Below are 115,711 nucleotides of genomic sequence, written 5' to 3'. Positions count from 1 at the left end.
GATATCATGGTGTTTCAATAATGGAATCTACGCTATTGCCTCGTGCTGCCTCTGACTACTATAGAAATATCAGACTGTAGATGATTGAGGTTTGACGGTTTGATGCATCAGCATGTAATATAACCATGATCACCATAACTGGCAACAGACAAGGATCACAATCGATTTTCGTTGTCATATTCCTTGATTTACTGCTGTGAATTTGGCAAGAAATATTGTGCAACCCCTGAATCCTACCGCTTTGGTTAATTCAAGTCTGTATTTGGTTCATTGGAAAAGAAGGGGGGGTCGGTAAGCCTAATGGTCAAAGCGTTCGCTCGTCACGCCAAAGACCCGGGTTCGATTCCCGACATGGGTACAATGTGTGAAGCCCATTTCTGGTGTCCCCCGCCATGATATTGCTGGAATATTGCTAAAAGCAGCGTAAAACCATACTCACTCACTCACTCATTGGAAAAGAAGCGTTTCTATAGTCATTTTACCATTGGACATATTTACTAGTCACTTATACAAAGTTCTGCACTTGGAAGAGAAACCAGTTTTCAAAAACTGTCAAAGATAGACTTCACAGGTTTTGCTATAATGTTAAGTCTGCATTCATCTACCAAGAAAAGAATAGCTTAATAAGGGGTCATCCATTTGATGTCCTGAGAGGGGACTGGGTTTTTGGGGGAAAGAAATATTCCTGGAAAAGAATAATTTTGCCTTAGGTTTTTCCACACATAAGAAATTGTAGGCTGGACATTCCTCAAAGAAAAATGTGAGAAAAAAGTGAACTTGTGTCTTGAAGCAGTAACAGAATTCTGTCTCTTACAAAAAAAAACAGCCTGCTTTTGATCAAAACTTATTACATACAAATCATCATGCTATTGTGAAATGAAGACTTGACATTTTTTTAATTCTTGTCATTGCATAGTAAGTTTAATTTCAGTGATTGTATGCATTGGCTATGTGTATAACTGGAGTCAGAGTGCTCATACAGAAGAATCTTGCGGAATATTTTCTAATGTGCACAGGCCAAATTTTTACATGCAGCCAAAATTTATTCTTTTGCAAATTTTGGACGTTTGTATATTTCCAGCATGTGTAAATATTCGACATATACTGTGACGCCCCAGTGCTTGAGTTCAACATACAATAATAATATGCCAAATATATTGGATCACTGTTAGAGGCTGATTGTATATAGTTTCCCCATCCTGTTGCCAACATGTACATTGAAATCTATGCTACAGACATGGGTATTGTCTTTCCTGCCTGTATTTAGCTAATGGATTTGTATGGAAACATTTGGCATAGTTTTATCTGAATTTATGAAAGCAATAATATTGCTGAAATAGTTGGAATTTTTTTTGTTTTTAGCCCTCATTTGAGAGGGTTTGTCAAATCCAATAATGAATGTACACTGTAAAGTAACTTGGCATATTGGCAATTATTGCCTTGTATTTGTTTAAATATCTTGAAGACCGAACTGTAACCAATGCAAATATTTTTGTTGGGTTTCACTTAAATAATTCAAAATGTAACTATTTGCTGTCACTACATTTCCTATTGAAATGTAATGATGACAAGTATGATACAGAAGCAGTTCAGATGATTGATTTAATTATTTAAAAAACATAAAGGATTATTTGTTTGAAACTTGACAAAAAACGACTGATCAGCTTCTAGTTTTCTTTATGTTTATGATTTTCAGTAAACATGAAAACGTTGTGCAATGCCACAGCACTAAGTCTAAGCTATTACTTGTATAATACTTTTGCTGTATAAACTTTATATATACTTGACACTAAATAGCTGTAATTGTTAAAAATGTGACTTTCTGTGTGTGATATGTTTACATATTTAACCTGTACAATATTTACACAGACTATTTTGATATGACCAATGACTAGTCATGATGTTGTGTATTGTTGCGCGTGTTATTGTCAGTGCTGTTGAGATGAGAGTGTTTTGTGATGTTCATTGTGTTACAATGAATTGTTGCCTCCTGTTTCAGCATATAACAAGGCATTAAGACAGGTAATCAAAATATATAAAGCACTGAATTCACCATCTTCCCGAGGCAAGGGAGTTAACCGGCTATTAAAGTTCAGATTCTGCCCCATTCATCACCACTTACCCCTTTCTGTAACCTGCAAGACGACTTGTCCACCTATTGATGAATGTTATGTGCGAAAATACAACAAACCAATCAAAATAAGCTTTTGACTTCAAGTTCTTCGGTTAAAGAATCCCTCAGGAATAAATTTTTTTTATTTTGCGTATGTCTTGCATCTAAAACTGTACCCAAGATACAGTTAAATTACATGAAATGTATATAATGGAAGGGGAAATATACGTGACTCATTACGCAATGAGTTGACAAGTCTTTTAGCTATGCCCGTTTGCGCTTAGACGGAACCCGGTCTCTAAAATGGCCACAAGAGGCATGAGCTATTCGGCTTGTCCCTAAATAACACGAGTTGGTCACGAATGTTCCCTCCCTTGCCGAACAAGGCTTGATCATAGTGCCACCAGTGACTATTTATGAGTTATGTCCCTTCTATGTCCCTCATTTGACCAATCAGATTCCATGTCTCATATCACTTGCAGTTGCAAGTGGTGGCACCCAGTCAAGTCGATCGGATCGATAATCAAGACCTTTTTTGTCTTACCTCGCGAAGTACATCAAATTACTTGATTAAAACATGAACAGATTTGGAAAACATCTGTCAACGCCCAGTTGGCGGTACACATGCTTTGCAAATGCTGCAGTAGACCGAAATCTGCACGTTGAAATCCATGTTGTTTATGAACCGGATGTCAAGTTTGTTACACAATTTGGATTGGACTATGACTCATTGGTCCAGCCAAAATGTAACTCCAGAATTGCAGCCTAATTCGGCAAGGATGGAAACTGGACTTTTATAGTCAGTTAATGACCTTGCCTCAGGAAGATGTGAATTCACTTTCACTATGATCACCTTAGCATAGACCTTCCATTCCACATCAGTAATATCCCGGTTGTATTGGTATAAGTGTATAGGTTTGTATTCTCTCTTTCATCCCTATTACATGTATTAAGCAAATACATAATTAATTTGTTGTGGTATGCATTACTTCAGAATGGAGACAAGGAAACTTGATCAAAAGCAGTGGAATTCAAGTTCCATAGTTAATGGAAACAATCACGTGTTTACAAATAATTCTTGACTTTTCCATTTTGTGATTTTGTATCTTCCATCATGGCTGTGGTTGCCTTGACAACATGAAACAACAAATGCCATTTTCCACACAACTCTTCCATAATCAGCTTAATTGTCTGTTTTTTCATGTATCATATGTTGACCTCATTAAATGAAACAGTTACTCATAGTCATATACTTTAGCATTAGAAATTCTTAGACTTACTCTTAGTTTGAAAAGACTTGTACTGGTAGTTATCCATTCACATAATGGTCTTAAATCCATATCTGACCCTGCCCAGGACCATTCCTTAACTCCACAACAACTTTCTTAACAGTCTGCTGAAGTTCGACTTCAACAAATTGTCAGATAATGTAAGGGAATCTACATTGTTGGAATGTAGAGACACTCATCATCCTATCATAATACTATTTCAGTGGTTAAATTGTCATACCTGTCCAAGTTGTGGGTTACCATGGAGTCTCAGCTTACAGAGAGAAGACGTATTCCTATCATCATCATACCCCACAGGGATCCATTAAACAACATCAATGATGGATTTATAGGAAAAATACTGTTGGGCAAGAGTGTCACTGGAGGGATTTTGTTATTGATGCATTTGTCCTATTACACATAGTGATGTTACATAGATGAGTGCCATGCATCTCTTTGTACTGTACTGTACTGTACTGTACTGTACTGTAAAGCAATACCGAATACTACCGTTCATTTTGGGTTGATACGCTAGCGTTTCCCAATAACTGGGCAGTATCTATTCCCTCGGACAAAGCAGACAGGAGGTTGTGACATTTGCTTCCTTGAATTTAATTTTTAAAACTAGTCCCACTCACATAACCGTTTGCTGTGAATGGTATGATGGTATCTTTTCTTAATTCTAGTTGTTTCCCTTTCTGTGAAAGCATGAACAAACATGTTTATAAAAGTGAAACTAAAAATGCAATTTTATGTATGTGTGGCATAGGTTTAACTCAGGTCAAGATGACAAGAATCTGCATCAGGTTTAAGAAAAAATGATGATCATATTTACCTCAAATGTACCTTTCTTTATACATTTATGTTAAAATGCAAGATTTATTGAAGGCTTTCCTGTTTCAATGATAACTTCCTTCATTTTTCTTCCATCTTCCCAAGGCAAGGGAGTCAGCTGACTGTAATAGTCCATTTTCCACCCTTGACGAAATAGGCTGCAATTTTGTGGTTCGACCGTAGCACAACCAGTGGCGATTACAGGTTTTGACCCTTCTATGTCCCTCCTATAAACCAATCAGATTCCACCTCTCATATCACTTGCACTTGATGCAAACAAAATGGCTGCACCCAGTCAAGACAATTTGATTGATAATCAAGATTTTTTTGTCTTACCTCTGGAAGTACATTAAAATACTTGAGCACCTTGATTAAAAACATCTAAAGATTTGGAAAACTCCTGTCAACGCCCATTTGAGGTATATATGCTCTGCAACTCATGCAATTGACGCAGCAGTCGCCATGTTATTTATGAACCGAATGTTGATTTCGTTCCGCAATTTGGATTGGACTGTGTATAGACGTGTTAGTCCAGCCATAATATAACTCCGTTATTCCAGCCTTGTTCGGCAAGGGTGGAAACTGGACTTTTACAGTCAGTTAACTCCCTTGCCTCAGGAAGATGTTTTTCTGTAGTAACTGAATTCTAGATTATCATCTCTATAGTTATCTGTACTTCCCTTACTTGATATGTGTGAAATATGTTGACATGCCCACCGAGGGTTGTGAGACTGTCATAGTGTCTGGTCAGTGTATGTATTATAGAGACTTCTAAGAGATGAATATCCCACTGATACTCATTGGACTGATTCGAAAGGAGACAAAATCAAACAGGAACTCTTCTTCAGCTCAGCTTCATCACTTCTCCTCTCATCGGTCTTGTTTCAGCAGCTTCCCTCAGAAACTAGTTTGTCATCATCATCACACGTGTCATGAGACGAGGCTATGCATTGAAATTTAATTTATTTGGCACAACGAAGGTTTGACCGTACTGTTTGTGCTTGTGAAGAACAGACAAATTGATACATTGTTTGAACTACACTGTCTGTTATCAGCTCGTAGGATGATATAAATGTGTGTCCAGTTTAGATTAATACTCCACTCCAAATGAATGGCAGAGCTTTTCTTCACCTTACTTTCCTAATATAATTCAGTTATCCATATATATGATGCAATCTGTTTTGAATTTTGGGAGTTACTATTGTTGATATATCAACCACTTCTGTAAATAGAATATATCCCATTTTATTTGTTGTTAATACTGATCATTCTGTCAATAAAACTTTCTTAAGCTTTTTAACAGAAAGCATACCACTTGGTAAGATCGTAAGATTTCTATTGGTTTTAAAGCTTAATGTAATATATTTTGTAAGAGAACAATTTTGGTTAAGTAATGAAACAACTGGTCTGTTTTGTGAGAAGGGGACAAGAGTTTTATCTATTTTAGTCAGTGAAAGCTAGATGTGTTGTGTCAAATGTGCTATGATGTTTTGGGGAAGGTTGTGCAGCTCTGATTTATAACAATGGAGTAACCCCATGGTAAAAGTGTTCACATGTCAAATAGTGGACTGCATTTGCCGACTTTTAACCCATTGTCAGTGCACTCTGCTGTGATATTGCAGAATGCTGCTACAATCTGACCTATCTTAAAGGCAGCCATGGAGCAATGCCAAAAGGCTAGAAGACCTAAAGTAACATGTGACCTAATATATTAGAATTGAATTCCCTATTTGCACATAACACCCGTTGCTGATTGTTTGTGAACATCTTGCCAAAGAATTTAGAAACCCTATGACCCCGTTTTAGGATTAATCAGATTTTGATATGAGTGGTCAGTGGCTATGTTTCACACATTCACTGACAGCATTGATAGAATAGTACCTCACACAGAGTGACTTATTTGTGTGTGCTAGTCGAACAAAAAGTTGTTACTGTTTTGTTGGCCCTGATGTTTTAGATATTTAGGCAAGATGCTGATCTTTAACATTTTATGAGTGTTGAAGTGATCATTCTGTTTTTGTCTGTATAAGCTTAAATAGACTTTAGATTATTTGTATATACTACCAAGCCCTTAATGATATTATGCAATTAGGGCAGGGCTGCGCACTGTTAAACAGTACACTGTATTTGCATGTTACAGCAATTAATACACACCATGAACAAAATATTTTGCGTCATTGTGATGTTGCAATGGACTACGCAAAAGGAAAAATAAATTACATATTTTGAATGTGATTTTTCTGTTCTATTTTGATGAGGTAGAAGTGATATTGGGGCTTGACATTGTTTTATATTACAAATCTAATGAATATTTGTTACTTGTTGTTGATGTGTGTTAGTGTGTACATGTTTCTTTGAGAAATAACCTTATTCGTGATCTCGTGGATAGAGTGTCTTCCCGGAAAGTGGAATGTGTGTGGTCGGTCCTCTTGCGACGTCATATCAAAAGACGTTAAAAGATGGTAGTCGTTACCATGACTGAGACTCTTAATGGATAAGCTTAGCATCTGTGTTAATGGGATAAAACAAGGACTGGTCGACTTGGGGGTGAGGATAATGTGTCTTGAGCGGGTACCCGTCATGTTAAACTACGGCTTGGCATCTCAGTGAGCTAACACCTCCAGCCAGGGTTAGTCAAGGCTAGTAGTAGCCACACATGCATGTATGTTGCTATATAAATGAAACAATCTGACTTGAATGTGATGACATTGGTGTATTTTTAAGAAATTGGAATTGGTCCCAAGCAACCGATGCTGGCCATAAGGGGCAACTTAATGGACCTGGTGATCAGGCTCGTGTCATCGTGCCCTGATAGCATGGATTGTTACTTAAAATATCAATCACTCATTTATTTACAGGCTGACACCATATATCTGGAGTATACAGCGTTATTCCACAAACAAACACAAATTTAAGGAAGGTGTGGCCTTGTGTAACCGATTACGACATTATCTGGCGACAAAATGTGAAAAGGTTATCAAATCATGATTTGGAAGGTTAGTGTTAAGCCAGAGGTTGGATTGTGTTGAAGTGAAATTTTATTTGCAGACTGAGTTGGGTTAAACGCCATTTTGAACACGCATAGGTATTGTTAGCCAAGTGTGTTTCCGTATCATTAATATATATTCCGAATTCAAAGTTATTTTTTCCTAATATGTTCTATTTACAATACAGAGATACAGCTATCATGTAATGCCATTCTTAACCAAATTTACATATTTATCGGATCATGGCACCAAGTTTATGGGATTGGTTTATCGCATTGATAATATAAGCCTTTATATGATTAATTCAGTTATTAAACGGCTTGGAGCCTGGTGAGTGGGAAGCCCAAAGTGGAGAGTGGCTTAGGAAATCCTGGCATGACAAAGGGATGCAACTACGAGTAGCGGATTGCGTCGCCATAGATAGCTCAGCCACGCGAGCACAGTACCAGAACGATGCACTGGGGGACATGCACCCACGGGTTGTTGACTCTAATTACACATGCCAGTGTATACTACTCAAAGTTTTCTGAGGATCAAGATTTGATTATATTTTAAAAAATCATCCAACAAATAAAAATTGAAATATCAATGACTGGGTAACCCTGATATGATCTCAGTTTCATGATGAATGGACAGAGGCATGCAGTCATAGGCACGATGTGCACGAGGAACTTGAAAACCTGTGTTGGATGTATCCTGACAAAATCGTTTCAAATCATTATCGGAGAGCACAACATCATTTGCTGCTGAGGATTGCAACAACTGAATGCACGTATGCACTCTCGGTGTCAAAGACGACAGTAGACGACTGAAGAATTAGGCAGATGGAAGTTGCAAACGTCTTTGGAGCATGGAACAAATACCAGACGTTTGGAACAGCTACCCAGCGACATGCAGGTGGTAGACAGCGTTCCACGACACAAGACAGGTTTCTCATCATTGCATCATTGCATCCCTTCGTGACTGCAGCCACACTCAGAAATTACCTGCGGAACGCCAATGCCGTAGTCGTCTCCGTGAGGCTGGTCTCCGGTCACGGAAGGCGTGCATTCGCATCCCACTGACACAGGAAGGCTCTGGTGGATCGAGATAAAGTCTAGAATCGTCGTGTCCGATTGTGGCGCAGACAAGGGTTCAAATTAGCCGATTATGACCGAAGAGGAGGGGGCTCAATCATGATCTGGGATGGGATCAGTAGAGCTGGAAGAACCGATCTCCGTGTCCTACAGCGGGGCAGGATGACAGGACCTGGTGTGCACTGCAGGGATGGCATTCTGGATGTGTACGTGAGACCGGATGCTGGTGCAATCGGACCGGACTTCATCTTCATGGGCGATAACGCACGACCTCATCCTACCAGGGTCGGTGATACCTTCTGGATAATCTTCCCCTTGCAACCACCCAGACACGTATTCTGAGCACGGTGTTAGGGTGTGCTCGCATCACGTGGATGCATACGCGATACTGAGAGTTGGGTTTGTTTTCCTGATTTTTTTACGTTTAAGATTTGGTCAGACACTCTCATCTTGACGGATGATCTGACTCATTATTGGTCACATGTCGTTTGTTGGCATTCATGACCATGAGTTTTTGTTCATTAAACATGTCTTCTTGCAATATTGTCTTGGGCTATTCAACAGCTGCAACATGCTTGTCGTAAAAGGCGACCAACGGGATCGGGTGGTCAGGCTCGCTGACTTGGTTGATGCATGTCATCGATCCCAATTGCTTGGATCGATGCTCATGATATTAATCACTGGATTGTCTGGTCAAGACTGGATTATTTACAGACCGCCGTCATACAGCTGGAATACTGCTGAGTGCGGCGTTAAACAACAAACCAACCAACCAAACCAACCAAACCAACCAACAGCTGCACACAATGTTTTTACTGTTTTATGGGCGATCCTCAGCAGAGTAGTATAAGAGCTCAGAATAAAATGGGTAACAGGATGAACATGCAAAATTTTACTACTGGCAGCCAAACTGTACATTCCTTACAGCTTTGCTTCATCATTTATCTGTGGCCATATATTGCTGGTAATGAAGGCAGCACTGAGGCTTGCATCCCTATTGCATGTCTGAATACAGCCATGTGAGTGTTTGTTTGAGTTTAGGTTTAAAGTGATGCGGAAGTGTTTGTTTGCTTGTCGTTTAACGCCGCACAGCAATATTACAGTTGTGTGACGGCGGTCTGTAAATAATCGAATCTGGACCAGACAGTCCAGTGATCGACGTCTTGAGCATCTATCTACGCAACTGGGATACAATGACACATCAACCAAGTCAGCGAGCCTGACCCATCTCGTTGGTCGCCTCTTACGACAAGCATGGGTCGCTGAAGACCTATTCTAACCTGGATCTTGATGTGGAATTGACGCAGGTCTTATCAGTGTACGAGTTCACAGAGTGACATTGTAAGGGTCGACGATTACAATCACCTTACAATATTGTGTCTTTAGCGTCATCCGCCCGTCTGTTAGCAAACGTGTCAGACACTCTTCGTCTAGTAATCTACTAAACAAACCAGTGCACATGGCACATTGCTGTTTTACCTCATTATCGTTAGTTTACGATAGGATTAATCAAATGATCCGTTATAACGAAATGTCATGACTAGTGTAATTGCAGTAAATAACGCACTATTCATAATGGTGTTTATTGGCAACACGTTAGCTTCAAAAGCATAGCAAACATTAACGTGTGCCTTCGATGAATAAATTGTTTACTTCAATGCAACGACATGGTCGATCGTGAGGTGAGGTGAGGTGAGGTGAGGTGAGGTGAAATTGGTTTAACGTTGCGTCCAAGATTATTGCACTTATATAGCGAGTGCATGTACGTGTGTGTGTTTCTGTGGCTGCTTGTACTAGTCCGGACTGATGCCGATTTATAGTGCTAGCTCACAGAGATACCATGCCGCAGTTTAACGAATACCCCACTCAGACACAGTTTACTGACTCCGAGCCGACCAGTCCTTGTTTTAGCCCCTTAATGCCGAGCGCCAGACAGGGTAACAACAAGTACCCTCTTTTAACGTCTTTTGGTATGACGCGACCGGGGATCGAAGCCCGGACCTTCCGCTCTCCGGGCGGACGCCCTACCACTAGACCACGGAGGCGGCTTGGTCGACCGTGAATATGAAACGTACACAAACCAGCGTGCGATGCTCCGTCAACCAAACATTTAATATCTGTATAACTACAACACATTTCATGGCTGATATGTTGCCTCTTAATATATCTTCCAAACACTTTATGTCCGTCAACATAATCAAGTGGTTTAACACATGGCTTCTTTTCCTTTTCGCGTTTTTTTTAAATCTATAAACAATTATGAATTATGGAAATCGCACAGGTAAAACCAAACTCCCGTGGGTGGTATGACCAAAACTGATGTCCTCTTTTATTTGTGGCGTTGTGTTGAAATAAATTGCAAAGTCTTCGAGCAAAGGGGTTTTGCAGATAATAGCGACTAATAGCTAAACGCATAAATTATCAGTTAGTGAGTGAGTGGGTCGCTTTTAACAGTATTACAGTTATATCACGACGTGTCAGCTTAATGTGGGAGGAAAGCCCGAAGTGATGCAGGTCTCAGACATTTACCACTTCGGTGAAACTCACGAGCACGGGTATGGTGCTGACAAATCTAGAAACATGATCGGGGCGAACAGGGATTCGAGCCCACAATCATAGGTTTCTGGCGTGCCCAAGGGACGCAACACTGCACAGCGAATCGCGGCGCCTTAGACGACTGGGTCTCTCTCATATAAGTATTAACCAACACTATTAACAAGCAGTGAACAGGAAAGGTACTACAAAGCGATCGGAGCGCAACGACAGTCGTAAGTCTATGCTAAAGTTTGAGAGTTACGATAACCTTAGTGCTACGATAGCTTTATTTTTTTCTCCACGCATCAAGCACACGCCTTGATACGACTGAAATACTTTTCAAAGCGGCGTTATACGACACTCATTTACTTACTTGTAGCGCCATTCGAGTATTGTATGAAGATGTCATACACAGATATACAAAAAAATGTGCAGAATGAGAACATGTAATATATGTATGGATGGTAAAATTGTCTTTCTGACGGCATATAAGGTTGGGTATCTAATAATTCCATTAATATTATTAAATATGGCTCCTTAGTATACTCAACAACAAAAGTTCCTGTGACACCAATATTTTAGTGTATTTTTCAAACAAGTAAAGTTTAATTTTCAATATTGTAGTACATGTATGGAATCAAGTCACAGAAACGCAACTGCTACAGAAAAGCATGCATTCCATGCAAAAGTTGACTTTTATGCAAGCCCCATGCATTTCACTACCCAAGAATAGGTATAAAAGCCTGTCCGAAAATGAGCGTCTACGAGCCATTGGTATGCTTGAAGCAGGATCGAGTCAACGTGATGTTGCAAGACAATTTAACGTCCACAGAAACACCATTTGGTGTTTATGGCAACGTTGGCAACAGACGAATGCAGTCAGAAATCATCCTCGGAGTGGCAGGCCACGCGTAACCAATAATCGACAAGACAACTTGATTCGAACAACACACCTACGAAATCGATTCCAGCCAGCCACAGTGACTGCAAGAAGCATCTCTGGCCTTCGACGAATATCTTCACAAACCGTACGTCGTCGCCTCAGATGTGCAGGGATTGTCGCCAGAAGACCCGCCAGACGTCCCATTTTGACAGGAAACCACCGTCAAGCACGTCTACAGTGGCGCAGACAGCGTCTACGCTGGACGGCCATGCAGTGGGGACAAGTTCTATTCACTGATGAGTCTCGTTTTCACCTCAGCCACAGCGATGGACGGATTCGAGTGTACCGACGTCGAGGTGAACGTTACGTCAAACATTGTGTCATGGAAGAAGATCGGTTCGGGGGCGGCAGCGTTATGGTATGGGGTGGGATTACAGCAAGACAGAGGACCCGTTTGATAGTGGTAGAGGGAAATCTCAAAGGACAGCGCTACCGCGACGAGATCAACATGACAATACCATGCCTCATATTGCTCGATTTGTTCAGGATTCTCTTCAATAAAACAACGTGAATGTCATCCCCTGGCCGGCTCGCTCCCCTGATCTCTCACCAATCGAGCACATGTGGGATGAGATGGATCGGCGCCTTCGAAGTCAACCACATGTTACACAGCCACTCCAGGAACTTCGAAACATGCTCCAGCAGATATGGACAGATATCCCTTAGGACTTTGTGCGACGCCTGGTCCATTCCATGAGACGAAGATGTGTTGCTTGCATCGCAACCAGAGGTGGACACACACGCTATTGATTTGTAAATTGACATTTTGTCATGTTCGTGTTTTTAATGAAATCACGCATTTTCTGAAGTCAGTATGGCAAATTAAACCATTAGAACACTTACAGGAGTCTTTTATCTGTTGCAGACCGAAATTGTTTCAGATTTGGTAAAAAAACATAACTTTGCATTAAATCTTATTCAATGTCACAGGAACTTTTGTTGTTAAGTATATATCAGAAGTAAATGGTCTTCTCAAAGCCGAAAGCTTCACTGCCTCAGACAATACTTCACATTTTCTTGCAGCTTAGCTGTCGGGCAAAAGAAAGTATACACTTAAAAATTGGACTTTATCCACAATTACAAACGTTACCAAAAGATTACTAGGCTGAAAACAGTCACCGGAACACTGCAAACCTAAGGTCCAAAACATTTACATGGGTCTTTTTGAAGATGCTAAGATTAAGGATGAGGATAAGTTTTATTCCACACTGAAAGGCCACAGGTCCATAGTACGAATCTATTTTCTGGAATAGTTGCAAATATGATTAACAGTTCATATTGTAATTAGCATAGCATGATAAATGAAGATTGATAGGGTTTTATAAAAGCCGCAGTATCAGTTGTTGACATGAGCGATGTACATATTTGTTCAGTGGGATGTACTTAAAACGTCAGTTCTTATATATACTTCATCATTCAGACATCTAACAGAAAACAAAACTCATCTTCAATCACATTTAAATCACATTGCTCACAAGTTCTCAATTCTCTAGCTATGTTTCTAAATCGGCCAAATTATACAGGAAACAGTCTATCGATATATGACTCCGATCAACATTTGCAGGAGTGTATGGTCATTAATTATCATTAATACCGTCTGTGTGCAGCGTTATTACATTTCATACGTTTGATATCCCATGGCTATGTCAGCTATTTCATGCCCGTGGTTATTAATATACTCATTTCAAATGTCAATTGTAATTGTCATTATGTTCATGTTAGTTTGCTATTAGTGTAATCAGTCGCCTGCCAGTTCGAAAAACATTTTGTGTGATTAAGATGTGCTTCAGTTTAGAACGATGGAAGAAATAATACTGAAAGGGCAGTCATAATGTCAGACATATTCCACTGAAAGTATAGGTATTCCAGTCTTGTAATATGTCTGTATAAATATGCTAGGGGGGAGCATAAGTGAGTGAGTTGGGTTTAACGCCACTTTTCACAGTATTCTAGTTATATCACGGCGTGTGAGCTTGATGTGGGAGGAAAGCCCCAAATGATGCAGGTCTCAGACGTTTACCAATTGGTGAAACCCCCAAGCACAGGTATGGTGCTGACAAAGCTTAAAACATAATCGGGGCGAACCGGGATTTGAACCCACGATCACAGGTTTCGGTGTGCCCAAGGGACGCAACTCTGCTCAGCGAATTGCGACGCCTCAAACGACTGGGACACCCGTTCCCCCAAGAGCATATGTAAACAAAGGCAATATGTACATGGGTAACGATCGATAGGTAACGAGACTATGGATAATGATCGGGGAAAATATTAGATTCAAAGCGACACCATAGTCCACTTGACCACCTGGGTCCGGCAGCAGAGGGGATGAACTCTGACATATAATTATGATTAAGATGATGTGGTATCTTCATATTCTCACTAATTCCCAACTAAACCACAGTTTTAATCGAACATTCGTTATATTTCAGTGATGATTAATGCTTTTATATTCATTTCGGGGTCGTATACCCCGCAGTCGGCAATAGGCCGTCTTGTCTCGGCCAGGAATACTTGTGGGTGACGGCACTGTTATTGTCCCACCCAGTCGGGACACGAGGACACAGAAGCAGCCAAGGCACCGATACTGGGTATAACACCATCGCGATCCAGAGGAAATAAAAACTCCATTGTAAAACATGTACTGCAGAACCTGTCTAAACCGGACTTGGTGGGACCAGAATTTTATTCCGGTTTATACAATGTAAGTCCGGTATCCGGAGTGAAGGAAGTCTGGATTGGACAGACTTTACTTGATGATAAACGAACATAGTAATTTCGGAACTATTATGGTCCATTATTTGATCCGTATTAGTCAGATATTAAAACGTAAACGTCAGAGAACAATCAGTCTCGACCCTCTCTCGAAACAGGCTCCATTTGGGGCAAAAGGTAAAATAGCGGTGAAAATTATATGAATGGATCACCGAAAATCAGGGATGACACCAAGTTTTTGCGAAAAGGGTATGCAAATATGCCCCCACCAGTTGCACCCGCCACTCACAAAATTTCCATACACAGGTTAGTGCTTGAATGTTGCCAGCAATACTCCTGCCACATCCCGTGAAGATCCGGGGTAGAATAGGTCATGCTTGCCGCAAAAGGCGACTATGTATTGGAGAAAACAGGCTTCGCCCCCTTGGTTTTTCCCTCTGCATGCTCTGTCTGCCAAAACCAAGGGAAAGTGTTTTTCCATACTTATAAACCGTCTTAATTGATTAAATGTTATAACGAGCATCTATAAATGAGGCGCTTCATTATAGCGCTTCCTTGAAGACGTGATATCATAACTTGCATGTGAAATTCGCTGACTTGCCAGGCGTTCAAGAGCACTTTGATGCGTTAACAACAAAACAAAACTAAAATACTTTTTTTTTAAATGTTAAGTGAAATCTTCGGTTTCTAAATGTTTGTGTTGCAATATTCCACTTCTTTTAAACTTTCAAAACGACAATTCGCAAATTTTGAAGGTGTTTTTTGCTTTACAAGATTTTCGACTTTAACCAATCCAACTGTTACATAGGTAGTTGTGACGTAACGGCTAGCAGTTACTGCACGTGCAAACTGTGCAGCTTTGATAAGCACTTGTTTAAAAGCACGTGTTTTGAAACCCCGCTGTCCTTTCACCAGAGACTCTGAAGTGATGTCGCTTTTAAATGTCCACGCGGAACTGTACACATGACATTCAATTTTAATTGAAATAAAATTTTGAATTGCTACTTTTTCATTTTTTCAGTTACTTGGTTAAACCTGGGATTTGAGGTTTTACATTCAAAGTAAAACCTCCCGAACGAAAATAAAACCTCATAAAAGATTTTACTTTGAAAGTAAAACCGCGTTGTCGTAAGAGGCGAATTAACGGGGTCGGGTGGTCAGACTCGCTGACTCGGTTGATGCATGTCATCGTATCCCAACTGCGTAGATCGATGCTAATGATGTCAATCACTGAACTGACTGGTCCAGACTCTATTATCTAAAGACCGCCGTCATTGCTCCTTGCGGCGTTAAACAACAAACACACAAACAAATAACGAAATCCCATGTCACTTCACCTCACCCGGCATTCAATCAAACCCGAAAAGGGGCGTTCCCTGGGCTGCATACATTGACATGCGTCTCTCCCGAACTGGGTACTCCCACACTCACGTATGAAAAATAGCCACCCACCCCTCACAGGTCGTTTACCGACACGCCGACCCAAACTCTCGTCCTGTCCCACAGTTCAGTCATACGACACAGACGACACAAGCGACACAACAATAGTCCTTTGTACCACAAAATCGAACAATCAGCGGCGAGGACTCGGTGTACACCCTTGTACACCCGTGTTACAGAGCGAACTAGAGTTACCCGACGTAATGCGTGTACACGTCTCATGAAGCCTGGCTGTACGCAGCTGATGAAGATGGCGTGGCTGTTCAGGTATATTGGGTATGTATGTTGTTTGTTGTTTAGTCGTGCTGTATGACTAGCTTGTAACTGGCTGCAACGTGGAACGCATTTACCACTAACGTCTAACAGTTGGGTTCATGCTCACAGTACAGGATATATACATCGATATAGCACGAGTTAAATGGCTGTATCGTCGACTAGATTGCTCGTTGTGCCGTGGTGTCATTCGGTGTTAAGTGAAGGGTTGCGAACTGGTTGTCTTAGTGCTTTCTCAGCGTGGTGGGGTATTGACGTTCCGGCTGTACATATTCCAGAATGTCGATACTTCATGGCGTGGCGACTGGGAGTTGGTTATACACCTGGCGAAACGTGTGAAGTACTTAATGATCCTAGGTATTTCCAGGACTGTTTGACTAGATCGGAGACATAGAACTCAATATGTATCACTGAATCATGTCGTAATTACGAGACGTGTTTAGTACATGTACTTATCGCAGTGAAACCTCGTTAAACCGGACGCTACCCTTCCCACTGCATCGCCCGGATTAACCTATTACGGAATATGGAACGGAGAATAATGTCACTGTGTATACATGTAGGCCTTCGCAACACTAATCTTCGGGAGATTGGGTTTCCGGACGAACGGGGTACGGATCACCCGGATTATCCAGAATATTATGTCTCTATACTATGATTAACATTTATCATAATAGAATTGAGATATATTAAACTGGATAATCGAGGATTGTTGATATTTTTTTATTAGTAGAATGGACATAAAAGACACTGCATAATCGAAGGTTAGATACTTATTATAATGTCCAATAGAATGGAGATATAATACATTGGGATATGGAGGGTTGGGTAAGTATGTATCACAGTGGAACGGAGAAATATTCCACTGGTCACTCCAGGGTTGATAATTACTTGTATAATGGAAGATGGGTATGGGCTGAAGTGGTTTTACTGTAGGAGATATATTTCTATATTCACCACACATGTCGGATGATACGATCGGACTTTTGGTAAAGCAAACTTGTGATTGGGTAGTTTTTTTCCCTTATGACGCCAGACGCTCACAAAAGACCATGCAACCAGTTTGTGCTCGGTCTTACTGGTCGTCGTGACTAAAGCGCAACTATTCGAAAACCACATACGGCTGATTGTATCGCTATGTAAAGCGACGATCGGGTGGACTCCAGGCAGGCCGATCAAAGCGGCGTTAAGCCGCTGTCATTTCCTCACTGACGGGAGATTTATCCTAGACCCAGACTCAAACGACTATTGATAACTATCGCACACAGCACACACAGCTGACATCCCTTTAAGGCTGACTGGTTATGCATGTCACAGTCAACACGCTACACTATTATGTCGCCACGGGAAAAAAACATAGCGATGAATAGCTTATGTATAAAGTTCCTTTCCTTTCAGACCGTACTTTTCATAGACACAACATTAAGTTATCGTGTTACAATTCTACAGAACCTAAAGATGTATAAATTAAATTGTTATCTGGAGCGCATCAAATGTATTGCTTCTATCATAAGAAACATGTTTTTAGACGGCAATTATTCAAATGATAATTGCACTGTTTATTGTTCTAAATCATTTTATAACAATTACAGTAAAGTACGGTTATAACGAACTCAAAGGGACTACTAATTTTAGTTCGTTTTAACCGTAGTTCGTCATAAGCATATATACAGCATAACTACAGCAAATAGTCGGGACCAAAAAGTAGTTCGTTATATCCGTCAGTTCGTTATGAATAAGTAGTGTCTCGTAAGCCAAGATATGGCTGGATGTTTACCATCTTTTATTGTGCTATGAAATGTTTCAGCTTTGTGTTTACCTTTAGACACTTTAATACACTATATCTGTCTGTCTATAAACTTCACAGCGTTGACTCACTATTGAACTAATACTTCAAGTACAAGTATTACTCGACAAATATTATTCACATTGATGTGATAAGGTGCAGTGTTTTGTTCGTTTTGTTTGTTTGTTGTTTAACGCTGCACTCAACAATATTCCAGCTATAAAACGGCGGTCTGTAAATAATCGAAACTGGACCAGGCTGTATTTGCATGTATTAGAATTGGTCTTCAGTGACCACTGCTTGTCGTAAGAGGCGACTAACGGGATCCACATAAACGCGACATATACTTTTGTATTAACAATTTAACAAATGAATGAACAAGAGGCAGGGATTTTCAATAAAAATGAAGCGGTGGGGTAGCCCAGTGACTAAACCGTTCGCTCGTCACGGCGGAGATCCGGGTTCGATTCCCCCTTAGGGATAATGAGAAGCCCATTCGGGGTTGGGGGGGGGGGGGGGATGAGTAAATGCTTGATGACGCCACAATGCGTGACCGCTCCTGTCTGCCAGATAACAGAAAGATGCGAGTTGTGACGAATGCACCATTGCGAAGTGCAAAGTTGCGTCCTTTAAGCTAGTTTCCTGTAGGATATGCATCTAAATGCCAGAGTCGTGACGTTGGTGCGTTTCCACTGTGTCCTGTGTCCAGTTTCTTTAAACCTTTTTCTAACAGTATCTTGGTCGCTGTGATATGACAGAAGTACTGTTAACATGACGTTAGACTTGACTGACATGAGAAATGATGGTTGTTTGTTTGAGATGACCCCCGTGCAGTATCGACACCCTCTGTCGGACTGACGCGAACCTACGACGCCTTGGTTACCACGGGATGTAACCAGGGGAGATCGGGGTGGAAATCGATTCTGGGAATCTCAAGTCTTATACATTATTTGTCAGCGAATATTAATGTGCGTGTGTTGACAAGTTGGCCCATTGATGCCTGAATCATTGATGTAGTTCCGCATGCAGGGTAACTGAGGGCATTTTCAACTGTCTCCGTGAGCTGTGGAATCACGAATATACAAGAATGGGTAATGCATGGACTTTAAACTGGTAAGATAGGATATACGGAAATGTGGGTAGGGTGTGTCCACATTGTACCCAAATCACGAATAGACAAAGAATAATTATGTCAATATTATGTCTTACTATATACATGCCGTGACGTTAAAAGTCCTTAATATCTCTAATAATAGGCCATTTATATTGCTCATATTTCCACACCACTCAGGAGCATGCTGAAAGCGCTATTATTACCCCGGTCACTGGACCAGTGTGCACTCAAGAATCATTCTCAGCTCCCTGGGGAGTATACAACCAAAGCTGCCTGTTAGGCGCTAGAAGGTTAACAACCTTCTCATCCTACCATGTACCCATTCACTGCTGGGTGAAAAGAGGCACATTTCGAACAAAGTCACTTGTTCCGGGAGACGCCACATATGTGCTTCAATGTGGTGCAGGACCGAAGCTCTAGAAGCTCTCAGGAGCCAAACGGACACCCATCCAAGACTTAACTTCACCTAATTTGTGACCTGTGCACAGTACCACAAGGTCATGACTTAGTATCTTTCCTGGGTATAGGATCACGGAATCAACAGATTAGAATGATTCTTCTGACTTCAACTATGTTATGGTTGATACACAATTTCTGTATAACGTTGCCTAATTACCTATAGTTGCGTCAGCTTTACTTGTTTAAACGCCGAAGACCCGGGTTCGAATCCCGACATGGGTACAATGTGTGAAGCCCATTTCTGGTGTCCCCCGCCTTGATATTGCTTGGATATTGCTGAAAGCGGAGTAAAACCATACTCACTCACTCACTCACTTGTTTAAAATGCACGTTCCGCACGTTAATTCCTGGCTCTGGGAATCAACAGTAGAGTGACGTCATTATAATGAGGCGATTAATTAAACCCGGTAATGGTTTAAACGAGGGAATGACCACGGTTTAAATCATAACCGGGTTTAATTAATCGCCTTGTTGATGATTCTCGTGGGCTCGCTGGACAACGCGGGCGTCTTGTGTCGTGATAAGGTAACTAGATATTACACAATAGATCACAATGGACTGTGACCATGTACAAAACAATAGCAGGTACAAAGATCATTCGTGAGTATGCATGTGACGATGGACTTATCAAACCTCCATTCAATCTGCCCCAGGAAAACGCTGTTTGACTTTCACACGTGTCAGTAACATTCCACACTATGCCCGTGTGTGTGTTTGTCTCAAGGGGCATTTGCGCGATGTGTATGTTTGTCTGAAGGATTAACGAGGGTTGACCCTTGCTTAAAATCAACCGTTCAAGAGGTTCGGTTCCCCTTGCAAAGTCGCCCATCGTCCTCGCCAATCCACAGCATGGGTCGTTACAGGGCCCTGGAAGTAAGGCAATGGTAGGTACTCTGTCGATATATCCATTGTTTATGATGATGATGATGATGATGATGATGATGATGATGATGATGATGATGATGGTGGTGATGGTGGTGGTGGTCGTGGTGGTGGTCGTGGTGGTGGTCGTGGTGGTGGTGTTGGTGGTGGTGGTGGTGGTGGTGGTCGTGGTGGTGGTGGTGGTGGTGGTGGTGGTTGTTATTATTATTATAATTATTATTATGGGTGAACAGGGGACTATGTTCGGCGGCTTGAGAGTTTGCACCAATATTTGTCTACCCTTAAAAAAAAATCAAATTAAGTCGCTGGTTAATGGACCGTGACATGCATTGGCTATAAAACAGGACAGAGCTATGGGTTTTGTTTGTTTAACGCCACCATCAGCAATATTCCAGCTGTATATATATGACGGCGGTCTGTAAATAATGGAGTCTGGACCAGCCAGTCCAGTCACTGACATCATAAGCATCGATCCACACAATTGGGATCGATGACATGCATCAACCAAGTCAGCGAGCCTGACCACCCGATCCCGTCAGTCGCCTCTTACGACAAGCATAGTCACCTTTTACAGCAAGCATGGGTTGCTGAAGACCTATTCTACCCCGGATCTTCGCGGGTCTGGGGTGGAACAGCTAAGGTATTCGGTATTAGATTATATGATTTTCAAATACTTTCTGAGATTTTCATCGGAATATATTAGGACATGTGCTGATCGTTATTCCGAACTACCAAGTGGCGGGCGATGTGATTCAAATAAAATGCGAAGCAGGTATTTTGTTTTTGGCATCCCCAGCTGACGAAAGGATTCGTTTATTGTTTAGACTTTGTAACACGAATCTATTAATATGTTATTTAAGTGGGTATAATTATTTTCGTCTAAAAAGCTAATACTATGTAAACAACGACAACGTTGGATGCTCGAAAGCAACATAACGCGAAGTTAACAGATTACTCTCAACATGAGAATATCCTTGCTAGTACGTAAGAGGCGGAGGTCCGCAATAGACAGTGAGTGTAAGGCCTCTATGCGATAGGTATTTGTCGTGGGTGTGGTTGTGGTTTTATCGTGGCTTTAACGGTGTCCTCAGTGCTGTCTCTTCTCTTGAAGACGACATCGTTGGTTGGTTTGTTGTTTAACGCCGCACTCAGCAATATTCCAGCTATATGACTGTGGTCTGTGAATAATCGAGTCTAGACCAGACAATCCAGTGATTGATATCATGAGCATCGATCCACGCAATTGGGATCGATGACATGTATCAACCAAGTCAGCGAGCCTGACCACCCGATCCTGTTAGTCGCCTTTTACGACAAGCATAGTCGCCTTTTACGGCAAGCATGGGTTGCTGAAGACCTATTCTACCCAGGAATCTTCACGGGTCTGAAGACGACATCAATATTGGCCTGTCTCGTCAATTAATCGTGATCAAGGCTATTAGGTACCCTCTGCGTACCATCATCTCATAAAAGACCCCAGTCAGCCATAATCCTGTTGTTGATACTACTAGCTTCACCTGTTGAGATGTTTACCTTATGGCAACCCTTTTGTCTACAGGCTTCTCCACTCTAGTGTACTACATCTAAATGGTTTAAACATATTTATTTTCAAAAAGTGGGAACATGGATTGGTAAACAGGCGAAGCGCTTATGTTAATACCGCTCCATTACACATAGGACATATTACAATAAATACATCAATGAAGGTTAGATGTAACAAATAAATTGTACATGCCAAGGTAGATGTGTTTATATAATAAATCTTATTTGCAGTTTATATTAAACAATTCATTTAACTGAAAATCTGCCAGTTTTTAATGATGTTTTGAATAAATCTAATATTAGGATTTGCTCTTCCTTACTCAAATACGAATTCCCGCATAGCACTGTTTGTAAAGAATAACCATGTTGGTAAAAAAACCATTTCATTTCGAAGAACATACTGTAAACTACGGTTATAACGAACACGCTTATAACGAACTAACGGATATAACGAACTAAGTTTTTAGTCCCGACTATATGCTGTAGTTATGCTGTATATATGCTTATAACGAATTACGGTTATAACGAACTAAAATAAGTAGTCCCTTTGAGTTCGTTATAACCGTAGTTTACTGTAGTAATTTGTACAAACAAAAAAGAAGTGTAAAGCTGAAAGCATATCTTCGGTATGATATCCACAGGAACAAGTTTTTGTACCGAAGATATATCTACCATACTGATCTGCGTTAACATAGCTGCAGCCAAGCCTGAGGCGACTGTGAATAATTTGACATAATCTGCTTCCATAATTTAAATCCCAGTGTGTACCATTGTCTCCCTTTACGTGAAGCAAATTCCGAAATTGTGTAAACCTAATCTACTCAACTGTATAAACACTGCCCCATACCTGTATGTGTGCTTGTCAACCATATTCTGTACATCACTTGCTCGATAACAGTGTTAGAAACTACATGGAAACGTCGCCCTAATTGTAATAAAGATGTGATTCATCCATATATCTTATATCCCCACCTTCAAGTTATATATGTATGCATTGTCGCTCAGCCCTTGTCATTATATATATATATGTGTGTGTGTGTGTGTGTGTGTGTGTGTGTGTATATATATATATATATATATATATATATATATATATATATATATATATATATATATATATATATATATATATTGAGTTGGGTACGGGCATGTTTACCTAGCAGTTAATGACTGTCATTACAACGCAGAGACCGTGTTTCACACGTTTCAAACTCAAACTCAAACTCATTTATTCTCAGAAAAACCACCCACGGTGGTACATGAGATACAATTATATACAATTTTTATTATGTACACAATGACAGCATTTAACAAGAATAGGATTCGTGGCTACTAATACAATTTACCAATTGTATTGTAAACATTCTTAAGGAATTTAGATAGGCCTTTTAGATCTCTTACACTGTTTGTGGTCATAGTTTTTTTAAATTGGGACATGTTTGGAAACTGAAGATAATGCTTATTTAAGAGTTCATATCGCTGTTGGTGAAAAGCTTCACATCGGAATAAATAGTGAAATTCATCTCCCACAGCGATTGAATCACAGAGTAGACAGTGGCGGTCTTCCCTGGGAATGTTCAACCATCGACCAGTTTCAACGGGTAATCTATGGTTAGAAGTTCTGAATTTTAATATAGGGAGAAATATTGATTTTGAGAGCAATAGATATTTCTCAATTGAAGGTTGATTCTTCAAGTACTGGTAATACGACCCTTTGGAGCTTGATTCGGCAGTGGATTTCCAGTTCTGACGGAATTGAGATATATATATATTTATATATATTCACAGTACATCGTCTAGACCTATTAAACCAGGGCCCACTTGCACAAAGCGATCTTAGCGCTACGATGATCGTAACTTCAATACCTTAACATAGGCTTACAATAGTCGTAGCGCTAAGATCGCTTTGTGCAAGTGGGCCCAGGTCTTTAACTATGAACGTTTTGGAAGCAGACATTTATGTTTTCCGGGTGACGTAAATTAAGTGTGTATGAACTTAGTGGTGTATGTCCGATACAGCGTTATCACCGGGAACACTCGTGAAGATCCGGGTTAGAATAGGGCTTCTGCAACCTGTGCTTGCCGTAATAGGTGACTGTGCTAGTAGTAAGAGGCGACTAATGGGATCGTTTGGTCAGGTCCGCTGACTTGGTTGAAGCATGTCATCGTATCCCCATTGCGTGGGTCCATGCTTATGATGTCAATCACAGAATTATTTACAGACCGCCGTCATATAGCTGGAATATTGCTGAATGCGGCGTTAAACAACAAACAAACAAACAAACAATCACCGGTATATCGGCCTGTGAGTATTCGTTAAACAAACCAGTGGTTCATCCGGCGTCCACCATTTTATTTAAAACTACAAAGTACGAGAATCTGTACTTTATACCAAGAAAGTGTTATCCCAAATGTAACATTTGTTACATTTGACCACTTTCTAAATGGCATTGTGTGTTCAAAGCTTTCGGCCAAGGGAGCCGTGTCAGTTTACACTTGTCAGAGTGGTACACAAAGTACGTGATCTAGACTACCAGTTGTCGGACTTTCATTTTTGTGGAAGCCTCGGTGGTTAGATCGCTGACTTTGCGTGCTGGCAATTAGGTGCCTCACTCTGACGGGACGCAACCCCCAAAAGTCCGAGAATCTGTACTTTACCAAGAAAGTGTTATCCCAAATATAACATTTGAAACTACAAAGGGGTTAGGTAAAAGTCATATCTGACATAGCGACTGGAGTAGAATTAGTAGGGAAATTGGCCCTGTGAAGGTAAAGAAGCTTGTTGGAACTATGTTTTTGTTGTGAGAATTCATTTTAGCTTTAATAGCTATTATTGCATGATATTTTCATTTAAATGCGATCTAAAGCACAGTTGTACTGTGCATGTTAACAGCGTATTATTGCCTGACTATAATTTTGTTTCCATATCTGAGTCACACATTCAACAGAAAAGTATGCGCAATCAAATGCTTCATATATGAATAATTGACAGCTCTTCCTGTTGTGTCATATGAACTGTTCAGGTCATTACTGATCACTGAACGATTAAATGTAGGAATAGGAGCCGCATTGCGTGTGCGTGCGTGCGTGCGTGTGTGTGTGTTTATCATATTAACCTTACTGACATGAATAAACACCTTTGTATTATTGATATTCAGATATACAATCATGTGAATTCATTTAATTTAGTATAACACGCGATCCCATGCCCCCCCCCCCCCCCCCCCCCCACACACACACACACACACTCCAATCGTTGGCCCCATTAATCATCAAACCAGTCGATCCGCCATTGGTCTGCATCTTGGCATCTTCCCTAGGGCAAGGGAGTTAACTGATTCTAAAAGGAAACTAGAATTTTACAGTCTTGCCTCGGGTAGATGGCATCTTGGTTGTAGTTGTTTTGTGTTATCGTTCCAATGATAGTGTACAGGGCGCCTTGTCTCAACCGTGTGTGGATACTATCATGCAAATCGCACATTTAGCCATGTATTTTCCTCATTTTATTCGCCTTTTATGACAAGAATGGGTTCATTGAGGTTTATTCTCTACCTTGGAACACCCACGGGCGATACACATGATGAAAAGTGAATCTGTGTGATTGATCCAATACAGTATATAACCTGACCCATTGATGTCAGTATTCTCTTGCCATGCACGGCTTGTTAGCTCAAAACACGATACTCTGAATGTGCACATGTATTTCCTCAATACTCTTCATGAGAAACTCGATATTGCGCCACTTACTGTTGCAATGTTAATAGAAGGAAATGTTATTATATTTGTAATGTAATTGTGTTCATGATATAATAATGAAAGACAGATTTATGTGGGGTATCCAGATAGTCCATGCTCAACAGCGCTCAGTCATCTGCCCTTTTCAAGATGGTCTTGAGGGTTGACTCCAGCTGAAATAGGGTGTAAGTGTATGTTTGTAAAATAACGTGTAAGTGTATGTTTGTATCATAGGTTGTAGGTGCATGTTTGTATCATAGGGTGTAAATGTATGTTTGTATCATAGGGTGTAAGTGTATGTTTGTATCATAGGGTGTAAATGTATGTTTGTATCATAGGGTGTAAGTGTATGTTTGCATCATAGGGTGTAAGTGTAAGTTTGTATCATAGGGTGTAAGTGTATGTTTGTAAAATAAGGTGTGAGTGTGAGATGGCAAAATAGTGTATAAATGTATTTCTCGTCAACTAATGAATAAAAACGCAGAATATTTTAAACGTGTTATGCTTCGCCTTAGATTACCGGAATCACTGTGCATGTGCTTTGTGAATCATCTGAATTCATTCACTTGGATATTTGTGCTGACTATCACCAGTGGTACAATCTGTAGACATGCGTGTGGACCCTCAATAGATCTACAAAGATCGATAAGAAATCTAAACATTGGGCTGGTTTTCAGGTGTCTTTCAAAGCGTCGATGCGGTCCACTGCCCTCCTTTGAAAATCTACACGGTGCCCGATTCTGAATTCAGTACAAGGGCCTGGGAATACGAGTGGCCCAGTCATCCATGGCGTCACATTTACCTGTGTAGTTTGCGTCCTTAGGCGTGCTAAAAACGTATGATCGCGGGTTCGAATGTTAGTGCATGGGTTTCACAAAAGTGGTAAACGTCTAAGACCTGCATCACGTTAGGTTTTCCTCCCATGCAGTGATCTAACTGAAAATACTGTTCAAAGTAGCGCTGAGCCAAACTCTCTTAAAGCTGCACAACATTATGAGATATCTTGACAGCGCGGATAGTCCCCGTGAAGCGGAAGCGGAAGGTCCGGGGTTCGATCCCCGACCGCGTCATACCAAAAGACGTTAAAAGATGGTACTTGTTGTTACCCTGTCTGGCGCTCGGCATTAGGGGGCTAAAACAAGGACTGGTCGGCTCGGAGTCAGTATACTGTGTCTGAGTGGGGTATTCATGTTAAACTGCGGCATAGTATCTCAGTGAGCTAGCACTATAAATCGGCATCAGTCCGGACTAGTACAAGCAGCCACACAAACACACACACGTACATGCACGTCGCTATATAAGTGCAATAATCTTGGACGCGACGTTAAATCCAATCTCACCTCACCTCACCTCACCTCACCATTTCACCTCACCTTGTAGACGGCAACTAATAACGGAACAGGTGGACACAATGGCTACTATGTGTGTAAAGTTCATGTTCGGTGTGGCCTTGCTAATTTTGTGCCGCATTTTAGCCGTTGAGGCGGTTCAATGTCAAACTCGACATTCTTGACTGGTCCGTTTATGTATATCGGAAGTACAGTACTGCACACATTCTGGTGTTACTTCCTCGCACTGTGATACGTTGACTGCAGTTCATAAATATCCGGAAACAGCTGGTCTACACCAGGACCAGGAAGACGAGTTGGGTGCCCACTATCTCGACACGCTCACACCCCTGCGTTTGTCAGCTGAACGTGATATCTCCCCAAGGACAGGGGTGCGTTCAAAGCGGGCAGGTGTTGTTTACCAAGCACACCCGTAATGTAGCCTGAGACAGTCTGTGCAGCCTCTTGCCCACACCCCAACAGACAACGCCTAGCTCTACTGTCCAGTGTCAGACACTCGGGGAACAGACAACGCCTAGCTCTACTGTCCAGTGTCAGACACTCGGGGAAATGACCCAATGGTAGGTACTGGTTTTGTGAAATTGGAATACAGTATATATTTTTATAAAGAACTGTCTGTGTATAATGGCTCTTACTCACTGAACCGCTGTGGAAATGCGTTATTGCCGCCATTGTAGAATGTATGCGGTGTCATACGTATTACATTACAGTGACTTGAAGGGTGGTGGTGTGTGGGTCGGGAGATTTCTCCCCCAGCTCTGCTTTGGAAGACCTTTTGTCTATGTGTTTATCATTGACCCGGCTTGTGTTGCAGTTTAAAACAGGAAATTGACAAACACGGAAACACTAGTTGTCAAAAACCGGGTGTACAACACACACGCACCAATCACCAGCCGCCCCGACCCCGCCCATTAAACCAATGTGTTCCAATACATGAGGGTACCAACCCGACTCCCCTGAATCCGGAATACAATCACATTTTTCATTTGCCCACCCCTGATACAACTTAACCCAAATCTCAAAAACAAATTTATGTATTTTTAAATGTTGAATGTGCATACCACATACGACTTGTTTATTTATATTCCCCGAATACCGCCTACCAAAAGGGCCTTTTTGAAAACTTCATCGTCCCTTGCGACATGCGAGGCTTCCTACCCCCGTTTGGTAGGAGGTATTCGGGGGTCTATTCCAAGGGTATTCGGTAGGCAGATTCAACTGTTGTGTTTTTAAATGTTTCAGTAAAATAACTTCAAATCTCCCCCGTTTAAGGTGGAGAGGAATAGCCCTCTAGGGTTTTGTCTTTGATCGACATCCTTCTACCTTTCGAGTGTGAATTCTGGCATGTGCTTTTGAGATTTGTGTTAAAGCCCCACCCTGACTATAAATAGCCCGCAAGTGGCGGTGTTTCAGTTTCGAACAATGACTGACAATGTAAACACAACCGAGTGTCGGGAGACGTTTTTTGAAAACCATACGGGAACGAGATCACCATTGACCGTCAAACTTCGTATCAACTTGAATGACAAACCATGGCTACAACAAATGTCAGATCACTTGTATAAGCTCCGCCCACTAGAGTGCGGTAGTTACTACCGCAGATGGGGCTTTAAGTGGTAGACGGGGTTCAGGGGTGTGCAAATCAGACTCCGTGAAAACTAGGTAGTGTTCGGGATTCTGGGGAGGGTGGTTGGCACCCTCACATGCATGTATATGTCAGTGTGACTGAGGGTAAACAGAGCTCTGGGTAGGTTATCTCGCGGAGCAGGTAAGAGCGACCTTGATAAGGGACATTTTTAGTTGGGGTCGGTTAAATGAGAAACATTTCAGCCAACGTCTGATAATGGTCACAGTGGCCTAAGTCATAATCAAATATTACCCGTGAAGAGTCGGGTCCATAATGATCTTGCTTGTCGCAAGAGGCGACTAACGGGATCGGGTGGTCAGGTTCGCTGACTTGCAACTGATTGACGTATGTTATCATTTCCCAGTTTCGGAGATCGAATCTCGTTATGCCAATCACTGGAATGTCTGGTCCTAACTTTTATAACTTTCATAACGCTAGAAAAGTGCTGACTTATTCTAACGACACGTGAAGATTTCGGGGTAGAATAGGTCTTCAGCAACTCATGCTTGCCGTAAAAGACGACTATGCTTGCCGTAAGAGGCGACTAACGGGATCGGGTGGTCAGGCTCGCTGACTTGGTTGATGCATGTCTTCGATCCCAATTGCGTGGATCGATGCTCATGATATTAATCACTGGATTGTCTGGTGCAGACTCGATTATTTACAGACCGCCGTCATAAAGCTGGAATATTGCTGAGTGCGGCGTTAAACAACAAAACAACCAACCAACCATGCAACTCATTCTAACTCGGATCTTCACGGGTCAGATTGAATATTGTTTGGATGAGTTATTATATTCGCCACTACTCGCCTCTTGTCGTAGCCTGCATGATGTCACGAGTTGGCCACGGATACGGTTTTTGTATGGAACAGTATGACGATACACTGTTGTAAAACACATCTGTGACGTCTTTCTATTGTTTAAACGCTCCATTTATTTTTCCGGAATGGATAGTTGTTTATCAATGATACAATATCTCGAAGCAACATATTGTGGCAACATGTGTGTCGTCAGCGGGCTTAGAACCCGCATCGTTTAATTTGAGGACGCCTATTGTCTACCTCAGCTACGGCGAGGCCTAACTGTACGACGTGAAATTAACTATTAATTATTTTGAAATATTTGCATACTCCTTAAACGTTAAACAAATATGTACGTACTTTTGTATTATAGCAGGGTAGCTATAACACTGTTCATATTTATAGCAATTAGGTCAACCTTTGACTAGAAAAATATTCAGGTAAACATATATATCCTTGTTCAGGGCTCTACATTTGCTAAAATCCCCGTCAGCATGTATTTACTACGTTCAAGCGATTGATACAATACTAGTTTAGGACCATACGAAATTATGAAGAGCCGTGTACCATGCATTGTTAATATCAGCTCGCGCCGGAGCTTGGTACTTCGCGCCGGACTTCCCGCTGTTTTGCTATTTCGATTGCGAAAACATAATGTTGACATATACTAGTCAAACTGTAACAAATATGACTTTTTTCGAGTGGAAGTACTACATTTATCAATTGATATATGTATCCATTCTCTGAGAACTAAGGTTTGTTTTAAGGCAATAGCGGTAATCTGATAGCGGTTGCTGAAATAAACGGCGAGTTGGTGTAATCTGCCAAGGACCATGTTATTAATATTCTATAGGTCTTCAAACCAACTCGCAGACAAGGCCGCATTTTGTAATTCAGTACGGATTTGTTGATATGCTATTTCCGATGACATGGTGATATGTGTTTGTGGGTAACATACTGTATATTATGGGAGCCATTGATTAACCCGTGGTTTAAGCAAATCCGTGGTGCGATGAAGGGCCTTATTTCGAGGGACGACGCTAGTTTCGTTTGTAAGTGGCACAGTGATATTTGTTGATGAAATGACTTGTTATTGTCTGAAGTTCAACATAAAATTATAAAAGACAAGATATTTTATCCAGCTGCAATTGTTTTTTAGTAATGTTGTATTAATGGTCCATTGCAATTATCAATGGCCCATATAGTATAACGAATGGCACATAGTTGCAAACATTGTGAAGCCCATTTCTGGTGTCCCCCGCCGTGATATTGCTGGAATATTGCTAAAAGCGGCGTAAAACCAGACTCATTCACTCACTCACTAGTTGCAAATATTGGCCCATCAAATTTGTGAACAAGGGACTATAGACGCATGAAGACAATTTCCTTCCAAATCACTATTCATAAAAATCAAGAAATGTGCTGAGGCCATCGGCCCATTATACATATGGGTTGAAAACATGTCATATTGGGGAGAGAGGGTATACGTTAATTGCAAGAGTTCTACTTGTACTTGGTTTAAAAGAAGACATCACCTCGTAATATTTACTACGAGGTCGGAAAACACAAACTGTTTGACAAATATACCCACCGCCAAAAAAAACGCTAATATCATGAATGTTGATTAATATATGAAGACTTACTAATATTCAAGAGATATTAGATTGGTTCAATACATAATCGAACATACGGATATGTTGTGTCAACCGATGCTCATGAACGCATCACATGTGACGTCATAGATCCATGACTGATTGATACTTTTGTCATTGAATGGTACACATTGGCAACATCTCTTCTTAACGTACACACTTCTCTATATGTTTCTATGGTTCGCGTTTCTTTTGGCGGTGAGTATATATAAATATTGAAAAAGTTATACCTTAAAGGTAGAATTCCGAGCCAACAAATGGTTTATAACCACATGCATATTTACAGTTGCAATAAGGGTTATAAAACCTGTCATGCCCAATGCCATTTGTCACTATAGATCGTATTAAAGTATTTCATCTTAGTTGTATAAAAAACTAAATGACGGAATTGAGCGACGTTTCGTGTAGATTTTTATACGGTTGTCAAGCTGGAGTGACTACGACCAATTAATGAGAGGTTATATACATGATGTGCTGTGATAGGCAGCCTGTTGGAGTGGAAGTGGTGAACCCAGGGTTCATGCACAGTCACAAATCGTTGCAAGAATCTTTCTGAATCAGCCTCAAACAGAGCTAGATTATCACAAAACATGTTGTGCCTGGTGCGTTTCTTTGAGCAGATGTCAGAAACTTTGGCACCCAAAGAGCTGATACGTTCTTCAATTCCCAGTATTTCTGATAATGGAATGTACTCTCTCCTGGGAAGTGCCTACTGAACCAGCTACGATCAGTCGTTCGCCAGTCGGTCGGTCCTCACAATGGCGTGGATTCTCTGGATACATTTAACCACAATTCACAGATAGATATTCTACTGGTGTCGCATGCAGAAATGCATGTAGGTCACATTTGAGTTTGGATCTTGCATCCTTTAGGATGAATGGAAGACGACGTGTAAGGACGGCCTGAGTGTTTCTATGCGACTCCATCACTGGCTTAGTCAGTAGTAGGTAACATTCCAGCAGCACGTTTTGCTTGTTAAGTCTTCCTCCGTATTTCTTCAGCTTGTTTCTCCCTCATCCTAACGAATATGTGAACTTTGTATTTTCAGTAATCGGAGGTTTCTTCGGCGACGCACTGTATTATGGATCCTTTTGGCTCTGACGCTGTTGACACTGATCGCCCTCCACGTCGATGTACCAATCCGGGTGTACAAATCCGGTATTGCGCAGAATCCACCAAGAGTAACACCAGTAACACCGGGATGGGAGAGACTACGCCAGTTTCTGGACAATGTGGATGTTTACAAAATAACGAATGAAGACCCATTGGCGTGGACATTAAGTGTCCTCCCACCTCATCCATCAGGGAAAATGATAAATAATATCAACCCTAATGTACAACCAGTAACAAGGATGGCAACTCGCCAAAATGTGCTGAAATATCCGACCAAACCAAAGTTGGGACGGAAGCGAATCGTGGTGGTAAATAACCCCGGTTGGGACTGGATCAGAATGGGAGACGTGGGATTAACAGACTGTCCCGTTGAATGTACCTTGACGGCCGACACGTCCCAAATTCAAATGGCCGACGCCATCATTTTCTATGCTGTTGGGTATTTCAGGACCATACCCGTGCGAGCTCACGGCCAGGTATGGATTTTCCTCTCTCTGGAGAGTCCATCTTATTCGTTGTCCCAGGCATTCGAGAAACCCGAATGGCATGGTCAGATTAACTGGACCATGACCTACAGATCGGATTCGGACATCTTTTATCCCTATGGCCGTGTCAATAGACGGGGGGATTTTCTTACAACGGACTACACTTCTCTCGCAGAAAAGAAAACCAAGAAGGTTGCATGGGTTGTGAGCCATTGTGAAACCGACAGTAAAAGAGAGGATTATGTGAGACTCCTGAAACAACATATCGGTGTGGATACGTTTGGCATGTGTGGTCTCCCTTGTGGAAATGAAGGCAGTTTTGAGTGTTTACAAATGTTGACTAACGATTATAAGTTTTATTTGTCATTTGAGAACACGCTGTGCTTGGACTATGTGACGGAGAAGCTGTTCCGGAAGATCATGGTGGCAGATGTGGTGCCAGTTGTAAGGGGATTTGTCAATTATACTAAATACATGCCGCCCAAGTCGTTTATAAACGCTGATGATTTCAGCACCGTGGCTGAACTTGGCAAATATCTTAATTACCTCGATAAAAATATGACTGCATATCTGGAATATTTAGAATGGAGAAAATATTATTTTGTTGTGGAGAAACCAAATCCCACTTGTGAAGTTTGCATGAAGCTCCTAGAACCGGAGAAATATAGAAACGTTTATGAAGACGTGTTTTCTTGGTGGACCAAGGGCGTGTGTCATTCTCCCAAGCCGATTGTGTGACGTACAGTTCTTTTGAGTGAATTGCTATTGTTTGACATATACTTGTTACGTCAGCGAAATGAAGTTCAACATTTGTTGGTTGATTTTTTTAAATTATAGGTGATTCATTTTTTAGGCAGTATATACTTGTAAATTGGACTGACTGACCCCCAAATTACAAATGTTATCAAATTGTTACTTGGCTGAAAACAGTTGCCGATACACTGCAAACTTAAGGTTCAAAGCACAACCATGATACTCGCATCAAATACATCACCATCTCTTGTTTGTTTTATTTTTAGCCACCATCAAACATTGATGTTTTATCCATGTTGGCATATACCAATTTTCTATATACCAGAAACCCTCTTACAGTACTGTTAAATGAGAATATCCAGCAACGATATCAACGTGAATAGAATCCAACGGATTAACGAGCTTTCAATTGATATATGAAGATAGGATTATTTACATGGAAAACTTATTCATGACACTTGTAATAAAACATATTTCCATTTTGCCATTTTCTTTTCTGTATTAATCATTGTTATATACATAATATGCTGTGATAAGCAGCAGATTAACATTAATAACATGTAATAGATAACAAGTAGCACACAGATGATTGGATGAAGCCAGAACAGTAAGAATAACAAACAGTACATAGGTAATGAGTGAGTGAGTAAGTTGGGTTTAACGCTGCTTTTAACAGTATTCACGGCGTGTCAGCTTAATGTGGGAGGAAAGCCCGAAGTGATACAGGTCTCAGACGTTTACCACTTCGGTGAAACCCACGAGCACGGATCTGATGCTGACAAACCTAGAAACATAATCGGGGCGAACCGGGATTCGAACCCACAATCATATGTTTCTGGCGAGCCCAAGGAACGCTACGTTGCACAGCGAATCGCGGCGCCATAGACGACTGGGCCACCCGTGCCCCCACACAGGTAATGAAGCCAAATACTAGTATACAGTAAAGATGAAAATCATTTTTAAAAAGTTGAATAAGCTCATTGGTTACTAATTAAAATAGTTGAACAAGCTGATTGAGGACTAAACAAAATCTTGATTAGACAGACGGGATGTAATACCCTTGATATCTGTTCATCCAAGATTTGTGACGTCGGATTTCTAAGGCTTCCGAGAGTTTTCATTTTTGGTTAAGTCCTGATGTATTATTGAGAGAATTTGGACTTTGTAAAACGTCGCTCAATGTAATAAACCAGAAGTTGTTATCCATAAAGTTGTTTGTTTTCTTATTTACTCACCAACTTCTAGAATGCCAATCAAACATTTATATAAAACAAGGGGCGGTCGGGTTGCCTAGTGGTTAAAGCGTTCGCTCGTCACGCCGAAGACCCTGGTTCGATTCCCGACATGGGTACAATGTGTGAAGCCCATTTCTGGTGTCCCCCGCCGTGATATTGCTGGAATATTGCTAAACGCGGCGTAAAACCATACTCACTCACTTATATAAAACACTTCCCTGCACGGGACAGGGTATACAGACTACAACCTCAGGATCCTTTATGCATAACGTTTAAAGACCAGACGTGCGACAAGTTAACGTGTTCACCTTCACTCATTTCGAAATAACGAAATATCCTATTTTATAACTCTGTTCATTTAGGCTCCGGATTCTTATTTATAATAACATTTAGGACTACCGTTTTCAGCAATTTTCGTACAATGTTGATAAGTTTTATTAAAACGGTAAGACTTGCCTCCCTTTGCTACAAAAACAAACCGCCGATGTCACTCAACGATGTGTTGACGAAACAGATGCTTTGGTTTCTATTGCTCTGGCCACACGCATACAATCGATATGAGTCGTGTGTGTACACATCAAGCGTGTGTGGTGGGCCGGGGGTATTTGCTTGAACCCTTCCTATTTACTCTAAAAGCACCACGCTCCGTTCTAGTTTTCTGCTAAGGTTTACATTATTAATACGTTATTGAATAATCAGATTTCACCAAATATGTCATCAATCAAATAATTATGTCATGTTCTAACCTACATTGGATTCAGACGTCATATAGCTGGAATATTGCTGAGTGAGTCGTTAAACAAACACACTATTTACAAAGGATCGTAATAGCATCTTCTCTTTTATTGATATGGTTTTCGACAATAACATCATTATCAGTTTGTTTCTCGACAATGATATACATATAAATTGAAATAATATTGTAATTTTCACAATGAAAATACTTCCCGAATAGAATTGGTCTTACTAACCTATGCTTATTGTAAGGGGCGGCTTTATAGATCTGTTGTCAGGCAAGGGTCATTGGGTTGATTGCGTGTCATCGTATCCCAACGGCTTCAGATTTTGCTCATAATACCAATAACTGGATTGTCTGGTCCAAACTCGATTATTTACAGACCGAGGTCATACGGGGGTTGATTGATAAGAGTCTCACATAGAAGGTATAACATAATTGTAAAATCATTCTTGTGGAGATTCCATGGTGTCACAGAGTTATAGCCACTACAAGGTGTCATAGAGTTATAGCCACTACAAGGTGTCATAGAGTTATAGCCACTACAAGGTGTCATAGAGTTATAGCCACTACAAGGTGTCATAGAGTTATAGCCACTACAAGGTGTCATAGAGTTATAGCCACTACAAGGTGGCACAGAGTTATAGCCACTACAAGGTGCCATAGAGTTATAGCCACTACAAGGTGTCATAGACTTATAGCCACTACAAGGTGTCATAGAGTTATAGCCACTACAAGGTGTCATAGAGTTTTAGCCACTACAAGGTGTCATAGAGTTATAGCCACTACAAGGTGTCATAGACTTATAGCCACTACAAGGTGTCATTTAGTTATAGCCACTACAAGGTGTCATAGAGTTATAGCCACTACAAGGTGGCAAAGAGTTATAGCCACTACAAGGTGCCATAGAGTTATAGCCACTTCAAGGTGTCATAGACTTATAGCCACTACAAGGTGTCATAGAGTTATAGCCACTACAAGGTGTCATAGAGTTTTAGCCACTACAAGGTGTCATAGAGTTATAGCCACTACAAGGTGTCATAGAGTTATAGCCACTACAAGGTGTCATAGAGTTTTAGCCACTACAAGGTGTCATTGAGTTATAGCCACTACAAGGTGGCAAAGAGTTATAGCCACTACAAGGTGCCATAGAGTTATAGCCACTACAAGGTGTCATAGAGTTATAACCACTACAAGGTGTCATAGACTTATAGCCACTACAAGGTGTCACAGAGTTATAGCCACTACAAGGTGCCATAGAGTTATAGCCACTACAAGGTGTCATAGAGTTATAGCCACTACAAGGTGTCATAGACTTATAGCCACTACAAGGTGCCATAGAGTTATAGCCACTACAAGGTGTCATAGAGTTATAGCCACTACAAGGTGTCATAGAGTTATAGCCACTACAAGGTGGCACAGAGTTATAGCCACTACAAGGTGTCATAGAGTTATAGCCACTACAAGGTGTCATAGACTTATAGCCACTACAAGGTGTCATAGAGTTATAGCCACTACAAGGTGTCATAGAGTTTTAGCCACTACAAGGTGTCATAGAGTTATAGCCACTACAAGGTGTCATAGACTTATAGCCACTACAAGGTGTCATTTAGTTATAGCCACTACAAGGTGTCATAGAGTTATAGCCACTACAAGGTGTCATAGACTTATAGCCACTACAAGGTGAGTGGTTGAAAATATAGGAGTTTGAGTTTTGCCTTGCGCCTTGCGGTCACTGAAGCGGAAACAATTGAAATCACTGAACCAGAAACAATAGAAATCCGTGTAGGAGTTCGAGAATCACTGAATCGGTAACAGAAACAATTACTGAATGGCATTCAGTGATGACATGAGATGCACTTCAGGGATAAAATCATTGACACAGTTACAGTACACTTCACCAGTAGTAATAATAGATGACTAGGTCAGTGGAACAGGACACTTGACAGTTCGCTGGGCACAAGGTATTGGTTACTGACTATGATCTTAGGTCATTTTGAGTGCAGTTAAAGTAACTCTACCACACACTGTTTATGACTGAGACATCAAATCAAGCTGGCTTGATAAACCTCACCCTATATTGGTTACTGGCTATGAACTTGGAACAATTTTTTGTGGTGTCTACATAACTCTTTTCACATACTGTTATGACTGGGACACAGAATCCAAATGGGTTGATAAAACTCTCAGTGCTCACTGAAGTCACTAGTTCATACTTGATGAAAAAACCATGAAGGAAGGAAAGGAGATTTTTTTTTCTTTTCTTTTCTGTTTTACTTTTGAAATGAAAAAAATATTTAAAAAACATAATGCTTTATGCATTTTTACACACACACGTTGTAACACACACACACACGTTGTAACACACACACACGTTGTAACACACACACACACACACGTTGTAACACACACACACACACACACACACACACGATATAACACACACAAACACACACACACAAAACAAACACACACACATCCACATTATTACAGAGAAGTAATACAGCTGCCTACCTTGATAGTAGAAGACTGGAACAATGAGTCACACAGAAAACACCACAACGACGGCAGCCTGTCACGTTGCACATTCGTGTGACTAATACATGAATATATATTGGGTGTCTTTACCAAATACGATAGAGCTGTAGGTGTATGTTAACTATCTCAAGTTGAATGATAACAAAATCAAGTTACCCACAATAGGATCAAGACAACTACCCCTGAAGATTCTATCTGGCTGTTCTATCAAATTTGTAAACGGTGATGTCAAAGTCTCTGCTGCAGCGTGAAACTTTTCTTTCCTTCCAAATTGTCACTAGGAATATGTCAACTATCTCTGCAAATCATGTTTCTTTCCACCAAGATTTCAAAGTGATTTCAAAGAACGCCGTACGACTCTTGTTCAAAAGTTGCTTGATCAAACTTAAATCGGTCGCCAGCAAAGCTTTCACAACCGTTTTACGTTAAAAATGCGGAGGACATTTCAAAATTTGTTGCATCAAAGAAAATAATCATGTCAGATCAGTTCCCTTTTTTAACTTGTTGCAAATGTTCCGTTTTTTTCAGGTGAACAATTGACTTGACATTCTATTCTTTACAAACATTTGATTTTTCAACTTTGTACACCACTATCCCACGTGACACACTTTAGTCCTTGATTCAATGGTCTTTTGTTACAAAAATGATGAACACTGATACAGTTACGTACCCATAATCAGAGGTTCAGGTAAATTTTTCAAAATTGAAAGCAAATGCTATCTGAAGATTACTGAGGAAACAATATGTGAAATGCTGGACTTGATAACATTAATGTAAAATTTGGGGATAAGGTATTTTGGCAAGAAGGCGGAATCCCCATGGGCACCAATTGTGTTCACATTCTTGTGGATCTGTTTTTGTATGCATATGAATCGGAATGTCTACACGGATTGGCAAAGTCAAAACATGTTAATTTGGCCAAGAAGTTTAACTTAAGCTTCAGGTACATTGATGATCTGATATCGCTCAATAACCATCCAATAGCCAATTCCCTTCCACTGATTAACCTATCTGAACTAGAAATATAGGAGGCCAGTGTGTCCGCCTCATTTGTTTCAGATTTAGATTTATGAATAACGATTCAGATTCTCCACAAGACTCTATGACAAAGGGATGACTTCAACTTTCCAATAGTCAACTTCCCCTTCAGGTCGAACAATATTCCAGCAGCTCCAGCCTTCGGTGTTTACGTTTTACAACTCTTGAGATACTATCGGGCATGCTCTTCCTACCAAGATGTCAAAGGGCGACTCTTGCTCAGAATTTGTTTGATTAAAGTTACAACATTCAAGTCCCCAGTAAAGCTTTCAAAACGTTTTATGGGAGACATGTGAAGGACATTTCCAAATTCGACGTAAAGTGACAAAAATGATGTCCGATGCAGTTCCCTATTTCGACTTGTACCATGTGTTCTTATGCTTTTTTTTAGATGAACAATTGACTTGCCTTTACATGTGTTTGTGACGGGTGCCACCGTTGGGGCTGGATATGCTCACCTTTCACGAACACCTGGTATCATTACTATTTGATAGTGATTCATAAACACATGTTCATGATATACTGGGGATCCTACAATCGACAGAGATTTCCATTGAATATGGAAAGGGTTTTGTCATTTTTATTTATTGATTGTACATGTGTTTGTGGCTTATGCGACAAGTCAGGCAGGATATGCTCACCTTATCGCGAACATCTGGCATGACGAATATTTATAAGTGATTCATGAACACATGCTCATGGTATAGTCGGAATCGTACAGTCGCTTTTGGCCAAGATTTCTTATAAATATGGTATTGCTTATATTTTTCTTCACTTTTACACCAGCAGCAAAATCCTGGAATCAGACAGCCAAGTTTCTCATACAAACACTCGTATGTCAAAATTACTACAATTCTTATTTTTTTAAATCTCTGAATTACTACATTGCAGAAAATTCAAAACTCAGTAACTCATATTGTCTCCCAAACTCGTCAAACAGGGGCTGTGCCGATTTGATATTGACACTCATTTCTGTATCGTCCAGCAGTACAGAACACTCAACAAATTATTATTTTTATCATTAATTTGATTACTATTGTAAACATTTGGATGTGCATTAATTAGTTTCTAGCTGCTCCAGGGAATTAATGCATGTTAAACACTAAATGTTGAGTAGAGCGTGATATTCACTGGAGCGGCGCTATCGTGTTATTCGGTAAACAAATCCATTGTATGTTTAAATATGTATTAGTCAAACGAACGTGTGCGACACGACAGGCTGGGGTCGCTGTGGACATAAATGTGTGTCTCCGTGTTCCACTCTTCCTGGCTGATTTCTTAGGTATTTGTGGTACACAGTGACTGGTTCTTGATGTGTGAACGATTATTAACATTGTAACAAAATACGCTTTTTGAGATGGAAATAAAATCAACAAAACTATTGCATTCGCCGGCTGTCCACGAGAGATTATCCGCTCTGAGGTCCGCGCGTAGTATATATATATACTTCAGTCAGGATCTTGAGTCTCTACCCCAAGGCTTTGTTAAATCGCTTACGATGGTCTGGCTACGTGTAGATAGGTATACCCTGTCGTCGTGTTCGCGAAGCAATTTTGAATAATTCTTCAGTCCAGCGTAGGTTGTGTTCTTTACTAAAGGTTCTTCTCAAATAACTTACACGTACAATATCACCCACCTTATACTTAAATTTATGGAAAGGCTTCTTGCTTTTTACATGTATCAGCATGGGTCTAACGTACAAGTGCTTCCACACTTTGAGTTCATTTGTCTTGGTCACATCAGCAGGGGCCCAATGTCCGAGGCTTCTATGTTGACTATGATTATAGTTATACACTAAATCTTGTAACACATCAATATATTTTTCAGAGTTGTTGTGTGTCATATATCTAGACATGAGCGTTCTCAACGTCCTAATGACTCTCTCGGCATAATTAGCCTTTATATCTTCGTTTTGAGTCACAATCAGCTTTATGTTTTGATTAGACACATACATTCTAAACTCTCCAGAAAATTCCTTGCCCTTGTCAACTTGAATTTTTATCGGAAAACGACCTTCTTTGAAGATTGTTCTCAACCCCTTGGTGACCGTCATAGTCTTTTTATTCAGTAATGGGACAACCCACAAATACCTAGAGAGGATATCAATAACGATTAGTAAATATCGTATTTCATAATTTTTCTTAGCATAACGACTCACATCTGCCAAGTCAATATCCCACATTTCATCTCGGCTGTTCACCCGAACTCTCAAACGTGGAAACCTATATTTCACCGGCTTATGCAGCGAATAAGCATCTTTGTCATTCAAAAATTGTCTTATTTTCTTGACTTTATACTTGCTGTTTCCCTGTTTCTGCAATGCTTGTTTTAATTTTATTGGACCATAGAATGCACCCGGATTACGAGGGTTAAAATAATAATTTTCTAATGCCTTTTCCGTAGAGGAATGTGCTGTGTCTGTAGCCATGATTCAACTGCGAGAGAGCGATATTCGTCTCCGCATAAATACATGTTAAGATAAACTAACGATATCTAAGAACGATAAGCAATGAGGACAAAACAATCAGAGCGTGATAAACAGCGTATTTTATTCATGTAAACACAACGTATATTATTCATGTAAACACTCGTTCACAGAGAATCAGAAACACATGAATGTTCAACTATAAAACAAAGCATATTTCAACGTATGACATACTCTTATATCGACACCATCCTCATGTAGCGTATCGATGTGATATTTTATTGGTGTCGTTTTCCGCTCCTTAGGACCTTCGGCTTTCGCGTTACCGTTCAAGCAATTTCTGCTATCATTAGATGAAAGTATTTTTATTCGAGTACATATCGCTACAACTGTTATATTCTATAGCATGCAGGTTTTCATTGATGAGTGTAGTAAACTTCGAGTACTTTCTTCTTTTCATCGTCTTTAAGCCCATTGTTGATAGCCCAAATATATAATTTTAAATTGTTCGTGGAGATCATACAGGCAGTGTTCGTTTATTCATTGTCTGTTCATTCATGGATCTGATTTGTGCACGGATGAAAGGTTTCAGACGTAACATCATTTTCCATTCGCCCTGAGTAAGCGTTATACCTTTTATTGTTGGTTTCTCATTCAGAAACTGTCTGACGTCAAGCACGGTGCGATTTTCGCTACGACAAACGACAGCTCGTGTTGAATAGGATAAGACAAACTGAGTGTTCGAGCACTGTGAAGAAGCGTTGATAGACTGTAGACTGAGGGTTGGTTCAATAGGAGGGTCGTCAAAAAATAGTTCACTGTCTATTTGCTGTGAAGTTTTATTTTTCCAATTCGAAATAGTAACCGCATTAACGATGGTCAAAATGGTGATTGCTAACATCAGTAAACCAACCAGAGTTCCGACTACAGCGTCCTCCCTGTGAAAGGGTCTGATACATATGCCTCTTCTGCGTTCGTCAGCGACTTGACGATTAACCTCAGATCTCACCAATAAATCTCGGGCGCAATGTCCATCGGGAGATGACATGTTGTACAATTGTCGTTCAGTTACAAAAAAACAGGATGTAAACGTGAATCTCAACGGGAGGCGGCGAATATTGCTTCCACTCTAAGTCAAGAACCAAACTGGACTGATCGTTCACTTTTAAACATAGTTCATTTCAATGTTCGACAGTCGCTGTACCACTCCAGGTTTGAACAACTTCTTTTTTCTTTTTCTTTTTCATTATTTCAGTGCTTGTACGCTATGAAGAAAAAAATATCGAAAGACCAATACTTTCTGTTTATCATTTGTTTTGTTTTTTCTCATTTTTGTTGGGGTTTTTTTTGTTGTTGTTTTTTGTTTTTTTGTGTGTGTGTTTATTTTTGTTACAATTTTTTTTCCACATCAGTTCATGAAACAAATTGTTTCCATATTCATTTTTTTTTTTTTTTTTTTTTGGTCAATATCAAGTTATTTTGATCAACGTTTTTTTTTTTTTTGTTGTTTTTTTTTTTTTTGTGATGTGAAATCATAAAGGACTTATTATGTTATATTGATTGTGTTGATTTCTGTTGATTTCTGTGTGTATGTGTGTATGTGTGTGTGAAATGGAACAGTATTTTTTTAATTTATATGTGAGAATGTCTTTCAAAATCATGATGTAATCACATTACAATTACAAATGATTTTTTATATCTGTTTCATATTTTTAAAATAAAATAATTCGAATTGAAGGTCATTCGTGTTGTAACTTGTTGGGACGTGGCTCCAACTAAGGGAGATAACTACTCATTCTACAAGTCATTGAGACATACTGACATTCAGGACTTTCTGAAGCTCACCACTTGTAATTATAACAAACACAGAAATGATACAGCACTGTATTATTATTTTTTATTTCAGACTCTAACAAAATGGTTTAACTACACAATGAAGCATTTTTTTTAAAAAAAATTAATTTTTTTTTTTTCTCAGTAATCTTCCAGAGATTTGAGCTTTTTCCCTATGCCAGGAACACCCAACTTGAGTTGACTTCGAACAAACATGTTTTTTTCTGACACTGTTGACTTTCTCTTTTGTCCAAACCCAACTTGAGAAAGAAATGGTTAAGAATCTGGCAATTCACTGAGAATTTTTTTAAATTGCTTATAACCGAGCGGTGCTTTCTCTTTGGCTTTAGGAGACAAAATCATGTAACGAATTAGTTTCAATATATTGGATTTTTGTACTGTTTCTCCATCTTCGCTCGTCAACTCAAGTTGAGTATTCCATGAAATGCGTCCCAGTTGACGTTGATGTAGGAGATACTGCCACAGTGCTACCAGTTTTCCCACAGAAGCACTTGATTTTATCCCTTGCAAGAGTTCATCTAAACGAAATCCAAGGGAACTTGACTGATCTACACAATTTTTGACATCCTGTTCACTATAGTCTGTATCTTGAGTGGTGTCATTTCTCTCCTCAGCCGTGGTTTGCTCCATGTGTGATTTCCCACTTGCATTGTCACTGGGTTCTGGTTTGTCTGGTGATGAGAATTGTTCACTGGCATTCGGTCGACTCCTGTCCGTCTTCTGTATCAGACGACGATAGGTCTCCCTCCTCAGTAGTACCATGGGAACCATTGTCAGAATTGGATTCGAACTGTTTCTGTGACAGATAATTTTCTAGTGCTGTTATGCAAACTGCTAGGATGGTATGATGAGTGGACAGGAGCTTTTTTTTATCTGTCTGACTGATCGATTTGCATGTCATAGCACGAATGACTCGTCTATGACGATGTAGTTTCTTTTTAAGATGATCATTCTGCGCAATGTTGCCCACTAATATATTGTAAACCAGAGTGATGATAGCTTTAAACTGTGGTTTAGTCAAATGCGATAGCAGTGCCTTCCTCTGAAACGGAATGGCTTTACCTAATATCAGAAGGAAATCCATATTCTCCTGTATACATTCCATGGCTAAGTGGTTGACAACACTGTCCGCTTGTAAATAAAAAGCAACTGGTATTCCAAAACGATCAGGTATCTTTTCCTCAGAAAGGGCTTTTTCTAAAGATTTTAAGCATGCATCTTTAGTGTAAAAAGACTGACTGTGATTCTTGTAAGGTCACCACCTCCCGAGCACAATGTGGAATTTGTTTGTCAATAGACTGTGTCACATATGATACAATCTTCCATGAGTAGATGTTACTCATCTCAATGTTAGATCACAATTTCTTTACAGTTTAGAAACTTGTTTCTTTTGTAGTCTCACTTTTTATTCTCTCGGTAAATACACTGTGCACACTTCACCAGGTAATATCCCTGTACGTAAGTGTCCATAAGTAGAATTATGGTAGGGCGAGGCGTCGATCATATGATAAGAGAATTGTTTACCCTCAACAGCATCACGATAGGATTCTAAAAAATATTTCATTTGTCCTGGAAAGATTTGTGAAGCTAAAATCTTGTATTCATGAGCTGATCTTGGGTTGCTCAACAAAATGAAAATATGCGTATTGAGACTCAGTGTTCGTGCACTCGAACCTTTAGGATAGGCACTTTGTTGAAGATTAATGACCGTGATGCCGAGATGATGAGAAAGGGTGGTATACAAGGTGATCATGAATTCACTCTGAGCAATATCCATCATGAGATCGTCCAACACTAAAATCATGTTTTTGTTAGATACTTCAGACCATGCATAGACATCAGACTCCTTAGGCAATCCTTCATGAAACTGGATGTTTGGAATGGACCCTTGCATCTCTTCATACAGGTTTTGCCAAGCTGCGTAACAATACACGATGAGGTATGGAGATTTTTCAAATACAGTATCTGCATTCAGCAGTAGTCGTTTAGTTAAGTACGTTTTCCCACTGCAAGTGCCTCCAATGATCGAGATAGTGGTGGGAACGTGAAATGGAAGGAGGTATTGGCTTTCCATGTTGACACTGAAACCGTATGAAAGCAAATGCCACTAATTAGGTGACAGCAGCTTCATTTATGCTGCACGGGCCACAAGGGGTCCTCTCCATTGTTGTGCTCGTTGCCAACGTTGTATATTGATCAGTGCTTCATCTCTCACCTGACGCACATGCTCATATTTAAATATAAAGGGAATTAATGGGGTATGTCTGATTAAACTACGTTTGACATTGGCATCAGATGTGTTTGGGAGGGAGATCCGTTGCAATATCCTCAGGTAATTGTTATGTGGATAGGGTTGAAGATATCTAAGGTTTTCCATACGAGTTGTAGAAATGCGTCCATTGAGTAATCGTTTCACAATGGCCCTGGTCGCTTTAATTTGACCTCTTGTCATAGAGCGTATGTCCTCCAAGGTCTGTTCGTTGTCATTTTGTAGGAGGAGTTGTCTCAAAAAATTGTAATGGGTCAGCACGTAACGAGCCATGTCTTCCTCATTCACTATCTCTTGTAATAATGACAACAACAAAAATACAGGATATCTTTTATTAAATGTATATTTTTTTTTTTTTATTATACAAACTAGATAATATGTTGCATTATAGATATGTTCAAGTCAAGCAGTATTTGAAATAATCAGTGATATAGTCAGTGACATACAGATCATTGAGCAGTTTATCTGTTGTAAAAATGGATACAATACTTGTAAGAGTGGTTTGGGTTCTGCATTTCTGAATTAAATAATATAAACAATAAAACCCACAAACATTGGAAGTAGCTTGCTGGAGAATCTTGTCATTGTATCGTATGACTTTGCCATACTTTTTCATGAACAGTAAAAATCGTTTGTCATAGTAAGAGGGAGCATGTCCGTAACTGTCCAGAAATTCAGCCACATGATCTTGAAAGTACATGGCCACCCAGTGACGTCCGGGTCCGGCAGACACATCGGTGTTGACAACACATCCCCAGCCTTGTGTCTGATGCGATGAGGTGTTGGGTGTTTGTATGTCAGATAAAGTATCTTTGGCATAGACTCCTACAACACAGTCTTTTAGATGAAGATTGCTGGTGATGGCACATCTGAGCTGATGACTGTTCATGGTGCTCTTCACTTGACAAACACATTTCTTGTCTGATCGATTTCGATTAAGGAGGGCATTTGTGACATGACTACGATGTTCATGGTGGTGGTAAGAGCTTTCTTAAACTGAACTTCCAGTCTCAGTGTACCTGATTTAAGTAGGTTCAAATAGTCGTCGTCTCCACTGGCACTTTCCAAATTGAAGACAAAGAGTGCATTTCCAATTTTAAACTCATTTCTCTTTATTCCCAGACCTCTGTCTTCTCTCCAGATGTTGTTCCATAGGTACATATTCACATAGGCCTCTACGTCATCCGGCGACAGTCCTCGATTGGGAACTGGTGTGCCGTCCAGATACAAGGTAACCTTTTCCACATCCTCTCCTATGAAACAAAATGGGTTTTTGGTGAGACTGCCGTTGTAAGCGTCTGCTCTGACCATGCCAACCCCCAAACGGGAGGGACATTTGTTCAGATACATGTTGTCCCAGGTGTAGGACATCTGACTCGCTGCCACAGAGGCCACTTTCATCTCTGATCTCATGTAGGGGTACAGTGCATTGGCTGACTCAAATTGTTTGCTTTGAGCCACAATGAGGGCATTGTTCACTTTGAGTTTGCACACTTTGAGATAGACATCTTCCAGTTCAACAACATACTGTTTTGTAGTCTCGTCGGACATTAAGATGAAAGGTACTGATGATCGAAACAGTTTGATACCCACATCGACTCCGTTGACCAGGTTATTTTTAAATTCAAAAACATCTTCCATCAAAGGTCCACTGAGACTGAGTCGTTTGCTTTGGGCGATAAATAAGCCTCTGTTAATTAATCCATCGTTTCCGCCTGAATAGGGGTCGACACTGTTCCAATCAGATTGATCATCCTCATTGTCGGTATAAAACAATTGAGTTTCCAGCTGACTGGTTTTAGCATCTGCTCCATATTGCAGTAAAGTTTTGAACATGGCCTTGTAGGGGTAAGCAGCATTGTTGATATTTACCTGCTGCCCTTGAAAAGCGACAGACACAGCCGACCACAATGAGGCTAACAACAGGTTTACTGGTCCGACTTTCTCTTTAGCAGCCAGGGGTGTGTTGTCGGTATGTTTCACTTTGAGATTGACAACAAGTCTTGTTTTAGCGAGGTCCATATAGTCACTACCTGCTCCGGGGATGAGAAATTCCACTGGACTGGTGTCTGTGATGGCAGAGAGGGGACGCACATCCACATAATAATGCTGTAAGATGCTGGTCTGATAAGGCGATAATTCAAACAGGTCTAAACTAGATGGTAGCGCTTCTGTAAATTGTTTCTCGGTGAGCACTGACATGTCGTTAAGGTTTAGTGAACACGTCTCGTTCTCCAACGGTGGGTGTGTCTTTAAACTGAAGAATGGAAATGGTACCTTTACTGTTGTGACCTGTCCGACGGACTTTCTTTGTTGTGATGATTTTATCTCCAGCTTGCCTCTTTATATGCTTGCTCCGCTTCTGAGAGGCTTCTGCTCGTTTCATCTTCATTCTGTGACGTCACTTCTATTTTAGGCTCTGCTTTACTACAGGGAGTATCCAGCTGCTTTTGCAAGGAGAGAATGGGAATCATTGTTCTCCTGGGGCGACCTTTCATAATAGATTTAGTTGCCTGTTGTTGATGTCTATGTTCAAAGAATTTGATCCATTTCTGGACATCAGGAATATACAGTCTTTGATCCATGACAAGGATTACACAAAGGGATAGTGACGCAGAACAAGTGCCACATTCACGTCTTCCTTCAGAAATGAATGCTGTGTTCCTTGTGCACACCTTATATAGATTTCTATGTCGTGTGTGTCTTTCACCACCACTGGTACAAACCACCAGTGACGAAAATCATAGGTGGGTCCATCTCTCAAGTCAATACGTCTCAATAAAGGGATGTAGTCTTCACCAGCGCATGAACTGTCACACAGATTGCAGAGAATGTCAATGGTCGGGTTATTGATGTCTTTCAAGTCTACTTTACCAAATCGAAGTTCGGCTAAAGCCACCAACCACGTCCCATCCAAGTGCAGACGTTGGGATAGCTTGACACGAAAACTATAGGGTGTGTTACTGGAAAAGTAATGTTTTTTAGAATCTGAACTGTTAAACACAATATATTTATCCATGTTTTGTGGGTTTTTTTGTGTTTTTTTTGTGTGTGTTTTCTTTTTCTTTTTCTTTTTCTTTTTGTTTGTTTGTTTGTTGTTGTTTTTTTTGGGGGGGGTTTACTGTTTATTCTGTACCTGACTCTTCTCTACCCATGAGTCAAAACTGGAAGGCCATCCAGCCCACCTCACCAGGTAATACACTTTACCTTTCTCTTGCTTTTTACTGATCACTTTTTCAATGTTCCAAATACCATCTATGTCTTTGTTGACTTTCTGGAGCTCCTGTTCGTAAAAGCGCCCCTTTAACACTTCGTCATGAAAGTCTTTAAGTGTGTACAGTGGTATCCCCTGGCGTCGCTGGCGAGCGACTATTTTAAATAACTCCTCAGTGTATTGTAAATTGTGTTGTCTGCTGAAAGGTTTCTTCAAATAACTGATTCTCACCAGGTCATCGACTTTAAATTGAAATTTCTTAAATTTCTGTTTGCTTTGCAACTGTGTCTGGAGAGGTTTCATGTACAAATGAGACCACACTTGCACTTCATTGGCTTTTGTCACATCAGCTGGTGTCCATTGTCCAAGACTTCGGTGTACCGTGTGATTATAATTGTACACTAAGTCGGGTAACACATCAATGTATTTGTTGGTGTTGTTGTGTGTCATGTACCTGGTCATGAGAGATCTCAAGGTTCGAATCACACTTTCTGCATAATTAGCTTTGATGTCTTCATTTTGTGTCACGATCAGCTTAATGCCTTGCTTTGTGACGTAATCTTTGAAAACACCTTCAAATTCTTTACCTTTGTCTACTCTGATCTTTTTGGGAATTCGTCCCTCTTTCAAAATGACATTGAACCCTTCTAACACCGATTCAGGTTTCTTATTTTGGAGAGGTACCACCCACAGATATCGTGACAAAATATCTATGGCTATCAGCAAATACCTCACATTGTCATTGACACTGACATTATTCTGTGTCACCTGGGCGAGATCTATGTCCCAAAGCTCATCCAAGCTGTTGACACGTACTTTCAGTCTTGGAAAGTGCCTTTTCACGGGTTTATAAAGGGTGTATGCATCCTGTCCTTCCAGAAAGGCTTTCACTTTCCTGCGACTATACTTTTTACCTCGCTGTTTTAAACTTGATTGAAATTTATTCAACCCATAATAGGCACCACTTTCCTTGGGAGTAAAATAATACTGCTCCAGTTCTTTGCTTTGGTTATCAGTTGGTAATGTGTGCGAATCCATAGTCATGAAACAAATGACATGAGACATGTTCTATACCTTTCATATATGTGAGACAACAAAAGATCATATGATTCTACATTATGTTTATTGGAAAACTCTTTCTAGTTGCAACATTTTTACAAGACGTTTTCTTACATCTGAGACCCATAGGGGTGTCTTAAAATAGACATCTCTGTAATCTTTACATTGATATTGACACAAGGTAAGGGGAGACACGGACTGTAAGTCAGGGTCATCTCGAATCAGGTTTATCCAGTTTCCAATCACGTGATCATCACTGACTTCCAACAAGGCCATATTAAAATAGTGTTGAACTTTGTTCTCTTCAGACAGGTCACGACAAGTATGAACAGGTTCTCCTTCCTGTTCAAACATGCAGCCAAAGCAAAATTCTGTAGAGAGTCGTCTGATGATCTTACTTAACTCAAATGTATAGCATAAAGTTAATAAAGACTCGATATGATGGATAGTGTGAACTGCATCAACTTCATCCACTTGAAGCTTTGTTGGCCACAGTTTCTTGATAATCACGCGTTTACTTGTTTTAGTGTCATCTTGAAAGTTATGTTTGGCATCTTGAACACATTGCTCGCGGTCCTGAAACCACTGAGACAACTGAATGATGATGGATTCGTCTAATCGATCTGGTTCACGCATCACATACTTCCATGTGTAGAACATGGTTTGATGTCTGTCAAAGAAGAAGAAATATACTCTGTCATGATCCAAATTGTTTTGTTTTTTTTGTGGGTTTTTTGCTCAGTAGGGGAAGGACATTCTAAAATCTTTTGAATGCACAAGCTTTGCTATACATGTAATATTGTTCAACACAATTGAATGTCTTGCCATCAAGTGTAATAAGCGTTGGATAATGTTGACTGAAAGGCGATCTTTTAGTATAGAAAAATACATACTTGTTGGTTATCAGCATAGACATGACCGTGCAAGTCAAACACAACCTTCCAAAACGAGTACAGCTATGAAAATGACTGACGTATCACATTAATGTATGATATGTCATGCCAATAACTAAGATTTTTTTAAAGGGCAAGTTCACACGGAAATGAACCTAATTTTCTTGTACTTTTTCCACAATAAAAGTGTAAACCTAGAAGTGTCATAGACAAAAAAATAAAAATATCACAATTAATTAACATATGTTTTGCATTAAAACGATTTATATTTTTCACATTTACCAAGTGTTCTATTTCCATAACAAAAACACCATGGCTTATGCCCCTTGCAATATGACGTCATTGGTGCCAATTGATAAACATTATGACGTCATCATGGTTTGTTAGAGCCGCTTCACGTGGTGTAGGTACAGGTGTGTGATTCTAGCGTCTCAGATGAGAGCCAGCATAGTGTTATGCTGAGTCACCACTGCGCCGGAGTGTGTCGTAGGCAATGTTGTTTTACCGAAAACTTGTACTTGATATCTTTTGCGTTATAGAATAGACACGGACCCAGTTGAATTGGCACCAATTACGTCATAATCTAAGGGGGATAACTCAGGCCTGTTTAGCTCGAAAAACGAAGGCCTCATTACGGCATACCATTTTCACACTATTGTGAGCTTCCTACTTTCACTGTGAAAAAAATGAGTGTATATTTTCAAACACAGATACTAACTTATTCTAAAATTGCGTTTTGTTTAGAAAAAGGAAAAAAAGTGATTATTGCGTGTACACTTCCCCTTTAAATCTATTGGATGAACATGTTGATGTGCTGTTGTCTCTTTGTCAACACAACTTCTAGAAAGCTGATTGGATGACTTTGAACATAGGACATTCTTATGAAAACATCATGTATTGTCATTGGTTGAATATTTATCTTCTAACACAGTTTCCACTTCATTGCTTCACAAGGTGTGGTCTTCTTTTTCTTCATGACACCAACCATTTTGATATAGGCACAGTCTGGTGACCACTTCTCGTGCTCAATCCAAACGTTGTCATTGTCTTCCCATCCTTTAAGACGTATGTTGCATTTAAAGCAACGGCAGACGTCGCCACAGTTCAAGTAGATAAATCCAGCATGGGCCAAATCAACTGGAGATTGACTCATTTGCTTTGGCCAGTCTTTAAACGAAGATAGTCTTCTTTCAAACAGGGTCCAGTCTGTGGACACCACAATAGACTTACAAGGTACTGAATCTGTACAGAGATCTCCTTCCATTCTCACTGCATGTCAGAGACTAACTGTGTTATAATACAAATTCCAACCTTTTTAAGCACACATTTGGGAATTTCCAACAACCTAGTTTCTATTTCACCTTTAAGTTATATGGAAACGAAAGGAATGTCAAGGTATGTTGTGAAAACTATGAGCCAGTACATTGCTTCTGTTACCGCTTCAGTGATTCTCGAACTCCTACACGGATTTCTATTGTTTTGGCTTCAGTGATTTCAATTGTTTCCGCTTCAGTGACCGCAAGGCGCAAGGCAAAACTCAAACTCCTATATTTTCAACCACTAAGGTGTCATAGAGTTATAGCCACTACAAGGTGTCATAGACTTATAGCCACTCACAACAACGTGAGTCAATTAAGCAAGGGCCTGTGACGCCTTGAGGAACGTGCAGTGATCCATTATTTGCAGCCTGTTGGAGTGGAAGTCGTGAACCCAGGTTTCATGCACAGTAACAAATCGTTGCAAGAATCTTTCTGAATCAGCCTCAAACAGAGCTAGATTATCACAAAACATGTTGTGCCTGGTGCGTTTTTTTAGCAGATGTCAGAAACTTTGGAACCCAAAGAGCTGATACTTTCTTCAATTCCCAGTATTTCTTATAATGGAATGTTCTCTCTCCTGGGAAGTGCCAACTGAACCAGCTACGATCAGTCGTTCGCCGGTCGGTTGGTCCTCACCTTGTTGTGGATTTTCGGGATACTTTCAACCACAATTTACAGATACATATTCTACTGGTGTCGCATGCAGAAATGCATGTAGGTCACATTTTAGTTTGAATCTTGCAGCCTTTAGGATGACTGGAAGACGACGTGTAAGGGCGGCCTGGGTGTTTCTATGCGATTCCATCACTGGCTTAGTCAGTAGTAGGTAACATTCCAGTAACATGTTTTGCTTGTTAAGTCTTCCTCCGTATTTTCTTCAGCTTGTTTCTCCCTCATCCTAACAAACATATGAACTTTGTATTTTCAGTAATGGGAGGTTTCTTCGGCGACGCACTGTATTATGGACCCTTTTGGCTCTGACGCTGTTGACACTGATCGCCTTCCACGTCGATGTACCAATCCGGGTGTACAAATCCGGTATTGCGCAGATTCCACCAAGTGTAACACCATCGAGATGGGAGAGACCACGCCAGTTTCTGGACAATGTGGATGTTTACAAAATAACGAATGAAGACCCATTGGCGTGGACATTAAGTGTCCTCCCACCTCATCCCTCAGGGAAAATTATAAATGATATCAACCCTTATGTACAACCAGTAACAAGAATAGCAACCGGCCAAAATGACGACAAAGTAGTTCCCAAATCTCCGAACAAACCAAAGTTGGGACGGAAGCGAATCGTGGTGGTAAATAACACCGGTTGGGACTGGATCAGAATGGGAGACCACGTCGATGTACCAATCCGGGTTTACAAATCCGGTATTGCGCAGAATCCACCAAGTGTAACACCACCGAGATGGGAGAGACCACGCCAGTTTCTGGACAATGTGGATGTTTACAAAATAACGAATGAAGACCCATTGGCGTGGACATTAAGTGTCCTCCCACCTCATCCCTCAGGGAAAATGATAAATAATATCAACCCTAATGTACAACCAGTAACAAGGATGGCAAATGGCCAAAATGGCGACAAAGTAGTGCCCAAATCTCCGAAACCCAAATTGGGACGGAAGCGAATCGTGGTGGTAAATAACCCCGGTTGGGACTGGATCAGAATGGGAGACGTGGGATTAACAGACTGTCCCGTTGAATGTACCTTGACGGCCGACACGGCCCAAATTCAAATGGCCGACGCCATCATTTTCTATGCTGTTGGGTATTTCAGGACCATACCCGTGCGAGCTCACGGCCAGGTATGGATTTTCCTCTCTCTGGAGAGTCCATCTTATTCGTTGTCCCAGGCATTCGAGAAACCCGAATGGCATGGTCAGATTAACTGGACCATGACCTACAGATCGGATTCGGACATCTTTTATCCCTATGGCCGTGTTAATAGACGGGGGGATTTTCTTACAACGGACTACACTTCTCTCGCAGAAAAGAAAACCAAGAAGGTTGCATGGGTTGTGAGCCATTGTGAAACCGACAGTAAAAGAGAGGATTATGTGAGACTCCTGAAACAACATATCGGTGTGGATACGTTTGGCATGTGTGGTCTCCCTTGTGGAAATGAAGGCAGTTTTGAGTGTTTACAAATGCTGACTAACGATTATAAGTTTTATTTGTCATTTGAGAACACGCTGTGCTTGGACTATGTGACGGAGAAGCTGTTCCGGAAGATCATGGTGGCAGATGTGGTGCCAGTTGTAAGGGGATTTGTCAATTATACTAAATACATGCCGCCCAAGTCGTTTATAAACGCTGATGATTTCAGCACCGTGGCTGAGCTTGGCAAATATCTTAATTACCTCGATAAAAATATGACTGCATATCTGGAATATTTAGAATGGAGAAAATATTATTTTGTTGTGGAGAAACCAAATCCCACTTGTGAAGTTTGCATGAAGCTCCTAGAACCGGAGAAATATAGAAACGTTTATGAAGACGTGTTTTCTTGGTGGACCAAGGGCGTGTGTCATTCTCCCAAGCCGATTGTGTGACGTACAGTTCTTTTGAGTGAATTGCTATTGTTTGACATATACTTGTTACGTCAGCGAAATGCAGGTCAACATTTGTTGGTTGATTTTTTAAATTATAGGTGGTTCATTTTTAAGGCAGTATATACTTGTAAATTGGAGTGACTGACCCCCAAATTACAAATGTTATCAAAATGTTACTTGGCTTAGACAGTTGCCGATACACTGCAAACTTAAGGTCCAAAGCACAACCATTATACTCGCATCAAATACATCACCATCTCTTGTTTGTTTCATTTTTAGCCACCATCAAACATTGATGTTTTATCCATGTTGGCATATATCAATTTTCTATATACCAGAAACCCTCTTACAGTACTGTTAAATGAGAATATCCAGCAACGATATCAACGTGAATAGAATCCAACGGATTAACGAGCTTTCAATTGATATATAAAGATAGGATTATTTACATGGAAAACTTATTCATGACACTTGTAATAAAACATATTTCCATTTTGCCATTTTCTTTTCTTTATTAATCATTGTTATATACATGATATGCTTTGATAAGCAGCAGATTAACATTAATAACAGGTAATAGATAACAAGTAGCACACAGATGATTGGATGAAGCCAGAACAGTAAGAATAACAAACAGTACATAGGTAATGAGTGAGTGAGTAAGTTGGGTTTAACGCCGCTTTTAACAGTATTCACGGCGTGTCAGCTTAATGTGGGAGGAAAGCCCGAAGTGATGCAGGTCTCAGACGTTTACCACTTCGGTGACACCCACGAGCACAGATCTGATCCTGACAAACCTAGAAACATAATCGGGGCGAACCGGGATTCGAACCCACAATCATTTGTTTCTGGCGAGCCCAAGGAACGCTACGTTGCACAGCGAATCGCGGCGCCTTAGACGACTGGGCCACCCGTGCCCCCACACAGGTAATGAAGCCAAATACTAGTATACAGTAAAGATGAAAATCATTTTTAAAAAGTTGAATAAGCTCATTGGTTACTACTTAAAATAGTTGAACAAGCTGATTGAGGACTAAACAAAATCTTGATTAGACAGACGGGATGTAATACCCTTGATTTCTGTTCATCCAAGATTTGTGACGTCGGATTTCTAAGGCTTCCGAGAGTTTTCATTTTTGGTCAAGTCCTGATGTTTTATTGCGAGGATTTGGACTTTGTAAAACGTCGCTCAATGTAATAAACCAGAAGTTGTTATCCATAAAGTTGTTTGTTTTCTTATTTACTCACCAACTTCTAGAATGCCAATCAAACATTTATATAAAACAAGGGGCGGTCGGGTAGCCTAGTGGTTAAAGCGTTCGCTCGTCACGCCGAAAGACCCTGGTTCGATTCCCGACATGGGTACAATGTGTGAAGCCCATTTCTGGTGTCCCCCGCCGTGATATTGCTGGAATATTGCTAAAAGCGGCGTAAAACCATACTCACTCACTTATATAAAACACTGCCCTGCACGGGACAGGGTATACCGACTACAACCTCAGGATCCTTTATGCATAACGTTTAAAGACCAGACGTGCGACAAGTTAACGTGTTCACCTTCACTCATTTCGAAATATCGAAATATCCTTTTTATAACTCTGTTCATTTAGGCTCCGGATTCTTATTTATAATAACATTTAGGACTACCGTTTTCAGCAATTTTCGTACAATGTCGATAAGTTTTATTAAAACGGTAAGACTTTCCTCCCTTTGCTACAAAAGCAAACCGCCGATGTCACTCAACGATGTGTTGACGAAACAGATGCTTTGGTTTCTATTGCTCTGGCCACACGCATACAATCGATATGGGTCGTGTGTGTACACATCAAGCATGTGTGGTGGGCCGGGGGTATTTGCTTGAACCCTTCCTATTTACTCTAAAAGCACCACGCTCCGTTCTAGTTTTCTGCTAAGGTTTACATTGTTAATACTTTATTGAATAATCAGATTTCACCAAATATGTCATCAATCAAATAATTATGTCATGTTCTAACCTACATTGGATTCAGACGTCATATAGCTGGAATATTGCTGAGTGAGTCGTTAAACAAACACACTATTTACAAAGGATCGTAATAGCATCTTCTCTTTTATTGATATGGTTTTCGACAATAACATCATTATCAGTTTGTTTCTCGACAATGACATACATATAAATTGAAATAATATTGCAATTTTCACAATGAAAATACTTCCCGAATAGAATTGGTCTTACTAACCTATGCTTATTGTAAGGGGCGGCTTTATAGATCTGTTGTCAGGCAAGGGTCATTTGGTTGATTGCGTGTCATCGTATCCCAACGGCTGCGGATTTTGCTCATAATACCAATCACTGGAGTGTCTGGTCCAAACTCGATTATTTACAGACCGAGGTCATACGGGGGTTGATTGATAAGAGTCTCACATAGAAGGTATAACATAATTGTAAAATCATTGTTGTGGAGATTCCATGGTGTCATAGAGTTATAGCCACTACAAGGTGTCATAGAGATATAGCCACTTCAAGGTGTCATAGAGTTATAGCCACTTCAAGGTGTCATAGAGTTATAGCCACTACAAGGTGTCATAGAGTTATAGCCACTACAAGGTGTCACAGAGTTATAGCCACTACAAGGTGTCATAGAGTTATAGCCACTGCAAGGTGTCATAGAGTTATAGCCACTACAAGGTGTCATTGAGTTATAGCCACTACAAGGTGGCAAAGAGTTATAGCCACTACAAGGTGTCATAGAGATATAGCCACTTCAGGGTGTCATAGAGATATAGCCACTACAAGGTGTCATAGAGTTATAGCCACTACAAGGTGTCATAGAGATATAGCCACTTCAAGGTGTCATAGAGATATAGCCACTTCAAGGTGTCATAGAGTTATAGCCACTACAAGGTGTCATAGAGATATAGCCACTTCAAGGTGCTATAGAGTTATAGCCACGACAAGGTGCCATAGAGTTATAGCCACTACAAGGTGTCATAGAATTATAGCCACTACAAGGTGTCATAGAGTTTTAGCCACTACAAGGTGTCATAGACTTATAGCCACTCACAACAACGTGAGTCAATTAAGCAAGGGCCTGTGACGCCTTGAGGAACGTGCAGTGATCCATTATTTGCAGCCTTTTGGAGTGGAAGTGGTGAACCCAGGTTTCATGCACAGTAACAAATCGTTGCAAGAATCTTTCTGAATCAGCCTCAAACAGAGCTAGATTATCACAAAACTTGTTGTGCCTGGTGCGTTTTTTTAGCAGATGTCAGAAACTTTGGAACCCAAAGAGCTGATACTTTCTTCATATCCCAGTATTTCTTATAATGGAATGTACTCTCTCCTGGGAAGTCGTTCAGTCGTTCGCCGGTCGGTTGGTCCTCACCATGTCGTGGATTCTCGGGATACTTTTAACCACAATTCACAGATAGATATTCTACTGGTGTCGCATGCAGATATGCATGTAGGTCACATTTTAGTTTGAATCTTGCATCCTTTAGGATGACTGGAAGACGACGTGTAAGGGCGGCCTGGGTGTTTCTATGCGACTCCATCACTGGCTTAGTCAGTAGTAGGTAACATTCCAGTAACATGTTTTGCTTGTTAAGTCTTCCTCCGTATTTCTTCAGCTTGTTTCTCCCTCATCCTAACAAACATATGAACTTTGTATTTTCAGTAATGGGAGGTTTCTTCGGCGACGCACTGTATTATGGATCCTTTTGGCTCTGACGCTGTTGACACTGATTGCCTTCCACGTCGGTGTACCAATCCGGGTGTACAATTCCGGTATTGCGCAGAATCCACCAAGTGTAACACCATCGAGATGGGAGAGACCACGCCAGTTTCTGGACAATGTGGATGTTTACAAAATAACGAATGAAGACCCATTGGCGGGGACATTAAGTGTCCTCCCACCTCATCCCTCAGGGAAAATGATAAATAATATCAACCCTTATGTACAACCAGTAACAAGAATAGCAACCGGCCAAAATGACGACAAAGTAGTGCTGAAATCTCCGAACAAACCAAAGTTGGGACGGAAGCGAATCGTGGTGGTAAATAACACCGGTTGGGACTGGATCAGAATGGGAGACCACGTCGATCTACCATTCCGGGTTTACAAATCTGGTATTGCGCAGAATCCACCAAGAGTAACACCACCGAAATGGGAGAGACCAAGCCAGTTTCTGGACAATGTGGATGTTTACAAAATAACGAATGAAGACCCCTTGGCGTGGACATTAAGTGTCCTCCCACCTCATCCCTCAGGGAAAATGATAAATAATATCAACCCTTATGTACAACCAGTAACAAGGATGGCAAATCGCCAAAATGGCGACAAAGTAGTGCCCAAATCTCCGAAACCCAAATTGGGACGCAAGCGAATCGTGGTGGTAAATAACCCCGGTTGGGACTGGATCAGAATGGGAGACGTGGGATTAACAGACTGTCCCGTTGAATGTACCTTGACGGCCGACACGTCCCAAATTCAAATGGCCGACGCCATCATTTTCTATGCTGTTGGGTATTTCAGGACCATACCCGTGCGAGCTCACGGCCAGGTATGGATTTTCCTCTCTCTGGAGAGTCCATCTTATTCGTTGTCCCAGGCATTCGAGAAACCCGAATGGCATGGTCAGATTAACTGGACCATGACCTACAGATCGGATTCGGACATCTTTTATCCCTATGGCCGTGTTAATAGACGGGGGGATTTTCTTACAACGGACTACACTTCTCTCGCAGAAAAGAAAACCAAGAAGGTTGCATGGGTTGTGAGCCATTGTGAAACCGACAGTAAAAGAGAGGATTATGTGAGACTCCTGAAACAACATATCGGTGTGGATACGTTTGGCATGTGTGGTCTACCTTGTGGAAAGGAAGGCAGTTTTGAGTGTTTACAAATGTTGACTAACGATTATAAGTTTTATTTGTCATTTGAGAACACGCTGTGCTTGGACTATGTGACGGAGAAGCTGTTCCGGAAGATCATGGTGGCAGATGTGGTGCCAGTTGTAAGGGGATTTGTCAATTATACTAAATACATGCCGCCCAAGTCGTTTATAAACGCTGATGATTTCAGCACCGTGGCTGAGCTTGGCAAATATCTTAATTACCTCGATAAAAATATGACTGCATATCTGGAATATTTAGAATGGAGAAAATATTATTTTGTTGTGGAGAAACCAAATCCCACTTGTGAAGTTTGCATGAAGCTCCTAGAACCGGAGAAATATAGAAACGTTTATGAAGACGTGTTTTCTTGGTGGACCAAGGGCGTGTGTCATTCTCCCAAGCCGATTGTGTGACGTACAGTTCTTTTCAGTGAATTGCTATTGTTGACATATACTTGTTACGTCAGCGAAATGAAGGTCAACATTTGTTGGTTGATTTTTTAAATTATAGGTGGTTCATTTTTTAGGCAGTATATACTTGTAAATTGGAGTGACTGACCCCCAAATTACAAATGTTCTCAAATTGTTACTTGGCTGAAAACAGTTGCCGATACACTGCAAACTTAAGGTCCAAAGCACAACCATGATACTCGCATCAAATACATCACCATCTCTTGTTTGTTTTATTTTTAGCCACCATCAAACATTGATGTTTTATCCATGTTGGCATATATCAATTTTCTATATACCAGAAACCCTCTTACAGTACTGTTAAATGAGAATATCGAGCAACGATATCAACGTGAATAGAATCCAACGGATTAACGAGCTTTCAATTGATATATAAAGATAGGATTATTTACATGGAAAACTTATTCATAACACTTGTAATAAAACATATTTCCATTTTGCCATTTTCTTTTCTGTCTTAATCATTGTTATATACATGATATGCTGTGATAAGCAGCAGATTACAATAATAACAGGTAATAGATAACAAGTAGCACACAGATGATTGGATGAAGCCAGAACAGTAAGAATAACAAACAGTACACAGGTAATGAGTGAGTGAGTAAGTTGGGTTTAACGCCGCTTTTAACAGTATTCACGGCGTGTCAGCTTAATGTGGGAGGAAAGCCCGAAGTGATGCAGGTCTCAGACGTTTACCACTTCGGTGAAACCCACGAGCACGGATCTGATGCTGACAAACCTAGAAACATAATCGGGGCGAACTGGGATTCGAACCCACAATCATATGTTTCTGGCGAGCCCAAGGAACGCTACGTTGCACAGCGAATCGCGGCGCCTTAGACGACTGGGCCACCCGTGCCCCCACACAGGTTATGAAGCCACACCATGACACTACCGCCACCGAAAATTTCGAATTCAGGTACACAATGTGGGGGAAAACGCTCATTTCGACGACGATAAACACGTTGTCTTCAATCTCGCCGGTGACGAGGAAATCGTGATTCATCGCTAAACCACACTCGTCTCCAGTTTCTCAAATTCCAAGGCTGTAAGGTATGGCACCAACACTAGCGTCGCTTTCGATGGATCTATTCCAGCCTCGCGAAGATGGTTCCTGACAGTCTGGTCCTCAAACCAGGGATGCGTCCTGCAGTCTCCGTAGTTGTGGCATTGCGATAACGTCGGTGGAACGGTCGAATGTAGCGATCCTGTGCAGGGGTGGTAACTTTGTGTCGGCCGGTTCTCGGACGGTCCGCAGTGAAATTGAATTGTGTGTATCGGTCACAAAGCGGCAACTGGTGCTGTGGTGGACGTTCAAGTGGCGTGCAACAGAACACTGCGATTTCCCTCTTTGGATACGTCCTATGGCGATGTTAAGATCGGCAGCGCTGAGTTTCGACCTTTATTGGCTTATGCTTATTGGCTTATGCTTATTGGCTTATGCTTATTGGCTTATGCTTGTCTTTTTATAGCCACTACCACGAGTAACAAATGCCATAACTTGCACGTGCATTTTGCTTTACTGTTTTCCACCATGATATTTTTGAACAAGTGTGAAACAATGCCGTTTAAGACATTGCAAATCGACAATGGCTGCGTTTTGACGCACCGTTTATCGAATATCAGGCCACCAACATTTTCCAATAACATATATCCAATTTATATACCGGATTTTATATAACTACATACTACCTGTGCGTTTCTTTTTTTAAAGAGTGTACACCCGAAACACAAGTGTCAAAACTTATGGTGTCACACTCGGCAAGTGACTCAGTTCAAATGTGCCTCTGTTCACCCAGCAGGGTATGGGTACCCGGTATGTGAGGTGGATGTAAACATCTTCCAGTGCCCCTTGGCAGCTTGGATTGTATACTCCCGATGGAGTTGAGAATGATAACTGGAATGCAAACGGATCCACTGGTCGGGGAACAAATAAAACCGCATTTGAGCAGATACTAGTACCTGGATACCCGTGGTATATTAATGTATAATATCATAATAATAATGTAAAATTTATACTGGAATTCTATTAATTTGTTTTTCTTGTACATTTTCAATATTGAGGTGAAATTGGGTTTAACGTCGCGTCCAAGATTATTGCCTTTATATAGCGACGTCCATGTACGTGTATGTGTTTGTGTGGCTGCTTGTTCTAGTCCGGACTGATGCCGATTTATAGTGCTAGCTCACTGAGATACCACGCCGCAGTTTAACATGAATACCCCACTCAGACACAGTATACTGACTCCGAGCCGACCAGTCCTTGTTTTAGCCCCTTAATGCCGAGCGCCAGACAGGGTAACAACAAGTACCATCTTTTAACGTCTTTTGGTATGACGCGGCCGGGGATCGAACCCCGGACCTTCCGCTCATCGGGCGGACGCTCTACCACAGGACCACGGAGGCGGTCTTTTCAATATTGATTAAAGATATCCTTCGAGAAAAGGCTCTGTTAGTTGTCTTTGTCATTTACAGCATACATGGGGAACATTACCAGTTTTAATAAAGATATCATAAAATTGTCTACCTCCTTTACTTTGATTTGATGTTAATGGTAGTGCCAGACATGCTCTTGGAACACCTATATTGTAGAGGTTCAAATTGTGGGCGTTTGTTATTTTGTCCTCCGTTATGGAGGGATGTTCATCAACAATTTGTTATAATCTAAAAAAGTACCCTTAAAAGTTATCCTTCAACTCCTGGAAATTCGTTAAACCATTTTCGTTACATATGTCTTTAATTTGATTTATCTTCTTATTCACCAAACTGTTTATCACAAAGTCGGAATCTTTAAAGTGAGTATTACGCCACAGAGGCTCCATAATTATTTCATCAAGATCATCCACATTAGATATTTCATGCTTAGTGTAGAACTTTGCCCAAGTATTTAAAACGTCTCTCCAAAATGGGTTATCGACATGATAATGCATATTGATACGAGCTCCTTCTTTAAAAAATGCGGATTCGAAAGTAGTATATTTTCGCTGTATTTCTATTATCAGGTTTGTCGTTCCAGAGGAAGTTATAGAAAATTTCGCGTTTTTATGAAACTATCTGGCGGATTCGGCATTGACGTAAAGTATGCTGACAATGCAAGTGTTTTGATAAACGTAATTTAACCAATTAATGTTAAATTGTTTCTCATCCAGCTTGCCAAAACTCTTTTCAAATTTTCAAGTTTAGTTTGGTTTGGTTTGTTGTTTAACGCCACACTCAGCAATATTCCAGCTATATGACGGCGGTCTGTAAATAATCTAGTCTGAACCAGACAATCCAGTGATTGATATCATGAGCATCGATCCACGCATTTGGGATCGATGACATGCCATCATTCAAGTCAGCTCATGATGTCAAACAGACACAGACACAGTATACTCCGAGCCGACCAGTCCTTGTTTTAGCCCCTTAATGCCGAGCGCCAGACAGGGTAATAACAAGTACCACCTTTTAACGTCTTTTGGTATGACGCGGCCGGGAATCGAACCCCGGACCTTCCGCTCATCGGGCGGACGCTCTACCACTAGACCACGGAGGCGGTCGGATCCATTTGCGCCGGCTTCTATTGCTTCTTTAATTGCTGCGAATGGCATCTGTAAAGATAACTGCTTTATGGTCGTATTCATCTGCCCGCCTCAGCGCTTGCAAAATGGATAAAAATTTATCTGCAAAATACTAAACGTTAATCATGGAATCTAAACATTTTAGAGATGGAGAAATCGGCAGTACGAAGAGTGAATGACTCTGATGATGCATCAGTATATGGGTGTGAAAGTATAATAACGTTCAGACAGAAGGTCTTGATTTATTGCTTTTATCATGTTTTGGTCCATATTGTTGTGATTTGATAAGGGATGTGACAGGCGGAGCAAAATGATGAGTGAGTGAGTGAGTTTGGTTTTACGCCGCTTTGAGAAATATTCCAGCAATATCACGGCGGGGGACACCAGAAATGGGCTTCACACATTGTACCCATGTCGGGATTCGAACCCGGGTCTTCGGCGTGACGAGCAAAATGATGAACTGGTTGATCATTTTAAAGACCATACTGTACTTTAAACCGAAAGGGAATTTGCCGAGAGATAAGTTACACATGATATACTCCACGATGTCTGTGACTGCATGATTCTTGCACTTACAGTACACGACGTAATAAGCGCCTCGCTCTAATTTAAGCGCCCACGGCGTTATTTGCTAATATATTGGCTAGAGAACAATCCCAATTAGCACCCCTTCCGAATGATAAATGTACACAAGACTTATTTATTCGCGTATAATACACACTCGTGTGTTATATGCACCGTTAATTATGGACAATTAAATTCTGGAAAAATATATCTGTCGTACTTAAACATTTCGGGCTGTCAAAGAGCCTCACTATTTCTAATTTTAATAGCGTCCTGGGCGCTTATTACGTCGAATACGGTAGTCTTTATTTTTTAGGAAGTTTTGCTTAGATACCTGATGTCTACGAAGGTGAAGATTCACCTCTGAACCCACTCAACTTGAAGAGTTGATATTGGAGTTGCTGCATTTTGTCAAAGCTGTGGACTTAATGCGGTCAAGCTTATTAAGTTGACATTAAGACGTAGACATAAGAACAGGCAACCATACTAAGTCTGGATAAGATCAGGGCCTTGAAAAGCAATAATGAGTGAGTGAGTTGGGTTTAACGCCGTTTTTAACAATATTCCAGTTATATCGCGGCGTGTCAGCTTAATGTGGGAGGAAAGCCCGAAGTGATGCAGGTCTCAGACGTTTACCACTTCGGTAAAACCCACGAGCAAGGGTATGGTGCTGACAAACCTAGAAACATAATCGTGGCGAACCGGGATTCGAACCCACAATCATAGGTTTCTGGCATGCCCAAGGGACGCAACTCTGCACAGCGAATCGCGGCGGCTTAGACGACTGGGCCACCCGTGCCCCCTTGAAAAGCAAAAACATACATGTAGCTAATATAGTTTTTGAAATACACTTTAATAGATTTATGATCTTATTACACCTGACAATGTGTACAAATGCGTTATATGTTGTGACCATTTTAATCTTTTATCAAAATGAACGCCAAGACATTTGAACACTGATTACCAGTATATGGTGTTTGTCATTGACCCGGCTTGTGTTACAGTTTAAAGTATGAAATTGACAGTCACAAGAGGATCATCAGAAAAATAAATGTGTGCAAAAGTACACAATACAAGTCTATCAAACCACGCCCTCTCATTATATTAAGATGTTTCAGTGACATGTATATTATTGATATGCATCATTATCATACTCAAGAAAGATCAATTTTATTGTATTTAATTGTTTTGATTAATTTGCCTAAATGGAAAAGGTGAATAGATATGACCTATTCCAGCTTCCCCATTCTCTTGTGAGCTGTTCAAAGCGGCGTTAAACCTTACTCACTCACTCACTCCGGTCAGCTGTTCAAAGCGGCGTTAAACCAAACTCACTCACTCATTCTGGTGAACTGTTCAAAACTGCGTCAAAACCCAACTCATTCACCCACTCCCTCATTCTGGTGACCTGTTCTAAGCAACGTTAAACCCCACCCACTCCATCATTCTGTTGGCACATGGTCAGACAAAATGGTACGAGACACCAATGGTATCGTGGTTAAAGAAGCGCTATGAAAATCATTTGAACATCACTTCATGGTGGGTTTTACAAGGCCGCAGTGCGTTTCGGTGCGAGCGAGTAGGGTTTGAACATTGATTCTGTTTTTTCACAACATGACCACCAAATGTGGGACGAAGTCGTCGCGGGGCGAGCTCCTGTAAAATGCTGACAGACACCAGACGCAGAAGCGCAAATGAACACTCAGCTGCCGTGCATCCTGCTTGTTTCTTACCGATCGTTCAGGGTCCACTTGCACAAAGCGATTTTAGTGCTAAGATGATCTTAACTCCCATACTCTAACATAGGATTACAATAGTCTTAGCGCTAAGATCGTTTTGTGCAAGTGGGCCATGGTGAAAGAGGGCTGGTCTCCTTCTACAAGAGACGGCAGTCTGGTGGTCCGCTCGTCAGGCCCGGACTCTCTTCTCTACATGGGCACATTATGTGAATCCCATTTCTCGGGTCAAGATAATTTAATAATAATGCTGCAGACTGATGAAGAAAAAAATACATTGTTGCAAGCGTTTTTTCTTGAAAAATATTCCGGCACATAGTTATTTTTTTTTTTAATATCTGGTTTTGCAGATTTAACTGAAATCTAATATCCCCCTCCCAAATATCGGTCCCCTTTTCAAGAAAGGGAACTTTACCCTTGTGCCAAGTTATAGACCTGTATCACCCATAGACTCCCCAAAACCCAACCCCCACCCCAAACCCCCAACCCACCCAGAATATCCAATGGTTGATCCCCATTGCGCTTCTCTCGCTGTGCAGAGTTGCGTCCCTTGGGCATGCCAGAAACCTATGATTGTGGGTTCGAATCCCGGTTCGCCACGATTATGTTTCTAGGTTTGTCAGCATCATACCCTTGCTCGTGGGTTTCACCGAAGTTGTAAACGTCTGAGACCTGCATCACTTCGGGCTTTCCTCCCACATTAAGCTGACACGCCGCGATATAACTGGAATACTGTTAAAAGCGGCGTAAAACCCAACTCACTCACTCACTCACTCATTGCGCTTCTCAAGTGTAGTGTATGGTTATTGTCTCTCACCAGCTCATATCAAATGGAAACACGAATAACAAACAGAAAGATTAAATGTTTATTCAAGCTTAAAGGTTAAAAAAATGTACAAACATACAATATGACGGTAACATCACCACAGATTCCAAAGACGAAGCTAGCAATAAGACAGCAGCGTAACAGATTCATATAAACGGGTACATCAGTATTTTGTTCTTTGAGTGGTTGTGTCTTGACCTTGCACCTTGACCTTGTACTGTCTTAATCAATTTTCGCGCAGTATATGAATCAGGATACACATGTAAGTCATCAGTAAGAACATGTACCGTGAAGGATATAACCTTTTAAACATTATTGTATTGTAATCCATGGACTTTATTATTGAATAAGTTTGTCTATCTGTATCACGAAGAGTATGGCATCGTAACTTCTCAATGGGAGTTATTGTATTGTAATCGATGGATTTTATTATTGAATAAGTTTGTCTTTCTATATCGCGAAGAGTATGGCATCGTAACTTCTCAATGGGAGTTATTGTATTGTAACCGATCGACTTTATTATTAAATACGTTTGTCTTTCTGTATCGCGAAGGTTATGGTATCGTAACTTCTCAATGGGAGTTATGATAGCCTTATTTCTAACGGAAATGTATTAAGATTTCCTCTTCTACTTCAATTTATTATGAAGGTGTCAGGAGATATATTGAAAATTGCTTCCTATTTGTATAAAATATTTGATAATAATGTGTAAAAATATGTTAATGTTTATATTTCACCCTTATATTTATTATATTGTGTATATTTATTATATATAATTATATGTTTTACATTTAATGGATTGTATGTTATCATCCGAGTCTAGTACGTACTTTCATTTATATACTAAACCATCAAGATATGGTAGGCTAGCATGGAAGTTATAAGTAAAAGACAAAATTCGGTACCTCTATTTTGACTGTAAAACACTCGTGTGAAATACTTGATGCTGACTGTAGCTTGTATAATGTTTTCTGATGGTACGAGTATTTGAAGGGTAATGTGGGCATTATGTCCTGGTATTAACATAGAAACGTGAAATAATTGCAAAAGGTATGTTACTTAGCTGTGTATGAAACCACAATAATGACTTTTCTTGCCTTAAAATCAGCTAAAATTAAACCATTCCCCTTTGTCTTCATCATAAATTGCAATTAACTCGCGTTAGAATGCATTGTATTTTCTGATTGTAGTCATATTATTTTGATGAATGGGAATCGAGCAATTACAAGTTTACCTTTTAAAAGTGCATTCATATAAGATCAAAATACCAAATAAAGATTACACATAATCAGCAGTATAAGGTAAGGTAATAATATTGGTAAATACTTGGAACATTAATGAGCAAAAATGCACTCTATAACGTGTTTGTCTTAGCACCTCTATGACTTATGTGAATTCGGCATTCACTTCTGTTAACACGCGCGACATTCTCCCGCCAGCCGGGTTTATATATGCATCATTTGGAACTATTAAAAGCTGACGTCTTTCCCTCCACCATCCGTTTTGCACTGTTGAACTTGTCGTTTGATAGCAGAGTGCATTATTATTACCATTTAGGCTTCAAAATACATTAAAGAACACGTTGAGAATCTTCTTATAAAGTCAAGACGTTGTCTTGACGTCATGACCCATTTAGCCTCGTTTTGACTCAGTTAGTGCTGGTGTCGTGTGAGATAGAACCTTGTTTCTGGATCAAGTGCAGCTGCATGCGGAGGAAATTCGAGTAGTAGATTTTTCCATCTCCATTTTCATCCATGGCGTCAATCTTTTCTTTGAGAGTTCCTTTTACAGGGATACCAAGGGAGTTCTCCAGGCCATTGACCACGTCCTGCTTTGAGGCCCAGCCAGAGTGATCGTGGTCGAACTCCTCATAAACACACCTCCAGACACTTGTCCTGTTAGGAAACAAAGGAAACGATATAAACTAAAGGCCAAAAATTACAAAAAATCAAACGAGTTCAAACTAAATCAATGCAAAACACATCGTCCGAATACAACAATGCTCTATGCAGAAAGGGATACACACGGAAGCTTTTTGATCTAGAAAATGCGAAAACGTGAAAACACGTGCCGCTTTGGCAGCCTAAACTAAACCTCGCTGACTTGGTTGCAGCATGTCATCGATCCCAATTGCGTGGATCGATGCTCATGATTTCAATCACTGGATTGTCTGGTCCAGATTCGATTATTTACAGACCGCCGTCATATAGCTGGAATATTGCTGAATGCGGCGTAAAACAACCAACCAACCAACCAACCAACCTGAACTAAACGTATTAGTAAGGGTATATAAATGATACGTCATTTCAGACACTGATAACAAACCATTTATGTATTTATGGTATTCAACAGGAATATGCATTATGTAGTATCCAACAACAAAACAAGGAAATATTTATAATATATTAATATATTATTACGTGTTTTCAATAGCACCTATGGATACTGACCAGGAATCCCGTTAGTATTATGAACTCTTTCTTTTGGCTTCCTATGCATTTTCTGACAGCTGTGAGTTACGGGCGAGGTGAGGTAAAACGGGTTTTAACGTCGCGTCAAGATTATTGCACTTATATAACGACGTGCATGCACCAATCTCATTAAAATCAGACCTCAATTCTCGCTACCACTAAACAAAGATCTGAAGACATCGATTAGGGGTCACGTCAGAACGACCTTTCATCCGACTAATCAGAGCGTCGCTTACCAGATTATGAAAGTGACAGTCAGAGTGTGATTTCTAATCATGCAACCTCGAAACCTTTAACACGGGTTATTCTAAACGATAGTTACTGGTTAAACGACAGAATCCATACAGTCTACACCATCTATTAGCCAATCCAGAATGTTTTTTTGTTCAGGTTTCAAATTTGTAATCGAGAATTTGTCAAAATATGTTTCGAAGCGAAGTCGCCAATTTGAAATTAGTGCCGCAAAGCACGAGAAAGCTCCCTTCTGATTGGTCAATTCATTGGTCGGTCAAAGTTCGCGCAAGGTCGGTCTGACGTGACCCGTAATGGCATGTCCTCCGATCTCATTCGTCACCACTCGCCTCTTTCCGTTCCGGAATAACATGAGTTGGTCACGAATGCTCAGATCTTTGTTTAGCGTAGGTGGAACTAAGATCTGATTTTAATGAGATTGTGTATGCACGTGTGTGTATTCTTGTACTAGTCCGGACTAATGCCGATTGTATAGTGCTAGCACACCGAGATACCATGCAGACGAATACCCCACTCAGACACAGTAAACTGACTCCAAGTCGACCAGTCCTTGACTTAGCCCCTTGCTGAACGCCAGGCGGGGTAACAACAAGTCCCATACTTTAACATCTTTTGGTAGGACGCGGGCGGGGATCTTTCGCTCTCCGGACGGACGCTCCACCAAGAGACCACAGAGGCGGGCCATGATTTATGTCTATCCTTTGTGTGTAATGATAATAGGTCTGTACGTGAAGGAACCTAGCAGCTGCACAAATAACATCCTTTGTATCCTAATGCCACCCAAATATGATAATGCTCAATTCCAATCTGTCAATATTGTGTCTATATGCATTGATGGACCGGAATCAATATATTCATAAACGTGTTGAGTCACAAAGATAGCATCAGTTAGCAGTAATTGCATTTTCTACATTCTATGCATCTAAATTTAGTACTGCGTTATAGAAAGCTTTACAAAATTCACGCTCATTTAGTCCACGGTTGTATTCATTTGATTCGATTTAGTCACTGCCATGCAAGAATTTTTATCAGAATGTCAATACGAAAATGAGTGAGTTTTTAGCAATATTCCAGCAATATCACGGCGGGGGACACCAGAAATTGTCTTCACACATTGTACCCATATCGGGAATCGAACCCGGGTCTTCGGCGTGACGAGCGAACGCTTTAACCACTAGGCTACCCGACCGCCCCTCAATACGAAAACGCATCTTCATATTATGTTAGATATTTAGATAAATGTATACGTGTTGTATTTCTCTGTGACAGAGACAATCGATATTTTGTCAGAATGTTATAATTAACCCATATCTAAACGGCTAACAAATTAGTGTTCAATGTCATTTTGACATACACGCGTCATATGTCAAGGAATGTTAACTTAACCGTGCCTGTTCTCGTTCAGTCATATATAGTTATGAGCTCTAATGGTGTACTCGTTATTACCATTAATACAACAATGCGTAACAACATAGCAATATACGGTGGCCCATGGAGTCTGTTTTTCAATATTTTGATGTTTAACTTACTTTTATCTTAACCTTTTGAAAATTAACACAATCTGCCATACATATATGTGATAAATCATGTATAAAAACATCCGAAAACATAGAAAATGTACTTTTAAGTAGCTTTTGAGTCGCTGAAATGTGAAGTGAAAATGTTAAAAACTAAAATGGAAATGTCAAAAACCAAAACGAAAAGGTCAAAAACTAACATGAATACACAGAAAACTATTTCCACCGCGGTGATAATATTTACACCGCGGTGGAAATAGTTTTCTGTATTTTCATTTTAGTTTTTGACATTTTCGTTTCGTTTTTCAGCGATTCAATATCTTCTTTACAAATGATTTATCACATATTTGTAAGACAAATCGTGTTAATTTGCAAAAGGTTACGATAACAGTTAGTGAAATATCAAAATATTGAAAAACAGACTCCGTGTCCCTTATGGGCCGCCGTAGCAATATATAGCAATTATTCTTTTCATATCAACTGTTGGGATAAGTTCACAAAACACGTGGCACAGTTATTCGGAATAAGGGTAACAGGAGATCAATACAATTCAATGTTTCGTTTAAATGTCATTTTGCAGTTAAAAAATTATAAATGTACAAGTGGGTGAGTGAGTTGAGTTTTAACGCCGCTTTAAACAGTATTCCAGTTATATCGCGTCAGATTAATGTGGGAGGAAAGCTTGAAGTGATGCAGGTCTCAGACGTTTACCACTTCGGTGAAGCCCACGAGCACGGGTATGGTGCTGACAAACCTAGAAACATAATCGGGGCAATTCGGGATTAGAACTCACAATCATAGGTTTCTGGTATGCCCAAGGGACGCAACTCTGCACAGCGAATCGCAGCGCCTTAGACGACCCGTGCCCCCCGATAAATGTAACCAAGAAACGTACTCAAACTTTGAAGCGACACTTATAGTCATATGTATATCAAAGACCGCTAGGCTGTATTTGACGTGGAGCAAACCGTGATGATGAGGACGACGATGAGTAACCGTTATCAATCAATCACACGGACAGCCGCAGTATCAATCAACAACTATGTTAATATGACTATCAGAATATGGTCATGGCATGTTCAGGTGAACATTTTATGAGCTGTTACCACGGGATCTGGTTCTATTGGGCACACAAAGGCTGCACGGAAGCTAAGGTCTTATATATAGAATGGAGATATCTATTCGACGCGTAATGAAACGAATATTACGAAACGTTACACTATGGGTTGTATACTCCCCAGGGAGCTGAGAATGAAAATCGAGTGCTCACTGATCCATTGACCGGGGTAAAAATAGTGTAGCGCTATGAGCATCCACTTGGTGAATGGAATCTGGCGCATTATAAATGCACTCATTATTATTATTAATATTATTATTATTATTATAGCAATGGGTTACTTGAACTTTCCAACAGTCAACTTTCCTTTCATGTCGAGCAATATTCCAGCAGCTCCAGTCTTTGGTGTTTACATTTTACAACCTTTTTAGCTACAACGGAACATGCTCTTTCTACCAAGATTTCAAAAAGCGTCATACGACTCTTGCTCAGAGGTTGTTTGATCAAGATTACAACATTCAAGGCCTCAGTGAAGCTTTCAAAAGTTTTATGGTAGTCATGTGGAGGACATTTCCAGATTTGACGCATCAGTGACAAAGATTATGTCCGACGCAATTCCCTATTTAGACTTGTACCATATGTTCCTGTGTTTGCTCAGGTGAACAATTGACTTGCCTTTGCGTGTGTTTGTGACGGGTGCCACGGTGGAGAAGGATACGCTGACCTTTTTAGCGAACACCTGGTATCATCACTATTTGATAGTGATTCATAAACATTTGCTTATGATATAGTCGGAATCGTGCTATCGACTCTGCTAAATGCAGAGATTTCTGTTGGATATGGAAAGGGTTTTGTCGCTTAATTCATTATCATGATGAATGTAAAATGTCAGAGAACAATCAGTCTCGACCATCTTCCGAAAAGGATTCCATCGGGCACAACCGGCAAAGCAGTGGCGAAAAACATGACGATGACGACGACGACGATGATGATAATGATGATAAAAATAATAATAATAATAATAATAATAATAACAACAACAAACATCAACGCAAGAGAACAACCAAACCGATTATCCGCTGAAACAGATTCCATTGTGCTCGAAGGCTGTGAGGTGAAACTTATATGAATGGATCACTGAAATCAGTGATGACACAGGTGTTCGTGAGGTAAGCATGTTCGCCCCACCGGAAGCACCCACTGCTCACACAATCTGCTTGTTTGGTATTTAATGCCACACACCAGCACCGCTGCCATACGATGGTAGCCTGTAAATAATCTAGCATTGAACCGACAAGCCTGCATTGTAAGCCGCACTCTGCATAGATAGTGATATGACAGGACAAGGAGACATGCTGTCACAGCTGTTGTTATGTGTGTGTGTTATGTGACTCCGTGTGACATTCGATGCTCATATTGATGATTGTTTGTGGAAGCTGTGTGTTATATGAACAGTTTCATCAGCGTTCGTAAGTGAACCAGTTCAAAAGTAGCAGCACTCAATCTGTAAACAAGTCTTCAGAGAAAGGTTTCTGGAATATTTTCTATTTCACGTGGTAATACACCATTAGGGAGGGGGCCAGTTAGATACTCACAGCTTCTCTAGGGTTGTATCTGACGTCATCAACTTCACATACTCATCCTTCGTCATGATGCTTCTCTCATTCTTCCCTAATTGCTTCAGCCAAATTTGCTGCAAGAGATTCACAGCAATTTTAAGACCACTGAACAACGTATTACATATCTTTAAAGATGACTCGACTCTGTTCAATTGTCAGTCCTTGCAAGTTTGAGTCAATTCATTCAGAAATGTCTTTGTTTGTCTCCTAACTAAACCATTATTAAACATCCAGACTTACACTGCTGGAAAATAGTGGTTTTCGTGGATGTTAAATTGTAATAAATAATTGAAAGTAGCCCAGATAATGTCCTCTTTTCAGAGCCTGAATAAATCTAGATTTGCCTAGTATTGCAGATTTGTTTGATAGTTTTCGGATATTTTTGTTTCAGAGTCTGTAGGAGGGACGCTGTATCGGTTTTCCACATGGGTCAAACGTCTTAACCGTGTGCCAACCAGATCGCTGAGCGTAGTCCTTCTTTAAAGGAGCACAATGCTCGGACAAACTAGCAGCCAATTGGGCAAGCACCTTTGACTCAGCAGAACTTTGCATGTGTGTTTATTCGAATTTTACACTGGTACAATGTAGACTGAACCTGACATGGATCATTGTCTAGCTACAGGCTATTTGACCGGACAAAAATTTCTTCAACTTGAAGGAATCATTTAAAATCGTAGTGTGTGAATATGCCATTATTGTTGCTGTCTGGTGGGGATTTAACAGGCGCTTTCGGTAATGCTGACGTCGCACTCTACGACTTCTGTCGTATGTTTGATATACACCGTTAAGAAACAAGACGTTTATGTGAAGCTTCATCCTTGAAACAGTGTGCCTACCTTTGCCCCTTCGTGCCCGGTAGGGTATCTCAGCAGCCTCATCAGCCTGACGAATTCCCCGTAGTTGAGTACGTTGTTGCCGGTCACATCCATGCAGTTGAATTCTTCCTCGAGATACTTCAACTGGAGAGGACGTAAACGTTCATAAGGGTTTCATTTTTATCCCAACACGTCGCTTTATACGAGGGACACGAAGCTTGTTTTGTTCTCATGTGTATTGGAAAATATCACAAACATTAGGTGAAAAGATACTCCGTATTTGTTTTGTGACAGAATGTTTTGTTTTGTTTGTTTGTTTGTTATTTAACGCCGCACTCAAGCTATATGACGGCGGTCTGTATATAATCGAGTCTGGACCAGACAATCCAGTGACTGACATCATGAGCATCGATCACCGTAATTGGGATATGATGACATGCATCAACCAAGTCAGCAAGCCTGACCACCCGATCCTGTTTGTCGCCTCTTACGACAAGCATAGTCGCATTTTACGGCAAGCATGGGTTGCTGAAGACCTATTCTACCCCGGATCTTCACGGATGTATTTCAAGCATAAAGAAATCAGATATGTAAGCATTAGTGAGTGCATTTTTAAATGCCACTGTTGCCCGTACATCATACAAATGATGAAGGCCAACCAAACCAATGGTTAATAGCATGAACCACAATCAACGCCAAACTATCAACCAGTCACACACTGCAACCGACTGAACTCATTTCGGGTACTGGCGACTCCGTAATGCCCTTAGTGATTTATAAATGAGATGCATTCGTCGGCGTCCAACCCCTCACCTTCGTATTTTGTTCTTTTATCTCCTCCTCCGTCATCTGACGAACCAGTGGGGGAGCTTTAGCGTGTGACATTTTGTCTTTTACTTTTCTGAAACAGGAACATGGCCGATATAATTCACCGCGCATTGAACTGTAATGTTACGTGGAGAAGAGGCATTGGTACTTTGTAGCATTGAACCGTAATGCTACGTAGAGAAGAGGCATTGGTACTTTGTAGCATTGAACACTGGTTTGCTATAATGGTATGATACAGTTCTACCGTTTCGTGTTGTCTGTAAATGATATACATCCATGTAATTTCTGGCGTGGAACGTTGACCTGTATTAATAAATGTAGTATTTGGTATTGGTGTTTCAGCCAGCTTCTTCGAAATCGAAGGTATGATGCTTTGCATTGAGAGTGATGAATGGAACTGAATATTGACATGTAAACATTACCTTTTGATCGTTTATTGGATCGATATGTATCGGATCAATGTATGTTTCAGGTGGTGTGGATCAGCGTATGCACCATTGGTAAAGAACAGTGGTATGGTTCAATGGCTTGCACTAGTGATATGATTTAGTGGTATTCACCAGAGCTATGATTTAGTGGTATTCACCAGAGGTATGATTTAGTGGTATTCACCAGTGGTATGATTTAGTGGTATGCACCAGTGGTATGATTTAGTGGTATTCACCAGAGGTATGATAAAGTGGTATTCACCAGTAATATTATTTAGTGGTATGCACAAGTGGTATGATTTAGTGGTATTCACCAGTGATATGATTTAGTGGTATTCACCAGTAGTATGATTTAGTGGTATGCACCAGTGGTATGATTTAGTGGTATTCACCAGTGATATGATTTAGTGGTATGCACGAGTGGTATGATTTAGTGGTATTCACCAGTGGTATGCACCAGTGATATGATTTAGTGGTATTCACCAGAGATATGATTTAGTGGTATACACCAGTGGTATGATTTAGTGGTATGCACCAGTGGTATGATTTATTGGTATTCACTAGATGTATGATTTAGTGGTATGCACCAGTAGTATGATTAAGTGGTATTCACCAGTAATATTATTTAGTGGTATGCACAAGTGGTATGATTTAGTGGTATTCACCAGTGATATGATTTAGTGGTATACACCAGTGGTATGATTTAGTGGTATTCACCAGTGGTATGATTTAGTGGTATTCACCAGTGATATGATTTAGTGGTATGCACGAGTGGTATGATTTAGTGGTATTTACCAGTGATATGATTTAGAGGTATGCACCAGTGGTATGATTTAGTGGTATGCACCAGTGGTATGATTTAGTGGTATTCACCAGAGATATGATTTGGTGGTATACACCAGTGGTATGATTTAGTGGTATGCACCAGTGGTATGATTTAGTGGTATTCACTAGATGTATGATTTAGTGGTATGCACCAGTAGTATGATTAAGTGGTATTCACCAGTGATATTATTTAGTGGTATGCACCAGTAGTATGATTAAGTGGTATTCACCAGTGATATGATTTAGTGGTATACACCAGTGGTATGATTCAGTGGTATTTACCAGTGGTATGATTCAGTGGTATTCGATGACAGCAAGAAAACCAATGGTTTCTCAATTTGAATCATGTATGCATCATGGTAAGGATAAATTGCATAATGTAATAGAACAGTCACTTATTGCAATTGTGAAACATGTTTTTAGATTTGAAGACCTAGAGACTTGGGGCAAAAGTGGCCCAGTCGTCTGAGGCGCCGCGATTCGCTGTGCAGAGTTGAGTCCCTTGGGCACGCCAGAAACCTATGATTGTGGGTTCGAACCCCGGTTCGCCCCGGTTATGTTTCTAGGTTTGTCAGCACCATACCCGTGCTCGTGGGTTTCACCAAAGAGGTAAACGTCTAAGACCTGCGTCAATTCGGGCTTTCCTCCCACATTAACTAACTGGAATGCTATTAAAAACGGCGTTAAACACAACTCACTCACTCACTCACTCACTCTAAAGACTGAGAAAGATGACACTTTAAATGAATCACCATATCAAACGTTTCAAGACATAAAGACTGACAGAAAAAAAATACCAATCAGACTTAACGTTTTAGGATCATTACAATATTTATGCAAACACAAACCTGTCCATATACTCGTGTCTCTGGAACTACATTTCTCGTGGCTTTAGTCATGCAATCGCCACTCAAGCTTCAAACTCTAAGATATGTGATATGTGTATTGTCCATGAGATAATACACCAGACACTGACATGTAACCTAGTTATTGACAAAATCATAATTCCCAAATAACTCTCAAATTGATCCACTCGTAATACGTACAGGGCGAAATTAGATGAGCTGCTTTAAATCGATTATAATAAGTAGTTCTTTTTTTCTGTGATGACATTTCGCTCAGTTTATCCGTATGCATATAGTTGTGTCTCCCGCCGGGCGTTGTTGTGCTTGCGCTGAAGCACCACGCGCCACTTTGATCCAAAATGTCACAATTTCGTTATTAATACTTTCATCGATTTGTGATCCAGATGGTGCATCTGTCAAGGCCGTTTACCATTGTACAAACTCCGCTATCATGTGACTTTATAATGACTGACAAACATGGAATGGTTACTATTTACATAAATTTCAAAATTCGTTTTACAAAAGTATCGAATGAAGACAGATGACAGCCACGTTATTTTACATTGTGAAGCGCTGATATCAGAAAGAAATGCGTTTTTCTCTTCTCTCATTGACGTACTTGACGTTAAAAAATATGTTGATTTTGAAATGCAAGATGAAACAGATATGTTATCAGTCTTATTTGGGGCTGAAACAAAATTTTCTCACAATCTGGATCAACACACCTGGGAAACTATTATACTTCAGTTCTCCTCGTATCTGTACAAACTAAGGCATCTTTTGATATATATCTTCTAGTGAAAATCTGTCATCATTTAGGTATCTGAATTTGATAAACTGTGTGTAATTGTAAATATGTTATGCCTTTTTTTATTGTGTTAACTGCGTGTAATTGAATATATATTCATTGTAATCTTCGGAATCGCATCTGGAGGAAATAAAGAATCTCTCTCTCTCTCTCTCTCTCTCTCTCTCTCTCTCTCTCTCTCTCTCTCTCTCTCTCTCTCTCTCTCTCTCTCTCTCTCTCTCTCTCTCTCTCTCTCTCTCTCTCATCAGAATGGCGTAACCATCAGCTGCGGGGCAAAAGACATTTCACACCCATGTTTGATAGCAGCTAAAAATGGTTACTCGATGGTAATGTATTTGATGTGTTTTGGATCTTAAGGTTTGCAGTATGCAGCCTAGGAACGTTTTCATAACATTTATAATGTTTTGGTCAAGTCCCATTTTCAAGTGGATGGTTCTTTTTGCTCTGCAGTTTATTACACATGTCAATTAGCGTGTATCTCGCACACTGTTATCTCGATATTACGATCATCTAGAATGCGACTATTTTAATGTAGCGTTGTCTCGAACATGCGAATTCATCTTTACATTGCTATCTCGAATACTATTATCTCGATATATTATGAAAATTTAACACGAGTATCTAGTTTTAATCTCGAATACGACCACCTCGATATAGGCTTTATTTAGATGTGGAGAAATTGGGTTTATCGTCGCGATCAGTTTATTTAGAATAGGTAAATTTGAATTTAACATTTGAAACCCCACCTGCGCGTTCGGTTCCAAATTCAATTTAGCGAGGTTAAACCTACAGGTAACCTAGTTCTACATTTGAAAATACATTATATTTATCTCCTAAATATCTCAGCTTCACGTCAGATACGGCCGCCTCCGTGGTCTAGTGGTTGATGGTTGGATCCCTGACAGCGTCACACCAAAAGACGTTAAAAGATGGTACTTGTTGTTACCCGGTTTTTCGGCATAAGGGACTAAAACAAGGACTGGTCAGCTTTGAGTCAGTATAGTGTCTGAGTGGGATCGCATGTAACAAGTACATGCAGCTACACACAAGCACATGCACGCCGTTTTATAAGTGCAATAATCTTGAACGCGACGTTAAACCCTATTTCACCTCACCATATGTCAAGTACAAATTACAAGGTTAAGTGAGTGAGTGAGTGAGTGAGTGAGTATGGTTTTACGCCGCTTTTAGCAATATTCCAGCAATATCACGGCGGGGGACACCAGAAATGGGCTTCACACATTTTACCCATGTCGGGAATCGAACCCGGGTCTTCGGCGTGACGAGCGACGCTTTAAACACCAGGCTACCCGACCGCCCTACAAGGTTAAGACATAGACTGGAAATGAAACCAGAGTATATTTAAAACAAATAAGACTAAAGTATCTAATCCAGCATCTTAGTGAGTGAATGGGTATGGTTTTACGCCGCTTTTAGCAATATCACGGCGGGGGACACCAGAAATGGGCTTCACACATTGTACCCATGTCGGGAATCGAACCCGGGTCTTCGGCGTGACGAGCGAACGCTTTAACCACTAGGCTACCCGACCGGCCCTCTGAGAACTGATGTTAATGTATTTCAGACAAGGCTCTTGGCTGTGTAAACCGCATGATGTAATGACAATGACTGGGAGTAATTACAATAATTATTAATAAGATGCACTGAACTTATGTTATGAGAAAATTGTGCGTTTAACAAGCTGTTAACGACTCACAAAGGATTATTTATGACATTGAATCTTTCTGACATTCTCGGATGCAATTACTAAAGCATGTAGTATGTTGAGGGTTTTATGCACATGGGAATTATTTCCATACTCCCCAGTGCCGTGCTTATACAGACAGGATCTGGAACGGGGTGAAGGTTGTCGTGACTATCACTGGGTGACTAGGCAGGACCAGATCAGACGAGACAATTACTTCAACAGGGGCACTTAGTGATAGATAGTGATATGATATAACAAAACAGGCTTGTTTACTAAATATTTTAGAGACTTATTCGATTTGTCCAATATCCAGATATCGGGTGTGTTTTTTTAACATTTGTTCTTCGCATATCACAAAAACAAAATATTTGGTGAATATTTACGGGCTTTGTGTTATTTTAACTGCCAAAGGTTTTTAGGAAGGAGGGCGGAAGGCGTGTGGTGGGGTGGTGGGGTTGGTGGGGATGGGGGGGGGGGGGGGGGGGGGGGGGGGATGGGGGGTCGACCGACCGACCGAGTCAGCCAGTCAGTCAGTTCAATTTTACGCCTTCAGCAATGTATACCAACATTGGACTTCACACATTGTACCCATGTTGGGAATCGAACCCAGGCCTTCAGTGTGGCGAGCGAATGCTTTAACCTCTAGGCTACCCCACCGCCCCGGTTGTTGTGGAGGGGGGACAAAAATGTATGTCCTGTTTATGCCCAGGTGGTAGGCTTTGGATACACACATTTGGATACATACAACAATACCTTTAAAGCAAAAGTTTATGTAATCTGGTAGTTGTAGTAGTGGTTATTTCAGTAAATCAGGCCACAGGCCCATTTTCTTATAGATATCCAAGCATTCAAACATGTTGCGCCAAAGGGGCATGTAGTAATATCAATACTAATCAGTACAAGGGTATCTGAGACCATATACATATGATGGTAGAAATAATAGTTTATATAATGGACAACTGCTTGCTCCTTTAAGAGCAAAGAATGTAAACTTGGCAAGATTATTGATTGTGAAAGCATTACTGGTGGTAAATAAAACTTTACTTTTATGCTCTAATGGAGATGTATAATAATCATCATGTATAAGATCGTCATAAAACGGACAAACTAAACAAACATGGTATTCTGTTTCTACATTTGGAATGATACAAAATGGACAGTCTTTCACATTTTGGAATACCTAACTTTCTACCCTGTGATACCATAAGATCACTGCTCGACGTGCGAAACTGTGAGAGAGTAATCTATGTAATAATATGTAATCTGGTATTTAGGTATACGGTATTACGGGTATATCTTTCGGATTGTTGGAAAGCGAACCCGATCCTTCAGCGTTAACCACTAGGCTAACCGCCCCTTTAATGAAAGGAATTACAAGCTGTAGTGTTAAGCCAGTGATGCACATATGAAACACCGAGGTTGTGATCCATGTACCGTATTTCCTCTATTAGACGCCTGGCCTCTAATAGACGCCGGCCTCTAATAGAAGCCGGGTCAATTGTTCAGTGCAATTGTTCAGGACTCTATTTGACGCCGGGTCAAGTCTTGTCCGAAATGAATAGAAGCCCGGGCGTCTAATAGAGGACATACGGTACATGAACTATTTAAGGAAAAGGGTGACTTTAACGTAAAGAATACCAAAGCAGTTATTTTTCTGCGTGGCGTAATCTTTACACAACTACGTGGCCCAAATCAAGACACGGGCATAGCTGCATAAAAAAAAATGTTCACATTTTTTAAAACACCGTTGCCTACAAACACCACCATAACCGCGCACTACTCGGGATAGATGGCAGCCCCAGCAAGTTTGATGAAAGTCGTTCAATAACATATCCATACGAACTCAACAATCGATACATTATCTAAATAGTTAATGATTGCCCTCAGTATACGGAGACAATGTCCAGGTGCCATACACGTCGCTAATTTCAATATTCTCTTTGAAGCATAGTCCCTCTTTAAACATCGCCAAAAGTGCGCGGACAAAATGCGCAACAAAGTTTCAATCATGTGATAGCTCAACATCATCAACAGATACGATAATATATGCAGATATGCTGTGGTGACCGTTATTTATTCAAAGCGACTGGTGATTCATCGCTATTTTCATTTCATCTCTTTAAGAATCTTGTAACTTCATCATTGTGAGACTTCGTACACGCTTAAAAACACTTGATAATGATCGTTATTGTTCATTATTGTTGAAATAATATTTTTTCTGACAGAAAAAAAAAACAAAATTGTCGAAGCATTTTACTATGCAACTAGCCTGAGTTAAATAGAACGAAAATAACGTTTAAAACTGCATGAATGGTTCTCAAAGAGAACGTTTCATTATTAACTGACACCGATTAATCAGTCGGAATAGGATAAAGAAACCTGATAAAGCAGATAATGCTGTGGATTTACCTTTCTTCCTCCTGGTTAGAGGGAGACAAATAAAGTCAACGTTAATTCTGCTCAGCAGCAGGAGTAGGAGAAGGAAAATGCCACTTCACCATATGCATCTTCGCATCTTCGCATCTTTGCATCTTTGGATCTTTGCATCTTTGCAACGCGAGTACAAAATACCAAGACAATCCGCTAGAATGGATGTACTACCTTTGTATATAATTTCAAATTGAATACGTTGACTTCATGGACATTTGAAATGGTACTTACGTTTCTATTCCTTCAGCGAACTGTAGACACCTGTTGCTAGTCAGCAAATCATTCTAACGTGTGGCTCCAGTTGCAATATAGATCTATCTGGGTGATTAACACATCTGCCACATTATGCGCAAGCCTGGTTATAGCTTGTGATACAAACACTCGTTGAGGGCTGGTGTTAGAACGCAGCTGCCCTGAATATGGTCAATCAATAAAGTTTGTTTTCCACTACAGCTTCAACCAAATAGTCCCTCGACTTACCAGTGACAACGAATAGTAACAGTGCGTTTGCATTCGAACGTATTGCCTTGGCGTTGCCGCAGTCACAAGTTCTACAAATAGCCTATTGTGTTCACCACTTGGTGTTATTTGGGCTCGTATCAATGCTGATATCAGCAACTGTGTTTATGCGTCAGATATTTTTGCACTTGTAATATGACAGTGTTGACATCAATGCAATCTATAACCTGCAAGGGAAACAAGCAAGAAACCCGTGCTGATTATATCACGTGTTATATGACTACATGGTAAACTGAAATTCAGATAATTTGAAATTCAAGAAAGCGAGAAATTTATTCATAATATTCATGTTCCTGGTTGTTGCACAAAAAACAATTACATGCATATTGCAACTAGCGTGACCGTTTACATTGGTAATGATTGTGATAACACTCTAGTCAGAGCAATGGTAGGCTAACATGTATAGATACGTCTCAATCCTCCTCTGTGATGACGCACCACGCTCTGGTTGCTTCGTAAATTTGATTTGTAGATTTGTAAATTTAGATATTTGGTCAAAAAACTTTTTGGTTTGCAAAGAACACACATATATGTATTCTAATGCTGTACTATAGTACCAGAAATCGTAAAGTAGGCGTCATATCTCCACATATGTATTTAAGAAATCAGTGATTTGGGAAATTTCTTTGGAACAAAATTTAATCAAGATGAACAACGCCAGTCAAATTGGCTTCATTTGAACTCGACGATGTACCAGTTATGTTTCAGCGTTGCTGTGTAATAACATCCATATCTTATCTCTTGCTGACAGCAAGACCGTTATACTTAGGAAGTACAGTAACCACACTGGCCAAGTTTCTGTAGTTGGTGTAAAAGGTTCATTCTTGAAAAGAATCGCAGTGCAATAGGTAGCCAGACTCATCAATGCATATCAGCTTCTAAGCGTCCATTATTCAGACTGGTGCGCTCCATGCTTCAGTGAGAAACTAGGTTAACAAGTCTGCATGTTTTTCCCGCAAGCTCTCTGCAGGAGAAGAATACCGCTCATTTTAATCATATATAAACGCATGCTTGATTATGGAAATAGTTTTTGTCGCCTTTATTTACAGAGGTAGATAAAAGTAATTATATATAAGAATTTTTTGCAGGAAGCAGAGTCGATTTGTGCGATTCCGACTCTGTCACGAGCATCAACTAGTGATGATGCCAGGTGTTAGAGAAATGGTAAGCCTATCCTGTCCCAACGGTGGCATCCGTCAACATACTGCAAATCTTGAAATTAATGCGTCTCCAAATTAATACGACTGCTGACCCCTAGCCAAAACTGCCACTCAAAATCAATGCGACTCCCTCCCTAGTGCGTACAAGGCAAGATAGGGAATTGCATCAGAAATGTTTTTAAGGGTTTTTGGGGTGTAGTCTACGCCAGTCATGAAGAGAGTGAGTGAGTGAGTGAGTACGGTTTTACGCCGCATTTAGCAATATTCAAGCAATATCACGGCGGGGGACACCAGAAATGGGCTTCAAACATTGTACCCATGTCGGGAATCGAACCCGGGTCTTCGGCGTGACGAGCGAACGCTTTAACCACTAGACTACCCGACCGCCCCAGTCGTGAAGAGAACAACAGTGACAGAGGATGTGGCGCAGGAAGATGCGCGGACCCGCCACTGTCGTGTTACTTCCAAACCGGCGTCAAAGTACTCATGGTCCGAAAGGACCCAATGTCCGAAGTGATTAATATTCTAGGACAATGGTTCCAAGGTACCAAATTTCCCGAACATTGGGTTCTGATTTATTGCAATTAAAACCACATCCCGAGACGGACATTGCGTTCTTTCACTGATATGTTCTGTTTTGAAGTCTATACAGCTAAAGGATTAATAATATCTACACAACGTATGATTCTCTAACACAGAAATGAATGAAACGGGACGATTTCGACGGAAACGTTACTGTCCAGGTTAACGAGGTTTCACAGTTAACTAACATACTGTTCTGTTTTGATATATTTTGTTGCTGTACAAAAACATTCGTACATATCGAACCTCCAGTGCATCACATTACAGAAAACACTTTAATTGCATTTTTGAAAAAAAATGAAAAACTAAATCAAAATACATTAGTATAGGTAATATCAAGCTTTCGGTCTCCCGGCCTACATCAGCTGCGCTCTTTAGGTTCAGTGCGTCACTACTAGAGATCCTTGTGAAACCATTGCTGTAACTGAATTCTGTTACATCAATGCAGTTACAGCAATATATCTTGTTTTTTAATTCACCCATTGGAATGAACAAAAAAGGAGATGCATCGAAATATGTATTATCTTGAGTTGTTTTTGTGCCAGGTCACTTTGACAATTGATATCTGTGAGACTAATAGATGCGAATTCAGTTTATACATAAAATGAAAATGAGAAAGGCAGACACTGCTTCCATAACAGTATTATGTTTACCAGCTGTGTGTCACGTGATCGACAATCATGGCACCGTGTATGTATTAGTCACATGCGTCCGGGCAAGGTCGTATAACATATCCACTCTATGAAATACAGATTTGTGTTTAGGTGTAGCTTCACCACCTTTGTAGAGATACGTCCGATTAGTATACTGCTGGAAAGGCGGTTAATAAAATAAACTTGTTTATCGTTGTATTTAATTTAGCAAAACGGACGAAAAATTGGAGACTCCGGGTTAGAATGAGTGTCACCAACTTACACGTAGTGACTAAATGGTAATAGTGTGAGTGAGTTGGGTTTAACGCCGCTTTTAACATTATTCCAGTTATATCACGGCGTGCCAGCTTAATGTGGGAGGAAAGCCTGAAGTGATGCAGGTCTTAGACGTTTACCACTTTGGTGAAACCCACGAGCACGGGTATGGTGCTGACAAACCTAGAAACATAATCGGGGTGAACCGGGATTCGAACCCACAATCATAGGTTTCTGGCGTGCCTAAGGGACGCAACTCAGCACAGCGAATCGCGGCGCCTTAGATGGGCCCCCCGTGTCGTGCCGTGAATTTTGGACCAACAACCGGTCACTCGCACCGCAGGGATCCCGGCTGCTCATAGACCCCTCTTAATATTTATGCATGACCACAAGTTCAAACTCCAAAACGAGGTTTCACCCGTATGGCGGCAAAGCAAACACCCGGAAGTTATGTATTGCTCGTCTCGCATGTCTCGTTCAGCTTCGTCGAGAATTTTGTTCAAAACCATTCTAAGCGTGCGGAGAGTTCCCAGTTGAACAAGGAATTCCAGTATAACAGCAATGGGTTTAACAGAATTAAAAGTAGGTATATTGTGAGTTTACACTAAATAACTATTTATTTGACAGGTCACCTTTCATGGTATTTATTCTGTTGTTTTGAACTGATTTCTATGGGCATAGCATCTATTGGCTGAGACAGACATAATGACCGATATTCACCCCTTTAAATTTGTGTAAGCCCTATATTATATTTTATTTTTGTGTTTTGGGGTATTTCGGTAGTCTATAATTAAATATGATTATTATTAAGGTTATAGTTTATACTGTGTCACGTATATAACAGCCGTCATGAATGCAAATGTTTTTGGCTTTTTCTATAAAACGTTTTTGGTATAAACCATAATCATTCACAAATCTTTCATGAAACACAAATTCAGTTCTGTTTCATAGTTGAATGTTTGTATATGGTAATTATTATATTTCCAGCATCGTGTGATGGATTCCTGTGTCCTGACTCGATCTGTGGGGAAGAACGAAACCCAACATAACTTAGAGGTAAGGAATATTTCGTTTGCATGGTAAATTAATTAAATGAATCTGAATCAATGGGTATGAAAGTTACATTTAACTACAATAATTCTGGGTAACTGACTATGCAGATGATCCTGTTAATGTGAATAATATAAAAGATAGTTTTAAAAAAAATCAAAGTGACACGGCACAATGATTTAAGTGTTTAATAGTAGAATACTTATTAATTTGCATTCATGCTGTTGACATCTGTATGTATTTCTTCACAACTACAATGTATTTTCAGATTTTTCTGACTAAAGATTCTGAAATGAGGGTTTCTGCAACAAACTGTTCGTGTGTCATTAGACAGAGCCAGTGCTGTGGACATCAGTTTAAATACAATGCATGTAAATTGTGTAATAAAATATTTACGTCTCAAACGATTTGACACTTTTATCTCTTACAGGCAATTTTAGCACAATTTTATATGAGTGCGCAAGGGAAACCAGATTCAAACAACTGTCCACAGCTGATTGATTGTTTTGCAATTTCAGCAACTTGAACTCTCAAAGATAATATGGTTTGTATTTCTCCTGTTTATTCAGCTGAAAACTGACCACAGTAAAATAGGAAAGGGGAAATATTGAGACTACTTCTTGTGTGGAAAGAAGTAGCAATTGTAAAGCCTTGGTCTGCCCTCACACTATCATTTGATAGTGAACATGATTTGAACATGATCAAGAAAAATACCAAACAGCTTACCAAAGACTATACCAATCAGGCTTTAAGGTGGGCAGCTGGTTTTGTAATGAGTGTAAAAGGCGTTGAGGACAAAGGCAGATGGGATTTGAATTTTTATTTCAGTGCAGTCAACAGCATGGTCCTGGGTCTTACTGCCAAGGAAACAGTGTCAGAACAAACATAATACATGCAACACATTTTGGTGGCAGATGGTTGATCCAAACAAAAACCATTACAACTATCACAATCAGTAAAAGAAGTATAATATTGCAGGAAACAGGGGTCAGTACTAGATCTTGACATTCCAAAATTCTTAAGAACCAGATGGTTATTGAGTAGATGGTTATCCCTTTTAAGTTGTTCAACGTGGACCTGCATACTTGTTTTATACACATATAATTATAGTGGTTAGTTGTAAATTCTCACACTATGACGTTCTGGTCTAGAGCATCAAGTGGGGTTTCCTTGGTGTTGTGGCCACAGTCCATGCAAATATGGATGGGCTTGTCCCTGATTTCAGTATTCTTTTCACTGGGGTGTACTTGTTTACAACACACACACACACACACACACACACACACACACACACACACACACACACACACACACACACACAAAAGAAGTTAATCTAGGACTGAAATATATAACATTCCATTCATTTAAGTCCCCAAAATATTTTTCAAATTATGAATTCAGTCGTTAAAATGAACAACTGTAGGTGTTTTATTTATATTATTATTTATGTTTGTATATGCTTTATATGCATTCATATTAGTTTTATATGTGTTGTCCATTTATTTCCAATCTAGAAATACGTAAATTCTTACCATAATAAACATAGTTGTTTGAAAGTTGATATGTTATCATTATGTGACTTACATTAGTATAAATATATGTTCCAGGTTGCCGTTGTACAAAACAACCTTAGACCTAGGACTGCCGTAAGTCGATGTTAAGGTATGGGAGTTACGATCACCTATACGCTATTATCGCTTTGTGAGGTGGGATGAAATGGGGTTTAACGTCGCGTCCAAGATTATTGCACTTATATAGCGACGTGCATGCACGTGTGTGTGTGTGTGTGTGTGGCTGCTTGTACTAGACCGGACTGATGCCGATTTATAGTGCTAGCTCACTGAGATACCATGCCGCAGTTTAACATGAATACCCCACTCAGACACAGTATACTGACTCCGAGCCGACCAGTCCTTATTTTAACCCCTTAATGCCGAGCGCCAGACAGGGTAACATCAAGTACCATCTTTTAACGTCTTTTGGTATGACGCGGCTGCTCTACCACTAGACCACGGAGGCGGTAATATCGCTTTGTACAACGACATAATACACAACGATATAAACATATACAACGTTCCTTTAACTTGTCGGAAGGCTACCAGTCATCGTTTCCGCAAAGATAAATCGGCCGGAACAACGAAGAAAACTTTTGATTTATCGCAGCTCGCATCAGAAACGCATTCGAGGACACAGCATGCTCCGATGCCATTTTGACAGCTTGCGTGGATAGCCTCGTTTTGGAGTTTGACCTCAGGGTCACGCATACATATTAAGAGACATCTATTTAAAATGGTGTGGTTTCCTTGATCAATCAGCTGAATATTTATCCTATACGAACCGCTTTGGAAGAGGGAAACCAGAGTGCTCGTCAAAGACGTTTATGTTAACTTACGAATCTATACTGAAGACGTGGAAATCATCAAATTCTAGTCTGCTAGCATGTTAGTGACAGCTTCGAACGAAGGGCAAGGTCACCATCGGAATAAGAAAAGACAACTGTGATCTACTCACAGCGTTTTACGCTAGAGATCAATAGGAACTGTTATTATTATGAGGTGTTTTGGGCCTCAAAAACAGAAGTCAGGCGCACTTTCACGGAGTTTTCGAATTATTTGTTCACTTTGAGTGATCTGGTCGTGATTGCAGTCGTGTATGTTCATTCATGAACTATTAACACCTTCGGATAGCAATGTCACAAAATACCCTTCGAAGAGGACACTGATGGCACAACCGGAGCATCCCACGTAAGCATCTGTCGAGACACTTTAAACCGACTCCATTTCACCACGTTTAACCTCAAACTGAGATCGCGAAAGTGGTCGGGTGCGTCACGCTCACAGGGACCCTCGATCTATCGGTAGTCGTACGTTGCAAATTGATATAACTCGACTATATAATGTCTGCAGTAGCTCTATGCATAACTTAAAAAGATTGCAAAGAATTTAATGCGTGTGACTATCTTGTTTCGTTTAATAACGAGCTGTAATTTTTAAATATCTCGTCATGAGATCCCCTTCAGATATGTCTCGTACTATTGTGTGAAAGTGAATGACGTCTCGTGATTTTTTTATGAATGAAACAAATAGTTCCGGTGTGACTGAGGTCACGGTTATCCAATCAAAACGAATAAAACGAGATCAACCTTGCATGACATATGTGTGACGTACGGATTAAGTATCTCACAACCTGTATTTTCACCACGTGGGTAATGTACCACGTTTCGTTCTTCATTGTTCTTTGCGATTTCTGGCGTAGCTATCTTATATAATAAATTATTAGCATTTGGAGATGTCGAAGCGGGATAGGTCCCCATGCAGTATTCTATAGTTATCGAGTGAGCCGAACACTTTGAGACGTGTGGTTTGGTAACATATCTCGTTATGAACCATTCCATGATGGTGCGACGCGTTGCTCATACTATCAACCACTAGTTTGCCTTGACCAGAACTGATCATTTACATGCTGCTGTGGTGTAGCTGGAATACAGTAAACTACGGTTATAACGACGAACACACTTATAACGAACTGACGGATATAACGAACTTACTTTTTGGTCCCGACTATTTGCTGTAGTTATGCTGTATATATGCTTATAACGAACTACGGTTATAACGAACTAAAATTAGTAGTCCCTTTGAGTTCGTTATAACCGTAGTTTACTGTATTACTAACTGATGAGTGAAACAATATACTGGCAGAGGGTTGTAGATGTAGGGACATATCTTTTCATGCTTAATGTAGCCATAAAAAATCCAACGTCCCACAATTCATCAATTGATTAATTTTATCCCTCGCAATTCAGTTGATCGTTTCCAGATATTATCTATATTCTTCGTTTCAATATACGGCAATATATGCATTAGTCAACTAGAAAGGTGAAAAGAATGCTACATATGTTATGCTAGTCGATGTATTGAGCTGTTTATGAGAGTAATAAGCATGCTTTATATGCAGACAGGCTCCACTGGTTACAGGAATATGCTAGTACCGTTTTGCTCTATATATTTTAATCAACATAGCCATATGCTCTCGCCGATATCAGTGTTGCATGTATGAACACTGAATATGTATGTACACGCCTTAGCGCTGATAATAGTGACCATAATATATGTGTGAGTGAGAAAGGTCCTACGCCGCTTCTGGCAGTATTCCCGCAAATGTCACCGAAATTAGGCTTCAAACACGTTGTCCTGGAGTGGGAAATCGAACTAAGATCTTCGGCGTGGAAACATGTGCACTTTAACCACTTGCCTACCCAGGCTAAAATACGAAAAAATGTCTGCTTGCTTTTTTGTGTCAAGATGTTTTCTACTATTTCATTTCAGAATGCTGCAATGGAAATAGACCCGGTGCGCCGGTGTTCACCTCCAGTGACTTTCAGAACTTGGCCACAGTGTGTTAAAACTTTACGTTAAGATCGAGACATCCGTCTGTTGTTCTTACGCACTGATTAAGTGTCAGGGCCCATGATGGACACACATTATTGTGTGTCAGGACCCAAGATGGACGGACATTATTGTGTGTCAGGACCCAAGATGGACAGACATTATTGTGTGTCAGGACCCAAGATGGACGGACATTATTGTGTGTCAGGGCCCAAGGTGGACATACATTATTGTGTGTCAGGGCCCAAGGTGGGTAGACATTATTGTGTGTCAGGGCCCAAGATGGACGGACATTATTGTGTGTCAGGGCCCAGGGTGGACGGACATTATTATATATCAGGGCCCAAGATGGACGGACATTATTGTGTGTCAGGGCCCAAGGTGGACAGACATTATTATATGTCAGGGCCCAAGGTGGACAGACATTATTGTGTGTCAGGACCCAAGATGGACGGACATTATTGTGTGTCAGGGCCCAAGGTGGGTAGACATTATTGTGTGTCAGGGCCCAAGATGGACGGACATTATTGTGTGTCAGGGCCCAAGGTGGACAGACATTATTATATGTCAGGGCCCAAGGTGGACAGACATTATTGTGTGTCAGGGCCCAAGGTGGACAGACATTATTGTGTGTCAGGACCCAAGATGGACGGACATTATTGTGTGTCAGGACCCAAGATGGACGGACATTATTGTGTGTCAGGGCCCAAGGTGGACGGACATTATTATATGTCAGGGCCCAAGGTGGACAGACATTATTGTGTGTCAGGGCCCAAGGTGGACAGACATTATTGTGTGTCAGGACCCAAGATGGACGGACATTATTGTGTGTCAGGGCCCAAGGTGGACGGACATTATTGTGTGTCAGGGCCCAAGGTGGACGGACATTATTGTGTGTCAGGGCCCAAGGTGGACAGACATTATTGTGTGTCAGGGCCCAAGATGGACGGACATTATTGTGTGTCAGGGACAAGATGGACGGACATTATTGTGTGTCAGGGCCCAAGGTGGACAGACATTATTGTGTGTCAGGGCCCAAGGTGGACGGACATTATTGTGTGTCAGGGACAAGATGGACGGACATTATTGTGTGTTAGGGCCCAAGGTGGACGGACATTATTGTGTGTCAGGGACAAGATGGACGGACATTATTGTGTGTCAGGGCCCAAGGTGGACGGACACTATTGTGTGTGAGGGACAAGATAGACACACACTTGTGTGTGTCAGGGCCCAAGATGGACCCACAGTTTTGAGTATCTGGGCACATGATGGATACACACTAATGAGGTCAGGGCCCAAGGTGGACACACACTATCCAAAATTATTCAAATCAAATCTGTGTCACTTAAAAGCAATTGTCGGTATCGCTTAATGTGACGTCATGGCCTTACGTCGGTTTACACTCGGTATCATCATCATTGTCATCATCATCATCATCACAATATTTTATTAAGTATAATAGTTTCAGCATGTTGTTTTGGTTTACGTGTCGGTGCACATAGTTATTCCACGTTTACAGTCAGGCAGCACAGGTGAAAGTACTAGCTGTTAATCAGAGACACGTATGTGTCACAATCAATCAGGAACATGAGTGTACACAGCTGTTTCTAGCAATGCAGAGGCTGCTGTAAGGAATGGCAGTTTCTCGTTGGGCTTCAACATGTCAATATATGCGCAAGGGAAGTCATGACATTTGCATTTAAACCCTGCCCGACCTCTATTTATGTATCTCTTTTTATGTATCTCTCTCTCTCTCTCTCTCTCTCTCTCTCTCTCTCTCTCTCTCTCTCTCTCTCTCTCTCTCTCTCACGCACGCACGCACGCACGCACGCACACACATACATACATACATACATACATACATACATACATATTCCGGTGCAATGCAGTATTCGTTATATTCACAAGCTACATGTATATGTGTTGTTATGTATATAGACTTTTGGCTGAAGTGAAGATGCAATCCGAGGTTTGATTAATAATAATAAACATAACCTGGCAAGCTGAAGCACCAGGGTAGGTGGAAATCAAACCCCTGTCTATGAAGTAAAGTGTTATTTCGTCATCCTGAACTAAACACGAGTATCACTACATGTTTAAACGTTCTTATCCTACTGATGGGACTGATCGGACTACATATTTCCCAGCCAAACATTTATCGCTGTAAGCAAATAGAAATATTTGACTATTAATGTTAAGTCTGTGTCTCATCCCACAATACCATTCCAAATGATGTACATCTTCACTGCTGTTTAAAGCTTGTTATTGACCCACACTTGTATCTACAGAACGTATGACGGCTACAATCACGTGCTGTGTAAGGGTTTCTGCCTTTGTTGTGAATCTAGGAGCCGCATTGGAAAATGAATATCTCGGAACTGGGTTAAACAATGTGCGGGCTTTCAAATCATTTTTATTTTTTTAGATTATTCTGTTCATATATATCATTCATCATTCGTATCTAAGGTAGTAGACATATCTAATTTAATGGATTCATGTGAAACCATGGCAGACATAACAAATTCTAAATCGACTGTGAGTAAGTGAGTGGATTTCGCCATTTTTACCAATATTCACAGTAAGGGACACCAGAAATGTTTTGTTTGTTTGTCTCATTGACATCCTGAGCATCGATCTGCGCTTTTGGGATACAATGACATGCGTCAACCAAGTCAGCGACCCTAACCGCCCTAAGTCGCCTCTTAAGACAACCATGGGTTGCTGATGACCAATTCTAACCCGTCTCTTCACGGGTAGACAACAGAAAGGCTTTACTGATTGTTCACGCGGATATAAAGCGAATGATTGGAACCAATATACAGTGAGTGAGTGAGTGAGTGAGTATGGTTTTACGCCGCTTTTAGCAATATTCCAGCAATATCAGGGCGGGGGATACCAGAAATGGGCTTCACACATTGTACCCATGTCCGGAATCGAACCCGGGTCTTCGGCGTGACGAGCGAACGCTTTAACCACTAGGCTACCCGACCGCCCCGGAACCAATATACAACACGAACTGCTTGCACAGCTCTTAAGGGCACCGTGTTCACAAACGCGAACTATTCCCTCCGAGAAATGGCAAAGATACCAAACACGGTTTATCAATATATTTCATTTCGTTTCAAATATCAACTGTGAATGATCGTGTAATTTAATGCGGCCTAAAGTCAGTAGGTTGATTGTTTGGAAATAAATCCTATGTATCATTATAAATGTGAGGACCCGTGAAGATCCGGGCTAGTATAGGCCTTCGGCAACCAATACTTGTCGGAAAATGCGACTTATGGGATCGGGTGGTCAGGCTCGCTGACTTGGTTAAAGCATGTCATCGATCCCAATTGCTTGGACCGATGCTCATGATATCAATCACTGGATTGTCTGGCCCAGACTCGATTATTTAGAGACCGCCGTCATATAGCTGGAATAATGCTGAGTGCGGCGTAAAACAACAAAACAACCAACCAATCACTTGATTTTCTGGACCACACTCGATTTTTTACTGAGCGCGGTAATATGGAATGTAAATGTATTTTGTGTATTTACAGTGAGTGAGTATGATTTTACGCCGCTTTTAGCAATATTCCAGCAAAATCACGGGGAGGGGGGACACCAGAAATGGGCTTCACATATTGTACCCATGTGGGGAATCGAACCCGGGTCTTCGGCGTGACGAGCGAACGCTTTAACCACAAAGCTACCCAACCACCCCTTGAAATGACACTGGTATGTATCTGTAATGTACAGCACATCTTCACCTTGGGGCACGGTAGCCCGTACATTTAGGACAAAAAATGTGAAACTTTCCACAACAAGCGTATATTTGTTAACAATATGGTAGGGGAAGGGAGATAACTCTCGCGAAGCCTTCAACAAATTCCTAATAGGCTGATGAGAGAAGTGCAGACCCCACGTGTTTGCTGTCAATAAGAATGCCATTTTTCTCACCATTGTCTTTGGATGTTGGTTTCCGAACCATTCCAATTGTCACGCGGGCATTCATAATTAAGTACAGGGAACACATGAAGCGTTTCTTTGTTACACGCATTGATTTTTGAAGTGTATGGTGCGACCTTGAACGACATTTGTGCTGATCTAACTGGTCACATGTATTGGGTTAAAGTATAACCTTGATAATGCGGACGTTTCGACTTCTGTAGTTAATTGTTCACATTAAGGGAAACCATTTGATTTTTAGGTGTGTGTCTAAATAAATAATTAAGCCCGTGTTTTACTTTAAAAAGTGGCATATGTTTTGCATTGTAGAAACAAGAAAAATGTGCCTTTTTCTTGCAGACGTTGTGCATTGAAATATCGATTTATATATTCAATTATATAACAAACGACAACAATTGAACACCTGTTTTTGTTGGAAAATATAATAATATAAATAAAACTCCAAAAAGAGTGCTGACCGCTAAAAATCCCGAAATCCCACTCCTCCCGACACACACACCACAAACACATAATCACGCACGCACACACGCACGCACGCACGCACACAATAATTTGATAAATGAAATGTTTGCTTTTACAACGCGTGTTCGTAATATGTTTGGGAATATCACTGATCTACTGTACAGAAAGTGTTAGAATGTTGAATTTTCTGATGTAGCGATACCCAAATTAAATTAGATTTTTTTAAACACACATACTTATATGTGAATGGGAGAATATTGTTTTATGACATGTGCAATCAGCAATACTTCAGATGTATCGCGGCCACCTGTAAATAATCGGAAGAGACAGCCCAGTGGTTGATAGCATAAGCAATTAGCCACGCCATCTGAGTACAGAGACATACAATCAACAGACTACACGTTGACCAGCGACCTTTAACTGTCGGATAAGCAGGGGTTCATGGGGCGGTGTATTCTGCCCTTGGAATCCCCATAGATAGACACATGTATATGAGTACATGGATTTTAGACACTTCAACACGCGCATTTGCACTCATGCTAGGGGCGGTCGGGTAGACTAGTGGTTAAGGCGTTCACTCGTCACGCCGAAGACCCGGGTTCGATTCCCGACATAGGTACAATGTGTGAAGCCCATTTCTGGTATCCCCCGCCCTGATATAGCTGGAACATTGTTAAAGGCGGCGTAAAACCATACTCACTCACTCACTCACTCACTCATGCTCATTTCACTGACACACTGGTAACAGGTGATGGCAATTAACTAGACCGCATAGTTCAAGTATATCGATTCCTTAAGTGGAATTCAATGCAGATAATGTGTGTCATTTGACACCCTCGTGCTGGTTTAGAGTGACCTTGACAACAAACACGAACAATGTGCAAACAGAGGGCTCAATAAAGTAATTGACACCTCGATAGCATGTGCTACAATGTAATAGCCTGCTCATTTAAATTCATTTGAGATATGATGTATTATTATAATATCAACAGTAACTTTTATGACCAAATCTAGAAGCATTTACATCCTTGCATGTTGAACGAAATCAAGACGCGTTTTCCGAATCGACTATATGATACATCCCTATATCAAATACATTAATCTGTAAACAGAAACACCTTACTAACTCACGGCCACTTTGACTTTCTAGCCTGCATCTAGTCCCTACTCGATCACAACATAGCCTTAGGCTAACATGAGCGATTTAGGCCAGTATAGAAAAAAAATGAACAATAATATATATCAGAACTTTAAAGTGCAAATCGCGTCATTTAAGAATTAGATCATTTATTTCATGGTACAGCGACACGACAACGCACTTAACAGTTTGAGAATAGTACTGGGAAGATGGGGATGAACTTAATAGTACTTACTGAAACAAGTGCCTGCGTCTCTCGATGATCACAGAAGTATTGGCAATACACACATGGCGCTGTGGGCTAGCGTTACCTATATTTTACAAGAGCGGGATTGTACAGCTGTCCGACTGCCGCCAGTTGGAATAATTGATGCAGCTGATGTTGCCTTTGTAGTACAGCCTGCCTGCAGCTGCAACCACAGTAAGCTGAAGCCGCCGTCATGTATAGTGTATGGGTATTGATTTTGTTGGTTTTAGAGTTTTTGCCAAACAGTCCTGTAGGTTATGATTGGAGCTAATGGGACATCCTGTAGCAAGGTACGGATGGCATGGTGGTGAGATGAGACAGATTTATAGATAATGCTGTCATTTGCGATATATTTAGTGTTTTATGTGAAGTTTGGACTGAAACAGGAGAATGGAAATTACGACGTGAAATTATGTCCCGGCCATATATACACACTTAACATTAATCATTATGTATTTATAAAATAGGATATTACATTTTGCATTGTAAAGCTTAGAAAACTCTTTGATAATAATTATTATTATTACAACCACCATCATCATCATCACCATCATCATCATCATCATCATCATCATCATCATTATTATTATTATTATTATTATTATTTACAGAATAAAATAAAAAATGCAGCAAAGAGGGTTTGGGTGATCCTGGCACAGTCAGGCTGGTTAGGCTCATCATCCGCTCAGGGTCCTTGCCCCCTCTACACTAAGACCAGAGAAGCGTTGCCTAGTCGAACCCACTCAGAACTTTTCGGAGAATGTGAAGCCTCCCTAACACTGCAGCCTTCTGTATTACCCAGATTGTCAGAAGGGCTGTATTCCTGGCAGCAAACCCGGGTACTCTTCCAATGTCAGTCAACAGATTGGGAGGTACCAAACCTAAGGCAGCGGGAACAATGGGGAGTCGGACAACTTGGTACTTTGGATGCAAGCGTGACATTTGGAAAGCGAGGTCTGCATATTTGCCATGTTTTTCCTGAATCTTATCAATCACATTAATATCAAAAGGAACAGAGAATTCGATGAAAATTATTTTATTGGATTTATGAAAAAAGACAAGATCAGGTTTGTTGGCCTGGGTAGGTCTAAGGTTATATAAGGTGCCTATTCCAAAGAATTTTGTAATTATCATTTTCCATGACGCCCTCTATATATTCTGGGTCGTATTATGGATGGACCTCTGTGTCAAAACCACAAGCATGGCAAAGACGGTAATAAAATCATCGAGCCACTCCATCATGTCGCTTAAGATGCTGTGTTTGTGCCAGAGCTGGGCATCCACTGACAATAAGTTGGACGGTCTCAATGCATAATCTTACATTTCATATTTGCAGTTTGATACAAAATCACACATTGACGGTTTCGAGTGACTGGTCCTGAGCAGCAAACAGAAAGCCTTCTGTTTCACTTTTCAGGCCAGCCGACTTTATCCAAGCGAAGGACTCTGCAACTCACATCTACATTTCACGCTGATGGTAACGACGAACATTTACTGGACACCAAAGTTGCCCCAAGTCTCACAGGGCTAAGTAAGTGAGTGTGGTTTTACGGCAATATTCCAGCAATATCACACACCACCAGCAAATCGAACCCGGGCTCTCGGCGTGACGGGCGAACGCTTTAACAACTAGGCTACCCCCGCCCACACTTAATACTACCCCCTTAATGCTATGAAATCTATGTTGCGAAAACCAGGCTTGAAGGTATGTGGATGCAATGTCTCGTTATTACACGTAAACATGTTATTGTTGCAATAAACATAATAATACAGTACAGATTCCTGTTGTCCAATGACCATACATACACAAGTAGTGTTTCCATGCTTGTCCATACGATTAATCCCACTGTGCTGTTACGTGAATAAAATATTTGATAGAGATGTAAAACTCGGAAGTGTTCGTAAAGACCTTTCCAGTATGCTTATAAGGAAATTAGCAAGTTACCGAGTTCAGAAATCTAATTAACACAGTTTGTCGCAGTTTGATACATATACATGACGCACTTGCAAAGCGTCACTAGATGATTTGCTGCAGAGCACAGTGCAACTAATTTTGCATCCAAACAATCGCTACGCCCACTCAAATATTTTGTATTCCTCTTTGATCCATATATCCCCACAGCATAAATTATGGAGAATGATACATATGTCAGTTTTCATGAAGGCAAAAAAACTCTAATGACCACACCATTATGTGATGCGCTGCCTAGTTCGCCTAACGTCAGTAAGGTGCTAGACAAGGTGATAAAATGCGCTACCACTCTCTGTGCTGAGTTACCTCCCATAGTCGTGTCAGGATCCGCCGTTCTTGGGTTCGAATTCTAGATTGTCACTGACATGTCCTGGGTATGTTAGCACCATATGGGTCACCCATGGGTTTATGTATCTATCTTCACAAGTTCAGGACAATGTGTCAAAACTGAAAGCAAATGCCATCTGAAGTTTACTGAGAAAACAATATGTGAAATGTTGGACTTCCTCATCGATAACATCTATGTAAAAATTGGGGGTGGCACATTTGGGCTAGAAGTAGGCATCCCCATGGGCACCAATTGTGCTCCCTTCTTGTGGATCTGTTTCTTTTGCATATGAATCGGAATTTCTGATTGGCAAAGTCGAAACAAGGTAATTTGGTCGGAAGTTTAACTTTTGATGATCTGATATCGTTCAATAACCATCAAATTGCCAATTCCCTTCCACTGATTTACCGTCCTGATGTCCGTGTCCGATGCAATTCCCTATTTTAAGATGTACCACATGTTCCTGTGTTTTCCAAGGTGAACAATTGACTTGTCTTTGCATGTGTTTGTAACGGTGCCACCGGTGGGGCAGGATACGCTCACTTTTTCGCGAACACCTGGTATCATCACTATTTGATAGTTATTCATGTACTAGTCCGGACTAATGTCATACCGAATTAATAGTGCTAGCAAACTGAGAAACCATGCCGCGTTACACGAATACCCCACTCAGACACAGTAAAATGACGCCGAGCCGACCAGTCCTTGTTTTAGCCCCTTGACGCCTACCGCCTGGCAGGGTAACAACAAGTACCATATTTTAACGTCTTTTGGTATGACGTGGCGGGGAATCGAACCCTCGACCCTCCGCTCTCCAGGCAAACGCTCTAGCACCATACCACGGAGGCAGTCAAAGCGTTTATCAAAAGCGGTGGTATGCCCTACAAATGTACATACCAACTAACGCACGCGCCTCAATGACATAGGTCATCGTATGATTAATTCGACACGTGTTAAGAGAACAGTGTACGTCTTGTATAACACACAGACCTGCCCATAGCTTAAATAATTGATATCCATATTGTCAATAGACTCACTGGTCTACATCTGCATGTACTAATCTATTATCAACAATGCCCGCAGTGTCCATTGTCTAAAAGCGTGATAACTATACCTGACTTATATATCCCTTGATAACATTTCTAATCCCGGCCAAGACCAAGAGTTAAGTAGATATCGCTTACTAAGATGTACATAAACATCTCTTACCTACCGTAAGAATGTATCAGAGTTGTAAACCACACACTTACCCCATTTCTCCCCCCATAGCCTTCTGTCAAATTCCTCCCGCGACAATAGTCCTCGTTATAACGCACGTCACTTTCAGCTGTTGCTGAACGAGATTGTGAATCAATGTACACTTACTAAGCCACAAATGTTCCGCCTGTGTGTCACGTTGCCGACTTTAAAGTAAGTTATTCACTCCGCGAACAGATACAGATCCTGGTGTCGTATAAAAAAATCAGCCCGTCCCTCCCTCCGATGTTTAGGAGTCGTGACAATGGATCTGTGCATTCATTCCATCCCATCAAACCTCCTCCTCCGAAATACAGTTTTAACAGTTGCAGTCATCAAGTCAACAAGTCAACAAGACATCGGATGATGTCAGCCCCTGGGTGCACAATAAGCATAGAGTAGTTATCTCAGTAAGCCCGTGACCTGGTGAACACCGTCATCTAGCTATGCACGAGTGGTTCTCCTGAGGTTAATATTATATGATGGTCCCCTAGAGACGATGCTGGCGAGTGTCTGCAGAGCTAAAAGCCAAGTGATTAGTTCCATCGTATAGTTGAAATAATCGAATTGAATAGAATTCGGTGCTGTCGCATTTCAGAAATAAGTGTGCATGACGTAATGATAAGTCTCTTTTGTGCTTCTTATAAATATAGTAACAGTGTGCAGCTCACCACGTGGCAAATGAATATGCATTCTGCACATACCATGCAGGCGCTATAAAGCTCTTTTTCATTATCACACATGCTTTGAGGAAATGTTTCACGGGTCAAATGCAAACGCTATTCATAATTGATATTGGAGGCGAGTTTTGAATGAAATAGTCATTCACATTAACACCACGGGTTTCTAAACGTATGGCGGTATTGAATATTCTATACAGATATAGATAGTGAATACAGTAAACTACGGTTATAACGAACTCAAAGGGACCACTAATTTTAGTTCGTAATAACCGTAGTTCGTTATAAGCATATATACAACCTATATTCAGCAAATTCCCTGGACTAAAAAATAAGTTCGTTATATCCATCAGTTCGATATAAACGTAGTTTACTGTACTTTAGGAGTCAATTCTCGAATCGCGAAACATTCAGCAACCGGTAATATATTCCGGCGTTAATATCGGATGTTAATTTGTTTAAAGGCAAGCCAGTCGCGGTTTCGGTTTAAAATAGATTTTGTCAGTGGACAAAGAGTCGGGAAGGCTTTTATCGTTTTTTTGGGGGGGACATACAAAACACAGAGACAATAAGGCAAAATTTCAAATCCGGTGCTACCTGCACAAACTCACTAATATACATGCGTACGCCGTTTATATCGACGCTGCCTGTGTATCGTTGTGGTACGTGGCGATATCAAGTGTCGGACAACCACGTCATTGTAACAGGGTTTCTGTGATGTATAATTACTCTCGAATACTCAAACTGTTTACTGGTTTCACCGAGTGATTTGGTACGGAACATATTGCTACATTTAATTATAGAAGGAAATCTCATTTTATCTCAGTTTTATATATATATATATATATATATATATATATATATATATATATATATATATATATATGTTTCAATACAGTGAAAGTACTATGTCTGAAACTGATATAAAGAAGATGTTGAACTAACAAGGATCGGAGTTTATTATTTTATTACATATTACATGTTCACCGAGTGAACATTTGCCTCATTTTTGTGCATATATATTAATAGATTAATAGTCAAAAGATTATATCTCTCTCTCTCTCTCCCTCTCTCTCTCTCTCTCTCTCTCTCTCTCTCTCTCTCTGTCTGTCTGTCTCTCTCTCTGTGTATATATGTGTGTGTGGGGTTTTTTTTTTTGTGTGTGTGTGTGTACAGCTAATATTTTTACTTGTGTATATTATCTCTCTCTATGTATAACTAAAACTATATAAAGTTATATATATATCTACACCTTTGTAAACGATTATTTCCCAGTCATCCTTGTTATTTTAAGTAGGGGTGTGGTCTACATTCCACAGCGACGTGCTATTCGCAAACCTTTTTGTTGATTTATCAATAAAATACTCTGTCGGCTTGACATGTAATATCTCACATAGCGATAGTTAGTGGGTGCTCTCTCCTGTTGATTGTAATTGTTCTACAGTGTTCACATATTTAACGATATTATGCTTATTCTGAAATTGATGGATTGACTTTTGATACCACCCCTCAACGAATTCGTCCATCCCGTAATAGGCACATATAAACTGTCGGTATGGCATTTAATTTATGACATACAGATGAGCACAAATGATCATCCCGTTGTCCATGCGTTTAACCCCTTAAAGGTCAGTGTATGTATTATGTGCTTGACCTCTCAACACATTTAAAGTTTTGAAACAGCTCTTTTTTTTAACAAGGACATATTTTTTGTAGTTATATCTTGGAACTGGAAATCTCCTAAGCGCTTCTCTTTAAATACATTTGGTCCTGCTTGAATTCGGAATAAGTTGGGTTTAACGCCGCTCTGTCTTGAATTCGTAATCCAGAGATTCAGGTGTATAACTGCTGTCGAAGCGAGTTCGAATCCCTATATGGGTACAAAGTGTAAATCCATTCTTAGCGCCACCTGCCGTGTTATTGCTGTTCTGAGAGGCAATACCTCAGTAGACGATCTCATTTTAAGGGCTGCAACGTATAGGCAAAAACATTACACTCGCAAACTGCGATCAGTTACGTCCCGGAAATGAACCCTACCCTCACTTCAGCTGAAGTACGACATGTTGTCATGGAAACTTGAAAGATTACTTCCTGAATAGACAATGGAACTATTTCAGCACTCTTAGAGTTCACGAACATATGTGTTCAACGAATTTTGCGTTATGCCCTGGAAGCGAACCTTGACCTTTTGAAACTACCCTGTAATAATATTTGAATAAACGCCTGCTTTAAATACAAGCAAAGTCAACCGTCTAATCGAAGAGACATCGAGAATTATTTGAAACAACATTGGTAAAAAAACTCGCAAACGCCCTCTATAACATACACGCCTACCTCGAATAAACATTCAATACAAACAGTTCAAGGATGCATGGTCAATCCCCCACAAATAGATATAAACGTTTACCACTTACTTGAAGTGCATACAAAGCTTCACAAAGAAATATTTAACGAAATAAGATGAGTTGGTGACGGAAAGGCTTAGTTTACATCCTCCGTCAAGCGTAGTGGGGGATAACAAAACAACGGCACACGGAAGTAAATTCGTATTGGTGAACGATACTTTATTAAATGTGTTTCGTTTAGTATTGAACTCCTAAATATTCAAATATAAGGAAAATATTTACACGCTGTGAAGTTGTAGGAAACGTGATTTCTATTTGTTTATTTCCGCTCACAGTCCACGTTTTTTTCTTTGGCAACAACAAACATTAATCGCAAAGCGGAAATATCTTTTCATGTTGGCAAAACTATTGTTTATGATTAGTGATTTAATATAGTTGATATTAGAAGCCTATCGTATTCGTGTCAGCGTACGATCCTCCCATTTAAATGTCACGTACATATATTAAACTTCGATTAAATCATATTTTCGCCACACGCCTTCCATATTTTCAATGGAGCAAACATCAAAGTACAAAATTACCATCGCCAAGGACGCTATTGCCGCTTCAGTCTGCCAGGGAATGAGATACAGCGCCCAAAATCATACTGATACAGTAACTGCATGTTCGCCATGTGAGAACCGCATCCGTGGTGTAGTGGACAGAGAGTCAGTGGACAGTTGGTTCGATCCTCTGACCGCGTCCTTCCAAATAACGCTAAAGGCCGCCCACGGTCTGTAACTAGCTGGTGTTATCAGTTTTATCATCAGGCTGGAGGCCCCTTGTTTATACGTATCAATTAGCCCTGTCATCTCCGGGAATGTCACTCGATAAAAGTGTCAAGTGCTGCTCTCGTTTGGGTTTTTGCTACTATCAAGAAGAAAGTTTGATGAATCTGGGAATGAATTACAACTTAAAAAACGAATATATTAATTAATAATGACATATTTAATACCCAATATAAAATATATGTCATTGTCACTTAAAAAACAAAACATGTACTTCTTCAATGAAATTCATGTATATTCCTTATACATATATCTATGCAGGCTGCTGTGTTCTGTCTGTTGTGACTATTTAGATAGAAAGAAGATGCAAGATGTCTTCAGTTGGTGAATTTCTTAATCTCCCCCAACCCACCCCCCAACTTCTATTCCAACTCACCTACATAAATAAAGCGACAAAGCCCTTTCCATATCCAATATAAATCTCTGCATAAAGCGATTGTACAATTCCGACTTTATCACGAGCATATGTTTATGAATCACTACAAATAGAAATGATACCAGGTGTTCGCGAAAAGGTGAGCGTATCCTGCCCCTTCGGTGGCACCCGTCACAAACACATGCAAAGGCAAGTCAATTGTTGACCTGAAAAAATGGGAACATATGGTACAAGTCAAAATAGGGAATTGCATCGGACATCATTTTTGTCACTGATGCGTCAAATTTGTCTACCATAAAAGTTTTTGAAAGCTTCACTGAGGCCTTGACAAAACCAGTGCTAGACAGGTCCAGCATTCCATGATACAGTGTGATGACACCCTGAAGAGATATGGCCGCTAACAGTCAGTAGAGGGAAGTAACCTAGGCCGAATTCCGCGACACTCGTGGTCTGCCTTTAAGAGATAGTGCTATTTGTTACCCTACCTGACGCACGGACTGGTCGGCTCGGAGTATACTTTGTCTGATTGGATTATGTTTTATAAACTCCGGCATTTCGCCTCTGTGTTGAAAAGCTATAAAATATACATTTCCGGACTAATATAAGCAGTGAAATAATCTTGAACGCTAAGTTAAACCTCCTTTCACCTCACCTCACCTCATCTGCACTGAAGCATAACAGTGATATATCCTGCATGAGATGAAACGTCAATACACACCACAGGGGGAGAATTCCTGCATACATCTAACCGTAGGTGTTTAGGCTTCACTTGGTGAAGAAGTGTAAAAAGAGTGAAATATGTCCACACCAGGCGAGGTTTGCGGTCGCGGGGTATCATGTATGATCGGTTGATCGTGTTTATATATAAAGGCACCATTCGTGGTACGGGGGTGAATGAACATAGACAACGATTCCAGTTGTCAAGGTGACGAGAGCATTAACCGCATGTCCAGACTGTGTATACTTTGTTATACAGAGGTTTTTGCTTACTATCGTAATATGATCTATCCCCAGCCCTCTATGCCTAAGGACCAGCACAAGCCCTGTACATGGATAGTAATTTTGAACACATTTTGAACAAATTCTGACCACTGGTGAGGTGAGGTGAAATTGGGTTTAACGTCGCGTCCAAGATTATTGCGCTTATATAGCGACGTGCATGCACTTGTGTGTGTGTGGCTGCTTGTACAAGTCCGGAATGATGCTGATTTATAGTGCTAGCACACTGAGATATCATGCCGCAGTTTAACATGGATACCCCACTCAGACACAGTATACTGACTCCGAGCCGACCAGTCCTTGTTTTAGCCCCTTAATGCCGAGCGCCAGACAGGGTAACAACAAGTACTATGTTTTAACGTCTTTTGGTATGACGCGGCCGGGGATCGAACCCCGGACCTTCCGCTCACCGGGCAGACGCTCTACCACTAGACCACAGAGGTGGTCTGACCACTGGAGGATATCGTATATAAAAGCTTTTCAAATTATTCAAGTTTCTGGATATGATTTTTTTTAATTCAGCATATTCAGCCAGTTAAAATGTTTTGTATGACATTATTCTATGATTGAGTAGTTTCACATCCAAAAACTTATTATCATTTGCTCTAAATAATTTTGAGTTTGATAGACTGCAATGTTGAAAGTAATATATGTCTTCCTTCACTGCAGACTTGCATAACTCCGAACGTTGATTTAGTTTCACAGAAAATATCAGTTTATCGTGTAAATAACAATTTAGTGCGGCTAGATTCATATTTACAAACATCTCAGACGCAGCTCCGTGAAGGTCGTTTATATCAATGATATAATACATGTGTTTACAGCAGTTTACTGGTTTACTGGTGCAGTTCCTTGCAGTGTCACACCATACTGACATCGTCACCCCATACAGCCACTCACTTGGTAGACATAACACGTCACCTCATACCGCCTCTCACTTGGTAGATATAACACGACACCTCATACCGCCAATCACTTGGTAGACATAACACGACACCCCATACCGCCACTCACTTGGTAGACATAACACGACACCTCAAACCGCCACTCACTTGGTAGATACAACACGTCACCTCATACCGCCACTCACTTGGTAGATACAACACGTCACCCCATACCGCCACTCACTTGGTAGATATAACACGCCACCCCATACCGCCACTCACTTGGTAGATACAACACGTCACCTCATACCGCCACTCACTTGGTAGATACAACACGTCACCTCATACCGCCACTCACTTGGTAGACATAACACGTCACCTCATACCGCCACTCACTTGGTAGATACAACACGTCACCCCATACCGCCACTCACTTGGTAGATATAACACGTCACCTCATACCGCCACTCACTTGGTAGACATAACACGACACCCCATACCGCCACTCACTTGGTAGATATAACACGTCACCTCATACCGCCACTCACTTGGTAGATATAACACGACACCTCATACCGCCTCTCACCTGACACGTATAACACGCCACCCCATACCGCCTCTCACTTGGTAGACATAACACGTCACCTCATACCGCCACTCGCTTGGTAGATATAACACGTCACCTCATACCGCCACTCACTTGATAGATATAACACGCCACCCCATACCGCCACTCACTTGGTAGATATAACACGACACCTCATACCGCCACTCACTTGGTAGACATAACACGACACCTCATACCGCCACTCACTTGGTAGATATAACACGTCACCTCATACCGCCACTCACTTGGTAGATATAACACGACACCTCATACCGCCTCTCACCTGACACGTATAACACGCCTCCCCATACCGCCTCTCACTTGGTAGACATAACACGTCACCTCATACCGCCACTCGCTTGGTAGATATAACACGTCACCTCATACCGCCACTCACTTGATAGATATAACACGCCACCTCATACCGCCACTCGCTTGGTAGATATAACACGACACCTCATACCGCCACTCACTTGGTAGATATAACACGCCACCCCATACCGCCACTCACTTGGTAGATATAACACGCCACCTCATACCGCCACTCACTTGGTAGATATAACACGACACCTCATACCGCCACTCACTTGGTAGACATAATACGTCACCTCATACCGCCTCTCACTTGGTAGATACAACACGACACCTCATACCGCCACTCACTTGGTAGACATAACACGCCACCCCATACCGCCACTCACTTGGTAGATATAACACGTCACCTCATACCGCCACTCACTTGGTAGATATAACACGACACCTCATACCGCCACTCACTTGGTAGATATAACACGACACCTCATACCGCCTCTCACTTGGTAGATATAACACGCCACCTCATACCGCCACTCGCTTAGTAGATATAACACGCAACCTCATACCGCCACTCACTTGGTAGATATAACACGACACCTCATACCGCCTCTCACTTGGTAGATATAACACGTCACCTCATAACGCCTCTCACTTGGTAGATACAACACGCCACCTCATACCGCCACTCACTTGGTAGACATAACACGCCACCCCATACCGCCACTAACTTGGTAGATACAACACGACACCTCATACCGCCACTCACTTGGTAGACATAACACGCCACCCCATACCGCCACTAACTTGGTAGATATAACACGTCACCTCATACCGCCACTCACTTGGTAGATATAACACGACACCTCATACCGCCACTCACTTGGTAGATATAACACGTCACCTTATGACGCCTCTCACTTGGTAGATATAACACGACACCTCATACCGCCTCTCACTTGGTAGACATAACACGCCACCTCACACCGCCACTAACTCGGTAGATACAACACGACACCTCATACCGCCACTCACTTGGTAGACATAACACGACACCTCATACCGCCACTCGCTTGGTAGATACAACACGCCACCTCATACCGCCACTCACTTGGTAGATATAACACGCCACCCCATACCGCCACTAACTTGGTAGATATAACACGCCACCTCATACCGCCACTCACTTGGTAGATATAACACGCCACCCCATACCGCCACTAACTTGGTAGATATAACACGCCACCTCATACCGCCACTCACTTGGTAGATATAACACGACACCTCATACCGCCACTCACTTGGTAGATATAACACGCCACCTCATACCGGCACTCACTTGGTAGACATAACACGACACCTCATACCGCCACTCACTTGGTAGATATAACACGTCACCTCATACCGCCACTCACTTGGTAGATATAACACGTCACCTCATACCGCCACTCACTTGGTAGATATAACACGTCACCGCATACCGCCTCTCACTTGGTAGATACAACACGCCACCCCATACCGCCACTCACTTGGTAGACATAACACGTCACCTCATACCGCCACTCACCTGACAGGTATAACACGACACCTCATACCGGCACTCACCTGACAGGTATAACACGCCACCTCATACCGGCACTCACTTGGTAGACATAACACGACACCTCATACCGCCACTCACTTGGTAGATATAACACGTCACCTCATACCGCCACTCACTTGGTAGATATAACACGTCACCTCATACCGCCACTCACTTGGTAGATATAACACGTCACCGCATACCGCCTCTCACTTGGTAGATACAACACGCCACCCCATACCGCCACTCGCTTGGTAGACATAACACGCCACCTCATACCGCCACTCACTTGGTAGACATAACACGTCACCTCATACCGCCACTCACCTGACAGGTATAACACGTCACCCCATACCGCCACTCATCTGACAGGTATAACACGCCACCCCATACCGCCACTCACCTGACAGGTATAACACGCCACCTCATACCGCCACTCACCTGACAGGTATAACACGACACCTCAAACCGCCACTCACTTGGTAGATATAACACGTCACCCCATACCGCCACTCACTTGGTAGACATAACACGTCACCTCATACCGCCACTCACTTGGTAGACATAACACGTCACCTCATACCGCCACTCACCTGACAGGTATAACACGCCACCCCATACCGCCACTCATCTGACAGGTATAACACGCCACCCCATACCGCCACTCACCTGACAGGTATAACACGCCACCTCATACCGCCACTCACCTGACAGGTATAACACGTCACCTCATACCGCCACTCACCTGACAGGTATAACACGCCACCTCATACCGCCACTCACCTGACAGGTATAACACGTCACCTTAACAAGCGGGTTTTCTTATTAGTTGTCCCTTGGATGGTTGATGAGGTGGCAGACCGATAGTTCGGCGTTGTCTGGCTCACGTAGTGTAACGTCACACCCTGACGTTGGTTGGGTCCAATTCTTCAAGCTACTAGTTCATCTGCGCATAACCTTTACTTCACTTACACATATGACTCGTGATGATCCGGGCTAGAATAGGTCTTCAGCAACTCATGCTTGCTGTAAAAGGTGACTATGCTTGTCGTAAGAGGTGACTAACGGGATCGGGTGGTCAGGCTCCCTGACTTGGTTGATGCATGTCATCGATCCCAATTGCGTGGATCGATGCTCATGATGTCAATTACTGGATTCCTTCTTTCAGTGGCATTTAGAAGTTGGTGTGATGAAGTAGGACGAGTCCTATGGATGACGTGGCAATCTCAGCTATCAACAAACTCAGCAAATAAGTATATATACCTATGTTGTTTAGCACTATTCATCACTTGCTTGATAAAGGTGTTAGGATCTACACCGAAACGTCGCACTAATTGTAATAGTCGCACTAATTGTAATTGTCTTACTTAATGGCTGGATTGTCTGGCCCAGGCTCGATTATTTACAGACCGCCGTCATATAGCTGGAATATTGCTGAGTGCGGCGTTAAACAATAGACAATCAAACAAACACTTACGCATATACTGCTGACAGTGACGAATGAAACCCTCCATTCTTTTCAACCGAAATTTCAAATAATTGTGACAACTAATGATGACATCGAGAAGCCAGCCGTCTAGCTGCGTAGAAGTAGGTCGTTGTGTCTAGCTGCTGCTGCTGATTGCCACGCACTGATGGGGATGAACAGTAGCCCTTTGTACTAGAAAACATATTGCTTTGAACAAAATTTAAAATAGAATGTACTTATATTTTATAAGCACCGGTGGAATTCGGTCAGTGTTTGGTATTCGAGCAATGGCGTCCCGTAACTCCTTGTGTTCCGTTGCGTGGCTAGCGCTATGTGTATTGTGCATGGGTTTCTGAGACAGCGGCAGTACTGATGTAGTCTATTATTTCATCCATGTACTTTCTGTATTTTCACATTCTCTATCAGCTCATGTAAGTTCAACTTCCTATAAAACATACAACACCTGACACTCAACTTATATGTCCAACCTAAACGTACACATTTACAAAGGCGTCTATGGCGACACGATCACTGATTTTTAGCCTAATTAACGTACTCTGCAAAAAAATCTCTCCCCACGCGCTCAAACTCCCACAGACCCAAAGTATACATTTTTGGAGGCAGCGTCTCTGGTGTACATATCAATTTGTGGCAAATCGCTGTGCAAAGTTGCGCCCCCAAGGTGTGCACTGGATTCGTCGCCATTATGTTTCCAGGTCTGTCGGGAAATATCATGTATGACACCTGGGATCTGCATCTCATCAAACTGTTCTCTCATCAAACTGACACGATATCACTGAAATGTTAACCTGTTCAAAGCAGTTTGAAACTCACCCAGTCAAGTGAAACGGTTCAGCAAAATTATCTATTAATAATTACTAAAACAATCGATATGTGTGTTGCAGTAAATATTGTTATGTGTGCACCATGGGTAGCGGAATAGATCTCCAGCAAACTATGCTTGAGGTAAGAGGCGACTCAATTGAGGGGGGGGGTGGGGGGGGGGGGGGGGGGGTGGGGGGGGTAAAATATGGGGTGCGGGGGCGAGCCATGGAGCCAGACCGTACAAGCCACAGAAATATATACATTTTGGTGAGGTGTGTACTCTCATGTTCAAAGGTACTTTGCCTTATACGAACAAATAATATGGTTCAGTATGACACAAATTGCGGTATAACTGGCAATACTCCATCCCAACTAGCCCTAAAGTGTCAAAATAGTAATGTCACAGAATACCATCATCTGGTGTCAAAAGCTATATATGCCAACCACATATGCCTAGGTTTGGATCCTTATGGCATTCAAAACAAAATTGAGATTAACAATATATATTGTAAATGTCGGACGTCTAAAAATGATGTCATTGTGGTTTGGTTCTATGTGGCTTTTATAGTATCCATGCATAACCTACAGTCGGCACAGGAACTCGTTGTTGGTCAGTTTGTGTAATATGCGATCCCGGGACAGAGTGAGTAAAGCCACGTCTCTAAAGCTGTACTGACCGGGACCGTATATTACTCTAACTGACCAATTACGAAATCATGTGCAATCAGCATGCGTTACCTCCCTGTGCATTCATGATTCATGAGTGTCAGTAAAAAGATGCACGCACGCACGCACGCACGCACGCACGCACGCACGCACGCACGCACGCACGCACGCACACACATCCACCATATATTTCTGGGCCATGCTCGACTTATATTACCGTCAACTAACTGGAATGTCGTTGGATGCGACGATGAGTGCGACGTTACACAATAAAACAAACAAATTGTATCATGGTGACATAGTGAAATGACTCTTTTATGTACGCTTCCATCACAACCGTAATCATGTGTCAGTAACGGGGTGCTGTCTGCAAACACGACGCTAAGACGTAGTATCAACGACGCACGTGCACATGTCGCATATCGACGTGAAGCTTAGTCCTTGAGCTAGAATTGATAAAAGGCATGTCATATTTCGTTTACATAAGAGGTGAAACGCTCTGTCCCAAACATGCGATTCTTCTGAAAATTCGTAATCGGTAGGTCAGTGTTTGTTTGTTGATTAACGTCGCACTCAGCAATATTACAGCAATATAACAGCGGTCTGTAAATAATCGAGTCTGGGCCAGATAATCCAGTAATTTATATCAAGAGCATCGATCCACGCAATTGGGATACGATGACATGCATGAACCAAGTCAGCGAGCCTGACCACCCGATCCCGTTAGTCGCCTGTCACGACAAGCATAGTCACCTCTAATGACAAGCATGGGTTGCTGAAGACCTATTCTATCCCGAATATTCACGGGTTAGGTCTTATTTGAGATTATTGTGAAAGATGGTTGTATCAGTCATTGCCAGCTACTGTACTTTTACTTGTGCAATTTTGGATATCAAGAAGCTGTCTTGAATAGGTCAAATAATTTTAGTTCTTAGAACATTTTCTGATTTGACTGACCTCATATATTGTCGATATGCTGACAAAAGAACAATGACTACCAGGGATTCAGATAGGTTTCTTGACTGATTCACATCGAAACTGTCCTAAGATTATTTTTAATGATGTAATAATACAGATTAATGTCCAACTTAAAAATTAATATCCATAACATTATGTAAAAGTCCTTCTGCTAGTTGTGTCAAGTAAAATCATGTCATGTTCTAGATCTCTATATCCCTCATATCAATGATTTCAGTTATATTACTAAAATATTTTGTTTTCTTATTGATAGTGATGCTATATATCGATTATTTGTTATAGTATTGTTATAGTTATTGGGTGTTCAATTGATCGCAAAGATCCTATTTCTTACAAGTGCCATGATAACATTCATTAATTACTGCCATACTTCATTGTAAATAAGGATAATTTGAACATTCTAAGAATGTTTTTATAACAATTTGTCCAATGGTTTCTGGGGAGGTTTCTGATAAGTTGCTTTGAATGGTATTTCATTCTTATCACGTTTTGGCAGCTTAATTCGGGAGGAAAGCCCGAAGTGATGTAGGTCGTAGATCTATAACTACATTGTCATGGTTAAACGGAATTATTTGAAATAGACTGTAAGCATTTTTGTATTATCGGGCTGCTAAAACTATTTTTACCAAGTTCAAAACACCGTTTCTGGTTGAATCACCACTCAAAGCATTACTTTGCATAAATCAAATAACATCACTTTTGAATTTTTATTCTTAATGAAAGTAAATGAAAGTGGGAAATGTCGGCAAATGAATCCAAGATGGCCACTAAAATGGCTGACGAGAAAAATGGAACCAATGCTTTTCTTGAACCTTACAGTACAGAGAGATGAACGAGCACAAAAAATGAAACCTCAGCAAGAAAAAGGAAGCAAAAGTACAAAATTCCCATTCCTAGTAGTAGGACCTTACTATGACGGGTGGAATTATTCTCAACTCTTCAACTCTCAACTTGTCAATTTATTCATTTCATAGAGATTTCTTATGATTATAGGAATGGTTTTGTTGCTTATAGTTACCTCGCTTGTAGTAATATTCCTGCAATTTAACGATAGAAATGGGCTTCACACTTCTACCCCTGTAGGGAATGGAATCCGACTCTTCGGCTTTTACCACGGGGTTTCAATAACTCCTCTATAAAACCATCACGTTTGTATATCAAGTTTTTATTTTAATTTTTTTTTTCAAAAAGAATTCTCTTCTGAATGTCTCTTCGTTGCGATCGGTTAAGCCGGTGTTTATTGAGATTTACTGTAGGTTTTTAAAATATGAAACTTGGTATACACGCCAGTAAAGAGCATTCAGGAGATTCCAAGGCAGCATGTCGGACTGATTGTTTGGCAATGACGGTTGGATTCATATCCGGAGAGTAACATATAAGTTGTTAATATTGAATGTGAAACTGTTTATGCACATTATGCCCGAGTTTTCGTCTCGCGCTTCAAATGAGTGTAGGGTACTCTGCAGGAGTTTAATAACAATCGACCTTTTAGCTGTGTTAGGAATATATGTATACTGATGTCTATTTAAATAAATAATTAAATAGATAATGTGTTTTTCAAGAAAGTAAGGTCTGTATTTTCCTCTTTCGATTAATACACAAAGCGCATATGTTATGTACTAAACGAGTTCTTGTAAGATACCGTTTTTCATAACGAGTTTTCCACACGAGCGAAAGTGGGTTATACGAGTTTTAAAATATACGAGTTGTTATTAAAACAGTATCTAATGGAGACAAATGTAGGAATAGTTTTAATTACTTTTATATGTAAGCGTATCCTTCAAAGCAGAATTGAGAAGCCAACTGTATAGTGTTTCCCCACAGACTACACGGTGGGTTTAGAAAAGGACAATAAGCTGAGTTTGTCACAGACATCTTAAAAGAGGTCCAAATGCATAAATCCATGCTCAAGGTGTCAATCACTAGCTCACCTTGTTCAGAGTTGATTATTCATAGACTTCCGTCATAAGCGTTTTTCTTAGTCGGAATCATGTGCCCATATACTGAGAGTGAGTCAAACGTGTGTCAGACTTTCTTAATTTTGCCGAATTTGGCACAATGAGCTACTTTTCCAGCTGAAAATCCACAGAACCACAGACCAGCATGGCATATAGTCCGTCAGTCCAACAGAGAGGGTGTGGATTAATGGGTGGTTGGGGAACTGATATAGTGCAATCCCACTGACATACATACCATGGCACAGTTAACATGGATACCTCACTTAGACACCTTATACTGACTCCGAGCCGACCAGTGCTTGTTTCATGCCCTTATGGTCTAAACGCCAGACCCCGACAATGGCGAAAATGTGGTGCAGTTCTGGCGACCGTATGGCATGTGCTTTTTATAATCAGGAATGATTTAGCTTTGATTAAAGACTGGTTGTCAACTGCACTCCCTACCTGCACTCACGGACGCATTGACAGTGATGCATAAACACATGCTCATGATACAGTCGGAAACGAACATCGACTCTGCTTTTTGCAGACGTGTCTTATGAATATGGAAAGGGTTTTGTCGCTTTTATTCAAAGATGGATAAACATTTCTCACTCAAACCAGTTAGTTGCACGATCTTACTGTCAGTTTTCGGATAGCATATTCAGTGTCATTATCAACATCTTCTGTTCAGTCCAAACGTGCGATGTGCTTATATGTGCTAAAGATTTCTGCATGATTTGTGAAATTTAAATGCATTGTTCAATATTTCACATGCTTGTCGAATCTGTAATACATGGTCATCGTTCGAAGTGAGGTCACGTGTTCCTGAAGCTTGAAGTAATAAAATGTCTACCAAATTACAAACAGCAGAAAAGCATATAAATACATTTTCTGTTTTTATGAACAACGAATTGATCTCGTCATGGGAATGAAGAAGCCATATGATTATTCTGATGCTGAACCGGTTTATCGTCTGAAATAGTATTTACTTGTGAAACTTGCAGAGCCTGATTTGTGCCATTTAGG

General features: G+C 40.8%; 3 protein-coding genes across 14 annotated transcripts; 2 read left to right on the top strand and 1 right to left on the bottom strand.

The window, feature by feature from the left end:
• The first annotated feature begins 15,866 nt into the window (after window positions 1–15,866).
• LOC124149102 (3-galactosyl-N-acetylglucosaminide 4-alpha-L-fucosyltransferase FUT3-like) lies at window positions 15,867–55,117 on the top strand. Of its 8 annotated transcripts, none has more exons than XM_048391414.1 (3): window positions 27,161–27,505; window positions 27,551–27,608; window positions 52,988–55,117. In XM_048391414.1, the coding sequence occupies exons 2-3, from the start codon at window positions 27,598–27,600 to the stop codon at window positions 54,618–54,620; spliced, it is 1,644 nt and encodes a 547-aa protein (XP_048247371.1). In that variant the 5' UTR covers window positions 27,161–27,505; window positions 27,551–27,597; the 3' UTR covers window positions 54,621–55,117. The 8 variants fall into 8 exon arrangements, with proteins under 8 accessions (XP_048247272.1, XP_048247425.1, XP_048247309.1 ...); XM_046520487.2 differs by lacking the exon at window positions 52,988–55,117 and adding an exon at window positions 32,177–33,964 and having other exon boundaries at window positions 27,295–27,505; XM_048391315.1 differs by lacking the exons at window positions 27,161–27,505; window positions 27,551–27,608 and adding an exon at window positions 15,867–16,184.
• A 3,799-nt stretch (window positions 55,118–58,916) lies between these two features.
• Window positions 58,917–59,909, top strand: LOC124149091 (alpha-(1,3)-fucosyltransferase C-like). Its single transcript, XM_048380552.1, has one exon. It carries the CDS (start codon window positions 58,917–58,919, stop codon window positions 59,907–59,909), a length of 993 nt encoding a protein of 330 aa, XP_048236509.1.
• A 6,769-nt stretch (window positions 59,910–66,678) lies between these two features.
• On the bottom strand, window positions 66,679–103,316 carry LOC124149064. Of its 5 annotated transcripts, none has more exons than XM_046520434.2 (5): window positions 103,291–103,316; window positions 75,197–75,284; window positions 74,405–74,527; window positions 73,545–73,642; window positions 66,679–68,547 (listed from the first exon to the last, which is right to left on the bottom strand). In XM_046520434.2, exons 1-5 carry the CDS (start codon window positions 103,299–103,301, stop codon window positions 68,301–68,303), a joined length of 567 nt encoding a protein of 188 aa, XP_046376390.1. In that variant the 5' UTR covers window positions 103,302–103,316; the 3' UTR covers window positions 66,679–68,300. The 5 variants fall into 5 exon arrangements, with proteins under 5 accessions (XP_046376390.1, XP_046376380.1, XP_046376413.1 ...); XM_046520424.2 differs by lacking the exon at window positions 103,291–103,316 and adding an exon at window positions 100,211–100,791; XM_046520457.2 differs by lacking the exon at window positions 103,291–103,316 and adding an exon at window positions 100,326–100,790.
• Window positions 103,317–115,711: the final 12,395 nt, after the last annotated feature.

This window comes from Haliotis rufescens, unplaced genomic scaffold (assembly GCF_023055435.1).
Source record: "Haliotis rufescens isolate VD_foot unplaced genomic scaffold, xgHalRufe1.0.p SCAF_1, whole genome shotgun sequence".
NCBI classification, from domain to species: domain Eukaryota; kingdom Metazoa; phylum Mollusca; class Gastropoda; order Lepetellida; family Haliotidae; genus Haliotis; species Haliotis rufescens.
This window is presented reverse-complemented; position numbering and strand designations above follow the sequence as displayed.

Bases quoted from the DNA above. Each gene is read 5' to 3' on its own strand.
- LOC124149064 (XM_046520424.2), bottom strand. The intron at 73,643-74,404 runs GTAGGCACACTG...AATCTCTTGCAG, and splicing joins CCGGGCACGAAGGGGCAAAG to CAAATTTGGCTGAAGCAATT. The intron at 68,548-73,544 runs GTGAGTATCTAA...GTTTCCTAACAG, and splicing joins GATACAACCCTAGAGAAGCT to GACAAGTGTCTGGAGGTGTG.
- LOC124149102 (XM_048391315.1), top strand. From the start codon at position 16,129: ATGAAGCCTGGCTGTACGCAGCTGATGAAGATGGCGTGGCTGTTCAGG. The intron at 16,185-52,987 runs GTATGTATGTTG...TTGTATTTTCAG, and splicing joins TGGCTGTTCAGGTATATTGG to TAATGGGAGGTTTCTTCGGC.
- LOC124149091 (XM_048380552.1), top strand. From the start codon at position 58,917: ATGGCAAATCGCCAAAATGGCGACAAAGTAGTGCCCAAATCTCCGAAA.